This window comes from Sander vitreus, chromosome 15 (genome assembly GCF_031162955.1).
Source record: "Sander vitreus isolate 19-12246 chromosome 15, sanVit1, whole genome shotgun sequence".
Taxonomy (NCBI): domain Eukaryota; kingdom Metazoa; phylum Chordata; class Actinopteri; order Perciformes; family Percidae; genus Sander; species Sander vitreus.
Window position 1 is genome coordinate 11080243 of NC_135869.1, and position 144179 is coordinate 11224421.

General features: G+C 41.7%; 2 protein-coding genes across 4 annotated transcripts; one reads left to right on the forward strand and one right to left on the reverse strand.

Moving 5' to 3' along the window:
- Positions 1-15423: 15423 nt before the first annotated feature.
- On the forward strand, positions 15424-66027 carry spop (speckle type BTB/POZ protein). 3 transcript variants are annotated; one of them, XM_078269191.1, is made up of 9 exons: positions 15424-15511; positions 16248-16377; positions 18794-18945; positions 27113-27240; positions 48984-49059; positions 55724-55770; positions 59754-59820; positions 61074-61228; positions 64487-66027. In XM_078269191.1, the coding sequence occupies exons 2-9, from the start codon at positions 16319-16321 to the stop codon at positions 64496-64498; spliced, it is 696 nt and encodes a 231-aa protein (XP_078125317.1). In that variant the 5' UTR covers positions 15424-15511; positions 16248-16318; the 3' UTR covers positions 64499-66027. The 3 variants fall into 3 exon arrangements, with proteins under 3 accessions (XP_078125317.1, XP_078125319.1, XP_078125318.1); XM_078269192.1 differs by lacking the exon at positions 15424-15511 and adding an exon at positions 17798-17835 and having other exon boundaries at positions 16287-16377; XM_078269193.1 differs by lacking the exons at positions 48984-49059; positions 55724-55770.
- Positions 66028-129205: 63178 nt separating this feature from the next.
- Positions 129206-129948, reverse strand: LOC144530288 (neurexophilin-1). The gene has a single exon (XM_078269790.1). The coding sequence runs from the start codon at positions 129863-129865 to the stop codon at positions 129206-129208; it is 660 nt and encodes a 219-aa protein (XP_078125916.1). The 5' UTR covers positions 129866-129948.
- Between the last annotated feature and the right edge of the window lie 14231 nt (positions 129949-144179).

Here is a 144179-nt window from a genome sequence, read left to right on the forward strand (position 1 = left end):
CAGCTACCTTTCCACTCCCTTCCTTTCACTGAAAAGAGCAACAGCAATGCAATAAGACAGAGAGCACCGTGTGTACCTGTCTCCCTGTCTCCAAATCTCCTCAACGGTCTGTGAGACTCCGCCCCGGGTTCCATACAGTGTAAGTGAATATATGTGAATTCTGTGTCTCCACTGAATGAGAAAAAGCATGAAAACCCTTCTGATAAAATGTCTTTCTTGGTTGACAAACTGTGTTATGAAAATAATAAATAATGCGATAGATGCCTTTAACAATTGAATATACAATTGTTGTAATGTGAATCACATTATTACTCTGTGTTTGTCTTAGTCAGTAGACAGTAAAGGAGAATAACATCTCAGCCTTATATTTCTGGGTTTCTGAAGACTACAAACCTTTGGTGTTGATCTATAATCTGAGTCTCAAGTAGGACGCCAATTTATTCACCTCCATAGAGCTGATGGAAACACCTAATTGCATGTTACATATTGTAGCATTTTAAACATCAGTTTAGAATTTGCTTGATTTTTTAGTTCTTGTCATTTTTCTTTTTACTTCTAATGGACACCACGTTCACTTAATAACAATAACAATATAGATAATAATGATAACTTATGATGTGACAGCGCTATGTTCAAGTTCAAGATAGTTAGTTTGGTTAGGTTGAGGCACAAAAAGGGAATGGTCATAGTTTAGTTAACCTAGTTAAGGTTTGGGAAACATCATAGTCTGGGTTCAAGTTACTACCTTGTTAAAGCTTTAATGTGTAACTTTTTTTTATTTTTTTTAAATCCTAAAGGAAACACTGGTTTTGTGTACGTTCAAAAGTTGTTTTAGTCGTGCAACAGAAAACTCAGATTGGACAGATAGTCTAGCTAACTGTCTGGATTTACCCTACAGAGATCTGAGGAGCAGTTAACCATAGTCCTCAGAAATCCACTGGAGTTGAAAATTCCAACACAAAGAAAGCGAAAAGGTAATAGACATTCGGCTGTAAAGAGTGACATCTGGCGGAATTTCCAGCGGCAACGGATCAATCCCGGAAGTGAAACGTTGTGGATATAGAATGGGGAACGATCAATCGTGGTTAAAAGAAACCAACCTTGGTTAAAAACCAGCCACCATAGTCATAATTCCCACAGCTGCTAGAGGGCACTTGAACGTTAACATGATGTTTTGATGCATTTGCTGAAACAAGTGATTCTTTCATTTTTCTTGGGAGGACAGTCTCAACAAAGGATGACCCAGGACCATCGCTTTCGATGACCCTGTGCAGCGGTTCCCTGCTTCAGCGGTTACTGCTGAATGGTCTCAGATGTGAGAGAGAGATTAGATGTGACATCTGGTAAGAAGCAGGAATATTGTCCCCTGGGGTGAAGAGGGGCTGTTGTGTGGAAAAATGCCAGTTTTGGCCCAAAACAGTTAACTTAAATGAAGATCCACACCAGGTTTGCCCACACCACTCTTTTTCTCTTGCACGCACTCTATATAAGATGACATCTCACAAATTCAGTGACTTGTACTGCTGCCGGCAAAGTTCATCATTAAAATTGTTGGAAAGAAGGGAGGAGAAAATGGAGGAAAAAAAGTGAGTAAAACCCCACTGGTTTCTGAAATTGCTCCCTTATTTACTCATCCACTATTCTCTATATATTAAACATTTTAAACACTCAATACTTTACTCTGTTGAGAGATTGATGAGATTTTTGACACTAATCATGCATCGTTATTTTGTCACCATTGTCATCTTAGGAGCAGCAGCGAACCATTGGAATTATACATTTTGTGTTCCACTGAGGGATATTTTTTTTTTATGGCTTTATAGTACTTAAATGTTAGACATAGAATTCAGACTCTTAAATGAAATGGCTGAATGTAAGTTTAGTACACTGGGTAGCAAATAGGGAGTGATTCTGGACAAAGCACTGGAGTGAAGGGGGGGGAGGGTGAAGGGAAGATGAAATTGTCCATCACTGAAATGAACCTTTATATGGATCTGGGGAGAGAATGAAATCAGTTATACCTGTTTACCAGTTCTTTTTCTATGTACACAAAAGGCTTATTTCTCTCAAATACTGTTCACAAATCTGTCTAAATCTGTGTTATTAAGCACTTCTCCTTTGCTGAGATAATCCATCCATCTCACAGGTGTGGCATATCAAGATGCTGATTAGACAGCATGATTATTGTACACGTGCGCCTTAGACTGGCCACAATAAGAGGCCACTCTAAAATGTGCAGTTTTACTGTATTGGGGGAGTCCAAAAACCAGTCAATATCTGGTGTTAGGGGTAGGGTTAGGGTTCAACCATCGCGCTCTCTCTCTCTCTCTCTCTCTCTCTCTCTCTCTCTCTCTCTCTCTCTCTCTCTGTTGGTTATGGTTAGGATTCATCCGTGAAGAGAACACCTCTCCAAAGTGCCAGACGCCATCGAATGTGAGCATTTGCTCACTCTAGTCAACAACAAACTGCAGTCAGGTCGAGAGAGAGAGATGGTTGAACCCTAACCCTACCCCTAACCATAACACCAGATACTGACTGGTTTTTGGACCCCTCCCGGACCCCCCCAATACAGTAAAACTGCACATTTTAGAGTGGCCTCTTATTGTGGCCAGTCTAAGGCACACGTGTGCAATAATCATGCTGTCTAATCAGCATCTTGATATGCCACACCTGTGAGATGGATGGATTATCTCAGCAAAGGAGAAGTGCTTAATAACACAGATTTAGACAGATTTGTGAACAGTATTTGAGAGAAATAAGCCTTTTGTGTACATAGAAAAAGTCTTAGATCTTTGAGTTCAGCTCATGAAAAATGGGGGCAAAAACAAAAGTGTTGCGTTTATAATTTTGTTCAGTATATCTTAGGAAATCAGGACAATATCAGGCTGGATTCAGAGTGTGTTGTAGTTATTGATGGTTTATAAAGCTCCTCCGGTAAGTATGTCCCAACAAATATTCAATAGGACTCTTTGTTCTACTCTATAGACAACATTCTGTGAGAATACATTAGTGTTGGGTAATCGGTACTCAATACGTTGAAGGTATTGACCGAAATAACCCAGTACCAATAGTATCGAAACTTCTCCAGTCAAACGATACCTGTATTTGATCCTTTTTGTACCTAGATCTAGAAAAAAATTACTTTTCTAGGGAGGAGAGTTGGTGCCATTTTACCATTGCCATTCACATGATGGGTATTGAATAGAGTAGAAAAATCAAGTGAACTACTCTATTGGTATCCCTTTAAGGGTACTGACATCGTCATTTTTTAAACGATACCCAGCCCTAGTATACATACTCTATTTTTGTGTTTATACATTTTTTGGGATGTACGAAAACACTTTTTACTTGACACATTGTGCTCAGTATTTCAGAGATAACTGAAATGACATAAATGTGTTTTATGTTGCATACAGTATTGTCAGTAAGCCACTGTCAGTTTCATTTGTTTTCTATTCTTGGATCAAATATCTCATTTCGCATCATGCGTTGGTCTATAAAAGCTGAGACCTGTTGGCCTATAAAGGCATTGACTGAGTGCATACATGATGTCCAACACACTCTGTGATAAGAGAAGGATCAGAGGAGATTAGACAAGCGGAGGGGATAAAGATAGCGCTAAAGACAGGCTTTGTTTTTGGCCCCCTTATGAGCCAGGGCTCCTGCTAATTACCAAGCTCTCTGGTCCTTGCTGAATGTGTTTGAAATCCACTGGATGCAGATAATTGAGCTGGAAATGTGTTACATGACAAAGTCACGCTGAAGGACAGCCACTAAAAAAGGCCTCCTCTCCACTTCCCCCCCTGTCAGGCACACATGAAATAAAACTCCCCCAAATGATTCATTCCACAGCATTTATCTTTGTTTTGTTTGTTGAGATTGAAGCTTAGGGGATCTTTGAGCCACCTATTGTGATAAGCTATAGTCAAAACAGAGACGAGCCAATGGCGGATGTGTCAGGCAGACCTGTGTTTTCTTTTTGTCGAAATAATTGCTTTTAGCTTTCAGTTTAGGGATGTGAGCTTTTAAAGATCCTTCACACATCATCCTAACAAAGTAGAAACATGTTTTATAGCCACAGGCTGGGTTGAGTCTTTCCATGCATCTCAAGTTTTCTCTCAGTTAAGCAGTCACTTGTACTGTGTAGCCTAAATCTCAAATTGATTTCAGCGCTTCATATGAATAATGATTTACTGGCTTGGATACATTGATCCCAGGCAGAGATGGGCCTCCCCTGAGAATGTTGGCGTAAAGTGAAAACAAGGTGAAGAGAGATTGTTCTATTTGCATTTTAATTATAAATTGCATCATTGCACTGAGTGCATTAACAAAACAACTCCCTCTCCCCTCCATTCACTCCTCCATTTTGCTCCAAGCTCGGCTCACTTCATCAGAATGAAACTTCATGCGGAGAAGCCTCTGCAGGGCAGAAAACAAACCAGCCGGATAATACGTAAGAGCACATCCAGTAGTCGTATGTATGAAGGTGAAAGAAGCTTTATCTCAGTGGGTGCTTGCAAATGTTGCACAGATATTGTTCTCTAGCCGCTTTGTACAGAGAAAAGGAAAAAATATATATTGTCAAAAGGATTTTTATTTTGATGGTTAGACAGACTTTACTGTGTTTCAGTGGGTGCCTGTGTTGTAGAACAATACAGTGAGTGAGAGTGAGCTGTGGACTTGCTGCAGCCAGTATCATTTTGTCATTTAGAAAGCACTTTTCTGTTGTTATCTTGGCTACATGGGCCCACTGTGGTTTGATGTCTGCCTCAGAGCATATCATTTCTATTTTTTCAAGTCTCAAATTTTCACAGTGGATTTGGCTCTGTCTGCTGTGTGTGTGTTTCTGTCTGTGCTTGTGTAGAAGTGTTGGTATGTTTTCTCATACGTAAGAGGGCTAATTGATCACATTGGAGTAGCGTGTAAGGACAAATTGCAAGAGCACAGAGCGCAGACTGAAAGGCTTTACATGTGGGAATTAAAGCTCCAGTCTGGATTTTTTGTTTCCGCAGGAAGGCATTATGTTTTTGTTCACACATGTACACACATGGTCTTATCTAAGGATTGTGTGTGTAAACCGCATGCAAGACTGTTAACACTGCCAAGTGAGTACAGCAGCTGTGCAGGGTTTTTAAAGGATTGTGTCCATCAAATGAGCCCTTTATCTTTCTTGCAGGTCGGTCTTATTACATATGTAATATTGGATGTTTAAAGCTTCAAGTGGGCAAAATATTAAGACGAGTATGCAGATAGATTGATTTGAATGTGTGATGTGATGAGAATGAAAGGCATTGCAGTAAAGGTGTTGTGTATGTAATACAGCAGATCATGTACTTATCAGACATTCATTCACAGATTGCAGCTTTGTGGCAAATACGGGGAATGTACAGAGACCAACATTTTGACTGTAGTTAAAGTAAATGACTTGCTTAAATGTGTAGGTAAGTGTTGTTTTGGAGCTGCTCTTTTGTTTGTGTTTACATTTAGACTTCTTTTGGACCTTTATAGAGACACTGAGGCACACAGCAGCTGGTCAGCTCTGCAAATGAGCGAAACAGAGGTTTGTGGAAGATCAGAAAGGATGGAGAGATAGGGAGAGAGAAGAAAGGATGATGGCAAGGCAATCTTCGAGCCACTGTAGGCCATTGATTATATCAAATGATGAATGATGATGTAGCGATGAGAGCTGAGATTTTTTTCTCTTATGTCACCAAGGTTTTACCATTGCACTGCTTCCTATGTGGCATGTTTGAATAATCAAAAAAGTTATAGAGTAATGATATCGTTATGATTTAACTTAACTTAATCAAAGATATGATGGTTTTTGGCATGACTATACTTGTGCCACTTTATAGTCTTTATGTATTTTGATAACTGCTGTTAGTCTTCCGTCAAACTACTAGCAACACTGTGAAGTGATCTCTTAGAAATGTAGTCCAAAACATTAATGCAATGACTACTTATATCTTAAAGGGGTGATAGAATGCAAAAGAGATTTTACCTTGTCATAGTTGAAAAACGATGTTTGGAGGGTAAATAGGACATGCATAGAACCTCAAAATCCCATTGACACCTCTTTCCTCTGCAAATCTCACAATTTGAATCTGCTGCTGAAAACGGGCAAATCTTAACAAAGCTAAAAGTTGACGTCAACTCCTCAACTCCAACCTTATTTGGCTCTAGTCTCTACCTTTGTCATGCCCCAAAATTTACACAGGCTACACCACTGACCTGAGGTCAGCTTAGTCTTCTGAATCTAGGTCACGCAGATCTCAGAAATGTTATACATTGTTCATCTGCTATTTAATTACTAAATTCACTTCTGAGACTTTTTTATATGAGAAATCAACTATGTAGAGGTCAAATATGTGCCGTTTTATGAAAATTGATGGCTAATTGCAAATTTTGTCCGACTGTGTGTCGGAGCTCAGCAGGAGCTCAGCAGGAGCTCAGCAGGCTAACGTGACAGCGGCCGGTGCTGCCTCGCCGCCCGGCTTGTCCTCCTTCACAGACCCCGGCCCGCTGTGAGCTAGATGGAGCTCCGTCACGACCGGGAGCCTGTGGCGCTCCATACCCGCGCAAAGTCACCGTTTCTGGGTTACTGGACTACCAAATGCCGAGGCCCTGATGGAGCTCCAGGGCCTGCAGCTAGCCACAATCTTTACGCATAGGATTGAAGGGACAAGTGTTAGCTTTGTAAGTAATATATTAATATAAGTAATATAAGTGGTGTGACGAAATTCAAAGTGTAAATATACTATAGTTATGCCGAAAGTGTAGCTAGCTAGCCGTGATCTTTACCTATAGGATTGAAGGGACACTAGCAGCGAACAAAACCCCTCACATTCACAAAAATGCATTAAATTGAAATCGGACGCAAGTGTTAGCTTTGTAAGACCTTAGGGTAGCTGTAATATAAGTTGCGTGACGAAATTCAAACTGTAAATATACTATAGTTATGCCGGCAGCCGGCCAGCTCCGCGGAGCCCCAAGCCCCGGTAGTCCAGTAACCCAGAAACGCTTTTTTTTGCCCTGGGTATTGGGCGCAGCGGGCTGCCACTGTCTCATCAGACTGTGTGGAGCTCCTGAAGTCCGACACGTCTTACCAAATTTGCAATTAGCCATCAATTTTTGTAAAACGGCCCATATTTGAGCTTTATATACTTGATTTCTCGCATAAAAAAGTCTCAGAAGTGAATTTAGTAACAAAACATTGCAGTGTCTGAAATTTGAGACCTGCTGTCTCGTCTCCAATGTATGTGTATGTGGTTCGCTCAACCAATCAGCATGCAGCTCATCTAAATATTCATGAGCATACCATATTTGGAAGAAAAGCTCTTGTTCCAAATAGAGCCAAAACACAGGGATACATAAGGGCCCATAGAATAGCAACCAGGCAATTTTCAGTCCAATCAATGTTACATACCCTATTAGGAGACCTTAAGGAACTGTGGAAATACACTATATAATCATTCTATCACCCCTTTTAAGGTGACACCAGGATTCAGTTAATTAATATTACCAACCATAGTAGTGCTAGGTAGACTTAATGATGTGAAATGCCCCTAAGATATTAACATTACGGTAATCATTTGGGATAAGCTGTCTCACTTTCTTGATGTGAGACTTCTTATGGTAATTTCTGTTATCTTACCTACACAAATTAATACTTTTCTCAATTTCATATCTTTGAAAGTAGGAAATGTGATCAAAATGTGGGACTGAAGCAATAAGAAAAAAGTGTGGCGCTGGCATGGTTGCCCGGTTTTAAAGCAAAACTGAGTTTAAGAGAGGCAGAGAAAATGGGGGAGTTTAGGTTTAAAAAGGGGAGAAATAAGGAGGCAGAAGAAAGAGATCGAGCAAGGAGACCATCAGTGATATGGAGAGGGATGGTGATGTTCTTTCACCCGGGTTTGCTCCACGGTGGGAGGGCCTCTGTCTCTGCTAGCGCCTCTTAATCCATCACACCTCCTGCGTCCCTGGATCCGACACACTCCAGTGTCTCCCCAGTTCACACTCAGCCCTGTCATGCATGTGTGCCCACTGTTCCCGGCATTCTCTTATCCCTGTTTTCACCCTCTCTGACTGAGGCTATGTTTAGTAGGAAACAATCTGAAGAGAAAATGTTTAGAAAAGAGTTTTGGGGGGGAAATCTGCGTGCATATGGTGACGCAAAAGTGTGTGAAATTCGATGTAGTATGCACGCCAGGCGGCTAGGTGGCACTGCCACACAACACCACCAATTCCACGCGCCTGCGTAGAACCTTCCTTCTGCTTCTCTCCTTAGTAGCGTAAAACCAAAACATGTTGAAGCGAACAACAAAAGCTGACAATTTTGTCTGGACAGACAGACCGACACCGTCAACCGTGGTAAGCCACAGCACAGCACCCACGGGAGCACTACCAATATCCTGAGCCTCGCAGCCCCTCAGCCACTGCTTGAGAGCGAGAGGCAGTGGGCAGAGGAGGCTGAAGCAGACCCTCCTCTGCCCGCTGCCACTCGCTCTCTCTCTTTCTCTTCATCCGCAACATTGTAGCCTACTCTGGCAGCTGGCTCAAATGAATAGCCTACATATGGTCATCGAACTATAACAACCTTATCCACATTGTTGAAATCATTTAAATATTGAGCCATTACATTGAAAATCTTTTAGATAACAGGAGCCTATAATTTCTGTAGCCTACTCCGTAACAACAGACTACCTGAACGCCTTTTTCTCGTCTCTCTCTACACCGCTGTCTTCAGACTTTTCCGTTTTTACCCTTTAGACGGAAACGCGACGGTGGAGCGTTTTTACGATTTCCACTCTGGAGGGTGGTTTCACTTTTTTGCACTTTTAAGCCCCAAAAACGCTGTCGCCGTATAAACGAAAGGTATATCTGATTTGAATATTTTGTCGTTTTCACCCGCGAGGGTCATCGTGTAAACGGGGCCTATCAGCAGTGCCTCGGGCAAGATGGACAGACATTGTTCTGCAGCGGACATGTTTTCATACATGCTCCACATCCAGCCTTGTTCACACATGTGTGTCAAGGCTCACAGTTGTGAAATTCCTCTCACAACTGAGAGGAATTTCTCCTTCCCTCTGCCTGTTTTTGCTTGCCAGTCTCACCTGCGGCAGCTTCTCATACAGTTAAGGTTTTCCTCTGCACTGCTTTCCTCTCTCATGTCTGATGCCGAAACTCCTGATTTCTGAATCTCTCATAACAAGAGTTGGAATCACTTCTGTCATATGATCCCTGTCTGTCTGTCTGTCTGTGTGTGTGTGTGTGTGTGTGTGTGTGTGTGTGTGTGTGTGTGTGTGTGTGTGCGTGCGTGTGTGTGTGTGCGTGCGCGCTTATTTGACAGGAAGTGCGCCTCCAGCCAGCTGTGTATGAGTTTTAGAAATGGGAGTCAGCTACTTCACTTGATCAATCTTGCTGATCCCCCGGATGCATCTGCACATGCTCCCTGTAAGCTTTCATTGCAGCTCCCGTCCACTTTTAATGCCATCGGACCTCATAATGAACAGGCTGCATTAACCATCTGTCAGATTTCTCACCAGCACTGGAGGGAAGAGGACAGTGATGGTGGGGGGTTTGTTATCAGAGCACAGGGTTGACTCTAAGCTGTGGAAAGGTGAGCTAGCATGTGGGCGCTTGTTTTACGTTCAGAAATGCGTCACACATACGCTTAAACTTGCAACACTCAGTTACTAAGCCTCAGCTTTTTGGCATGATTTCAGCCTTTGTAGCCTGTCCCTCTAAACTCTGCAGCCCGTCTCTGTACCTCACTGTTTCGCTCGCTGCCTATTGTCGCACAAGGTGACCCTCTAAACACTCCAGGATCCCTGATGTGATCCCTTCCTTTTCTGCAGCAGCCAAATCACACAGCTCCACCCCCTGTCCTGGTGCTGGTGTCTCTGCACCGTGCCACCCATTTAACTTATCTTCCAGTAGGAAGCAGTTCCCTGAGGGAGAGGCTAGTTGGAAGTTCTCTGTAATTGATGTTTCCCTTTCATTTAGCAAGTTAGGTAGTGTGTGTGTGTGTGTGTGTGTGTGTGTGTGTGTCTGTCTGTCTGTCTGTCTGTAAGTGCTTGTGTGCTCGCATGTAGAGTGAAGTGTGTGTTTCTGTTTAGTCTTTTTTATAATACATTTATTTTCTCTTTTTGATAGTCTCAGCAATAGCTGTAATGAATTCCAGAAGGCTTTCCATCTCTCTATTCTGTCACTCTTCACCTCCTATTTCACAGCAGGCCTGGCCGCCTAAAGTCCCTGCCATATGGCCATACTGAAGGATTTTTTAGATAAACTTAACTATTTCATACTAATCTATTGATGGAGCTGCATGTGAAATTATTTGTACTTTACTTGATTATTTCCATTTTCTGCTACTTTATACTTTTACTCCACTACAATAATCTGATAACTTAAGTTACTTTGCAGATGTAATAATACAAAACACAATACATAAATAAACAAATAAATGATGTATAATTGTAGGTTAAGATAAAACTTAATGGATCCCTGGGGGGAAATTCCCAGGCTACTCAGCAGATGGAATACATAAAGTAAGTGGTTACCTTTGCCAGCTGCAACATTTAAGTGATGAACACATTAATGCATCAATAATTATGGTTATGTGATATATTGAATGAAACTGGCTATTTTCCATAATAGTTACTTTACCTTAGGTACTTTAAGTACATTTTGATGCCCATACTTATGTACTTACTAGTAAAGATTTAATGCAGGACTTTTACTTGTAACAGAGTATTTCTACTCTGTGGTTTTGCTACTATTACTACAAGATCTGAGTACTTCTTCCACCACTGCCAGCAATTATAGTGTCTGCATCTCAACATTGAAAAGCAACTGTAAAGTTATCTTATGTACCTTTTTAAATGAATAGTTGTATAAAACATCTAATTAAATAGAAATGTCCAGGGCAGAACACAGCCTGCAGGACTCTTTACAGTGACTTTATTTTTAGGGATATTAAAGCTACAGGCTTGTTTTTTGGATGTTGCCATAATGTGATCATGACAGTGGAGATCAGACAGGTAACATAAGGCTAGAGAGGGGTATGACATGCAACAAAGGTCCCTGGCTGGAATTGAACTTTGGACATTGCGATAAGTTAGTGATATTATGTGTCTTGACCACCGGGCTGCTGGACTTGTGTTATATCACAATGAACTGGCTCTGTGTAGCCACACTCACCAGCGTTGTTCAGAAATATTGATATGGAAAAAATATTATAGATGATGAAACAGATTAGTGTCTTAGCTTTATGGCAAAGTAAATTTCCCCCTTGTTCAGTATATCATATTATGGAAGAAGTTGGTGTCAGACTTGTTCAATAGAAGACATGCTAACTGCGTGGCTCTTTGGCAACGTCAAAGTGGAATATCTCTTGTTGACACATTCAGCCATTATTCCTCTTAATATTCACCCCTGTGCTTTTTTCACTTCAAAATGTCTACGTTGAAAATGTTATTGTAAGAGAATTTATAAGAGAAAACAAATAATTTACAGATACTGAACATAATATGTGCTAACAAGCTTAATGTCAAATGCTAAACGTCAGCATGTTAACATCCAATAGTTAACGTGAAAGTTAACATACTGACGTTTTGCATGCAACTCTTTTTCTAGAGTGCTGAACCTGACAAAGTGAGTATGAATGGTCACTGTGAAGAATATAAACCCCTAGGATTTTCTAAATTACAGTAGATACACCTTAAATATGAACATTAAGAAAAGTGCTGGTAATTTGTTTTTGCATAAGTACTACTTATAGAATTAATAATAACACTTTGACAGCTGAACATATTGAAAATAAACCAGCTAAATATGCATTGTCTTCACAGACAGATTTGCAGGTTGGAATGGCTGTGCAGACGACATCACCAGCTATTCAGATTGTCACAAGCACAGATGGAAAAACAAATGCACAGAAATGTGTCCTCGAGTGTAAATATGCATTGTAAGCTGTTCCCATTATCAGATTTGCAGATGGAGGTAACATATGTGCAGAAATATATGCTATCACCATTTAAAATTTACAGATGGAGTTAATATCACGGCACATGCTTTATTACACCATGAGCTGAGTATCATGTGTTGACTAACATGAGCTTGTGATGTGGTGCGGCTGTAACAGTCTGGTCAGTATCTGAGTAGCCGGTGGCCTCCGGCTCTCATGCTGATGTGGGAGGCAGATCCGGCATCACCTTGCTTAGCTCTTGTTTATACAGAGGAAGTTGAACCTATCTGTCTGTTGGTTTGTCAGACTCTCCTCCCTGGCGTGTTGAGGTGTGTGACAGAGAGATGGAGGCTGGACTGGCAGAGGGAGAGCAGACTGTCTCTCTGTAATGAATATAAATGGACTGCATTGTACATAAAGAACACAAACACACACAATCTTACAAATTAGTTTGTTTCTTGATTTTGTGGTGACTGCTCTGTGGGTTTTCAAAGTCCCAGTTCAGCCAAGAAAGCTGTTAGTGAAACTCTCAGCTCTATACAACTTGAGTGATGTCAAAGTAACTGTGTTTAAATCCAGTTTTTTATATTTTATTATGAAATATAATGTGTTACCATAAAATGACAGGAGCATGCTTTTCATTCATTTCAGTCATTATATAATAACCCTTTACAACACCAAAGTCACAAACAAACTAACCGTTCTAGCAGCCGTAGACCAGCAAGTCCCGTGTTTTGCTAGGTAAAATTACTGTTTTCATCAAAGGAGTCTGGTGGCTTTGATGAGAGCATAGATAATGGCTTCAGCTCCCGCTGAGAAGGGCTGTCTGACAGCAAGGTAAACCGGTGAAAAAATTCTAAATGTAGTGTACAACTGATAGTGATGATTTCAGGTGGTCCTTTTTTTATTCACCGGAAAATGAATCGGCAACAGTTTTGCTAATCGTTTATCAAATCAAATCAAGCAAAAAAGACATTATCTACAGATGATTCGTAACAAACAAAATCATGATATGCAGCATGACGTCATATATTAAATCACAATGTTGCATAACTTTTTTGATTTGTATAAAGGTAGATACGGTCATTATCTACTGACACGACATGATTATGTGAAAAAGCCATGCAGTAAATACTGTCTTTGTGAAGCTTGTTATGTTCAGTTTGTCCTTTATACACCGTCTACTATACCACAGTGCAATGCAAAGCGTCAGCAACCCTCTGAAATTGTACTGTTGAATCCCAGTGAGAATTGAACTTTATAGGCCTCACAATGTCCTATTCACTGCCGGACCTTTGTACTGTATGCATGTATGCAATATGATAAGCTGGCTGCTTTTTTAGTTTGCTGTATTTGCCAGAGAAGAGATTCAGATGTATCCTGTGTGGAATCTGAACTAGTTTGCTCTCTTTCTGCATCACTCTCTCTCAGCCAGCACCATTCCCCTCATCCTTATTTCCACTGCTTTTTATCCTACCTATGAGATGCTGATGGAGCCCAACAAACACCACCTTATCTGAAGCACAGCACCTCCATTACTGACTTACTTGACACGTTTTTGTAAAACTCTGCCTGCCATGTGACAATATGTATTTTCTCTATGCTGTGTGCTTTATCACTGTGTGCTTTATCATTATTAGTCATTCTTCCCATTCATGCTGTCATCATCTGATTCACATGACAAATGAACTGTCTGAAGATATTTCTTCTAAAGGAAAGAAAGGATGTTTCTCGTGAAAAGGATGAAAAAACCCATCCTTAGCTTTACTCTGGTAAGTGTCATCTGGGTCTGTTTAGAAAGATGTGAGGCTGTTAGCAGTGGTGCCAGTGTTGTCATCTTTTCTTAAATTGATTCCGTGTGATAACTTGGCATTCATGTTGCTCTGTAAGGGACAGAATACAAGAAAAGCACTTGGTAAATTGTGCTTCAGATAGGCTGTGAAACAAAGCCCGGATGATGACACACAGAAGCACAAGTGTGTATGGAAATCTATGTATACGTCCTCACTCACTCATATAGACTATAATTAATTGCCAGGAAGTCTCAGGTTATTTAAATTGCAAATCAGTGCAGCCGTGTTCTCCCAACTTTTGTGATTAATATTTTATTGTTTTACTGAGTGAAAATGCCACCAGTGTTTTTCATCAGATACAAATAGCACAAAAGAAGAAAAGGGGGCGTTATCTCTAAACATTAATTAAGTCGTGTCTGGGTCTAGAGCTGCTGAGGTGGCCACACCTGTCTACAATCCACTCACCGAGGTCTGTCTAACTTTTCACCCATTTCTCTCATTTCTTGCTCTGTCTCTCTGCACTCTGGGTCTGACACTCACTTTCTGCCAAGTTTTCTCAGGTCCTGAACTTCTCTTTCAATCAGCCACTAATTAAGAAGCGGAGTGGAAGGGTTTCTTTGGCAGGAGATAGGGGGGGACGTGCAGGTTGAGTGAGAAAAGCCAGATCCTGAGACCTTGTGTCGACTTAGGTATGAAATATGTGGAGAGGAACTTGGGAGGAGCAGAGCATGAAACCAGCGGAAATTAGATTTTAAGGCAGCAGAGAGATGAAGGTTTGAAACGAAACATGTTCCTTTTTCTTTGTATTTTTATCCCATGAGACTGCCAGTGTAGGGAAGGACCAGAAATTAGATAAAAACAATGAGGTGTCGCTTGGTTGCCAGGAACAGAAAGTGGGAGGTGATGTTGCAGTGTAAATCTCAATCACAGCATTTCTGAATAAAAAAAAAAAATCCTGAATGCAGGTTCTTATAAAAAAACAACTTTGACCTTTCTTCGCCAGCACTGGCATTTAAAAGTACTGCATGGCCTTGTGGGTGTGTTTGTGTGAGTACAGACTGGCAGCTTGAGATGAAAGTCTTGCACTTCACTTCAGCCAGGCTGCACCCATTCACCGTTGCTGGAATCAGATGGCAGGCACAGCGCTCTGCTCCTCTCAAAGCAAAACAAAGACGAAACCACACGCAGATAAAGAAAGGCTTCCCCCAGTGAAGCAGAGCTCGTGCCGCTGCTGTGCTTTGAATGTTGAAGCTTCCTTTAAAGCAAATGAATTCAGACCCCTTACTCCTACTTACTAGGAAATACCGCTTAATTAGACTAACCATTCAATTACGAATTGCCTTGACATTCTGAAACACAGACACGGACACACTAGCACTCACACAAGGTCACAGCTTTTCAAGGTAATGCCCTTTAACAGTTTAAAGTTATTTTAATGACTGTGTTTTTGTGTCCCTACAGAGCGACTGTAGCTATTTTGGAGTCTGGACGTCCTGTTGTTCTGGATTCATCTCTCTGCAGCTCTCCGTATGGCAGGTGTTGTTTAAGAGGCGGCCAGCTTGTCTGATTATTGGCCCTTCCCTCCCCATAGCACCCCATAGGACCTCAGCCCACACCTGGCTAGTGCTCTGGCCCCATTCAGGTCATCTCTGCATCAAGGCTGGCAATGTCCAGAGCCCCAACACCCCCCCCCCCCCCCCCGGCGGAAATGTCCAGCGGTCAGGTGGCTGAGAGCTGGTGTTATACTCAGGTGAGGAGGGAGCGCATGTTTTCCGCAGGATGAGATAGGAGCACATTGCTGCATGGAGAGCATAACTCACATTGATAGTCCATTTTGTTTGTGTTCTGTCAAGATTTTTTTTTGCATAATATTAAATGGAGCTAACTGTGAGTAAGACAGCTGTTGAATATTTTTTGTTGTTGTAAAAATGAAGCTCACATTTGCTCTGTGGAGGTGGGCGTTGTATCTGAAAGTAAGCCTGTCTATCGAGACAAAAGAAATTCACTTTAAGTATAAATCAATAATCCGTTAAGCTTCATATTTTATGTGACTGGTCAATGAGCAGTTGAATGGAATCAATCATGTTTGGATTTCTCCAGTAACTGTGTTTTCAATAATTCTATCAACAAGCCTAATTTGGTGTCATTTCAAGCTTTGTTTAAAGGTTACCTATATCGTGAAATTGTGTTTTGTTTTAGTCAATGCAGCACAGGCTTTGCTAGTTCAGGCATCACTTTCCTGTTAAAAGCCAAGACAGATAAAGTATGTCATTGATGATGTGTGTTTTTTCATCTCCTCTCTTGAAAAATTGCTTTTACAATATCCTTTCTTCTTTCCCTCCGTTTGTTGTCAGTGTTTATTAAGATGAAAGGCAGTTTTGATGTACAGGCTGACCAAATACCACTTACCCATATAGACTAGATAAATATATAAAAAAAAAAATTAGAGATCGGGTTTCAGCTCTTCCTGTGTCTTTTCTGCACAGATCAAAGTGGTGAAGTTCTCCTACATGTGGACCGAACAGAAGCTAACAACTTTAGCTTCTGTAGTGAGGAGATGGGAGAGGTCATCAAAAGCTCCACTTTCTCCTCGGGAGCCAACGACAAACTCAAATGGTTAGTGGAGGCTGCTCATTGTAGCCATCAAATATTGATACTGCTCTGAGAGAGAGTTGTTGTAGAACATTTTCTCCAACAACTCTCTAAAGTATTATCCACTTGTAGAGGTAGAACATTGTTTTCAAGAGATTGAAGCATCCAATTGCCTGCTTCAGTGGCATCTAGTCTACCTTCATCTAGTCTGTATTACTTACACGCATGTTTGGAATAATAATTTCTGTAGCACTTTGTTATTCTTGAATTTAGTCTGGCTGCATCTTCACTTTCTCACATTGCAATAGGCTCAGAGTGAAAGGTAAAACCACCATCAATGCCAGAAAAAAGTGTATGTGATACACATAACTTTAAGCATACTGAAATGTAAAATGTATAGCCAGTTAACTATTCAGACTTACTGTATGTTTGACATATTCATCATGACACACAAAGGAATTGCTGACGTCATGTGCTTTGTAGAAGAGGCAGAGTCAGAACATTTTGGGCATCATCATTTTGCTTATCTCTTGAATAGAAGTCACAGAGGTAGTCAGAACGCCTGCAGCGGCAAGGCGGTATTAAAGTGGTTTCATTTTAAAAAAAAAAGTGTACCTGAGGATCTGCTCCAAATATCAAGGTATCACACTGCTCAACCTCCCAGGAAAGCTTATATCAGTGCACTGGAAAGAAGGGGTCAGCCAGTTGTTAAAATACAGATTTATTAGAAGCAATAGGATTTCAGTTTAGACTGGTTTGCTCTGGAAGGAGTTGGTGGACTTAGTTTGAGACCTAGAACATGCTGGGGCGATTACTAATCCCACCTGGTCTGGGAAAGCCCCAGGATCCCCCTGAAGGAGCTGGACAAAGTGGCAGGGATAAAGAACTTCTGGTCAGCCTTTCTTTCTCCCGTTGACTGATGGGTTGATAAGATTAATGTGAACATCTGCTTATGACAACAAATTAGATCCACATAATCAGCTTTGCTGTATTTATTAGGTTACATTACAGTAACCTAGCGATACCGATACAAGATATAATTGCAATACTTTGATATTGAACAGTGAATTTAAATGACACATTCATATTAATAAAAGAGCTTCCAGAAAGCAGAGAAACAGTGAAACATGGCCACTTTGAGGGGGCTGAAAGTAATGACTGTAGCCTCAGGTAAAATAACACACAACCGTGGGTCTGGGATTGTTAAGTTACCTGCATTATTTAGAAATAAATAGGCTTTTCTTCAAATACCACATCAACACATAAGTTGTTTTTGGACATTATACCATTAGTCCCTTCCTCCTCTAAGTGCCCAACCAAGATGGTTTACCTGCTTTTCATCCTATCTGAGTGAACAATTGTGACTGTTCTTTTCTAGCCCTCTGGATAATACAGTACCTCACTGTCAGCAGCATTAATGCTTGTTTTTCCGATTCTCTCATAGATGCCTGTTAGAGAAATGAGATCCAGAGTGTACTGCAGGTCAGCCCCACACCTTTAGGCATTACAGCAAGAACGCACAAATTGAAACTATAATAAAAAGACGTATATTCTGATGGATTCATGAAAATGCCAAGAATGTAGAATTTGTTGTCTACAGTACAATACAGTAAAAATGGAATAGCCATTTAGCAGTATATTATTAGTATGAAAAATCTTCAATGTTTTTTCTTTTATCTTCCAATAGTTTTTCAATATTGGTCATTTGATTAGGCGAGTATTAGAGTTATTGGGCAATTGCCTACTAAATTAATAATACATTACAGAATATATATGTATAGATATTAATTTTCCTCCAGCACCTAAAGATTGTTACTGTGTTGCAAGTGTGAGATCAATCCACATGCTTCACGTTTCCACATCACCATGGTAATGTATTTCACTGTTACTGTTCTAAAACTATATAACAGCCTGTGCAACAAACAATACCTAAGTTACAAATGCACAGGGATTCTTTTGTGAAGCTGCTCTATGTAAGCATAAAAATACTGTGACTCACCGTAGCATCAATGCACTCAACACTTTCTGTTTCGAAAGAAAGTGGAACATTGGATCTATATATTTAGGAATCTCTCCCTTCATTCAGGAAGGTTATCTAGAAAGCTGCGTCCTTAGTGAGAAGTAGAGGGGGGTAGGTTTCATGCTATAAACAGTAGCGTGTGTTGCCAAATCAATACCATTAAACCATCACTTTGGCACAAGTGAAGGATTGTGGATGAAATCAATAGATTTGACTGTGAAGCCAAGGATGGAGCATTTGCAACTGTCTTTACAGAATAAGAACATCTGAAATACATTATAATAGCCAGAGTGCCATTACTGATAGAATAATATTACTGTTGCATACAAACGTTGCATACAAAATACATCCAGGAATCGACACATCGCTTTTAGCTTTATCTATCTGATCAGTATGTTTCTTTATTTTTCTTACCTCCAGGTGTTTGCGTGTGAACCCTAAAGGTCTGGATGAGGAGAGTAAAGACTATCTGTCACTTTACTTGTTCTTAGTCAGCTGTCCAAAAAGTGAAGTGCGCACCCAGTTTAAGTTTTCTATCCTCAATGCCAATGGAGAAGAGACCAAAGCTATGGGTAAGTGTGACTAAAAACAACTGATACTAACTGCACTCTGGAACACAAGTCCTCATTTTCACCACTTCTAATTTTCTTAACTTGTCATTGGAAAGAAGTTGGAGTTAATAACTGGAAAACTTGTTATGGTCCATCCTGCAAGTCTATGCACAGCAGAAAACAGAGGATATCTCAAAGTTTGAAAGGCTCAAAATTAAAAACTCCTGTCACACCTGTGTCTTTGGGGCGCTGAAATTTGTAAATGCAGAAGGTGCGGAGTGTGTCTAATACTCCAAGTGTGTCTAATAATGTGAGGTATTGATAGCCATATGGGCTTGTGTAATCACTGCCGCTTGGATTCATTTCTAGTAAATATATAATTGAAAGTAGCGTGGAGCAATTTAGATTTTAATTAAAAAAGACCCAACCTTTTGAGAAATCTTCGTCCGCCTCTCTCCCCGTTGATGAATTGGAAATGAATGTGCTTCCAATTCCTGCTTTTTTTAATTAGGTTATGTTATGGGGAGGAAAAGCAAACTTGTGTGGAATTGAATTAGTGAGGGCCAGATGTGACCGCTTCCTGGTTATCAGGCTTTCTGGCTGCCTCCCATTGCCCTGCAGCATACTGTACAGGAAGCGTGGAGGAAGGAAGATGGGGCGGTGGGAGGTAGGAAGAGAAGAGGTGGGAGGCGGAAGTGGGTTTGAATTGGAGGTGTATGCAGTGAAACTGTGTACAACCCCCTGCGGTGCAGGTTGTGTAGAAAGGGAAATCATTTTTCCTGCTGAGAAACATTCCCCCATGTGAACTTGACAACCCTACCTCCTTGTGTGTACTTTCGGTCCCTCATTTTCTCACTTAAACCTCTCTCTCCTCTCTTTCACATACACAATATCACTTTCTTTTCTCTTTTATCCTTTTTTTATTCCACTTCTGCCCTGTAATGCTGGAGTACCACATCTTAAAGGAACACGCTGACTTATTGGGACTTTAGCTTATTCACAGTAACCCCCAGAGTTGGATAAGTCCATACATACCCTTCTCATCTCTGTGTGTGTTGTAACTCTGTCCGATGGCTCCACCGGTAGCTTAGCCTAGCACGGATCCTGAAGGTAATCGGTTCCAACTAAGTGACAAAATAACGCCAACATGTTCCTATTTACATGTTGTGATTTGTATAGTCACAGCGTGTACAAATAACAAGGTCATATGAGACACAGCCATCTTCTAACCATATACAAACTGGGAACTATATTAGCAGATATATATATATTATCAGAAAGGCAAAGCATTGCTACTCTCTGCTCGGGGCTTCTCAGGTGCTGCAAGCATATCACTCCACCCAAGTAGCAGTGCTTTGCCTTTCTGTGAATATAGTTCCCAGTTTGTATACGGTTAGAAGACGGCTGTGTCTCATATGACCTTGTTATTTGGACACGCTGTGACTATACAAATCACAACATGTAAATAGGAACATGTTGGCGTTATTTTGTCACTTATTCAGAGCAGTAGGCTAGTTGGAACCGATTACCTTCAGGATCCGTGCTAGGCTAAGCTACCGGTGGAGCCGGCATGACAGAGTTACAACATGCACGGAGATGAGAAGGGTATGTATGGACTTATGTAACTCTGGGGGATACGGTGAATAAGCTAAAGTCCCAATAAGTCGGCGTGTTCCTTTAACTCTCAGTGACAGGCTCACGAAAACTAACTTTACTGCAGCTATTGTCCTTAAAGCTTTCTCTCCTGGCTATTATACTGTATGCTGGTGTCTATGTGGTGTTGTGGAGAGACTCTGCCTAAGGTATGAGTAATAAACAGACCTTTGAGGTTTGTGACTTCACTGCATGGCCATTTCGTGAGCACTGCTCTGTTAAATGACCCCAGAAAAGCCTGAATGTGGGGAATACTGAGTGAAATGAAGAGGATCTCATTTTTCTCTTCTCCTTTATTTTTTGTGTCTCAAGGGGCTTTCGCCTATAAATGGTGTGCTCTATGGTGCACACCCTATCCCATTCTTGCCATATGCCCTCCTCCAATCTTCCCTCAATCCCCCTGGAGAGACCAGGGCCCTCCACTTCGCTCCCCCTGTCACAAAGGAAAATTACCCAACTGCCAGCATATTTGTGACAGTTTAGTGAACATTCCGTCTAAGAATATGGCAGTAAAGATTGCTCTATCAGTTCTGGATCATTTAGAATCCAATTTAATCAAGGCCTCTAGCAAAAAAAGGCCAAATAAAAACAAAGTGCCTTAATTAGGAAAGCTGGGTGGCTGTGGACTGTTTATGTGGCAGGTCACTGCTTGGTCTGCTTATACACTTTGTCCTTGTGGGGACAATTTCTGATACTGTACAATGCATATCAGGTCAAGTTCTTTACGAGTACTTTAAACAGGAATAGATGTGGATAATCAATAGGGGTGTCACAATTTTAACAACGATTTTAAATCCAAAATGGATCTAAATGAGCTTTCGATTTCGACTACCGAAATTAAAAGCAGGATGTGTTTATGTGCATCTCGATTAACTAATGGCTGCTTTCAATTGCACTTTGTTAATTTTCTAAAACTCACTCTTGTCAAGTCACCTTCTGCCATCTAGTGGCTCTTATTGTGGCATTGCCGTCACTGCTGAAAAGAAAATGTTTAAATAGAATCGAATCGTGACCTTAAAATCAAATTGTGGATTTGAAGAATCGTGACACCCCTATTAATCAGTAAAGAAACGAGATAAACTGTAGTGAGTATGGTGTATTGAAATAAAGCAGGTTAACATTGCTATTGAAGGCAAATGTCAAAATCCGACGATGGAAACTCTTAGTGCTGAGCTGAACAACTGAGGAGCTGGAGTTTGTACTTGACGTGTCAGTTTGAATTTTTGTCTTTTGAGGCAGACTCTCTCACAAGCTCTGTCACTAATGCAAAAGCATTGGTCATACACTCATTGTTTAATATTACCCAGACTCTGAGCGGGTATCAATTTAAAATGGTGTTGACTGGCGTGTGCATATTGAGAATTAAAGCATCCCTGCAGTACCTAAAGGAGGAGGTATAAAAACAGTCCAAAGATTTGAAGGCTGTACGATGATGGCAGATTTTGACTGAAAAGCTTGACAATATTTGATGAATCGCCATATCTGCATCAGCAGCCCTTGAGCCCGCCACTAGAGTGTGTGTCTGGATCCTCTGATGGTTCCTACTTGCTAATGGAGATAGATTCAGGCAACAGTGGTAGCCCGCCACCCCCCTTCCTCACACCGTACTCCCTTACTCTTGGCTTGGCCACGAAATTTCTCTCCCTGGCTTAATGTGCTGGTTCTCTCCTCTGAGGCTGTTGGGTGGGTTGTAACCCCACCCTCCCATTCCCCCCCATCCTCCCCATCCTCCCCATCCTCCTCCTCTTGCCAGAGAAAACATCTGCCCCCCTGCAGACTCCTGTTCTGACAGCTCGGAGAGGAGAGATGGAAAGTTCTCATCCTCTGCCGCAAGCTGTTTTGTATTCAAATAGTCTCCTTGTTAAGTCCTCCCCACAGACAATGGTTTTGTTGTTTTGTAGCCAAAGGCTAAGTGGGTGAGTGGAGCACGGCTAATAGAGCAGAAGCTATTGGTCAGTCTTTATATAATCAGATGGTATTGACATTGGTAGAAAGGATGTCAATAGACATGTTTGTGCTGACACTAGTTTAAAGAGCTCAATCTTCAATAGAGATAAGATTTTCTTCTCAGAAAGACTGTGTCGTGTTTATAAGTGTGTCTGTCTGCTTTATGCAATGTGAATCAGTGTGTAGTGGAAATTAAGTTTTATAATATATGTTTAAACTCTGTTACTAGAGTGAGATACACACTTGAATAGACTGTTCAGCCAATTGCTATGCTAATTGCCCTTTCACATCAATATGTTTTGAGAGATTGGGAGATGGATGCGAGTGTGGTCTGTTAGGGATTGTAAGTAGCTGTTATAGTATGGAGTTTTGCTTTAGTTGAATGTGTGAAAGAAAAGGCCAGAAGAGTGACAGACAGGAAGAGAGATGTTGACTCTGGCTGCTGTGGCGGCTGTTATTTTTCTACATGCCAACTCGTCTTCTGGCGACCTTCTCGTTCTGTGTGCCAACCGTGCCCTTGAGCCCTCCGCCTGAATATGGATGCCCCGCTCACTTAAACAACATGGCATCGCTCCCGCTTTCCAAGTCTTCTCTCTGTATACAGCTCAGACTTCGTTTTTTATCACCTTCCCCATCACCTTCAGTCTTTTTTTGGCATGGTGAGAAACTTCACTCTTTAATGCCCGGGGAACTATCAAAGTGCATCACGACGTGGTGAAAACTCCTTTCCTGAGCGGTACCTATACATGATGTACCTATACACAAATTCCATAATAATGATTTCATACAATCTTTGTCACACAAGCGTGCTGTGACACTTTTTGACAGTATTTTTTTAGTGTTTCTACGCTTGGTAATTTTTCTGTCATACCAGCCTTTTTCATCACTCACACTTTCCCCATTGGATATCTCAGTTGGGCCGACCCGCTCCACCACTGTCAAGCTCTTTTTGGTATTCTGGCAATTCTGGAGTGTTTGTACTCTCGCCGCCTTGGCCAGCTCACTGAAAGAGTGAGCTCCAGCGATCTGACCTGTAGTTGATTCTCTGCCAGTGCAGGTTTTTTGATGCCCCACTAGAAATGGCAGTATGGCATTAGCTGAGCTCAGCACACACACACATACACACACACACACACACACACACACACACCCTCATCATCGGAGCCTGTATGCATGTGCACATTCACACATACACACAGGCACCACACTGTCCCGGGTAAGCACTGAAGAAGTCACACCTCTCCCTCCCTTTCCTCTAGTCTGCTGAAGCTTCTTTCGGCACTCCCTCTCACCTCTCCTCACCTCTTCCTCTTGGCTTGCTTTCCCCACCGTCTCACTCTTCTGCCAACCTCTCTCCTCACACCCAAGTTTAGTTTTAGATGCTGCCACTGGGGAAGTCCCCACTCATCACTGCTTGCCTTGTTTCACACCCAAATAACACAACTTCACAGGGAGAGTCTGTGCCTTGGGACTTCATCTGGGTCTCACATGCTAGGGCTTATCAAACATGTTTAAAGGACATCAAAGAGTGGCTGAAAGTCAGCAGAGAAAGACTTTCTTCAGACCCTTGGGAGGGATCCAGGTACTACTGTCTATGACTTTGTGTTTACCCAGCCACAAATAGTAGAGTGTGCCAAGGCCACAGAAGTTTGACTCTCTTTTCAAACCTGCTCAGCTTTGGTTGAGAAGTCTTTGGTCTATAAAAGTCTTTTTTTGAATCACTGACACAATCCCTCTGTTAGACTCAGTGGCAGAACTATGAATAAAGTAGAGTGCTGTGAAAAAGCAGAATGCAAGGATTTGTAATTTTTGTGCTTGAATACATGCTTATGCATGTGTGTGTGTGTGTGTGTGTCAGTGATTTCTGTCAGCGTCTTTGCGTACACAGTCTTTGGGGACAGGGGATTACAGTGAAGGACCGCCTGCATGAGCAGTGGTGGGAATAACTGCATATGCACTGCACTCCTCCACCAATCCCCTCTTAGCCTACCTGCTCCCTCAGATCCAAACAGAGGGATTTGACACAGGATCTTACAGCAGCATTGACACTTCATCTTAGTGCTTCCCACTGTGATCTGTCAGCAGATCTCCTGTTAAGATCTCTACGCAAGAGCAGCCTAAAGAGAAAATAGTTTGAACTGCTGGGGCTAAACACATGTAGTCTGACTCTGTGCACACTGCAGATGTATGAACGCAAGAGGTGATGATCTCTTGGTATGTGGTGACTGTGCAGCTTATACTGTAGCCTGTTTCAGTCGACTTTTAACAGGAGTCTTTCACTACTTTATGCCCTTTAACCGGGTCTAAAGAAGACTCAAGGTTTGTTTTTTATCATTTTTCATCATCTGGCGTTAAACCATAAGTTGAATCTAGAATGTGGATGGATATAGGTTGTTTCCTTATGTCCCACAGACGTCTTAAATGACATAAATGCTAAACCAGAGGCCTTTAAAAGTGTAGTGTCTTTTGGTGAGCATTCATACCACTCAAGCAGGCACAGGTTCTATACAGTTGATTTCATTTGTGCGCTTTTCTTTCTTTTTAAATCTCAAATAGTTGTACATTTCATGCCTTTGGGGAAATGATAACAACTACATTAAAATAATCCTCATGTACAGTACGTGTTGAAATCTGATGTGTCTTGCAAATCCCAGCCTGCTAGGCACACTAATACTTAATACACTTAATACTTGGGAGCTCCGTGTTGGGTTTTAAGTATGCTTTCTGATTTGATTCATGCACAAATGTTCATTTACATACATGGAGTTGATATACTCTATGTAGACTAGGGGGATACAGCACTATTACACTTTGGGCCCTATTTTAACGATCTAAGCGCACGGTGTGAAGTGCATGGCGCAGATGCGTTTAAGGCATGTCCAAATCCACTTTTGCTAGTTTGACGGTGGAAAAAAGGGTCCGTGCTCATGGTTCAAAAGGGTTGTACTTAGTGTCTTCATTAATTCATGGGTGTCTTTTGGGTGTAACATGCAATAAACCAATCAGAGCGTCATCTCCCATTCCCTTTAAAAGCCAGGCGCGTTTGTACCTTGGCGCATTGCTATTATGATGGCGGATTTGCACCGTAATATTTTTTTATTTGTAATCTTTTGCATGTTTGTGTACTGCTGCGCTTCCCTGTGTGTGTGTAACAAGCATAGTGTGCACGAACCTAGGCGCATCTTACTAATTCGCTGTTAAAATAACAATGAAATGCCAGGTTTTTGTTGGTCAATGGCACGATCACTTCCCGCTGCCTCAAGATAGTAATACGCCAAGAATTCACCTGAACACACCTGCCTGCAAGACCAGCACGCCCATGGGCGCACAGATGGGCGCAGGTGCATTTGCTGTTTAAGCGACATGGGTGTAGGACGGGAAATTGACAACTGCATCGGTCTTAAACTAGCAAAGACACTTGCATCGGGCTTTGCGCTGCGCCGGGTGCAAGATAGGGCCCTTTGTCAGTATGGCCAAATGAGCATCGGACAACCTCTTCTGGTAATTTTACTGATTGGATCTTGAGTGTGTGTTTTAGTCAATTTGCTCCTGGATGCTGTTTCTGCTCTTTTTCACCACAATCCAGTCATCCAGATGCATGTTGACATAATGTGTAGGGCGTCTTGATGGCATCTACCAAAGAAATGAAAATACTCTAATTGGTTTTCTGGTGGTTTTCCTTTATCGTTTGATGCCTTTCAAGCCTTTATATGATACATAATAACAGAGATACACAGTCTTAAGTTATTACCTTCATTGTGTGGTGAGGCATGTCTACCCTGATAGGAATGGACAAAGATGTCTCCATACACAGAAAGGGCCTGAAGCTTGTCTCAGCTGAACCCATTCAGAAATCCCAGAGCAGTGCCCAAGGAAGCATTTTCGAGTCATTAACAAAATGGCGAATGATGTAATTTCTCCAAAGAATGGTGTTACATCCCGCCAACAGAGCTCCAGTTACTTGCAGAATTTATGTGTTAGTGCCTTGCTTTTTTTCTATCAGCAATTAGCTTTAATTTGCTGTGATCTCTGCAGCAGTCATAGTCCATAGTCATTGTCTTTTGACCTTGTATTTGAACATTTGTGACTGTTAGGTGACAATAGATAGCTGCCCACACACTGTGAATAGTGTACACACAAGAACTCCCGCACCTTTCCTTTGTCTTTGTAGTGCAACTGAGTGTTGCAGAATCCTTCCTACCACTGTCAGAGATAATTGGCACTCCATAAACAGATGATAATTGGACTGCTTTGATCCCTGCAATTTCTCACTTCTTGGCCAAAGAGGCACAGCAGTTCTGTCTCATGTTTACCACTAGTCTTCATGTGGCAGCGAGATGATACAGAGAGTGAACGAGGGAGAGAGAAAGAGAGATTCTGTTTTCTTCTGAAGTGTTAAAAGCTCCCTGCAGGCAATACTTCCTGCACCCAGCCTCTTTCGCCATTGTTTCTTTGCTGCTTATGGCCATGACTCATAGCAAATGTTCTCTTTCGCACACACACATTCACACACGCAGAGCTTAATCCCGTTGTGAAAGTCTCCAAATAATCTTGTTTCTCTTTGTTTGTCTGTGTGTTTTTTTCCCAGAGAGCCAGAGAGCGTACCGTTTTGTCCAGGGGAAGGACTGGGGTTTCAAAAAGTTCATAAGGAGGAACTTCCTGCTGTACGAGGCCAACGGTCTGCTGCCTGATGACAAATTAACGCTTTTCTGTGAGGTAAGGTTAGAGACAGTTTATCTCAAATCAGGTTATTTGCTACACAAGTTTCACACTGTCTTCCTTTTTAAACTCTAAATCTTTCCCAAAGAAATTCATAGTACAGGCTGCACATTCAAAACTGATAATCCTGATTATATTGCTAGATCAAAATTATTATTCACATTTCAACATTGTAGACAAACACAGACTTAACTTTTAAAACCAAAATAGGGACGTTGGATCACACTGATGCTGAATTCTGTGTACATTAGTAGAACTACTTGTATTTCCCCATAATATATATTTTTTTAATAGAATCTAAAAAATAATGAATACTGTTTAAATATCTAAATTTAGTGTTTGTATTGGTGCTTTTGCCTCAGAGTGATCACAATTGTAATTCCTGTCTCATCTTTTTATTCAACACTACAGCTCATTGTATGTCCCTGTTAGTGAATAATGTATGTTTTTATTGGTACTACATAGCCTCTGGGTTTAAATCTCTCTTCCATCACTAACATACAAGCTGATTGTCATTCAGCTGGCGTGGGGGCTTGGCTCCAATTCCTCTGATCCAAAGCTGGCTGTTGCTCATTGAACATTCCCTTGTTGTTTTTCAGCTGCAACACAGGGGGCAGCAGAGGTCAACTGTCCTCTCTCTCGTTCCCCTCTCCTCCTCAAAATGGAGCCAGGGAGCAGAGAAGAGGTTAAACTTTCTGGATATGTTAATGCCTTAGTTGTAATGCATGCACCCATAAATGTTTAAAAAGCATGGCAGTGGCTGTTTAAAACAATTCTAATTAACCCTGAGGGTATGGAGGAGAGCATGTCTTGAAGTTTTCCCTTTTTGTAGCAGAGCAATGTTCAAGTCTGTTTAAAGTGTTTCCAAACTGGGCTTATTGACAGAGGGGTAGGAGGGGCAGTGCTGCTTCTCCAGAGCCATGTGGGATGAAGGGAAGAGTTGTGTGTTTGTGTGGTATCTTATGCATATATTGTGTGCGTTTGTGAAGGCGTGTCTCGTTGGGACGTAATTCTGAGGATGAGACTGTTTGCTGGAGAGAATGAGCTGGAAGAGAGAGGGATTAGTTACCTTGAAGAGTCCTCTCTCACTGAATTCATTCACTCTCCTGAAGGGGAGGAGGTGGGGTTGCTGGTTCAAGTCCTCTGTGGCCACTTCCTCCCCCGTAGATGTCTGTTGTACTGTGTGGTAATTAGCCAGCTCTGCAGATGAACAAGCAAGGCAAGGCAAACCTGATTGATAGAACACAATGAAAAATGAATGTGGTTAATATCAAAACTATGTACAATAGAAAAAGATTAAATGAGAGTGAGAAAGCAGATAAATAAAGAAAGGCAGAGAACATGTATTCTTTTTTATTTATTTTTTTAAATTTGAACTGTGTGTTGCATAATCACTTAAGCTTTACCATTTTTAAAACTCAGAAAACATTCAGCAAAACAGTCCCAGATGACCTGAGAGGTCTGCAGAGTTCATGTTCTTAAAGCAAGACAGAGACTTAAAATATAGACAAGCAGCAGTATTTTCAAATCAATTCTAAATAAAAAAGTCTGTGTGTGTGTGTGTGTTATAGATAAAATGTCTGTTAGTGGGATGATGTGTGCAGTAAACGATGAGATTGCCAATAGTGAGGTCTAGCGTTTTTCACCACCACGTGGGCAGGATTTGGGTTTTAGGTCGATGGTGGTAAGAAAATACAGAATGGGTGTTTGAGTCTCTTCCTGGCCTTTTCCATGTGAAAGTAAAGCCCAGTGTTTAACGGCAGAGACCTGGCTCCGCTTTTCGTCCAGATGGTCTCGTCCTGCATCTGAGAGAGCCCCATCGCCCCAGAGCCCAGCTCTCTCCCTCTCTCATCCCCTCCACTTTCTCTTTTTCCTCTCCATCTTATCTCTCATTTAAACCCAATCTCATCCTCCTCTTTTCCCTTTTCCTTTCATCTCTGGCTGCCTCCCACTTTGAGCATCACAGTTTCTTACTTTCCCCCCCAACTCACTCTACCTTCACCTATCCCTTGTGTCCCTCGTCTCCCCCCTCTGCTCAGCCTCCCTACTTTCCCTCCCTCCCTCTTTCATCTCCCGTCTTTCTTCCTCTTTTATTCGCTGTAGTAGAGTGTCAAAGAGGCGAAAAGGCTTTAAGGAGAGGCCAGATCACTGTTGGAGGTGAATATTGGAACAACCTCTCCTCCTGACCCTTGGTCCCTGTGCTCGGTTCAATTGTCTCCGGAGACATTAGAAATTCAATATTAGCACAGGGAATCTGACTATATGTCATGTTGGAGAGGGCCTGAACAACACCAGCCGCTGTTCTCTCACTTTCTGTCTCCCTCTTTGTCTACATCTCTCCGTCCCTGCCAAAACGCTGCAGACACCTGCAGGTATTTAATGAGGAGATAGCTCCCATTAAAGGTGCTGCGTTGGCTGTCAAAAGAGCGCACGAGGGACAGCGAGAGATAAAGGAGGAGGGGAAGGAGGCACAGGGAGAAGAGATTGAAGGAAAGGACTTCTTAGGAAAAGTGGGCACCGAGCCAACGGGGGTGAAGAGCAGACACAGAGGAAAAATAAAGGATGGTTTGGATTTAGTTTCAGAGAGAATGTTTTCATGTGGATGAGACAAGATGTTTTTTCCTACTCCTCTAATGATACGCAGAGGTAAAAGAGGTTAAATCCTCTTTCTCTTTACCTCTCCCCTCTCTCTCCCTGTCAGCGTGGCAGGTAACCTCTTGCTCTAAGGTCAGGCCATTGCTATCTAGCTGTTCATGCTATAGATAATACAGATGTTCTGAGAGTCTTACACACACTTGTGGTTTCCAATGGCTCCTGGAAAATGTTGACAACTTTGGGCTGTCGTGATTTGCCTGCAGGCAAAGTCGTGTTGACTGACACTGTAAGGATTAATACTGTGGAAGTCTGTTTTCACTGACTTAAGGGAAAAGAAGGGGTTGTTTTAGAAGGGAGAAGTTTATGGTGAAACTTATCTGTCAGTCATGTTAAATTGGCTGCTGGAAAGTGGAGGAACCCCGGCCACCTTTAGTCAGCCAGAAGTAAGACTTGGAGAGTTACATGCTGCCGGACACATTTGGTTTATTTCACAGTCGGCTGTCCACCACCCAGACACAACATACTGTTACATACTGCTTTATCCAATGATATTTTTTGTGGACATGGATTGCCCACCTGTGCATCACTATCACCTGTTTTGGGTCACATCGCTGTCAGATCCTAGATGTGCTTTGTTTTGTTTTTTTAATATATGTGTTGCCAGTATGGACTGATTTTAGCCTTTTGTATTATAACTTGGATTGATTTTACTGTTGTTTCATTCAAGTTGCAAACTTGAGAACTATGTATCTGTGTATTTGTCTGATTTACACATACATTTAGTGAGAGAGGGTAGGTGATTTCTTTATCAGCCTTTGTAAACATCACTGTGAAGTGCGACAAAGGGAAAGACAGAGGGCCAGATTTACAAGCTTTTAAATGTGATGCATTCTGCCCTAAACACATGCTGTATTTGTCAATCAGATGCACCAGGCTGGAGTCGCAGTTTGCATGTCATTTGTGCAAGTGTCTGCAAGGTAGGCCTCTCTACTCATTGCATATGCATTTAAGGGAGGATCACACAAATCATAGGAGGTACATGTTAACAGAAGATGATTATGTATTCTGTGGGATTTGCTGAGGTCACGCTATTTACTACTGAAATGTTTCTGCCTTGAAAGGGAGGCGTGAACACGCCACTGATGGGATTTGTAAGAACCACAAAGAAGGATTGTAGTGGGAAAAGAAACGTGCATTAAATAAAGGCTCGTAAATAACAAAAAAGTGATTAATAGAAACTACAAGGAAGCAATTTGACTTTCATTAATGGACACAAAATCTGATTACTGTGATGCAAATGAATAGTGTCTCGACCAGTGGTGGAATGCAACATTTACTCAAGTACTGTACTTTAATTTGTACAAATTTGAGGTACTTGTACTTTACTAGTCTTTTCTTTCATGCCACTTTCTACTTCTACTCCACTATATTTCAAAGCGAAATATATAACTTTTTACTCTACTACACTCATCTGACAGATTTAGTTACTAGTTACTTTACAAATTAAGATTTTTGCACACAAAACACATGTAGTTTATAAAATAAAATGTTTTATTGTAAATTAAATTATCCAACAATATATAGGCCTACAAATTCAGCTGAAGTGATTAGCCGATTAAACACTTAGTTGGTTGACAGAACTGTTGTTGATAGTTTCCATTTCCTAAAATGTTTCTGCATTGAGTACTTTTATTTTGAGTACTTTAAGTACATTTGTCCTGATGATACTTACATACTTTTACTTACTGTAAGTAACATTTTCAATGGAGGACTTTTAATTGTAACAGAGTATTTTGACAGTGTGGTATTAGTACTTTAACTTAAGTAAAGGCTCTGAATACGTCTTCCAACACGGGTCTCGACCATCAATGAACTGTATAATCACTAGAGGCTGAATCTTTCTTTGTTTTGTTAAGACATTTAAGTGTGTGTTTAGCTGCCTTATTAACAGTATTAACATTCATATCGACACTATCTCCACCTTCACCTGCTCTGTCTGTCTCTCTCTCTATACATATGCTCAATCTTATCTTATACATATGCATAAGATTATAATATCATTTTACGAGGAATAATAATAGCAACAGTTTTTCTCTGGTGTAGTTGACCAGAGTAAATATTGTTATTGATGTGTTATCGTTTCTTTTCTGAGCTCAGTGATCTCATAGAAATCCCACCTTTGAACTGCGCTCATGAGCTCTCCTTAGCGCAGGTCATCTTGGAGGTTCACTTCCAAGTTCAGTCCAGGAGCTGACTGTGTAATGAGCTGCTGTCTTAGTAAATCAGAAGGTGAATACAAACGACATTTTCTTAGTAAATAATTTGTGACATATGTCTGACTGAAACGGAATATGTGGGAGGGATTTAGGTTACGATACAGATTTAAATCAGATCCTTCACATGTGATGACATCACTCAAAAGTGGGCGTGGCTGAGCACATAGTACGTGATATGGAGCTGTTGTGAGATCAGGGGGAATGAGTAAAACAGACCTAAACTACATTCTTTGGAAATGTAAACACAGTCTTTTGCAACTGAAATCCAAAAACACACCTCCTACTATGATTTGACTCTGCTAGCTAGTAGCTACTATGACCCACACGCTGACGGTAAATGTGCACTTTTAAATGTATCCAAATTTGATTGGACACATTTATGTGTACGCCCCTGAAGTTGAAGATGAGTCATCAAAAATATTGTAACGATTTACATCATGAGGAAAAAAAGATGGATTTTGATGTAAAAATATATTTTTAAATGGCATATACAGGTGCTGGTCATATAATTAGAATATCACGAAAAAGTTGATTTATTTCAGTAATTCCATTCAAAAAGTGAAACTTGTATAATGTATACATTCCTTCCACACAGACTAATATATTTCAAGTGTTTATTTCTTTTAATTTTGATGATTAGAATTGACAACTAATGAAAACCCCAATTCTGTATCTCAGAAAATTAGAATATTACTTAAGACCAATACAAAAAAAGGATTTTTAGAAATGTTGGCCAACTGAAAAGTATGAACATGAAAAGTATGAGCACGTACAGCACTCAATACTTAGTTGGGGCTCCTTTTGCCTGAATGACTGCAGCAATGTGGCGTGGCATGGAGTCGATCAGTCTGTGGCACTGCTCAGGTGTTATGAGAGCCCAGGTTGCTCTGATAGTGGCCTTCAGCTCTTCTGCATTGTTGGGTCTGGAGCATCGCATCTTCCTCTTCACAATACCCCATAGATTTTCTATGGGGTTAAGGTCAGGCAAGTTTGCTGGCCAATTAAGAACAGGGATACCATGGTCCTTAAACCAGGTACTGGTAGCTTTGGCACTGTGTGCAGGTGCCAAGTCCTGTTGGAAAATGAAATCTGCATCTCCATAAAGTTGGTCAGCAGCAGGAAGCATGAAGTGCTCTAAAACTTCCTGGTAGACGGCTGCGTTGACCCTGGACCTCAGAAAACACAGTGGACCAACACCAGCAGATGACATGGCACCCCAAACCATCACTGACTGTGGAAACTTTACACTGGACTTCAAGCAACAGTGGATTCTGTGCCTCTCCTCTCTTCCTCCAGACTCTGGGACCTTGATTTCCAAAGGAAATGCAAAATGTACTTTCATCAGAGAACATAACTTTGGACCACTCAGCAGCAGTCCAGTCCTTTTTGTCTTTAGCCCAGGCGAGACGCTTCTGACGCTGTGTCTTGTTCAGGAGTGGCTTGACACAAGGAATACGACAGCTGAAACCCATGTCTCGCATACGTCTGTGCGTGGTGGTTCTTGAAACACTGACTCCTGCTGCAGTCCACTCTTTGTGAATCTCCCCCACATTTTTTAATGGGTTTTGTTTCACAATCCTCTCCAGGGGGCGGTTATCCCTATTGCTTGTACACTTGTTTCTACCACATCTTTTCCTTCCCCTCTCTATTAATGTGCTTGGACATCAGAGCTCTGTGAACAGCCAACCTCATGACCTTTTGTGTCTTGCCCTCCTTGTGCAAGGTGTCAATGGTTGTCTTTTGGACAGCTGTCAAGTCAGCAGTCTTCCCCATGATTGTGTAGCTACAGAACTAGACTGAGGGACCATTTAAAGGCCTTTGCAGGTGTTTTGAGTTAATTAGCAGATTAGAGTGTGGTACCAGGTGTCTTCAATATTGAACCTTGTCACAATATCCTAATTTTCTGAGATACTGAATTCGGGGTTTTCATTAGTGTCAGTTCTAATCATCAAAAGTAAAAGAAATAAACACTTGAAAAATATCAGTCTGTGTGGAATGAATGTATACATTATACAAATTTCACTTTTTGAATGGAATTACTGAAATAAATCAACTTTTTCATGATATTCTAATCATATGACCAGCACCTGTATTTAGCATATACCAAGAGATGATGCAGGGACACAGGTTTAGAGCTTGCAAAAATGTATTTTTCATTTCACTGTGTCTTTAACACCGAAGCTGGAAATTTACTTTTGGGAGGAAAAGTACCTCCTTATTCATTCACAGTGGTAATTTTAACATGTGAGGCAAAATAAGAGGCAAAAAGCTGTGCCTATTAATGTAGCGTATGGTAACCAGGCTTATGCTCCCCTCTGTGACACACAGAAGGGTGATGAATGCATATGTGAGGATCAGCGCCAGCATGTGTAAACTGGAAGACAACGTTTTCCTCGTGATTGGTTAATCTTCTGCAAATAGCCGATATTTGATGCGATTTACTTAATTGCATTTTCAACCGCCGTCTTGGCCACCACTAGCTGGTCGATGGTCTTTTCTTTAAGGCTTCTCCAGTGCCTTCCTCCTGGGGCGAGGTGGCGGTGAGAGAATAAATGAGTGGGGTGCTGATGTTCAGCTGTTTCCTCCTTGTCCTCATGGTGTTAGTGCGGCTTGCCTCTCCTGTCGGTGGGTAAGCACTTTGCCGGGTGACAGCACCCATCCTTCACAGGGCTCTGCCATATGCCGTGCTGCTGTCAGAGACGACTGCAGATGCTCCAGCTGCTCCCTCCCTGTACACTGAGCAACACACACACACACACACACACACACACACACAGAAATAATGCACATAGAGATTTGGGTTTGTGTAAAAAGGGGAAGACAAAAAACATTCTTTCATTCCTGGGAAATTTAGAAAGTTCTGTTTTTGCCTAAACGCAAAAGTGAAAAGGGTAGGATGATTTGGATCATTTGAAAAGGGGATTGGGGACCTAATCAAGGAGATGGAACAAATACAAATGCTGATTGAGATGCTAAGACATAGGAAGAGAAGGAGCAAGCAGACTTGCAAGCTTGATCCTTTTCTTGCAATGTGATTTTTACTGGGATAGCTTGTTGGCACCCATTTGTGAGCCACAATGGATCATTTAATTGATACTGCCTTTGCTACACTATTTGCACTACATCAACAGGTCTTCTATATCCCATCAAAAGGCCTTTGCTTCTCCCAGAGCAAAGACGGCAGAAATTGAGCATTTTTTAGACTGCTTATTTATTTGTTCTTCTTTGTCCAAACATTTCCTTGAAGCACTTTAGATCGGGGCCTCGGAGTCTCAAAGCTATTACTTTAGTGTCTGTGATCTTCCAGCAGAGAAAACAAAACTACTTAAAAAAAGACCCAAATGGCTGGTGCTAACAGACGGCATGCAGAGGCTCATGCGCACTGCCAGTGGTGATACTGTGTGTGTGTGTGTGTGTGTGTGTGTGTGTGTGTGTGTGTAAAAACAAGGTTAACCAGGCACAACACACTCGGCTGTGAATTGGGGCGCAGGCCACGGCGTTCGTTCAGCAGCTTGACTTCAAACCATGCATGATATATGCCTCTGTCTGTGCAGAATTACCTAAATACCTCTGTGTCAATGGCAGGCCGGCCCGCCTGTCTGTGGACTGAGCTATTGAAATGGACACAGCTGGGTCCCTGCAAGCAGCCAACTGAAATGGCCGCGCTAATACACAAATGGGTACATACAGTGGTTGGGTTATGTAGGATTAGTAGGATGTAGGGTGTTTAAGATAATAGTCCTGGTTGATTCTGTGAGACCTGTGGTTACTGGTGGTAACAGCAAGTTTAATACTATAGGTCTACTTTACTTCCAGAAGAAAAGCAACTGGTGTATCTCTTCACAGTGGGGCCAAAAAAAACGTAAAGTTGGTTACCTTGCTGTCGCCTGCAGCTCTTCTTCCAACCACTCACTGTGGCAGCTCCTTCTGCGTACGTTGGCAGTCTTTATTATTTGATTTGTTATGAGTGTTATGTGGTTTTTGTTATTTTCGGTAGTGTGGCACTCTTTTTTTTTTCTTTCTCCTCCAGTGTGGTGTCTGTCACTGTTCAGGCTATCTGCCCAGTTTTTCTTCTGCTTTCTCAAAAACAAACCCAGAAATACAAAGCATGTCACATATTGTGCTCCAAAGAAAAGACCCACCAAACAGTGGCTGTAGACAACGACTGTAAAAGCTTGTTATAGGTTGAATAAGGTCCTTGAAACACAATTATAACTAGCTTGGATGAAATGAATAGCCTGTAATTAAAAAAAAACATTCTAGCTATTGTCTTCTGAGGAGAGTGAGTGGAGTGTTTATTTTTGACTTTAGCATTGGGCTATGTTTGTTTAATGGTGTCAGGAACAAATCAGATTCTGCTATTATTCTCAGTTTTAATCAAGCCAGTCACCTTTTGCAGCTGCCAGAGTGTGGCTAACTCTGAATCCTGACTAAAATATCCTGTCATTGCTCTGAGTGTTTTTTTATTTTGGTGAGCAATAACATGTAAAAGTAGGCGGAGAGGATGAAAAGGGAAGGGAGAGGGAGAAAGAGAGCTGCAGAGTGAGTCTGTGACATGGAGCCTGTTTACTCTGGCTGGCTAGAGAGTGGAAGGCCAGTCATGCATTATAAAAAGCTGGTGATGATGAGCTTTGGGCTCGGAGGGTTCAAAGGAGAAGTTTAAAGAATCACAGATCTATCAAGCCATTGTGGTGTTTGCGTGTATGTTGAGTGTATATTTATATATGTTGTGTTTCAGGAAAATACTGGAGTTACTGGTCACTTTATCCTTTGTCTCATTTGTCAGCTCATACATACCCACCTTGTTAAGATATTCAATATGAGATAAAATATGTGATGTGCAGTATCTCCCTTGAACATTTAATTCAAGTTAAGTTGCAAGTTCCCCTTCTGTTAAGGGAAATGTAATCATTTTGTTGAACACATTTGTTTTGTTCATCCCAAGCAGCAACATGACGCAGACTAATATGGTGTTTGATTTGAAACATTGCAGGGGAGATGTTAATACAGTTAATGCTGCAAAAGACAGAAAACATGTTTAATGTGTATCCAACTCTCAATATAGAGTGTAGAAGCTTTACCTAGACAAATGAGAGTGCTGTTGTGGCATTGATTTACTCTGCTGGAAATAAAAAGTGTGGAGTAAAACAATCCAGTGATAACATGTCAATGAGACAGTAGACCCTATACAGAGACAGACAAAACTGAATCAAAGACGAGGTAGTAATAAATTGAAGTGGGTGAATGGAAAAATAAAACAAATAGTGACAGTGGGCTGCAGCAGGCGCACAATGGAATTAAATATGTTGAGCTAATCTCGGTATCAGTTTTCATGATTGAAATATGGGGTGTAATTACACGGGACCGTTATCACTCTAATTATAAACTATTAAAATGCGGCTGCCATTCTGGCAATCTGGTAATAGCTGTTTGCCAACCTGACTGCTATTTCCAAAACTTACTGTTTGTGTTTGTTTATTCTATAGAATTTTTTAAATTAATTTACACACAAGTCTGTGGAAAGATCGTCGTCTGTCATCAAAACACATAGAACTTCTACGTAGATTCTGGTAAAATCATTAGACATTGTGCATTGCTCGGTGGGGGGGGTGGTGTCTGCGTATCTCTGCCTGTGTGTGTGAATGCACAGGACTGAACAGAGAAAAATGAAACTTGGGAGGTAAAAGAACAAGTGTTCCATAACTTAATGAATATCATTTCATTAGATTTTTTTTTCCTATTTCAAACTATCATGCATGGCAAAACACTGTAAATCCATAAACAGGCAGAAAAAAATTGATGCATTATGAATAAATCATCTCGGTACCAAAACTCAATATTAAATCTGCGTTGCCTGGAGGGTTGAGAGGGAGCTTACGACAGATCCATCTTGATGTCTGAGGAACGAAATGGGAGGCGAGCGCTTCAGTAAGTACTTATCCTGGGAACTTAATTACCAAAACAAATGATGATTGTGGTGATATAGCGGCAATGATTCTTCATTACTGTTGTTGTTTTTTTACCTAAGGTTGTACACAGAATGTATTTCTGTCATCATCATAATTAACACCACTTGGTTATAAATAAAAGACAGTTGGTTGGTCAGTCCAACACTTTGCTGGGACTAAGATATTTTCACCACTGCTGGCTGGATACCTTGACATTTGTCACGGATATTTATAGCCCCCACTGGATGATTCCTAATGACTTTGGTAACCCCAAAACCATCAGGTCAAAATTTGCCCTAATACAAAATACATAGTTTTGTATGAGCCATCTATCTATAAATTGCAGGAACGTCTGTCTGTCTGTCTGTGTGTTATGCGCATATCTCTCGAACTGTTAGTCCGATGGATTTCAAACTTGACAGGTGTCTTGCTACGGGCACGAGTAAGTGACGTTGTTTGGATTAGAAATGCAAAAGATATCGTTAAATATATAGGTAAAAGAAGCACACACTGGCTTTTGCTGCTCTAGCCGCTGGCCACTCCACCTCTCACACTGAGGACCAGAGACAGAGAGCAGCGGAGCTTTGGCAGCTAAAATGTGACATACACCTCAGACCCACAAAAATGTGCAAAGTAGCACTACTTTGGACTGTCTTTGACTTTGAATAAACAAACGACAATTCCCGAATTTAAGGACGTTTCAGAATCCCACACACGCAAAGCACAGCCAGCTACAGCTACCTCTTTTCCTGTTATTGTATTAAAATGGTGTGAGCTGGCAGAACATAACATAATCTCTGAGATTATTCCTTCATAGCGCTGTGCAATGCGAGAAAATCTCAGAGCTGAACCGGGCAGACACATCAGTTTTCATCAGGCTCGTCCTGGGTCGGGTTAATTAAGTCTACTGCTAAATTGCAACACTAATAACATTACCGTCGCCAAAATAACCCTGCGAATCAAGCCACTAAACCTGTATGGAAATGAACACCTCTGCTGAAATGTTAAATTCGTTAACGATCATACGACACGAGACAATGTCTCTCTCTCTCTCTCTCTCTCTCTCTCTCTCTCTCTCTCTCTCACTCACTCACTCACTCACTCACTCACTCACTCACTCACACACACACACACACACACACACACACACACACACACACACACAGTCCGGTTCTGGTGGATGATGAACACAGATATGTGCTGATCAGCTCTCATAACGGGCCAGGTGGTTAGCGCACTGCCATGAGTCCATGAGGCTAATGTCTGATTACTCCACATTTTCATTGTGATATTTTGTGATTACATTCTGAATCTGCAGCGTTCTGTCAGGTAAATACAGTAGTACAATGTCTTCCTCTGATGTAGACGTAGCCTACAAGTAAGTCAGTAGTAGGCTATACAGTGGAGTTGCATATTAAGTGGTTTGGGGTCCTTCTGTAAGTCATTTTGGGGTACAATTTGGTTTTGAAGAATTCTACAAGCAGCAATACCACAGGCCAAGCAATCAGCCCGTTCCAAACAGGCACATTTTCAACGGGCACTGCACTAGTTAGTTTAAATTCATAGAATAAACTAACATTCTAGATGAGTCTATTCTGCGATTACAAATGTAGCTAAAATGGCTTACATCCCTGTCCACTCTTCCAGTATGAAAAGGAGTGTTTGGGGGAGAGAGAGGAGGAGGATGACAATGACTGAAGATGACAGCTAATAGCGTGAAGACTGTCAGGGCAGCCAGTGTGTCTAAATAACCAGGTGCTGTGATTTAGTTTCTGCCTGGTTAAACAGTGAAATAATTGGTCAAGTTAGCCAGTAATTAGACGTCTGAGAGCCCAGCGACTGCTCCGCCATGCTAATTGGGCTATTTATACCGAAAGGCATTTTTAGTTTGTACTAAGCGCTGGACTCACTGCCGCCTCCTCCTCCTCCTCCTCCTCCTCCTCCTCCTCTTCTCCTAAACCCATTTTTCATTCCAACTTGAGATGACTGACCTTCTGTCCTCTGCCCTCTGTCTCTTTGTCCGTCTGTCTGTCTCTCTCGTCTGTATTTTGTTGTTTTTCTCCCTCTCTTCTCCAACACACAGCAGCTCCCTTTCTACCAGGCCTTCTGTACTGATAATCAGTGTTTTAGGAATACCAGTGTCTGTGCGCTGGACTGTCTCTTCCTCACGTGACTGTATATATGTATGTGTGAGCATTACTGTGTGAGTGTGTGTAGATGGATGCACGTCAGTCGGACCTGCATCCCCCTGGAGTGTGATTAATAGAGCCAGCTGTGGAAACCAGACTGACACACACACACACACACACACACACACACACACACACACACACACACACACACACACACACACACGCACATAGTGAATGCTCTTCTCTTTAGTAAAATCACATTTTCTTCTCACTGTGTCCCTGTCATTTCTTTGCCAGAAATGAGCTGCTGCTTTTGAGAGGCTATCTCCAAGTGTAAATCCCACCAATAGCTTTGCTCACCCCCCCATCACCTTTTATGTATGATGGCCTCTCTATTCTCTTCTTGGTATCTCTGCATCTGTCCTTTTTCTCACATTCTACTTCTGTTTTATTATCTTTCCTTCTGTCTCTCTTTCTCTCTGTCTTTCTGCCCCCTTCAGGCTTACTCTCAAACCTCGATCAGGAGCAAATAAGGCTCCTTGACATTCAATTTCCTGCTTGCCACGCACTTGTCTATTGTATGTGCTTCTCCTCCTTTTCTAGGACTCTTTTTGTGCTAGTTGAATAGGTGGATGGATGTGCTATTGGACGAATAGGTGGGCAGATGGATGGACGAGGAGAGATGTTTTTTGTGGGGTTTTGGATGTCAGCCTCCCTGAAGATTTAACAGCAAGGTCACTTTGTGGGGATTTTCAGTCTTTTTCTTGAAAACAATATACTGAATGTGTTCAGGAGCTGTCAGCAATGAAAACCGACAAAGATTATCTTCATGTTTATTTTGGCTTATCTGGTGTTATCTCTGATCAGACAGGGATAATTGTGCAGAATGTAATAACCAATTAAACAGATTCATAGTTCAATTAAATCCGTTGTAGCAACGTACTGGATAATGTAAAAACATCTTTAGATTTAATTTTGTATTAATCCCCTGAATAACATAGTTTGTATGCATGGGCAAAACATAAGAAACACACTTTAAATTGATTGAAAACATTATATAAATGTTTGTGAAGTTTATATAAAAAGTTTATTTTTCGAGTATTACATCTTTACATTGACACTGTCATAATTAAAAAAGGCTGCTCCTTATTAGAACTGAGATGTTTCATATTGTTTTAAACGTAATAGCGTAAACATGGGAATGAACATAGAACATAGAAGAATCAAAGTAACATGTCATGCTAATACCCCCCTGAGGCCCTATACAACAACCTGTTCCCACTTCAAGCAGAATGGGCATTCATTTTTATTTTCCAGACTCCATAATTTTCCAGCAGTCTCCTGTACAAATGCTGGCCTGATTAAATCTCCTGTTTTAGTAACTTTACCTGCTAAATATCTCATCCCTACGGTTGTTACAAATAGACAATCCTTTCAGGTAAGATCCCACATTGTTCGTAGGCGTAGCAGATGCCTGTGCCCCTTGGCTCAGTTTACCACATCTGTTGCTACCAAACCAGACAATAAGGATTTAACTCTTCGCTTAGCCCTGATGAATGTCAGGTCTTTAACCAACAAAATGTTTGTGCTTAATTACTTTTTTACTTCACATGAATTGGATTTCATGTTCCTGACTGAGACCTGGCTTCATGTTGGTGAGTCCGCTCCCTTTTCTGAGCTTCTCCCTCCCAACTGTACATTTTTTAGCTCCTCTCGGACCACTGGAAAAGGTGGAGGGCTTGCCACGGTATTTAAATCCATCTTCCAGTGTAGACTATTGGCATCTGTCACCTATTCCAGCTTTGAGCTGCAGCTTTTTGAGCTAAATGCCTCGCCTCTGCTGCTGGTGGCGGTTGTATACCATCCACCGAAATCCAGCAAGGACTTTATGCAAGAGTTTCCTGATTTTATAGCAGGTATCATGTTAAAGTATGACCACTTTCTAATTTTCTAATTCCTTTAACCTCACCCAGTGGGTGTCTGGCTCGACCCACGAAAAGGGGCACACATTAGACCTTGTGCTGTCCCATGGCTTGTGTGTTCCTATCAATGAAATTTGTGACACTTGTATATCAGATCATTTCCCTGTTTTATTTACAGTCCGATGGTCTGTGGTCAAGTCTTCGCCTGCATGCCGCCGTCGTGTAATTAACTGTGAAACTCCAGCGCGGTTCTCTGCTGTTTTTAAAGGTTCTGTGCTTTATAATCTAGACAATGTTGATGCCCCCAGTGCTGATGAGATTATAACTCTTTTTAATTCAACTTCCACAAGCATTTTAGACTCTGTGGCTCCCCTGAGGACGAAACACACAAAACCACTTTCGGAGCCTTGGCTAAATGACTATACCCGTGCTCTCAGACGAACATGTCGGCAAGCTGAGAGAAGGTGGAAAAAGGACAAACTCAAAGTGTCATATGAAATTTTACAGCACAGTCTGTCTGATTATCAGAGGGCTGTAAAATCTGCAGAAACTGAGTAGATTTGTAACCTGGTTTCTCATAATTGCCACAGGTTCTTTTCAAAATGTTTAACACTCTTATAAACCCCTGTGACTCTGCCCCTATCGTTCCCACATCTGACCTCTGTGATTCCTTTCTTAAATTCTTTGTTGAAAGAATGTCTGTCCTTCAATCTTCTGTGACCACATCCTTTGACCAAGACCCCTCTGTTCTTTCAGTGTGCCTTGTGGTCCTGGACAAGTTTGAGCCCATTTCAATCACCTCCCTATCTGAGGTGGTCCACCATCTGCGGCCCACAAATTGTCCCTCAGACAGCATTCCTACTCAAGGAAGTCTTTGACACTGTTGGACCATGTGTTCTATCACTGATAAATACCTGTCTTGTCTCTGGTAATGTTCCAGCTGTTTTTAAACATGCTGTTGTGCAGCCCTTGTTAAAAAAGAAAAATCTCAACTCTGTTCTGTCTAATTTCAGGCCCATCTCGAAACTGCCGTTCCTCTCTAAAGTCCTAGAGAAAGTAGTTTTGACCCAGCTGCAAACATTTTTAGTTACTCATAATGTTTATGAAAAGTTTCAGTCTGGTTTTAAACCCTGTCATAGCACTGAAACCGCTCTTTTAAGAGTCTTTAATAACCTAATCTTACAGTTTTATACGATCGCTAAGACAATTTTTTCAATTCTTTTAACAGCTTTTCTAAACTCTTAACGCACCAACACACCTACAACACACAACTGGCAAAACAGTTCATTTCATTCTCAAAATCACACATTGTAAACTAAACTCCAAAACTGATTTTCAAAATACAATAATACACTAACACAATGTACTATGTCTACCAAAACAATGCAATCATGTTTAGTCAATCATAGCACAATGTCATACAAAACACTAACATCACATGGAATTACAGAAACTACATAATTTGATATGTGTCAGGTCTGCCCTTATACAATAATAATAATAGACAATAGTATATTGTATTGACCATAGATTGTGTTTTGCACTGCTGGGGCCCGTTTCAGAAAGCAGGTTTAGTGAAAACTCTGAGTTTGTTAACCCTGAGATAAGGGAAACTCTGGGTTTTCTGTTTCAGAAAGGGAGGTTAATCAAACCTGAGAGAGAGGGGCTAACTCCAGCCCGTTTCAGAAAGAGAGGTAACTTAACCTCAGAGTCAGTTACTATGGTAACTGAGTCTGTGAACCTAACCTGGTCGGGAGCAGGTTTTCTTCTCTCAGTCTCCTCCCTCTGACGCAGCCCACATTCATTTCCTCATTCATTCATTCAGTCTGTATCAGGCGAATTTTAGCGCAGATTGTTATCGGCATGAATTAAAAAAACAGTGTTGGTTAGGCAGACTATAAAACGTTTTTGTTCCGAACATTTCCTTGTGTCTACGATCCCGTTGATGAAGAAGCTGTGTTACTTCGCAGGGAGTTAAACACACATCGGGAGATGATATTGAGGCCCAGACAATGTATTTTCATTTCCAGATAACTACCTATTTGAGAGGTATCGTTTTTCTTCTCAGTCTATCAGATATGTACATAACCTTATCCGTCCTCACTAACGTCACCCATCGTGGACATGCTCTACATCGCAGCACATTCTTTGTGTCGCATTATGTTTTTTGCAAACGGCAGTTTTCTTTGCAACATTGTTGATGCGGAGCATATAAAACCAGTGTATAGCAAAGCGCCGTCAGAAGAATGTGACTTGCTCCGAAACGTGTTTCAAACGATTAGTTCCCTGAAAACAAACCAGTAAGAGCCATTAAAAAGAAATAAATGAGTGTAAATCATAATTCTGTTAATGATGGTGCTGCAACCTCAGAATGGGATTAGTAGTAGCCTAGTTTACTTTTTCGCCTGCAGGATTGCACCTAAATTAAATTATAGGTGTAGCCTACTACCATTCAGGTTTTCACCAGTAATATTATAGGTTACCTGTGATTAAATATGAAATTAATACACTATATTAGAGCTTACGCATTGACTCGAGCAGCAATTTTCTCCCACATCAATTCTCTCTATTTTACAGCAGCCGCTGTGTTGCTTTTTTTTAAAAACTAAATACATGTTATAACTCGCTGTTTGTGCGCATGAGTATTTCCGCCGACCAGTTTCTTTGTGGTTGTTGCCATGGTGAATCGTAGTATCATGGCTCCATTCATGCTGCCTTTTTATTGTGGTAGTGCTGAGTCAACGTACTCCGAGTTGATTCAAATCAGCTGTTCTGGAACCGAAAACTCAGAGTTTCCCATCTCAGGGTAAATCAACTCAGAGATCAGGGTTAGACTCAGAGTTTGTTAAACCTCCTTCCTGAAATGGACCCCAGTTTCTCTTGAAGCCTTTCTACATTTTTGGTTTGTTGGGTTGAGTAAATGCATGCATTTTGTTTCTTTTGCTGCAGAAATTCAATACCGAAAATGAATGACCCATCTCAGAGTAGCTTTATAGAATGTACGGTCTATGAGAAAAAGAAGACAGAGACAGAATTGTCCTAGTACTTGTCTTCCTGTCCCTCGTGCAGGCATTTTCCTCCTTTCTTTGTGTTCATCTATATTGTTCAAATAGGACCACTTTTACTGTATGTACTACCATATGGTCATGCGATTGAAAGAACCTCAACACCTGAGTGTGTTTCCTAGATGTCAATCAGCTGTGATCTATCTATTTGCATAACTTCAATCAGCTGTAGAACACGTTATCAGTTCTGACATACAGAGTGAAAGCATTTGTAAATTTGGCAGTAAAGATCCATTGTTTTGGTCTTGGTTGAGCTTGTGTGTAAAAGAAGTTCAAGCATTTACATTTTTGTTAACTGTATGCATTTTGTGTCAAAACAACAAGAAATGTGTTAATTGTATAGCCTACACAGACGGATGTTGTGCTAACTGTGTTAAGAGTTTAGGAAAGTTGTTACAAGTTTTGAAAAAATTGTCATAGCAATCGTAAAAAACTGTAACTGTTGATTCAGGAGTCCCCGCCATCCTGGTACTCTTAGACCTCACCGCTGCCTTCGACACGGTTGACCACTCAATCCTCTTGTCACGCTTGGAACAGTGTGTAGGAATTAAAGGTACTGTACTCAGGTGGTTCTAATCATACCTCACAAATAGGAGCTTCTCTGTCCACCTTGGCGATTACTCTTCCAAGACGGCCCCATTAACCTGCGGTGTCCGTCAAGGCTCTGTCTTAGGCCCTATGATATTCTCGTTATACATGCTGCCGTTGGCGTCCATATTTGAAAAACATGAGGTCTCTTGAGGTCTGTTTTGCAGATGATGTGCAAATGTATATACCTTTAAATCTAAAAACTAAGGGCTCATTTCAGCCACTGCTTGATTGTCTAAATGACATTAAAAGATGGATGAGCCTAAACTTCCTCAACAGAGACAAAACCAAGGTTATAGTGTTTGGACCTCACGATCTGGTTGATGTCGGCACCCTAGGCCCACTAGTTCCTAATATTTGCTCCACTGTAAAGAGTCTTGGTGTCTATTTTGACAACGCCTTCAAATTTGAGAAGCAGATTTCCTCCGTTGTCAGGTCCAGCTTCTTTCAGCTGAGGAATATAGCCAAGGTAAAGGCCTGTCTATGTCCTAATGACTTAAAGAGGCTGATCAATGCCTTCATAACTTTGCGACTTGACTATTGTAATTCTTTGTATATAGGTTTAGACCAGTCATCTATACGCCTGCAGCTAGTCCAAAATGCTGCTGCCCGCCTCCTGACAGGAAAAAAGAAGAGGGACCATATTACACCTGTGTTGCGCTCCCTCCACTGGCTACCTGTTCGCTACAGGATCGAGTTTAAAATCTTACTGTTAACTTTTAAATCTATCCAAGGATTGGCGCCGCCTTACCTGACCGAGCTCCTTCATGCTCATACTCCATGTTGAGCTCGGCCAATCTGCTCCTCCTGGATGTGCCAGTAACCAGGCTCATAACCAGAGGTGATCGAGCCTTTGCTGCAGCCGCCCCTAACTTGTGGAACAGTTTACCATTTCATATTAAAACCGCCCCTACTCTCGAACACTTCAAATCACTGTTAAAAACACATCTCTTTTCTCTGGCCTTTCCTTCCAGCTAAGGAAAGATATTATTATCCTTGTTCGTTTATTATTTTTCTTTTGTGATGTATTCTGTATTCAATTGTTGTTTCATTGTTGTTTTTACTTTGTAAAGCACTTTGGTCAACCTAGTTGTTTTTAAAGGTGCTATATAAATAAATTGACGTTGACATTGACATTATTCAGCAATATTTTAGACTTTATTAAACTTTTGACAGATTGACATTGTGACAAATTATTAATTAACAGTTATGATTATTGTTTGTGGCTACAGTCATATGTTCCTGTACAAACCTACCTAATCAGCTACATAGGAGAAGTATGAACTTTTTTTTTTATTCTCACCTTAATTTTCCTCAACACTGAAACACAGTAGGATGATTGAAAAGTACCACTGGATTACGTTAAGGCCGTCAAAAATGTAATCTGTATTTCAACATGAAGAGAAGTTATTTTTTTCCAGTCAGTTTGGTATAAAATACATGTACTGTAATTACTACAGCATCCATGAGCCTCAGCAGCCAGTGTTATTGTCACATCTTCATCATGTTTGAATTTTAATCAGAGAAAAGACCATGTGAGCAAAGCAAAGAATAAATACCGTATTTTCCGCACTATAGGGCGCACTTAAAAGCCTTTAATTTTCTCAAAAAATGACTTATAATCCGGAGCGTTTTATATATGGATTAATTCTGGTTGTGCTTACTGACCTCGGAGCGATTTTGTGTGGTACATGGCGCTCTGTCAAGATACCGTAGTCAGGAGCGTCGCGGAGTAATACATAGGCCTACTGTGCTTTAGAGCCCTGCGCGAGACTGTTTTCTTCATCCGGCTCCCGCTGAATCTCTCGACCATTGTCGCCCTCGCACTCCGCAACGTGTGTGTGTTACACTGCCGCCCCGCACTCCGCAATGTGTATGTCCAGCACCAGCAAAACTTTTTATGCCCGCACAATAATAGAAATGTACTGATTTTTGTGGCTTCTCCGTCTCCGCAGGGAAACACGTCATTTTATAGGCTATTAATAAAGAGATCTGCGGGGCTACGAGCCTGCTTTCCTGACAATTGAGAACTTTTTCCAAATGTCAAACTTGCCTTGCTTTTTTTTAGTGCTGTAAATACCTTCTTTGAGTTTCCTTTCGACATCATTTGTTGACATTCTGTCGCTAGGCTACGCCCCGATCCTGCAGTGTTTTTTTTTAGCCGCCCGCTCCCGCCCGTTTCAAAGTTTTTAATTTTGCTTAATGCGCCTTATAGTCCGGTGCGCTTTAAATATGAAAAAAGTTCGAAAATAGACTATTCATTAAGAGTGCGCCTTAAGGAAAATACGGTATATATAAGCATTAGAAGTACTCCAACATGCCATTGCCTAACATTGTTGTTGGTTAAATTACTTCAGGAACCTTCAGTACAACTCTGCACACTTTATTACGCATTTGATGCTAACCATCAAGGACTGCTCTAGAATTTTTTTTTTCACCAGGAATTAGCATAATGCTTTTATTTATCAGACTGTTTTATCACAAATTTTAAATAACTAAATATATTCTTAGCAGGGCTATGGATAACTACCTGATATTTGATTAGATGGCACAGCAAGCAGGTACAAAACCGCAAGTCAGTCAACCCAGGCTGTCGGAAATTACGTAGTAATTAGTGTGTATGTGTGAAAATGTGTGTGTTTGTTGTGCTCCTGAGCGTGTGTGTGTGTGTGTTTGCAGTGAGCCCTGTTGAGAGATAAATGAGTCTGGTTGACATTGTCTGGAACAGGTGGTGAAGTCAGCAGGGAAGACATACAGAAAACCCTCATGCATGCACACACACACACACACACACACACACACACACACACACACACACACACACACACACACACACACACACACACACAATTTCACTTCAAAGCCGATTTTCTGGCTTATTTGAGAGCGGAGCCGATCTGATTGGATAAAGAAGGAGGAAAATGTTGTCTTTGAATAGCCTCTATATTGAGTGTCTGATGTATTGATTACAGAGGCAGAGAACCCACATTAATCATTCACAGCATGTTTGATTACCTGATTTACTTTCTTTTTATGAACATTGCATGCTATTTATTTGCCTCTGCGTGAACCAGTGAGTGTGTTAAAGGAGCAGTTCACCCTAAAATTAAAACAGTGTGTAAGTACTCCTACTGTATGTATGTACTGAATGTATGTATGAATGCATCAAGGCATACAATGTTACATTTTACTCATGTACTCTGTGTTTTTTTAGGTGAGTGTGGTACAGGACTCTGTAAACATCTCAGGCCAGAACACAATGAACATGTTGAAGGTTCCTGGCCAAGGAGGTAGGAGATCTGTGGGAAAACTCTAGATTCACTGACTGTGCGCCCTGTGTGTTGCTGGACAGAAATTTCAGGCGCACAAATTACTCACATCTGAAAAGGTGATGAATAAAGACTTTTAATTAGCATTCAGGTAATAAAAACATTGTGGAGTTTGTTCGACTTCTGATTTTCTGATGTCTATGAAAATAAAAAAAACAGGTAGGTGTAAATGTAAAGCAGATATTTAGCTGCTGTAATGAAGAATATGACAACTATGTCAACTATGCAATACGCTTCCCGCTGCATGTCAGCCAAGCAGGAGGCAGGACAACCAAGCCGGTGTAAGCAGTTTCATTGCCACTCTGCATATATGCATAATATGTTATGTCCAATTATGTGTTCAATGTAGCTAGCCTGTCAGACTGGCGATCAGATCGCCTATCGGCGATCTCAAGCAACCACGATTGGACGATTTAAAATTATTAGCGATTGCCCAAGCCTAACTCTGAACAAGGCCCCCAGGAAGTGCCACTCGCGGTATTGCAACAAAAAATTCCCCTGCGGCCCAAAAAGGATTTTCCCTATTGGCCACCATTGTAAAAATGACGTCTGTAAAACTGCTGCCAGGACACCTTGAACTGCAAACAAGGTTAATTATGACTCTTTCTATTCTGAATGTTTAATCCATGGACTTTTTATATTTGAAAAACTTCCCTCTAGCTGAGAAAAGCGATTGACGTCACCCTATTGTAAATTCTATTGGCCGAGCGGAAACGGGGAGAAGCGGGAGAAACACTACTGTGCATATTCAGTGGGCTGCATATCACGGAAGTAAACCCGGAAGCTTGCGCCAGGCAAGCAACTCCATTGAACTGAATAGGCGCCATTTTGGGATCCGGTATCCCGTTAATATAATACATCCGTGCTCTGAGCACACAGATAATGAAGTCGCGGAAACACTGACCAATCAGTGCCCACTGGGCTTTTTCGGGATGGGGGCTCAAAGAGACAGGCGCTAAAACAGAGCGATTTAGACAGAGAGTGAATACAGGTATATTCTGACAGGCGTTATGAGAATTTTTTTTTTTTTTTTTTTAACAGTAAAACAGAAAATAAGAATAATACATTTTATTTATATAGCGCTTTTTCAAAGTACGAAAAGACACTTTACAATAAAACCAGTACATTAAGCACATTAAAAGCAAGTGAAACAACAAAACCAGTGAATAAAAGCATTTGAAATGTAATATTATTAGAGGGTGAAGGCTAATCTAAAGAGGTATGTTTTGAAGTCAGTACAGTCACGGATGTGTATGTGTAGGTAGTTCCAGAGAGAGACGGCTGCGATGGTGAAAGCTCTGTCGCCCCAGGTACGGTGCTTGGTCCTGAGTGGTGGGGAGAGGAGGTTTGTGTTGGAGGAGCGGAGGTTACAGTATGTAAATAGTAAGCGGCTCATCACACTTTCCAAAATAAGAGTCCAAGGTGAAAGGCAAATCCTCACATTTGAGAAGCTAGAATCAGTGACTCTTTGGCATTTCTGCTTCATAAATGAGATAAAAAAGATTGTTGTTCTCATTCTCTTTTGGTGTCAATTCTGTTGATTGACTGAACAAGTAATTGACAAATAGTTTTAAGATATATGGGGGAGTTAATGTTTGTCATCCTGGGTTTCATTTGAGAGTTTTAGATTCGGTCAAAATGCTGCTTCAGACGCTTTCCCACTGTGAAGAGAATTCAATTCCGGGGGAGATACTTCACCATTTTTGTTTGCCACAGTGATGGTTACATTTGAATACATTGAATATCCATACAAAGTATCAGCTATTGGCACCTTTAGTCTTTGTTGTCCTTTATACAGTCCACATATTGACCACACCTCGTTATGCGGACTCACACAAATACACATGGTGTTGCACGGTGAACACCTTGTTGCAGATATGGGCACTTTAATGATAGACAGCGTCCGATAGTGAAAGGTTTGAGGAAACTAGTGAACTGTGTGTCTCTGTGGAGGGAAAGAGAGGCTGTTCATTATTGGATTTGTTGAAATGTGTGTCTGAGGAGCCATTTTAATTATGTGCTGCTGTGGTTTGGGGTCTTCCCCTGTCTCTCTCTCTCTGCTTTACTTGGTCCAGATGACATCCCTCCTCCTCGTTAGTCCCCCCTCTCGGCCGTTCCCGTGACAACTCTCCCGGCCGTTAATCGCCGTGGAGACGGACAGAGAGGGATCAAACGAAGGAGGAAGACCAACTCAAATTGGCTCCACATTGGCAATGAGATCTTTATACCACTCTGGCTTCTCTCTAAATGTATTTTACCTTCCCTTTCTTTTCTACATCCTTCTTACCTTTTCTCAATATTCCCCCTTTCACTTTCATTTTTCCCTTTTTCATTCTGTCTCTTGTCTTTTTCCCCCATCTTCGTTTTCCCCCTACTTTCATCATTCCTCTCTCCTCACTCTATCTCTTTCTTTTCTGTGTTGACATCCCTCTATTATTTGTCCTTCTTCCTTTCAGTCTTCTTTATTTCTTTCTCTTCTCTCAGTTCCCATTACTCCCCATTCCTGTCTACTGTTCTCTTTCTCTCTCCTCTCCCTCCATTCACTTTCTATGACTCTCTTTCTCTCGCCCGCCCCTTCTCTTTGTTGCTGCAGTATGAGCTCACCAGTATTGAGCTGCACCAGACAGACTTACTGTAGGTTTGTCCCCATAGTCCTACCTGCCCATTCACTGCTAACTTTGGTTTTAGTGCTTCTGGATGCAGTCATTAATCCATGATTACACTAACTTTAAAAAAAAAAAAAATGTTGTCAGTGCTGACTTTAACCAATATGAAATCCCAGAACCCATCGGCTATCGGTCTGATGACAATTTATTCTGGGCTAATTATTCTGGGGTTCTGCTGCAGCCAGCAGATATCCAGGCCAAGACTTTCTGTTCCATGTACCGGTCATTGTTTACAGTCCGGGTTGATAGTTTTTGTAGGTGTTTTAGGTTCAGACGACATTTCGGCTAATCTCTATAAACACATATCTGCATATGAATGCAGATCAATAAACCAAAAAATATAAAAGTCGTTAAATTTCAGCCAATGCGTTCCACCTCTTTTCCTCTCCACACGGACTGTTTCACTGCATGCAACCGAAGCGGGATTGGTCAATTCTACTCAAACTACAAATGGTAACCAGAACCGGAAGAATCTAAACAGACTAAACTGTATTTATATGTAGATATCTGTTTATAGAGATTGCCCGATATGTGACAAAAGGATTGGCAGCAACATCATGTCCTTGTCTCTGATTGACATATGACTGTCTTCCAAATGTATTGGCATGCTGTGTACTGTAATTGTAGGTAACTTCAAAGAACCAAGAAATAATAAAGAACCAATAAATGACCTGAATGACTGAGACTCTTCACAGACAAACAAACTTTTGTTATCTGTCATGTAGGTTTATATTTTCTGACAGCAAGAACATTGGTAAAGTTTTTTTTCTTTCTTTAACCATAACTTGTCTGGTCACCTACCTCTACAAAGCAGAAGTATAAAAAAAAGTTTATTAAGTCTATTTCACTGATCCCTTAAACAACTCTGACAGTTGAATAGTTAGTTAAGCGTCCATTAAACTTTTGAGCTTCTACCATTTTAATCTTGCCACTGATGTGTGGTAAAACCAAACATTAGCCTGCTCCCTCTGACAGAAAAATGATTTGGATGCCTGTCCTGTCTTATCTATAATCTAATCATAAGATAGCTAACACTGTTTCTTTTGCTCCTTAAAATGAAAGCTTTTGTTTCTGACGTTGGAAGTGATTCTGATCCTGAGCCCCAGCATATCTGATGTTATTTATTTAGTTGATCATTTACGTTACTACTGAAGCAGCAGGTGATGCTGATCTTATAACCACTATGTCCCATTGTTAACTTATTCATTCACTTATTGGCCCACGTTTTATTGATATTATCAGTATTCCACTTGTTTTGTGCCATGTGCAGGGTTGATGGATGACACCACCTTTCCAATTGAGTAATTAAATGGGTAGCTAGCTTTGAGGTTGATAACTCATTATTACGTACTTAAATTAATAGCATATCACTGACTTTGACACATACTTAATAATCTGTTGAAACATTTGTTAAAATTTAATCACTAGTTAATTAAGCATTCATTAGTGAACAGTAATGTAAAGTGTTACCCAATGAGCACATAATCAAACAAAGTCAACCGTATCAGAAGAGGACGACACTGGTTGATATATGCGATTTTTAGTAAAAGGTTAAAGGTTAAAGGTCTAACCTTTTGTAGAGACACGTTCTCTCTCAGCTGTTAAACAACCAACCAGTAATCAGTGGTGGAATGTAACAAAGTACAAATACTTTGTTACTGTACTTAAGTACATTTTTCCCGTATCTGTACTTTACTTAAGTACAATCAATAGTGCATAATTTTGATTTTTACTTTGTTAAATTTTGCAGCAATTATCTATACTTTCTACTCCACTACATTTCTACAACGTTCCATTACATTTTCGTTACATTTTCTGATCAGTTTATCCCCCTGCCAAAACGTCTTTCTGACCGTCACACGTTTGCAGTCCACAGGGAAGCCTTCAGCAGCAGCCGTCCAGCTCCCAGTGCCGCTCGCGATATTACAAATCCCACTATGACCATGCCAAGACCCGCCCTTCAATAGCATTTATTGGCCAGGCGCGTACCGCTCCCGGTACTACCGCTGCTCCTGCTCCTGTTACTGCTGCTGCTCCCGATACTCTGCTTGATCATATGTGAAGCATCCGTTCACATAAGGTTAATATACAACCCGTATATCTATCTTAAAACCACTCCCGGTCCTCCTCAGCTTGTACTTGTTGTCCAAGCCCGTGTGTTCTTGCTAAATAAATGTCTGCAGCATTCACTGTCCCGTGGGAAATAATGCAAAGTCGAGCTTCATGCAGATCACCCTGATAGATAACCAGAATTGTAAGTCAGAATGTAAACTGGGCCACAGATGGTAAACACAATTACATTAACCTAAAACTAACTTAATTAAAATGCCACAGCCCATACTGTTTTTTTTTATTATTAGAATATAGACATTGAGAGAATAAATCGTTATGCAAGTACTTTTACTTTTAATACTTAAAGTACATTTAAAATCAGGTACTTTTTACTTTTACTTAAGTAGGGTTGTCATTGTTGTACTACTTTTACTAAAGTAAATATATCTCTGGTTATTTGTACTTTTACTTAAGTACTGAGAATCAGTACTTCCTCCACCACTGCCGGTAATGGAGTTCAGATGCAGACTCTGAGGTTCATCCTTAGCCTGTGCCGAAACTAATTGCTGTCACGGCCGCAATGATAAGAGAGAAAATACACTGTGTCATTGCCTTAAGCAGAACTACACAGACAAGATATGGTGATTATTTTAAGCATGCAGAATTATCATAGAGCAGTTGATTTCGAGTAACAGAAGTGGGACTGATAAACGTAATTTGAAGTGCTGTGGTTGGATCAGACAGTTAGCATGACGGTCTGTGATGAAGATTTAACATATCACCCCTCCAGCTGTGGTTGTGTCTGGACACTGGCAGCAAGTTATTGGTCACCTCATCTGTTAAGTGATAACGACACAAACACTTAATCATCCATATGTCCTTTTTTTTCAATAGCTCCAGTACTTCACAAGGGTCACAAGGTCTGGTTATTTAAACTGTGAATTTATTTGTGTTAAAAAAAAAAGTGTTGCAATATCTGATTTAATAGAATCAATATAATACAATTTGGGTAAAAATCTGATTATTAAAATACCATTTGCATTGCAAACACTCTTTTTAACTGTGTTCTATTTCTTTAAAGTGCCCATATTATGAAAGAAATCACTTTTTCTGGGATTTGGGGTGTTATTTTGTGTCTCTGGTGCTTCCACACACATACAAACTTGGAAAAAAAACCATCCATGCTGTTTATAGTGAGATATGGTTTCTGAATGTGTCCTGCCTTCAGTCTTCGGGTGAGCTGTTCAAAATTGGCAGGGCTTTTTACGTCACTAGCCGAAACGAGGTGGCTAACTGTAGCATGTTAATTCACATTTTGTCCCCACTTTACTGCATATTTTCTGTAAACGGAGGCATAGTGTGAACTGTCCTTGCCTCAAGAGGATTTGTAGACTGTGGTGAACAGTGTCCTCTTGCAGCATGTGACAGAACACATTTTGGATTTGCAGGGATATAAAGGCTGGGTAAAAACCACTTCAAACATATCTGCTTCTTTTGAAAAATGTTTGTGTTTTTTTTATTAAAATAAGTCTCTCTAGCAGTCCTCTATGTTAACATGATAGAATGTTGAGTGGCAGCAGGCGCCAATGTAATCAAAACAGGAAGACAGACCTTAATTAAAGCATAATGTATCAAACAAGCTCCAGTCAAGTCAGTGGACCAGTGTTAAAGTCTGACTAACCACGCCTTAGAGGTCGTCATGAGTATGTCAGCAGGGCGGAGTTGCAGTCGTCTTTTTCCACATGATGCTTCTACTTCCCTCCACTGCTGTCAATCATCCCCCTCGCTCTCCTCTGGCCCTGTGGCAGGCAGGCTGTTAACGGAGATCAGAGACCTCACCGTGCATCAACATTACACACAATAACAAACCTCTCTCTGTCTGTCTTTTGTTTTTCTGTCTGTCTCAGCTCGCTCGCCGGTGTTCAGTACCATGTTTGAGCAAGAGAGTAAGAAGGTGAGTCGAGCACTAGTCCTTATCTTTCTCTCTGTTGCGTCAGGAAGTGTTCTCTTCGCAAAACATCCAAGTGTGTCTGCACGTGTTCCTTCATGTCTTGTTGACTATAACTCTAATATTATCTGGTGTTTTTAAAGCCACTATGTGTTAGGGCTGTGAATCTTCACTGGTCTCACGATTCGATTACGATTATCCGCCTTTGATTCGATATCCCGATGCATCACGATGCATAGCGATGCGTCACCTTTATCATCAATATATCAATCGTCATTATTATATAATACTGCACATGGTTTTCATCAACAAATTCAAGCAGCCAGATATATATTAACTCCCCTTTTTTATTGTATCTGCTCTTAAAAAATACACTTCCTGAATTCCATTAGGCTTTTAATAATCAATTATGGTCTGTCACGGCATCGATGCAGAATAGTCCACGTCCTCATCGCGATGCATCGTAAAAAATTATTAATTTTAACACCCCTACTACGTGCAGATTTATTTTGTGATTATAGTGTCTTTGAAATGATTCTAATGGCACAAGGTGTTGGTTGTAGACACAATGAGACAATACCGGTAAAACAACAGTCTGTGTTGCCTTTAGCACAATCATGTCACTATTTCTAGGATGGAATTGTGATAGGAGGAGGGTATAGGTGATCTGCCATGGTACTTTTTTTGGACGTAATTGGACATTTTAAGATTCACTAGAAGGGCACTCGGAGAGTGCAGAACTGCCATCTCGAAACGTTAACAAAAGTGAAGAATAGTTTTGTAGTTTTTGCGCAATACTGCTGACAAACAAACAAACCGAATACATAACAGAGGAAACATTGGTAGAGGAAACTAGGGCTGCAAAATACTGCATATTTAAGGCTGATACAAATATTAATTTACCTTGTAAATTTCACGAGAGAATCACGGGATCACATATCACACAAAACCCTGTCTCATCAGGTTTGAAGTAATGCGTTTGTGTCCGAACAGCAGCGAACCAAACCAATCAGTGTCCGATGAGGATCTACTGGCAGCTATGGGCGTGGTTTAGGTGCGTATGACGGCCGCAACTATTCGTTCAAAACGACAACCTAAATCAAAACAACATGACAGACAGATCATTTCATCACAGTTCATCCAACCACCTGTCAGGTATTTTGTCTGCCTGCCCCTTCCAAAACGGTTTCCAATCACGGCTTCAGGTTAAATATTAATATTTAAGAGTGAGTGTAAAAATGAGTATCACTTATGACCATGATATGTAGCCTACTGAACAAGACATTTTACAGTTTGGAAATAAACCTGTCAGTGCTCTCTGGTGGACAAACTATGTAATGGCACTGACACTGAAGTTGCGTATAACATTCTTTGGCTGATAATAATAATAATCAGCCTGGGTGACTATTAGTTGGGCTCTAGTATACACATAGTGGCTTGAAATTAAATTTATAATTCAAACGTACACACTTCAATTGAAGTGAAAGCAACCACAAGTTATTTTGTCTCCATTTGGTAGTTGATTTTCACTTCATGTTTAGATGGTGAGAGAACAATATGACAACCATTTCATCCATTGAGTGTGCTTTGTGTAACCGGATTGAGTTCCTTGTTATTTGTATGGTGTGTTCAGATAGATAGAATGTGAGGAGAAACACCTTCAATAAATGCCCACAGTTAATTTATAAATATGCTAATTTCAGGTTGTGGAATTTGTTTAACCTTAATGTCAAGTACTGCAGCATGGCAATGGTTTCTTAATAACTCAAATGAAGTACTCTGAATGTACTGTGTTAAGTTAAAGTTTAGTGGCCCTGAATGCAACTGATATTATGGATGTGTTAAATAGAATTTTATTTATTTTCATATGTATGTTGTGGTTTATTGTACATGTAAGTCTTTCAACATGGCATGCAGCGTGTGCATCTTTGCATTTGTTATGTGTCCTCTGTGATATTTGTGTTTGTATCTGTGCATGTTTCCGTGTGTGTGTGTGTGTGTGTGTGTGTGTGTGTGTGTGTGTGTGTGTGTGTGTGTGTGTGTGTGTGTGTGTGTGCGTGCGCGTGCACTCTCGTGCCACGGTTGAACAGTTGTGTTCATCTGGTAGGAGGTGGTGAGATTGAGCCTTGGTGATTTACCCGTCATGTCAGCGGAATATTGATGCCTACACGGCCCGAATGGGGAAATTATAAAGCACAGAGCCAGGAAATGCATCTTAATTGCTGTTTAAGTGGGCGTCTTCATCAGAAAGAGGGAGAAATGGTGGGCCATGTCCCCATACGATTCAGAGAAAACAGATAGATGGGTTAACACTCCTCTGCAGCACTCTATATAGGAAAGACAAATGAGCTCATAAAGAAACACTCTAATAGAGGGCTGCTCTGTGAGTAGAGGGGCGCTTTAGATACTGTAACTACAGGAGCGTCATTTATTCATGAGACACTGTTGAAAGCTCGCAATACTGAAGGAAGCTCTGTTAGCTGTTAGTTTTTCTCATGTGACTTCCAATGTGGTGCTATTATGCCATTTTTCCCCATTAACACTCCAACACACTTCACTGTCAAAAATTAGCAGGATGAATTTAGTCTAATCTTAATCTTCTGTATGTCAAACCTCCTCTTTATTGCTGGATTGCAATAGAACAAACAATAGAAGTAAGAAAGCACAGGCTGTTGTTATTTTTAAGTAAGGTTCTAATTTTAGAAACAATATGTACCTGTAGATTCAATGTGCATTATGTAGCAAGTAGAGGAGAGGAGTTGTTTAGAATATTTTAGTTAGACATTATTGTTTTTTTGTGGGGGGACTCTAGCCAGGTTAGCCATTGTTAGCAATACCAGTTGATAACGCATTATGCGGGATTTCGCGCGTACAAACACCGTAGCAACATGTCCTCAGATAGAAAATGAACAGTACTGTGTGTATGACTCATTTGATGAGACACAAATAAGACAGAAGTGCTAATAAACTGTATATTCATACAGCTTTCACTACTGAGCAGCCATGTTGGGTTGTGATGTCGGGGTTGGTGAGGTTCTGTTGACTTTCCCAGTCGGAAATCTGACTTCAGGGGGCAAACCAGTTGAAAAGCCTGGACCCCCCTCTGGCCCTCCTAACTGTGGTGAATATTTTTTGTACATTTTTAACCCCACAGAGGGGAAATTGTAATTCATGGGCAGTGATAAATAAAATGTATGTTAATAACACTGAATGAGTATTCTTGTGTATACTGTTAGTCTTTTGTAGAACCAAACCTATGGGGCGGGTGGTGGTATGTAACAGTTGTGCTTAATATATTTGGTACCCCAAAATCACATGTGTGTTATCTATATTCCTGTAAAAGGGCACTATAGCACACTGCGTACTGTAAACTCAACCCGACTCCCTCCATTATTTCTCAGTGTGTTTATGTTGCTGTTGAGTGGTCAGAGTTGACACAAACGCACTGAGCTGTTGGTATACCCAGCCTGACCCTGCTAAAACGCCTCCGGTCACCGTTGTGACGATAAAGCACTGTTATAATTGGTTTACTGCTTTGTTCTGCCTCTCAGTGCGGAGGGAAAGGTTCAGGTTACCGTCACTGTGCCAGCGAGTGATAAAGTCTACTCTGCTGGCTGCAGGCACTGTCAAGGAAATGAATGTTCAGGATTAATTTCCAGGAATCATCTGAAAAGAATTAAATAAATGTGCTAGAATATAGTTTTACTAAAACCTGTTCAGACTCTTCAGAAGGTTCAAGTTTTTTTTTCTTATTTGCCACTTGGAACTTGTTTTGTATCACTGCGTGGCTGACTGTCCCTGTGTGTGTGCTAAACAAGGTGAGTGAGTTTAATTCAGGTAGGTTTGGGGATATTCACATGGAATGAAAAACACTACTGCTGAGCATAGTTTTGAAGGATTCTCAAAGCATATGTCCTTTTTTTACTCTTGACTTTTATTCTGTTAAATCCTGTGTGTATTCTCCTCTTCTGTCCTCTACTCCCATTCAGAACCGTGTGGAGATAAATGACATGGAGCCAGATGTCTTCAAAGAGATGATGTGCTTCATCTACACAGGCAAGGCCCCCAACCTGGACAAGATGGCTGATGACCTGCTGGCCGCAGCGGACGAGAGAGAGAGAGAGAGAGAGAGAGAGAGAGAGAGAGAGAGAGACTGATTTGTGCAGACATGAATGTTGGCATTTTTGTTTTTTTATTGAAATATCTCAACATCTACTGGTTGGCACACAATTTTGTACGAATATTCATGGTTTCGCAACAACCTTTTTCTTGTGTGTGAAATGTTTGGATGGATTACCATGCACTCTGGTCCACACATCATTCATGTCCCCAACAGGATTAATTGTAATAACGTTGGTTATACCCTGATTTTTTTGTGCCAGCATTTGGACAAACTTTTATTTACCAAAACGTAACTGTAAAACTAATGATAGACTAATTTCCATCAGCCTCACTTTTGTGTTTTGTGCTACTTAGCTAACTTTGACACGCTAAACTAAGATTGTGAACATTGTAAACATTATACCTGCTAGCCTGTTAGCATTGTTATTGTGAGCATGTTAGCATGCTGGCATTAGCATTTAGCGCGTTCAGTCCCACAGAACTGCTAGCATGGCTGTAGACTCTTAGTCTAGTTGAAATGTTTACAGCAATAATCTTGTCAAAAGAGTTTAAAAGATTCAAGAACAACCATTTTCAGAAGCTTTTTTAAAAACCAGTCCCTGATTTGAATGTTGTCAGCTTGTCTCAAGGGAGAATTATTGATGTGTCCTTACCTCACTTACAGCCTACACGCTTAAATAAAGAGTGCCAAATTGCACTTTCAAGTTTGTGTTTTCTCTTTCACCAATATTTCAAGTTTGGTGGCTAAGATAAGTCTTATTTAGTGGAAGTTTATTTAAACACACATTTAAACACCTTTACATCATTAGTGTTAATAAATTCCCAACTAAATTGGAAATCTCCCTGTAGTCTCTGCTGAACCAGCATGACACATTCTAAATATGAGAGATTATTGTTCCTAGCAATTTTGTAATCAAACTCAATGGAAAATTATGTTTTACCTCTCAAGTGATCCCATTTCCCACCATCATTCCCCCTCAGTCTGCATAGCTGTCGTTTTTCCTTCTCTTCGCCATAATTCTTTCTTATTCAATCTAAGTCTTGTTGCCGCCGTGGTGGAGTAATTCTGTATTTCCGTATCATTACACAGTGCAACGACAGTTGTTTGTGGCAGCGCTGTTTAAGTAATTTAGTTTACCTGCTGTTTCTCCTCTCTCTCTCTCGCTTGCTCTCCCTGTCATTGGCAGTATGCTCTGGAGAGGCTGAAGGTGATGTGCGAGGATGGTCTGTGCACCAGTCTGAGTGTGGAGAACGCCGCAGAGATCCTCATCCTCGCCGACTTGCACAGCGCCGACCAGCTCAAGACGCAGGCCGTGGACTTCATCAACTACTTGCACCACACGTATGCAAACATTTTGTTCCACACATACACACGCACTCATACACTTAGCTTTTCGTCAAAGGAAGTCATTAATTTTCAGTGGGAGCAATTTTTGTCTCCCGAGGAAATTTATTTTAATCCCCAGATCAGACCATTTTGCTACCGTATCATATCGGGCCATTTAGCAATAAAGCTCAGCTGCTGATATTAACCATGTTGCAGGCAGCCTGTTTAGGTAAGATGGGCCTATTAGCATCAATGACTGTAAATGCTATTTATGTCCACAGTGAGGTGATTGATCTAGTATTTGAATGCACAGTTGAAACAAAAAGCTAAATGCATCACCTTCCCTCTGTTTTCCAAATTCTCTATGTCTGAGCCAGACACGTTTTCCGTCCCTTTGTTTATTCCTCTGTCCTCTCTATACAGCTTTACTCCATCTCTTGGCATGGGCTGTGTCTCCCTCCCTTTTTTCCCCCTTTTTTCTCCCCCTACAGTTCCGTGCTTAAGAGCTCACGTATGCCTAAAGGTGTTAATGTAATGCAGATTTCTGCTCCTAATCCCAGTCATTAATTGTGGTTATAGGCGTTATGACAGTTTAATTTGCCACAGCAATGTTGTGGTGGTGGGGAAATTGGCCACAGGGGACTCCTGGCAAGCACAGTGTTATCAACCCTCCTCCTGCGGACACAATGGACAGCAACAAAACAAAAATCAATTTAGAGGACGAATATAGAAAACAGACGACACAAAGGAACAATAATCCTCCCCCTAGTAGCACCTCAACCTCTTTCCAGACCAGCCTTTACAAGCCGCTTACAGTCATTTAGTCGAGACAATAGAAGTCGTCTTTATCCCACCTCTGTCTTATTGATTCACTCTCCCCAGGGATGTTGTGGAGAATAAAGCCACTCAGACACTCGTATCCACTTTGTTTATAGAAAAGAATGTAGCCACTTTTCTTTAGTCTAACATGAATCTGTAGTCCAAAGTAAATTACTAGAAGTGTAAATTTATATATAACATAATATAAAGTAAATGTTTTTTTTAAGGCAGAAAAAAATAAAGCTTTTCTGAAAGTAGTTTTTTGTTGATAGTAGTGGTGGTTTGCTTTATGATTACCACTGATTATGAAGGTCATAATGTGGCCTCTTTTTAATTTACCTTCACATTACTGCTTTTCTCCCTCCCTCGGTCCAGCACCACCCTGTTTTTTTTCTTCATGTATTTATGTTGTTGTTGTCATTGCTGCTGTCTTAAGGCGCTGACACACCTAGCCGATAATCGGCCATTGGACAGTCTGGTGAGGTCAGTGACTCGAGTCTGTTCGGTGTGTTTCGTGCCGTTGTCCGTCCGAGGGGCCGTCGGCCTTCATTTTGGCCGATTTGACATGTATAATCGGCAGGGCGGGCACTGCTGGCAGTTGGACTCAAATGACCAATCTGATTGGTAGAGTGCTAACCCGGAAACGGGAAGCGGAATGAGCGTGACTAGAGTTTTTCAAAATCTGACGAAAATCTTTTAAACTGACCTTTGTCGATCTGAAATGAAGACAGATTCAGCAACTGCATGGCCTATTTCTTGCTTAAAATGTTTTCAGAAACACGTTTCGGTGAACTATTTTAGTACAATATGAGATCATATTCTGAACAAGCCGCTGTCTTTGAATTTCCGGAGAAACCAGACCCACGTGACACGTTCGTCTAATCAGCTGCCGGTTTTCATTTTTGGGCGACAATACAGATTAGTGCCGCCTGCTGTTACGTATTACATCTCGTCACTTTGGTGTGTTCCGAGGCACTTTTTTGACCAACTCGGGGACACTGATCAGTCCAACTGCCTTTTCTGCCGAGGGTCGGCCCTCTGGTCTGTGTGTCTGCAGCTTTACTCTCTCCTCCCTCGACCCATTCCTTCTGCCTTCCTCTCCTGCTGTGTCTGCTCTATTTGTGCCCTTCGCTGCCCTGTTGCCTCACACTGGCCATAACTGCAAGCAGGGGTTCAGGATAGGGTCAACACACACACACACACACACACACACACACACACACACACACACACACACACACACACACACCGAAGTGCCAAGAGTAGCCATGGCAAAACACAAACATGTGAACACTCACACATGCTGTTGTGTATTTACACACAACAAAACAGGAAAAATGTCATTAAAGGCCACACAGCGGTGTGCGTGATAGTGCAGACCAGCACCCTGAGGGTATCAGGAGGTTGAAGATCGCCACAGGGTCAGCTGGTAATTATCCCTGAAGCTCTAAATGTGCACAACCTCAGGGAATCCAAAGAGTTCAAATGTCTTGAAAAGTACCAGTAATATTTAAACAGAACAAACAAAAAACAGAAATAGTAATATTTAATAAGTAAAGGTCCTGCATTCAAAATGTTACTTAACCAAGAGAACAAAAGTATTATCTGCAAAATGTATTTACTATATAGATTTATATTATTATTATTGAAGAAAAAATGTGAAAGCAGTATTTAAATGTTGCAAAAAAAATCAATATTTCCCTCTAAAATGTAGTGGAGAATTTGTAGTAGAAAAAAATGTAGTAGAAATTTGTACTCAAGTACAGTACTTAAGTACAAATTTCTTTTTACCATTGGACCATATCATGTGACCGTTTATGTAGGTAAACAATACTTAGAATATATATATTATATATAACAGTTACTAGTAAGATTGGTACCCTACCTGGAGTTGGAGTCCCCCATCTGTGAAGTAATAAACAATATACACAAAATTATGTTTATTTCTTTCCCATTTTTCTCAAGTGGTGTAAAATGCTTTAAAGCTTTACCTCCTCCGGACTGAAATGAAACAATGTGTGAAGGGAACATTATTTCTTGGTATGTAATATGTGAAGAGGGGTTGCAAGTAGACATTGGTTATGAAAGGTCACAAGGCAAACATGTTTGGAACCAGTACTCTAAAGAATATGATATGATATGACTCAACAGACTTTCTCATCACATGCCTGCATATTTATGATCATTGCATTTTATTTGTGTGATGTTATTTCTCTCAAAATAACCTTTGGGGTTAAATATTTAAAAATATAAAGTAAATAACAGCTCTGCCAGCTGGTATGACAAATCCTTAATGTCTCAGCATTGCACTCCACACAGATGGAGTCATAGAAATACCCACGTTCTTGAGAAACTAGTTTATTTGTGCACTTTGCATTTAGTTTGCTTTCCTTAAACATTTTCAGCACTTTCCTCTACTTTGTATCTTCTCTCTTTGCCCTCTTCTTCTTTCAGTCACGCAGCTGATGTGATGGAGACATTGAGCTGGAAGTCCATGGTGATATCTCACCCACACCTGGTAGCAGAGGCATATCACCCCCAAGAAAACGGCTCAAACAGTCCTAGTGGTCCGGAGAGACTTTCCTGTCCAAACCCTGCTATGTCAACTTGTACCGGCAACCTCGTTGCTCCTCCCTCCCAGTCCTCCTCTCTCTCCTACAGCACCCACAGACGCCCAAGACTGCAACCCAAACCTTGGCTAGATATGGCTAGGAGGAGCTACTCATCTGGGCAGACCAGAGAATTACAGGACACAGAGGAGGTACTACACATCTCTGCAAGGTGGTGGGGGTGAATTCTATAACATCTAAACCTGGATATTTATGGATTGCATGTACCATATATCCTTTGTCTGCAATATTGGAAAGCTAGAACCATAATCTGCGAGTCAGTCATGTAAATAACTGATCCTCGGAAGGAAAAGTCAATGCCAAGTCCCTGTAAATGCAATATTGTGGCATATTGTTTTGTGCAGTGAGAGTGTTGAAGCCCAAACTGTGCTTGTAAAGTGAAGAGGATCAATCAACCAGAAGTTGAAAGAATGTTATTCCCATTGTTGATGATTTAAACAGTGTTTGTACAAAGAATTGTTTTTCTAGAGCACAAACAATTGTTGGTTTGAATGAAAATAAATAAATCTGAACACGTTTTAACGTTCACTATTCAGCCTGTGCCTTGAAGAGATGTTTTACTAATTTCAATCCAGCTCTGTGTCATGGCAGTGTGGGCAGTGTGTGCATATGAATGGTGTGTGGCTTCCCTCCGGGGCCATAGTGCACAGAGCTCCCAGCTGAGCAGAGCAGCGGAGGTCTGCCGAGATGCGCCGGATGACAGAGGGAAGCCACACACTGTTCTTCAGCATGCACTGCCCACACTGCCATGACACAGAGCTGGATTCAAATTGGCAAAGTATCTCTTTAAGCGGGGCAGTTTCAGGGGGGTCATGATGCCGGATTAATTGCCTGAACAATCAGCGATTGGTTGGATTTTTGGCATGTCAGAAAGGTTGGTCGGCTGTATTGCAGTTTGAGCAGTTTCCTACATGGCTACTGTTAAAATATCCATTATAAACTGTACTGATTTTAATATTATCAGAGAAATTACATGAAAACTGTAGTCTTGACTGAGCTGTGATATAAAATTCACTGCAGAATACATAAAACATATTGTGTGCATTTTCCAGCCATCTGCGACTCTATATTTGTCTTTTTTTCTTCTTACTTTCCTTTCATGGTAGTCATTTTGAACAAACACTGCCTTTCTCTCTTTTTGAGGACACAGACATCTTGTTTGAATGAACTTAGAATTAAAAAATCGGGTTCCATTCTTACATTCAGTGTGAGCAACCAGTGAGTTCGCACAATGTAAAAGAGGAATACTAACGCACGTGTCTGGCCAGCTTTATATCAAAGAAACCGATCATGAAAAAAACTTTTACTCACCTTTTACCACAGAACATCATTTGATTGAACCTATTAAATACTGATATTTTTTAATTTTGTCCGGCATGTCTTTTTCGTCCTTCATATCTTCATTATTTCTCATTATGCAGTTTAGACACATCTACTAGTTACTGACTCATTAGTGAAAAGCGTCTTTCAACTTGCTGCGTGCGAATAACACATTTTAGTTTCAAGCTTGATCCTGTCGTGATCAAAGTTCAATCCCCAGTGCACATGCTGCTCACCTCATCTGATCACAAGGGCTCACATCAAGCTGTTTCGTTTGTAGACTTGGCTCTTACTCATATGGTCACAGGCCCGTTTGACTTGTTCTCTGTGGCCTTGCTTAGATAGCAGTTAGGTTGTAAATACTTCACAGAGAGCTGGACCTATCTCTTGGACAGTATCTTAACAGGGATTTCTTTGTGTTGACCAAAGTCGATGCCCAGCGGGCTTCAGGGAAGCTCATCCCTAAGCCCTGCAAATCGCTCCTCATCAAACAGTCAGCCCTGGCCATCGAACTTTGGGGATATCTGGCGCTCATCAAACAGAGGGAAGGCCATTATTTGTGAAACACACAGCAGACTGTAGCTTCATGATAGACCACATATTAGTCAGACTGATGATTCAATTGCATCATTTATATCTGCTGAGCGGCATCATATTTTGAAGATATGGTGATAGAGGTGCGTGTGACAGCTCAGTGTGAAGAAAATCAATTTTATAAACATTTTATGACTTTATTCTAGATTGAACAGTAGTGAGAGGAAATGAGAGAGAGAGAGAGATGAGAACAGACCTGAACCTGGGACATTAGGATTCATGTTGCAATTAATTCAATGAAGAATGTTATCAACCGTTAAACAATATAGAATTTGTTTTTTTATAACTTAAAAAAAAAAGTTATTGTTTCAGGCAGGCCCGCTTTACATATAGCCTATATAGACATATAGACTTCTTTATTGCAAATGCCATCAGACAGACTGAAAAATTACTGGGAAGTAGAGCTGAGCAATATATGAAAATGTATTATCTTGATAGGAGACTTTGATATGAGGGTTGTGGTTATCATATCTTGTAATATAGGTTACATTTGTGTTTTCCTGGTCTTTAAGGTTGCAATTTAAGTTTACAGTTAAGTAAATTGACACACGTGTCTGAGCATATTTGAGTATTTTATCGGAGTTCACTCAAGATTAATGAACTCCACACATTACCAGTGATTTGCTCAATATTACCTAAACATGCACACAAGTCATTTATAGGACTATATAATCTATCTTAAATTTGTGTATTTTATCCACACCGTGTGTGTGTCTGTGTATGTCTGTGTGTGGGTGTCTGTGTGTGTCTGTGTGTGTGCGTTTTAATGAACTGCCAGATGGACCAAAAACAATTATTCATCTTGATGGACAATAATGCTCTCCCTAAAATATAGGCACATTATAGTGCAGGGCCTTATGACCCTTATCACAGAAATCACAAATACAGTATATTACCAAGCATAGTTGTGGATATTGATATATGTCACAATATGCCAAGTATTGGCAACATTACTACTTATTTGCAATAACATAAATATGTACATTAATATAACCATAGAATATACATACTAGAATAATATTTCACTATCACCCAGCCCAATCATATAACTGATATATGGCCACTTTATTAGGTACACCTGTGCAATCTGACCCCAGCATAAGTAACTGTGCTTGAGGGCACTGCTAATGGGGATCTTATAATAAACTTAACTAATGTGATCCACTTAAACTGTAACCGATAATAAACATAATGTAATTTACACATTTCTGTGTCAACAAAAACTGAACATTAAACATTAACATAAAGATAGATGTTATGAAAAACAGTTGGATTAGATTGTTCAGGTGTATATAATAAAGTGGTCACTAAGTGTGTGTGTGTGTGTGTGTGTGTGTGTGTGTGTGTGTGTGTGTGTGTGTGTGTGTGTGTCAGGACTAAAAGAGTGTGTGAACATGGCAAACACAGACATATGTGTTATGTTGTCTTAACTGGAGTTTGTTAACTGGAGTCAAGCCTGCCAGTGTGACCTTCCTTATATGAGCTGGATTTTGAGGCATTGGGGTGTTTTTCTTCTAGCTTTGATAGTCAGCTTGTGTAGCAGCTTGCAGCCAACCTTCTGTGTCTTTGTAAAGGTGTGTGTGTGTCCGTGTCCGTGTGTGTCCATTGGCCTCAAATGAGAGCCTTCAGGGGGAGATAGATGGAGCGATGCATGTGGAGAGGCAGACTCAGTTGTTATGCATGCTGTAAGAGTCTGTCACTCCCTCCCCTTTTCCTCGCTGTTCCTTGTGTGCCTCTCCATCATTCACTCCTACTTTTATGAAAGGAAGGAGAGCGAGGCGTGGCAGGTCAATGCTGTGAAGGCTTGTGACAAGCTGTGCGTCTGTGTCCGCCCTTCATCACAAAAGAGGATGAAGAGCCGGGCCCAGATTGATGCCTCAGGTCTGTGCTGCCCAGCAAGAGGAGGGAGGACAGCAGTGAGGGGAGAGGGAAGTGGAGAGTGTTTGGTTTGGGGGGGTCAGGTTGTCTTGGGGTTTTGAGTTCAGGGGCTTGAAATTTCACCCTCACCTATTTGTATGTCAATGCCACCCATTTGTCACCAACTCAAGCATTTCTATGAATATAAATATGTTTACTTCTGACTTTTTCTGATGTCTCAGGAAAAGATGAAGGCAAGACAACCTTACCAACACTATGACCATTATCTTATTTTTCAATGTCCGATATTTTGCATTATTTCAATTCTTTGTCTTTTTATTTAATCTCTTTGGTATCTTTTAGTATAAATCATCACAGACATAAGCATGCCGCGGCAGTTTACTGATGTTACGGAAATCTAGCTGAGAGAAGTTAGAAGTTAGAGAAATCAGCTGTTTCTAGTCCAGTATTCCTTCTACATGACATTTAAATTATCAGGTTAATTACCTCGTTACTTCATTGATGCCAGATTTCTGGTTACCAAAGTCTTTACATTTAATGCAATTATTAGCAGATCTTTGCAATGAGGCATACTTTATAAAGGAGGTATAAGAAGCAACTAATGCCATACTAATAATACACGTTTTAATGCTTTATAGATCATTAGTAGGACATTGATAAGGACACCTTTTTGGTTGCCAGGTTGTGAAAAATTCATTAGCCTGATGTATATCAACCAATGTAATTTGCTTTGTCTTTTTAACTAGTTTTTAAACTGTTCAGGAAGACTTTAATGGACAGTTTTACCATTGTTCCACTGGACAAGGGCTATAATGCATCTGGATCTATTAAACCTGCATGTATTACATTTGTTTGGCCAGGTGGGGGCAGCACAACAAACTATAAAGACAAAATTGACATATTATCACCTTATAAAGTTGTTATGGCCAACTTATTAGCACATTACACATCCAGTGAAGAAGTCCAATGTTCACCTATTAGTTATGTTTTGGCCAGGGAAACAACTGGCTCTTTGGCTGCTAAATGCTTCACTATGTTCACCAGATAGTCATTAACTTTGTCCGTCTGCTGCTTGGTGCTGAGCAGGTAGTGTCCTGTAGGTTTATCAGAGCTTCACTGAAAACTGTTCCTATTAAATGTGTCACAACATCTAATGGGCATACCTTAAAAAAGGGTTTTATAAATTGTAAAGCTTTAATAATGGTTCATAATCGTATTGATCAGAAAAAACAGGCATTAATAAGGACAACTGTTTTAAAAAACGTATTAATTGCTTACTTATGTTTAATGGATGGCTTATTAAAAGTAAGAAACCCTTTTTAATGAGGAATTCATTTTCTAATAAGACATCAACATAACTGATTTGGTAGCATTAATAAAGCCATTAGTTACAACCTAATTAACCCTTTTTTAACAATGTTTCATTAAGAAAAATGGTACCCAACCTAGGGTTGCACGGTATTGACAAAATGTGATATTGCGATATTGATTATGAATATTGCGATATAGATATTCATTTCGATATTTTTAAACATATGTAAAATTACAAAAGTTATGGGAAAACGCATCAAAATAGATTCATAACAAATACAACAAGTTTTCTTACAACACAATGTTTATTTCAACAGTCATATTGGACTGGTTCAACATGAATAAATAAATAAGGACCATGTCTACAGAACAGGACATGTTGTACTGGTTGTACAGTATAAAATAAATAAATAAAGAGAACAGGACACAACTTTTCTTTCGCTTCTCTGATTCGTTCCGTTTTGTTGTCTCTATTTATTTCTTCACTTACACTGTCACTCTGTCGAAATATGCACACACGTGGTACGCTCCATAGGGTTTGTCACGTAGTGGACCCGTGCGCTGACATGTACCAACATGTGTAAGTGGCACGGTAACTGGCCAATGAAATGATGATCATTATAGCATTTCAAGTGGGCTCTAACTAAGTCACACAGCCAACGGACGGGACGCAGCGCTCCACAATATAAACAAAATATTGCAACCCCTTTTGATATAATATTGCGCAACGTGATATTGCGATAACGATATTGAGTAGATATATCATACACCCCTAACCCAACCATGTGGGGCCACCAGCACTGCTTAATGCCGCATTAACAAGAGCACATCATAACCTTTGCGAGGAGACATTTGACCGTATATTCCTCATGATATCACAAGTAATCCACTCAGATGGTATCATCTGTGACAGGCGATGGGAGCTCAGGCCTTGGGGCAGAGAAATGGAAGCATGAAGTGACAGGGGTAATGGATGGATAGAGGGATGAAGAGTGATCAGGTGTCATACAGGTGGGATAGGGCCAGACGTGGGGAATAAAGGAGCGATGGAGGATGGATGGCTGGAGCACCTCAGATGTTGACAGCGTTGAGAGATTTGTCTTCTTTGTGCTCCATTTGTCTTGTTTGTCCTTCTCCTCTGTGTCTGAGTGAGTTAAATCTCATAAAACTATTTACTCTGACAATGCAGCAACAGCTGTGGTGGCGGATTAGCCGTGATACTGTACCTACTCTACCATACATACCATTTCAAGAGAGCCTGCATTCTGAGAAGGTTGTCTTAAGGATTAAGGGACGTGCACAGACAAACAAACTGCAATCCACAGTTAACTGTTTTCTAATAACAGCGGATGTGGAAATTAGAGAACCAGACATGGGAGTTGAGTCATACTCGCATACACACACACACACACACACACACACACACAGAGACACAATTACGCATATATGAGCTGCTAATTGCTTTGTGTGCACCAATCCGTCCTGTGAATGTGCCGGTGCAATATTGCGGTCCTGTAGGTGTTTTCTCGGCTCATAACCGCAGACCAATGTGGCGGAGACAAGCTCATATATTAAGATAACCCCGAAACGGAATGGAATTGTATTTCCCCGGTGGTTCAAATGACTTCTGTGGTTGTAAACTGATAGTGGATGAGATTTGGCTTTAATGAAGCAAGACTTATTGTGCACAGTGCAACAGAGGAAGGTGCATGTGTTTCATTATTCCAGTGTGTGTTTGAATGTGCATGTGTGTGCCTGTGTCCATTTTTTTCCTTAACAAGGAGCCCTGTTATCTATAGCCGCATTTTTGTTTGCGCTCTCACGGCGGTTGTTATTTTATCACTATTTTTCTTGCTCCGAGGTTGGAGTGTGAGTTTGAGGGCTGTGATTTATTTTGCCTGAAATAATCAAGTGAAAGGTTTTTATTTTGTGCTCGTCCCTGGTGTAATTTTTTCTCAAGGTTGTGTGTGTTTGTGTGTCTGTGTGTGTTTGTGTGTCTGTGTGTGTGTGTGTATGCACAGGCTGTATGGGTGTCATCTTCATCTGTTTATTAGAATGTTCCCTACTGGCCTGGCTGTAATGAGACCTGTGGAGCAAAGGAGTGATGGAGTTGAAATAATCAGGACAAGACTCATCACAGCAGAGAGAGAGAGAGAGAGAGAGAGAGAGATGTAGCAGGGAAGGGTCTAAAATAAAGAGGGATGTTGGATGGTGTAAAAAGCACCAAGGCCACATGAAGCATGACAATTAGTGACCTAATCTAACAGACACCATGTATTTTAATGTGAAATAGCTAAATAATGCAGGTCAATTCTGGGTCAAATGAAGTATCTTCTGAAAAAAAACAACACTTTCCTGTACTTAAGCAATGACTGCAATTCCATCTGGAACTATTAGCTCACTTACAAAGTCACAGGATAAACATGTTACTATCCATCTCCCTCTGGAGTAGTAATCCTGTCCAAATAGACTGTAGATATCTAATAGAAGGGAAGATTAATGAAAAATAAATGGGGGCCTGAGTCTATCCAAGCATGCATTAGGGGAGAGGAAGGGAGTTACACGTAAAGTAGAGTAGTAGAGCCTTAATGTCCCTGAGGCGCACTTTGGTTTACAGACAGTAGTCAAATGAACAGTGAATGCAAAAAATACAGTAGCAGACAAAAAAACACAATAAAAACAAACAAGACCTAAGAGTCTACAGCCATGCTAGCTGCTCTGTGAGGCTGTACCTAGGCACAGTAGTGCCAGTCTATCTCAACACTAACACCCACAGTTGTTATGTCTTTGGACTGTATGAGACCAACAGAGAGAACGTGGGTTTGGACAAGAAGATATTAAAAAACTCCTTTCAGGATAATCCAATCCAACACCCCCAACAACAACTACTGTATGGACTCAAATATTACCACAGAGTTGAATCCACTCCTCTCTGACAAAGTGCCAAAAATATTTTACATTAGAGGCAGGATTTTTTGCAGGGCAGTTGTATTGAATTGCATTAGATTGTAAAGGTGTACCTAATAAACTGTAATGCAAAACAGATATACAGCCAACTGACAGAGCATTTGTCCTGAAATTGCTGTTCACAAATAAAATAAAAATGGTGTTTGAAGTGTTATTACAACAAGTGAAAAGTACAAAAAAGCAAATAAATGATAAATGAGACAGTCAGTGAGGCAGGGTGAGGTCTGGACAAGGAGAGAGAAAGTAGAGAGATACACTGAAGGGCATCACAGGAAAAGGGGAAACAAGCGTTGTCTTATCAGCACTGTGGTCCATTTGTTACCTGCGCATGGGTTAATGAAAGCCCTCTCTTAGCCTCGTTAAGCATGATGCACTGCCCCGGCACGGCGCTGATTAAAATTCGCCCTTCGGAGTTTGGGGGAGCAGCTAGCTGAGGCTGCACTCCTGTACTCCCAAAGCAAATGGGCCGAAAGGTCAAAGCTCGGCGACCCCCGCAGCCATGCCTTATTTATTTAGCCTTTAACCTCGCCTGCCTCTAGGACAGAGAGAGGAGAGGAGATCTTCATTCATACTCATGCTCATACACTGGCACTACACACCTAACTAACGAATTTGTGATTCAGTGTAAAATGTCTCAACAAGTTTTCATCTGCTGTCATCAAATCTAACCTTAGATTTGTTGAATACTTTATCTACATTTTATATATATATGTTATATATATATATATATATATATATATATATATATATATATATATACACCTTTATCTGTCTAACACATTCTTGAGTCTAGGTTCGCACATGGTGACAAACCCACAGAGAAGTATAATAAACTCTGCAGTTTCCCTCAGCTCTTCTAATGGTTTTAGTGACTTTCAGCTCAATGTTTTTTGGTTTCTAAGTTTCACTCTCATTAACCAGTTTGAGCCACAGCAGGCAGCGGCAGTTGTCTGGTGAAACCTGCATTGAATTGGACCTTATCATAAATGTGAAATCTGCCTTATTTGGAGGTGCTGCTGGATTATGAAATGCCAAGCACTTATGGGCGTGACTTTTTTTGCGTTATATGGAAACTAAATTAACAGTATTTAAATAATGACAGAAAATTGTCTACTATTGTCCCCGTTTGGAGAACTTGCAGGCTCACAGATATAATACAGGTGAAATATGGTGTCATGAATGTGTCGCAAAATAGATCCACAGTTTTAATAGGTTCTTCTGCGCAGAAAAGAGTACAGACTTAAGTATCTGGACCATGTGTAAAAAAACATTGTCAGTGTATTGGTCTAAATGTTCGTCCAGATGATGTTCCATCCTGCCAAGAATAAAATTCACAAGGAAGCAAGCTTGCAACTTTTGGGATGAATTGGTATCGGCTTCCAAAAACCTACATCATCAGTCACCCACAGCAGACCTGATAAACTCGGCTTGCTCTGTGTAAAGAGTGTCTGCTAGAAGGATGTTAAGCTAAGAGAGACAGCTCCCCTTTTTTTTATCTTTTCCCCTCGTCTCCTCTGCCTGTCGGTTTGTTGCATCAAACTCTTTGATAGGTACAACACCAGCTGTATAATTACTCTGAACGTTTTAGGAGGCTGAGAAGAGGATGTTTCTGCAATTTGTTGCTGAGGATTTACAGATATCTGCATGTTTGTGTTGTAGGCAAGGTGGCACATAAAACTATATAGTAAAGCTGGGTTTCTTTGGAAAATTACATTTTACACATACATCAGCCTGCAACATGCTGCAGGATTATATCTGCCCACATGAACACCTGGTGTTGGGTATGGTCATTGGCAGCATAACTTTTCCAACTATAAGCTATTTTGTGATGGCATGTTTGAATTTATTTGAGCACTTTACATGCTTTCCTGTAACCTGTTTTTCTTGATTGTCCTTCATGCTTTTTGACAACCAGAAAGAACTGGATGAACTTGTTTAATTCAGCTGGGTGGCTGTAGGTGCAAGGAGATGGAGTAACAGTGATGCTTCAAAAATCTTCATGTAAATTATTTCCTCTGGTTGCATTGTTAGAAATAACAGCTGGTTTAATTTTGACCAGATCCTTGCCTGAATGACAAAAATACACTAACAAGGAACAAAATGATTCTGCCTTTGCAAAGTAGTACGTTTTGGGTCAGGATCAAAATGCAAAATGTCTCCTAATAAGACTAAGCATCTACATCCATGCTCGCGGCACTGTGAGACTGTTCTTATGCACAGCAGTTCTTTGAGCTAAATGCTAACCTGGGCATGCTGACATGCTCACAGTGACAATGTCAACATGCTGATGATCTATGTAAACCAACTTTCTTTAGAGTGCATTGCTATTAGTTTTGCAGGTATTTAGTCACAAACTAAAGTTAAACATTTGACCTGATAATGGTGTTAGATAAAACATCAGATGATCACCAATTATTATAATTAATATTATTATTATTATTATTATTATTACTCATCCTGAGGAGAACATTAATGTCTGCATCACATTTTATGCCAATCCATCTGGTAGTTGTTGAGACATTTGACTGAGAACCACGCGTCAACTTCATGGTGGCGCTGCAGGAAAAGTCAGGCAATCGCCAAAGTCATTAGGATTTACTCTCTAGGGACCAAGACTGTCTGTACATTACTTCATAGCAATGTATTCAATAGATGTTGCAACCCGGTCTCAGGGCAGTTTGTGAAATGGTCACGTTATTTTGATCTATTGATTCGTGTACAGGAACACAATTTTCTCGTCACCACGAAATGGGAACGTGACCATTTCACGAACTGCCATGAGACTACGGCCGCAGGGACACGATCTGCGGTCTCTGGGGGACGCAACAACGGGGAAATGAAACGCCACACGCCGGCGACAACAACAGGTCGGACCGCCACACGCGAGACGCAATCCCCGGTCTCTGGGGGACGCGCTACAACAACGGGACGGTTGTTGTTAGGAAAAGAAGAACGCGGAAAGGAACTGCCACACGCGGGACGCGATCCCCAGTCTCCGGGGTGAAAGTCCTGTATTGTTTGACCCATAAACCACCCCAACCAACCTCCTTACGCGGATTTTCGGCTTTTCAATACTACTCGCTATCGTAATCGTGCTGTTATCATGAAAGATGCTTCCCATTCACATACATTAGTTTCAGATTCATCCTCACCGCCACGAAAAAAACAACATGAACATGTCCCTGTACACGAATCATTAGATTAAATAATGTCACTATTTCACGAACGATTTTGCGATATTTCAGTCTGGCCCAACAATGGTGGACCAACCAACTCTGCCATCCCTAGAGCCACGCCACTGGCATGGCTACAAACTGGACAAACGTTAGCTCTGTTGGGTCTCTTTGGTAAGTTGTGATCCAATGCATAACAGACCATTTGGGTTGTGAAACACAAGCAAACTGTCTCCTTCTTGACATCACGCAGCATTATTTATGATTCAACTTCATGAAGTTTCAAACAGTTAATTCTTTCTGCCATTTGGAGTCGCACCTTTTAACTGAATACAGTATTTGATCGCCTGAAGAGACGTCTGACATTGCTTTCTTTTCACCTCTGATATTCTCAATCCAATTTCCCCCCTCACTCTCTGTTCTTAACACCTTCCTTTGCATTGCACTCATCCCTCCAACTCTGCTCTCCTCTCACTCTCACCCCTCCTTCAAGCCAATCTCTCCTTCAGTGTCCTCTCCCCGTCCATACCCAGTCATCCCTCCCTCCCTCCCTCCATCCAGCCTTCCTCATCTTCATTCCCTTTTCTCTCTCTCTCTCTCTCTTTCTCTTTTCCCCGTCTCTGTCTTTCTTCCCCTCATGGTTCGTGGTGCAGGTCCTGGCGAGGTGTAATTGGGTTGTGCTCTGTTAGAGAGCGGCTGAGAGAGGAGCTTTAATCTTTAGTCTCGCTCAAAATGTAAAGCAAAAGCTGGAGGCTTCTGTCCACAGCAGAGATTTCCCCCCTCACCACACGTATGTTTGCATATAATTGCATTAATACATATAGGGGATTATACACTTCATTTTATTTTTCCAAACACAAAGAATTACACACACAAACTACACATTGGACACATTTGCTTCTTGAGCAGAGCACCCACACCTCTCATTCAGTGTCAGTGTTTTCTAAAGACAAGTGTATATGCTGATTCTGCCCACAGCAAGTAAAGCGCATTAGTGCTCTCCAGGTGGTGTGTTGACTAGATAATGTGCATTGAGGTAATTGATTGGGGGTTGTAATTAGTGGTTAGCTGTCACTGATTAATCACAGTCCGCTACTTCCAGCGTTATCATCTCTGGGTCTCAGGTTTGTTTTGAGCATGTGTGTGTCTGCTTCACCAGGCAGCAATTGTGCCTTCAGTCTGATCGTCTCGGTGCTTAGCTCTGACCCGACGTGGCAAACAGACACATGCACACACACTTTCCTTCTTCCCCAAAACACATGTTGTTATATCCTCTTCCTCATTGCAGTTTTTCAGCTGTTTGGTTATCTTATTTCCTCACTGGCACCCTTCTGTCCCTTTAGTCAGTCTTATTAAGAACATATAAATAAACGAGAGCCGGCAATCCCCTCTGGGCCTCGAGGCTGTCCTATTGTCATTTTTGATTAGTGCTGGTTTGTGAAATTAGCCCACTTTAATCTCACAATTAAATTATCTAATAAGTTTCGCACCAGTATCAGATGAAACTTTTGTAAGTGACTCATTTGCATGCTAAAGCTTGTGAAATCATTTCTGTTAATAGGATAATTCCGACGCTAATCAGCAAGTTTTTGCTCAGATGAGGTACTGCTGAGCTTCCTGCTACAGCTCCAGATTACTGACAGATAGCCATACTGCACACTATTACACAACAGAGAGAGGAAATAGGTGTGTGTGTGTGTGTGTGTGTGTGTGTGTGTGTGTGTGTGTGTGTGTGTGTGTGTGTGTCCACTTACCTATACAGTGGTCCTTTGCATGGTTTGTCTGCTGATTGATAGTCAGGTTTAGTGCAGACTCTGGGTTTCAGTGTCATGGAAACAGGCACAAACCCACAGTAGCTTGACCTTCTGAGGTGCATATGTACCTGTGTGAATACGTGTGTTTGTGTGTTCATATTTTTAAGAGGACCAATTTTCGAGTTTTGAGAACATATTTTTAAAGTGAATGTGTTTGGCCTGTTCTCCCTCTTTAAAGAGCTGTTTAGTGTTGATGACACAGAAAAATGGCAGATCAAGCATCTGTGTATGACGTGCTTCCGAGTGGATGGAAAATGTGAGCAAGGTATCACTTCAAGAGAGATGTGATTGAAATTCCAGAGGGCAACCACAGCATTTCTGGGAATGTAAAACCAATGTTTTGCCAAATGAAATCCAAACACAAACCTCCTACTCCTGATAGATAGATAGCCAGCTACAATGACCCACAAGCTAATAATGGGAGGTTGGTTAGCTGGTTGCCTTAAATCACAGTCGATTGCATATCATAATATTTAAATGCTTTTTTGACAGGTATTATATAGGGGTGTGCAAAAAAATCGATTAATATTCGAATCGCGATTCAAGCTCTACCGATTCAACATCGATTGTGTGTGTGTGTGTGTGTGTGTGTGTGTACTTGAATGTAAGGAGAGAAGGGAGTGTGATAGAAAATCCCTCATTTCACCAATGGGCAGAGAAATGCCAGCATGATGTATGAGGTCACTCGTCCTTCAAGAAGCTTTGCTCTATCCGCTTTTATCAGGCAGGCTGTTCCCTCAACACACACACACACACACACACACACACACACACACACACACACACACACACACACACACACACACACACACACACACAGGCACATACAAACAAGCCCCATGCATACTGTATCTGAAAGGTCACTGTGAGGAATGTTGGGCAATCACACTGGCTATTACCCTTCATTAGTTGTAAAAAATCTCTGTCCAGCTGACTCTGTGAAAAAGTCGCTGCTTATGAGACATTTCTTTCAGGAACTCATGAATTCTTTAAATGGCCGATTGCCATCCTCCACTGAAGTCCCCGATCGCTCAGGTGAGCTGATGGGCCCAAACTGAAGTCATCACACATTCTCCTCACACCTGAGTGAGGTGAGTTCGTGTGTCAGTCCTCCTCATCACAAATGTGTCTCACACACACACACACACACACGCGCGCACAAACACGCCTGGTTAAGAATTCCATCAAAACCCTAAAGCTGATGCTGTTTTGCTTGCTTTATTTTTGTTTATGTACTATTTTATTCCTTTCTTTATTTACGTTCAATTCAAAGTTTTCATTAAAATGCAAAGGAATTTTGCCCCTCTCCCTTATTCTTCCTCAATCTGCCAATTTCCCCCCTCTGCACTTGAGAATTATCTTTACTTGTAAGGCTTTGCAAGTTTTTTTTTTCTCTGTTTCTCACTCATTCTCCCTCTCTCGGGTGCTCCCGAGGTCCGGTTATTTCTCAGCTGGGGAAATACAAATATCTCTTCTGCAGTAGGCCAATAAGTCGCCCTGATTGCTTCTGTGTACTTTGCTTTTTAACATCTTAGCATTAAAACAGTTAGTTAGTCATTCACTTCTGATTGTAAATCATCTTATAAGCATCTGCACCAAGAACGCCTGACCTTAAAGCTGACATTTCATTTTTCATTTTAAGATTATGATAAAGAGAAAATTAGAATGATTAAATGATAATAAACAACCAGCCATATCACTTAGGAGTAGCATGGCGTGGGCGTTTTCTGTTTACTGATTGTTTTATATGAAAAGCAATTGCATGCATGTGTTTTCGGACATGGTACATTAAGACACTAATAATAAACTTGATATAAAAAATAATATGCAGAGTGCTTCACAGTAAACAAAACAGCATGTAAAAAATATTACGACAGCAGAATATGACAGCAACAGCCTTTCCTCCTGCAAGTACCTCCTCATTAGAATTAATGTATGTGTGTGTATGTGTATGTGACGCATCTGTGGCCAGTTATAATGCGAAATCCTAAAAAAGTGACACAAGATGATGTTTGTTGTGTTAATGAGCCACGTCGTCATGAAATCCAAAGTGAATAAATAAACAAATGCATTACAGTAGCTGCACAAAGGTGCGTGTGCAATGATGGGAATAATAATCATCAATGTGCTGTCGCTCCAGCTAATGACTATGAGCATGATGCCTTGTAGAATATGTAGCAGTGCGCCATATTGCTGCTAATTTGGAGTGTGTAATTGCAGTCTGTCTAAAGCTTAAACAAATATTTCACTATAGATTAAAGCTGTAAAACATAACTTCTCATGACTTGTAATCTTTGCATTATTGCTTAAGTTTCTTTTCTGCACAGCTTTTTTTTTAACCCATACAAACTCATCATTCCTACTTTTACTCTAAACACAACATCATTGCCTGTGCACATACAGGGAGCATTTTCCCCAGGAAAAGAGTCAACAGCAGTGTGAAAGCTTCCATAAACTGGCCGCACATAAGTAGGTTGATCACTCCTGTGCTGCAGCAATCAGTGAGTTGTGAGTTGCACGTGATGCCCCAGTGGGAATCCATTAATAAACAGCTGACGACATGAGGCACACTATAAAGCAGAAACAGTGGGAAGAGACGGTGCTGGTTGATTATAATGGATTCTCACAAAGAGAACTTCAGACACTTCTCATGACTGTGCACATGTGACGTGTCTTTGAAAAGTAAAGATTTTTATTCACACTGTGTTTAGGATGCCAGTATGAGAGGCTGTTGTTGACGGACTATTTACAACAGCTCATATGGAGTCTGATGGGGATTCTCTGCTCTGTTCCAACCATTCTTTCTCCCTTTTTTTCTCCCTCTGTGCTGAGAAAAAGATGCAGCTCAGATCTCTGTTGGACAAAACATCTGTTCAGCCTCTGAGGAAGTTCAGGCAGAGTGTGAAGTAAAACTTGTGTGTGCATGTTTGTCTTATGTGCTGATTTTTATGCACGAGTCACTCATTATTGATTTGCTTATCTAATCAAAATGGAAGAAGTCTCTTTCTGTCTGTCCTTCGATTTTCTCAACAACCGTTCATCTGATCGACTTCCATTTGGCTGGTGTTTTGCTGAGGACCCAAGGAAGTGCAGTGTTGAGTGTGAGCTCTCCAAGATCTACGGGGCATACGTATTAGTAGTGCATTATATACATATTGTGTAGTGTACGTAGATGCGACCCCTATTATCTGTTACACCGCCGTACATGCTGCGCATGCTGGGTACAGCTCACTCTCTTTTGCTCGCTACAGTTCATTCAAGAACTGATGACGAATGAGAGACCAGAAATGTTACATTTTAGAAAACTCAAACATTTCAAGAATCAGCAATGTAACTTTTAAAATTGATTCTTTTGTTCCCGGGAATAGCCTGGTCCCAAATAGCTAGCTGTTAGCAAATGGCGTGTATACTCTAGGATTGCTAGGGGACGCAACTATGTAATTGCAGGTTTATTGCTCAGGACCCAAGGAAGCACAGTGTCAAGTGTGACGTTGTTTGGATGAGTGGTTCTTGAGCTGCTGCAAGCAGCAATACGGAGGGCCAAGCCATTGGCCCATTCTAAACAGGCCCATTTTGTATGGCCACTGCACTAATAAATATTATTAGTATGAATATTTAGACCTACCAATGATCCAATGATAGGAAATGTATGTGTACAGTATATGTATGTCCACCACTGACGCCTCTGATTAAGGTTTACCTTTGCAAGTCTAACTTCAACTTGAAGTCAAAGGAAAACTATCCTTCACGCCTTCTGCTTACTTTATATTTTGCCTTTTCCACTTACAATCAGCTGACTGAGGGCTCTCACACGTTTCTCTTCAATCAGATTTCGCCACGACCTCTGTGCGATAATCATCTCCTTGCTGTCAAATTTATACAATATGTAAATGGTAAATGGACTGCATTCATATAGCGCTTTTCTAGTCTTAGCGACCACTCAAAGCGCTTTACACTACAAGCCAGCATTTACCCATTCCATTCACAGTACTGAGGACCAGTACTTGAAAACTGAAAAGAATTCAGTCTGTGCTGGAATTGCCTCCACACATCTCTTACCAGATTGAGATGTGCATTACCTGGGTTAGGCTTCATGCGACATCGATGCTAATACGGAGCTCATACCGCTGATCAGCAGATCACAAAGGAAGAAAGAGGGTGGAGGAGCAGGGAGCGCTAACAGGGATAATGGCTAAAGTAAAAAAAGAACATTAGTTAGCTCCATGGTTAACTCACCGGGGGCCACCTAGCTTCCATGGGGAGCGGTGCTCCTCAGCGGTAACGTTTAGCGACCCGACCAGGACGCCGTGTGTTATCAGCCGGTAGCCTCTGAATGACCACCGATCTCTCGCAGAAGCCTGGCCCAGCATGCAGTGCATAGTGGCGGTGAGTCGTCTGCGATCAGCCAGCCAGTGAGACATGAACACGAAGTGAAGGGCCAACAGTTTCAACAACACAAAGCTCAGGTTAAAACACACAAAGAGGGTGTGACTCAGGACGCCATTACTCCACTATATCTTTACATAGCAAATATGTGTTTCCTGCTATATTCAGGGACAAGCCGTCACGCCGTCCCCCGTGCTGCACTGGGTCTCTCTGACCATGTCATGGTTCACCTGATCCCAGCCTACAGGCAGAAACTAAAGCTCTGCAAACCTGTAGTGAGGACATCAAGGAAGTGGACCAGTGAGGCTATGGAGGATCTCCAGTCGTGTTTGGATTCTACTGACTGGGAAGTGTTCAGGACTGCTACCAACAGTCTGGATGAGTACACAGAGGCTGTGACGTCATACATCAGCTTCTGTGAGGACTGCTGTGTTCCATCAAGCACCAGGGTGAGTTACAACAATGACATACCATGGTTCACAGCCAAACTCAGAAAGTTAAGGCTGGCTAAGGAAGAGGCGTTCAGGAGTGATGGGAGGAGGGGAAGACACTGAACCCCGAGTTGCCCCCGATGCTGCGCCATCGGAGTGTAAATGTGTGTGAGTGTTTATCTGATGAGCAGGTGGCACCTTGTACGGCAGCCTCGGCCACAGCGTATGAATGTGTGTGAATGGTGAATGGTTCCTGTACTATGTAAAAGCGCTTTGAGTAGCCGTTAAGACTAGAAAAGCGCTATATAAAAACAGCCCATTTACATTTACATTTCCGCTTCCTGGGAACTACCATCTCCCAAGATCTCAAGTGGGAGCTGAACATCAGCTCCCTCGTCAAGAAAGCACAACAGAGGATGTACTTCCTGCGGCAGCTGAAGAAATTCAACCTGCCAAAGACAATGATGGTGCACTTCTACACAGCCATGAGTCCATCCTCACTTCCTCCATCACCATCTGGTACGCTGCTAGCATTGCCAAGGACAAGGGCAGGCTGCAGCGTCATTCGGTCTGCAGAGAAGGTGATTGGCTGCAATCTGCTGCCGTTACAGGATCCCTGAAGCGTGCTGGAAAGATTGTGGCCGATCCCTCCCACCCCGGACACAAACTCTTTGAGACACTCCCCTCTGGCAGGAGGCTGAGGTACATCAGGACCAAAACCTCACGTCACATGAACAGCTTTTTCCCCTCCGCCACTAGCCTTATTAACAAGGCCCGGAAACCACCCTGACTCTCCACCCCTGGCTCTTCATGCCACTGTTCTCTCTCTGCTGTAATGCCCTTTATTTTTTATTTATATCTTTATTTTTTATTTAATACATATACTTATACTTATATTGTTTATACCTATACTTATATTGTTTAATATTCCATCTAGATAATGTGTGACGTGCACCAACAACACCAAAACAAATTCCTTGTATGTGTTAAAAAACGTACTTGGCAATAAAACCTTTTCTGATTCTGATTCTGATATTAATGTTCGGAATGTCGAAACTCTTTACACTCTTTGTTTTGATTGAACTAGTTTTGGAAGTTTGATATGTGTCCTTGTGGCAAGAATATTCTTTATATTTCTCTGCAGCTTGAAAATGAACGGCATTTTCTCTGCAGGTGATGCTGAAGTCAAATTGTATTTTTAATGTTTTTATTATTTAAAACTGCCACTGGACTACAGTATTATAATCATTAAAATAGTTTGATATTATGTGAGAGATATCTTTATTCTGAGTTTTGTTCTGACTATGTAATATTAGACTAAATATTAGATGTAAACCTAACTATTGCCTTGGATTTCATGCCATACTGAAGAAGTCCTTTGTGTTTCACATGCAGTATTTTGTGCAGGGCAGGGCTGGAGGATATGAGACTGGCGTCAGATGGCCCTAAAGTCTAAACGATATTGGTCCACACTGGGGGTCTTTAGTGATAGAGGTGGTAATAAAATAAAGATGAGACTGGGCCCATGATATTTACAGAAGGACAATGTGATTACGAGAGGAATGTTAGTTCTGCTATGAAGCTCTTGGGTTGTGATGAAAAGCAAGGGGAAGATATTAAAACTGGAACCATTTTTTAAAAGCCTGCCTTTTGCCATCCGCACCTGCCTCCAAGAAAACCTTGGTGTCATGTAAATAAAGAGAGGGTAACACTAGGTAGAAGGATGATTGCTTTAGAGGGATAGAGACAGCAAAGGGATGGGGGGGGGGGGCTGAAAAATGTCAGTCAAATATATAGAGAAGGTAAATGGAATCTTCTGAGAAATAAAGGATGAAAGACGGCATATTGAAACCTGGGAGGGAGAGCGTTGGGGCTGAGGTTAGGATGAAAAGTGAGTGGGTGTGAGAATGGCAGTCAGAGACTGAAGCTCCGCTCAGTGTCCGGGGCAGAGCAGAGGTTTGGATGTGGCCAGTCTGACGGCGTTTAGCTGCTTTAGTGCCACGGCTTCTACTGTATACTGTACATACAACTATTTGTATATCAATGCTTTCAGTATATTAACCACACTGCTTCGACCAGGCGAATCAAAATCACAGACAGTCCTGATAAAAAAAGTCATAAACGGGAACTTGATCTTGAAAGGAGTTTTGTAATAAAAACATAAAAGATGATACTTTTAATATTTCAAAATGTAATATCTGTAACAGTTTATGCTCTGATAACATGTCAGCGCTGCAGTGCTTTTAATATCTCTGTGGCCAAAAGTAAGATGATGAAAATATATTAAGAACCAGCAGTCTGTGCTGCCCATTTTGATGCTAAATAGATGAAGTCATGCGTTTTTAGCTTGTCTTCCCTTTTCCACAATTTATACATATGCAGTATATGATCAAAAGTAATTTGCCTGACATGTGCACGTCCTAAAATGTAACTTTACTGCAGCTACAAAGACACCACATGGTGAACGCAAGAATCGCGCATTTTCTCCCACAAGTTTCCGATGCCGGTGTAGAGTGTTGGAGACACCAGGCATGTCAAAAGAAGCCTCAGTTATCTTCTACTTTCCAGGAACACACATCTAGCACACACTGCATGGATAGTCCCATATTCAGTAAGGAAACAAGGCAGACCTTCACACTGTTGTTCTTACCCCAAAGTGAATGAAAGAATATAAATACAGTTATGGTGGGGTATCTGATTAAAGCATGATGCAGCCTGTTTGCGTACAATACATCCGTCTGGTGTCCAAATATAATAATATATATCAAAATATACTCCTGTTACCCCTTTGCGTCTACTTTAAATCCAACTTGCTTAATCACACCACAATTAATAACACTGAAAAGTCAAAACTAAAGTAGCAGCTATCATACGAGCCATGTGGTACGATTTGATTTTATGTCGCCCTGAACTGCTGAATGAAAAGCAACACCAATAAAGCTTTCCTCTTCGTATTCATTTTGGCACAGATGAAGCCACAACCAACAGTCACCATTACAGGACCTGCAAGTGGTTACAACAGCCCTCATTTATCAACCTAACGTAGAAACCAGCACAGATATGAGCGCAGAAATCATCTTACGACAGGCTTCACGTGTGATTCATGAAACGTTCGTATCACCCCAATCAGAGCGTAAGAATGGTCGTACATTGATAAATGGCTGGAAACAATCGTAATTTAAATATCACGCCCCAATATATTCTAAGTTTTGAGGCCTCGTCCCTACAATTTACGACATGGCGAGACGTAATCCGGCTAAGAACCGGCACTTTTCAGAGGTGGAGATTGAAACCCTGATATCTTAGGTTCATTTGCACTTACGTTTGTAGATTTGGCAGCCTGAAAACTGGTATTAAAGGCTGTAGAAAGAATGCGGAATGGAAAGAGATCACTGATGCAGTCAACAGTGTTGCCGTGGTAAATCGGACTCCAGCTGAAGTTTATTTAATTTATACATTCTTGACATATGTATGCTATAGTCCTAATAGTAATATACAGGCTTATATTGCAATCTCTTCTCATGGTTTACCTATATTTAAATAAACACACAGTAGCGGAGTTTATGCAGTGTCTTTTATTTTACTCTTGTTTTTTTCATGAGTCAGAGCCAGGCAACAGCTGTGAGAGAGAGCGCGTGTCCTCCGCCCCCCCGTGCTGGACCACCACCCTGACCCTGTCTCCTGACAGCAGAGGGGCTGGAAAAATAAGCCGAAATAACTCGGTCAATGGAAGAAATAAATTGTTGGCCATTAATGCTACTTTAAAAGAGAAATGAAAACCTGAAGAATAAATACAAATGTTGTGCATCGTCATGTTTCCTGTATTGAGTAGGCTATCATTGCCAAACATAACACTATACCTTTTAAAAGCGAGGAATAATATCCTGTCTCATTCGTATAGCCCCCAGTTGGGGCTGTGCTGGACACTGCTCTCTGGGCATTGGGTCATCTGGCTCCAGAACCCCACAGTAAAACAATGTTGCAGACTTTTTCTGCCGTGTATGGGTGATATCGCTGATGCAAGACCATGAGCCATCTGCCCTTAATCAATCCGATGGAGCGCTCCACTGTGGCCCGCATGCGTACGTGTGCACTGTTGTACCGGCAAATAGAGGTCTTTTAAAAGAGCCAGATCTGCCATTGCTGATAAGTGATCAACTGATGACTTCTCCTTCTCCTGTTAAACTTTGTATATGCTGCACCGCAAGTCCACACTGACTCGAAAATTTGCGTACACGAATTCAGACCAGACGTGAGATTTTATCGCAGCCTACGCTCACGTTCAAATTGATAAATCCCTTGCTTTGCGTAGGAATCGCCGCACGTTTCATAAATGAGGGCCAACATCACCAAATTTCTTGCACCACCTACTTCACACACCCTGTGAATTACATTTCATTTTCAGCCACTCTCTGGTGTGAACTAGTAATGTTATCCGTGGCTGCATGGCATTTAGTAGTGCAGCAGAGCCATGATTAATGTCAATAGTTACACCGGTGTTTTGCCTGAAAAAGGTCGCCTGGAAACTCTTAGTTTTGCAACTAATTTGAGTTTCAGCAGCTGAAATCAGCTTCTTACACTGAAGACATTTCGACATGTCACGGTAGGAAAAACTCTACTGGTGTAAATGCACAAATTAATGATGGCTGGATTTCATTAAGCTGATTCAATATCCTGGTTTTGGTCATGCTGGCTCACTGTCACACATTTTATGGCTTACTGGGACACTTGAATAGCTATTGCTGTTAGTTATTAACACCTTAGCTTTTTCTGCAATGACAAGTCAAAATTTCTGCTGTGAGAAAGCCCATTTTCAGCCCATCAGGGTCCATTATTGTTATTTTTCTAGCACAGGTACTTTGAAGTGCTCAAATGTATTCAATAAATAGCTTTTCACCTTAACTAGACTTATTGTGAAACATAATTAAAGGTGGTATTCTTATCTGAACCTCCATATATTTGAGAACAAAACATGGAAACTGAATAATATGGGCCCACTGTACAGGTCTTGCCACTTCATAAAAATTCTAATAGCAAGTGTCCGGGGTCAGTCAAAGTATCTTGTAATAGTTTAGGGGTCTGTGCACCAGCCCACTTCTAGGGGCTTGAAGGTCACAGCTCTCTACCCAGCGTTAAGAGCTATGCGGCCATTTTTGCCCTGCTAATAGAATTAGCCGGCCATCTGTTTTCGTGCAGTGTGCCAGCCCGGAACCCCTGCTAATTAGGTTATAATATCCCGTTCAACGGCAGTCGTCTTTTTAATATTCCCCCAGCAAACACTCCGGGGGCAGGCTCCAATAAAAGCAGGTGGCTAGAGACAGAGATGCAGAAACACAAACCCACACGCTCTGTTCTAATGAAATAACACTAGCTGAAAGTGTATATCTTACCCGAACTGGGAAATATGTTCAGAGGCTGAGCCATGTTGCCAGGCGACTGCTGCCTGGAATGGTGTGCGTGTCTGTGGTGACAGACAGATGGAGGGAGTAAGGAAGTGGTGAAGCCAAGAGGCTGGAGTTACAGTCTCTCTAAGTCTGTGTGTGTGTGTGTGTGTGTGTGTGTGTGTGTGTGTGTGTGTGTGTGTGTGTGTTTGTTTTTCGCTGTTGTTGTTTGGCTGTCTTCACTGCGACTATGTTAGCAGTGTTTGCAGTGTCGCACTTCAGCACATCAGGGGAGGTGAGCAACCCCATTTATCTATTAGATTTATAATCTGGCAGGGTCCTCTCCTCTGTAAAATGCTTTTACCACACAGCAAACATTGTTTACAACATGTCTGCTATTATAGTTTAATTATTTGGATATTCTGGGCTGCCAGCGTGGCCTTTCTTGTTTGCACTGTTGGTGGTTTGTAATCTGACTTTCTCATTTTTTCTTTACAAGGCCTGGCTTTGTTTTGTTGTTGTTTCCTGTGCGTGCCCTCGTGTTTGCAGATTGACCTTGCTCCAGACAAAGTGAGACAGAGACTCACCCGAGCGCTCACAGAGAGCCTCATTAAATTAGAGTACTGTCAGAGGGGAGTTGAAATAATGCTGCTACGCCCATTGTCTGCCCCTCTTTGTCATCTGAATGAGGCCCGTTATATTTCCTCTCATGTTGCCTCTCCTCTCTCACAGATGTAACTACTGATGCTGTTCACAGGGGACGTCACACTTTCACTCTGCTCACACTGTGACTCTGCTTATGAATATCTCAGCAGTCTGCCCAGCTTACCAGACACTCATCATACAGGTGGATGTTCATGTAATTTTATTATTTCATCATGCAACCATCTGGGTCTGGGAGAGACTGCTGAGGAGACACAATACACGTGTTCAATTGAATTAGGATTTACACAAGATTCAATAGTGCAGACGTAAACAGGTTTGCAACTGGAAATGTGCACACATGCATACAGAGGCAAACACTCAACAATTACAGTATAATATTACAGCTTTGAGATCTGAAAGGGAGGTTTCTCCAGGACTGTCACGAGTGCTTTCTGAAATACTTTCCTCAGAGCATTACACATACATGATGACAAACCACAGCCTGTTGTGTTTTATCAAAACTATTTGCACTCTCCATGCTTGTTTTTAACAAGTCAGTTTAATAGATGTCTGCTGCGTCTCAACATTTAGCTTTTGTTCCAAGTTTACTTAAAAGCAGTATCATTATGAGGTAGGGTCAGTTTAAAGGTGGATAAATAGCAGTGGCATTCCTCTGATCTAAAAATGTTCACATGTACCCTCCTCATTAACTGTAAAGGAATAACACATAGAGGATGGAGCCATTTTATCGCCTCAAACATCCCCCTTATTAAATGTGAACAAATTGCCCGCTGATTAACATGTCAGGAAACTGGCCACAGCGTGGGCCTACTGTAGCTGCTTCACAATGACGCTACAAGAACAGAGAGATAAGGAGAAAATAAAAGGGAGAATTAATATCCCTTTGAAACTGACAGCGGATGTGCCACATTACTATGCTGCTGCTGTATCTGGGTGTCTGACCAGTTGTGTTGATTGGGATTTGTCCCCTGAGGTAAAAGACCCTCTGACAGGATTCAAGGCTTTAGACGCCTGTCTGTAATTTGTGATTACAGCATAAGCAGAAGGGGTGGCAAGGATTAATTCAAACACACAAATCTGATTCCCCACATTTGCATATTAATGAGAAAAATGTTTGAGTGTTTTTGGCAGGTGGCAAAACAGAAAATGGTTAAAACTTTGGAATTTAGACATTTGCTGCTCTTGTGTCTGGCAAGTTAAGGTCAGTGTTTGGTTTTGCATGTATTTGCACATCTTTACATCAAAATGATGTGATATACTTATATATATTCCAGTGCCTTATCCCCTGCCACTGTCTCCTGTTCAGTTATTATAGTTTATATACTGATAGCTCATTTGTAAGATTCCTGAGCAGAGTTTGTTTTCAAGAGGTACATCAGCCATTTTTCATGAAGGCTGTTTCAACTGACCCTGGCCAATGTAACTGAGCACGTCAACAATCTCCCTACTCTAATGGTTACAGCAATTAACCTTGAATGAATGACTGTACATGATTAATGAAGCTGGTATTACAGTTGTAAGTTACAGCCAGTTACATGATGCTGTAGTTTCTGATAATAGTCATAGATGCTGGATTCATTGGTGGTCATTTTAGTAAAAATGGTATTTAACTAAAGATTATCTACCTTTGCAGAGAGTGTTGGTTGCATGCAGGACAATATGAAAACAGGATTGTTCATGCCTCAAGCAGACACATTTCCCTAAAACCACAATACGAAAAAATGAACTCCTTTATCTGTAGTCGTGACACTTAAACTGTAAAAAGGGTCTCCTCAAAAAATAAAACTGTATTTTGACTACTGAGCAGCAGTGGCATGAATGTGTTTTATTGTTGATACGTTAAATTAAGTGATAATACACAATAAAAAAACAAAAATTATGGACAAGATATAGAGGCAAACAGTGCCATTTTCTTTGCCGAGTCCATTATTTTCATGTTAGAGAGTATTGTCTTGGCAACTTAAAAGCATGAGCTGTTTTTATCTGGCAATTTAGAAGCATTAGTATTGTCGCTATGAGTATTTGCAGTTTAATATGACTTCAGCCTTGATTCAAAACAGTTAAACGGTTGACCAAACACATCCTGGTTTTCTGATGTATATTTTAATAGACATATGCCACTTCACTTTACGCTGTGGTAAAACCTCTTAAACCCCACTGACCTGCCAGTTATCCAGTCATTACAGACTCATGCTGTGCAGTCAAACATTGTCCAAACTCACAAAAGTAATTTCAAATTTTAGTGGTGATCACAATGTTTCCAATGACACCAAATATGTCTTTAGCATGCCATGCAAAGAAGCACACATAATGTGGTGCTAATCTTAAAACTCTATGCTGTCCTTTGGGAAAGATACAGGACAATCAGGTCCAGAACAAACTAAAACAGCTTTTTCCCTCTGGCAGTTAAATGCACAAACCCTCCTTCTCTCCATCTCCTCCCTCTAGAAGAATTATGCGCAATAAACCTGCAGTCTGTAGTCTAATAACCTCATACTTTTTATAACCTTGTATATGTTAATAGTGCTACCTTACTGTGTTTATTTATCTTGATTTTTATAAATTATTTCAGTATTCAAATTTAGCTATTTTAAATGTTGCTTGTTAAACTTCTTATATATTTTACTATTTAAATGTTGCTACTTTATATTTTTGTCTGTTTTTTATTTATACTGTCAAACTGAGAGCTGATAACTGTGTTTCGTTGTTGTGAAACAATGACAATAAAAATTCTATTCTAGTTTACTTATTAGAAATGCATCCTATTTTTATATAGAGTTTATACTGAATGTTTTGCATGTAAACATCTTTTCCTGCAAAGTAAAGCTGTCAGATTTTAGGTACAATATTTCCTGTAGAAATGTCGTGCAGTAAAAGTATAAAGTCATGTAAGGAATACGGTAAGTACTGCAAAGTTGTGCTTATGTGCGGTGCTTGACCTTCAGTGCTTGTTTCCTTCTGAAAGCTCACCATTAGGCAGTCCCTCCAGCGGCCTTTTTTTTAGATTGTTGCGGCACAAAATGCCTGATTTTGTGGGAGCTTTTGTAAAAAATTGCGATAAAAGTTGCGATACCTTTCATATTTTTGTTGCAGTGAAAGTTGCGAAAGACCGAAAAAGTTACGATTTGTTTTTGGTTATACTTCTTTAAAAGTAAAATGTTGGGGAGAATAAAAGTACTCTTGGCTGAGTTTTCCTAGTAACCTTACCAAAAAGGTTCAGGATGCTGCACATGTTGGTATACAGTAATATGAAAATGGCTGGTGGATTTAAGACAAAAAATAATAATTTATTGAATGAATCAAATTTGAACGTGTCAGTGGCTTGTTGATCTTTACATTGTTAGTTAATTTCCTAACCTGGCCTGGGACACACATTCATACGGTTTTATAAAGTACTTATTGGACTTTAACTTATCATTGCACTTACAATAACGAGTGTAGCTGTCCTCAATTTAGGTCATCGTGTACGTCTCATCTCCGGTTTTTCCTGCATCTACCGTGTGTGTTTGTGTGTGTGCACGCGTGCACGCGTGTCAGTCTCGTGGGGACCTGAGCAGCAGAGAGCCGATAGGATTGAAACAGCAGCAGCTTTCAGCGACTTTAGAGTGAAAGAATTTGATGTTAAAATGTATACAGCTTGGCAGGACGGTCTGAAATGTTTTGCACGGTCTTTCGCTGTACGTTTTGTTGGTAAATGTGAGATGTTCGAGGCACACACTTCTCCTCTTCATATCAGAAACAAAGAAATGAATTTGGCGATGTACGTGTGTTACGTCAACTCGTTCTCACTCCCGCTTGGTCAGTGGCTCTCAGAGTCGCGTCCTCAGAGTCACATACTGACGCAAAGTCTGGCACGTGGGACTGCCATAATTGGTTGAAGTCGCGGGAAACTCCGGTTATTGGTCATATTCGCGGTAAAGTTGCGGTGATTGGTCAAAATTGCGAGTCGCACCGAATTTGCATGAATTGTTGCGATCGCAACATCGCGAAATCCTGGAGGGACTAATTAGGCGACATCATGCTTGTAGCCACAAAAGCAGAAAACAAGTAATAAAACCCTAAAAAAAAACGGCTGCCACGCTATGAACACTTTGGCCCTGAGAAATGTGTGCTGTTCGCTCTGCAGTCCTTGGGTCTAGATTGTTGGATTTCCTGCAGTTGTGACTGACTCATGCAAAAAGACCAATGGTAACATTTCTCTGCAGCAGCCTTGAGTAAAGCTGGCTCTCGGTCTTCGTTGCAGTCGAATGCAGTTGTGGTTTATGAGCCAGGCGGCCAGCCCATTAAACCCGGCGCTCTTTTGTAAAGGTTGTCTGCCTCTTAAACGGTGTCATCTTTATTGATGTGTTTCTCTCTCAGCCCCCCTCATGTACAGAAATATGCGATATGGCCCTGGTTTAAATTCACTTCTCTAACACGAGCTGTTTATAATGGCAGACAGGCCAGCAATAGAGCTATAGCTTTAGAGCAAAAAAACAAGTGTGTGTGTGTGTGTGTGTGGGGTGGGGGGGGGGGTGGCTGTCCCAGCATGAAATGATACAGCAAATTAATGTCTTCATAGGCAGCTACACAACCACACACACACACACACACACACACACACACACACACACACACACACACACACACACACACACACACAATTACACACAGAACTGGCTCCACATGCCACATCCTGCTTATAATATAGCAGCTGTAAAAGTGGTCGCCTCTGTGATCGGACGAACAAATCACAGCAGTAGAGATGAGTGCCGTCCCGCCGCTCAAAGAGCCGGGGAGGGCCACAGCAGAGGACAAGCTGTCAGTCTGTTGCCACAGAAAAAAAGTCACTCTTCTGTAGCTTCTCAGGCCCACTTTGCTGTCTATGGCCATACAGCTGGTCTTTATCTGTAAGAACTGCCATCTAGGTTTGCTCTAGCGTACTTACGATGCTAACCTGCCGTCTGGATTCCGCTCTTATTTGGTTTTGCTTCCACATTATCTTTTATGCTCCTTTCGTGCAGTCACCTTTGACATCAATTTCGGGTGGTTCATCGTGGGTGGCTTTTCAGAGCTGTGGTGCCAATATAAATGTAATACACTAGGTAATAACTCTGGCTAAGTATTGATCCTGTGGGATTTCTAGACTGTGTTAAGTTCTCCATCTCATTGGCTTCAATATCTACATGACAGCCAGTGTGTGTATGTAAGTAGTATTCTGTGTGCTCCTCTGTGCACAATCATGACCACACACACATCAAAAGGACTGTGTTTGCTGTGGAGGCGTGGATGACTAGAGTCAAGGGAAAGAGAAGCAGACCTGATTAGCACTGTAAGCTCTCGCCATGCTGTTGGAGTGTGTCCCCTACCTCAACACTTCCCTGTTCCCCAGAGCTGCTAATGACTGCTAATTGTGGCACGGCAGGGGAGCAGCCATGCCTGGCATTGTGGCTACCCGCCGGCTGGGAGGCTGGTGGCCTCTCATCTGTCGGCTACATCTATTAGGAAGTTGACTCAACTTCTGTGTGTTTGGGAAAGCAGCCTTAAAAACTATTTTTACATCATCAGTACCATGTTTAATTCACACTAAAACAGTTTGCAATAGGCATTCACAATGATTTTGGCCAATATGAAACCTTCTCACTAAATTTGAAATCAGCAGTGGTGGAAAGTAACTAAGTATATTTACTCAAGTACTATACTCAAGTACATTTTTGATGTACTTTACTTAAGTGTTTTGATTTTCAGCTTTATACTTCTACTCTGCTACATTTCACCACTGGAAGTCAGAGCATTAAGATTTCATTGATCCTAAATTACGTTTGTGGGCTTGAACTGGGAATAGCAGAATTATTGTCTAAGAAACTTTTATAATCAGTAGTATAATAAGTTTGAATAATTAGTTTTATTCGACTGTTGGGAAAACCTTCTCATGTTGTTTCATCATTTACCGTCTACCTAGCAGGATTTGTCACTTGGTGACATCATGCTACTGTCTGTCTATCTGCTCTTAAAATGAAAGGGGCACTGCACCAATTTTAAACATGACGGTTATTTTACTTCACTCAAAAAGTACTACTTAGCCTGTGAAAGCAGCTATAATGGCTCTTTAAAAAACATAAAGTCTGCATTACGAACTGGAAGTGTGGGTTTTTGTAAAGAAGAGGACATTTAGGAAGCAAGGTGTCTGAGGAGACACTATTGAATTTGGGTTAGATGGAGCTTGACCCACACTAAGCACTAAAAGTTGCGGAAATCTGCAGCTTCAATTTCAACTGTTCTTTCATGAGTCCCTCCTCAGCTTTTGTGAGTCCCTCAACTTCATGAAAGTGTAACACTAAATCACTGGAGTACCCCTAAATTGCTACAAATGAACTGGTACAACAAATCTGTACAGTATTATAAAATAATTGAAAAGTTCAACCTCTCGTTCTCATTACCTTTATTGACCTGTATTGGTGACCAACATGGATAGATCTCCTATACATCATAGTTTACGACTACTGCTATCATTCCCCTAAATGTTGGTCACCTTTAAATGATACAACAACAAAATCTCATTTTCATATTAGAGATTAAATCAGGAACATGTCTAATGAAGAAGTAATACATGCAAAATCCAATTATTAGTGCTTTTTTTCCTCAGAGAAAGGCACTGTAGCTCAAAAGTGTTGGGACTCAACAGCTTAAAGCAGTTTGAGCCTCTATGGATCATTGAAGAGATGCAACTTTTGAAGCAATTTTCTGTGACAAACATACTTTAAACTTAGTTTTCAGCCACTTAAAGCAGCAATTCAAGAGTTTCTTGTGTATTTCAAACAAACCACTGATGCTGCTGCCAGGATGAAGAAATGCACCAATATTTCCAGGAAATAACTGCCAGGCACTGAGTGTTTAGAGCAGCAAATATAGAAAAACTGGCTACAGTTTAAAGCCATGTTGTATGTGCTTCTGTCATCACCAAAGAGGAGTAAAACAACATGTATCTGTATGAAAATTATCAAGAAATATAGATTTGTGTATTAAGGGATTTTTGTCTTTGTCCTTATATGATGAAGGACGATGTGATGAACAAGTTTCTTTCAAAGAGCGCCATCAATATTGGTTCATTTTTTAGAGAAATTGGTGGATATAGTGCCCGTGGTGACATGCTTGGTGAGTGAAAGTCCTGTCATCACTCTGTCAGGGCTGGAGGTGTAGCGCACACCCTGACAGCTTCCATCTCCATGACAAATGTTGATGATGTGTGCAGCCATGGTTTGATAAATTGTATACAATAATAAGTCTGTGTTTGCATTTTGAATTGCTGGTGGAGATGAAAGTAATTTAGATTGCCATTGTAGTTAGGAAGTTATTAAGTGTCACACGGTCATGCTGTGTTTGTTTTCAAGATTTCAGATCTTACCGGAGATGTTTTTGTTTCACTGGTTGATATGACTTTTTCTTTTTAAACTTGACGATAAATGTTTTGATTTGCAACATAATTTTCTTTAAAGTATAGTCGGTGTTGAACTCTGTAAAATGAAAATACTTAAAGAAAAGTGTTAAAAGTGCTCTTTTTTGTAAAGATACAGGGATCTCAGTGTCCAAGGACAGCAGCTAAAGCGTTACTCATTCAGCGTTTGATGGGGGAGTTGCCCTCTGTGTAATCCACTGTTAAAAGATAATTCGTTAATCTTGATCGCTATAGCTACGCGAGTACTTTCGATAGAAAAAACCCCGACCCGAATCAGTGCAGGTAACACGGAGAAGCTGCAGCTACGTACTACAAGCGTCCCCTGAGCTAAAACGGCAGTGGTCGGGGCAAGTTTTAGAGTGCCTTTGTGCCTCTTACCAGACACAAAATACAATTAATATGTCTGTGCCACATGAACAGGGCCCTTACATGTCAACAAAAGGCGTTTTGAACTCAGACAGTGTTTAAATTCACCTACCCTGGTCCCTGTCTCGATCCTGCCAGTAGCTAGCTTGCCCTGCTAGCTGATAGCCGTTAGCCGTTAGCTGCTAGCTGCCGTCCGGTGAGTGTATTCAGACAGGCTTCTGTGATAATCATCCCCATGACAATCCACGGAACGGCGGTGGTGTGGCTATGTCCACCAGAGGACAGGTCATATCACGTCTTAAAGTTTATTCCCCCTAAAAAAAACAGTAGTGCGGTAGTAGCTGTTAGCTGCTAGCTGCCCTCTGGTGAGTGTGTACAGCCAGATAGCCGTTAGCTGCTAGCTGCCGTCCGGTGAGTGTATTCAGCCAGGCTTCTGTGATAATCATCCCAATAACAATCCATGGAGCGGCGGTGGTCTGGTGGATGTCCTGCATAGGACAGATCATGCCTTTGCAGCGAAAAGTTTAGATTATTTCTCCCTCAAAATAGGTAATTGAGCACTGTAGTGGTTATGACCATGTCAGTGCCTATGTAACTACATGGAAACGGGATGAATGATGTCTGTGGCTTGCACAGTAATAGCGTTACTGAAGCTTAGCTGTAGCATCGCACTGTCTCCTGGGAATTCAGTTGTAGCAGGAAAAGGTAAAAAGTAGTGTGTGAAGAGTGAAGAGCGGAGTTGTTCACAAGGGAAGAAGCTTGGAGTAACGTAACTATGGAGAACATAGCAGATATACAACACACAGAAGAGCCTTTTGAGTTTGATGGTCGTCCTTATTTATTTGAACCCGAGTATATAGACGAAGAACTAGCCTCATAAGAGTTGGAAAGAACGAGACGAGGGGCAACAGGCAGATGAACTTGCTGCTCCAAGCGCAAGCTAAAGCTAGCCTTCAGTAACTGGAGGACATAACAACATCATCGCTGCTCTGTGGATTGTTATTGGGATGATTATCACAGAAGCATGGCTGAATACACTCACCGGACGGCAGCTAGCAGCTAATGGCTATCTGGCTGTACACACTCACCGGAGGGCAGCTAGCAGCTAACAGCTACTACTGCACTACTGTTTTTTTTTAGGGGGGAATAAACTTCAAGACGTGACATGACCTGTCCTCTGGAGGACATATCCACACCACGCTGCTCCGTGGATTGTTATTGGGATGATTATCACAGAAGCCTGTCTGAATACACTCATCGGAGGGCAGCTAGTAGCTAACGGCTAACGGCTATCAGCTAGCAGGGCAAGCTAGCTACTGGCAGGATCGAGACAGGGACCAGGGTAGGTGAATTTAAACAATGTCTGAGTTGAAAACGCATCTTGTTGACACGTAAGGGCCCTGTTCATGTGGCACAGACATATTAGTTGCATTTTGTGTCTGTTAAGAGGCGCAAAGGCACTCTAAAACTTGCCCCGACAACTGCCGTTTTAGCTCAGCGGACGCTTGTACATGTAGCTGCAGCTTCTCCGTGTTACCTGCACTGATTCGGGTCGGGGTTTTTTCTATCGAAAGTAAAAATTGGCCGGAATTCTCCTTTAAGCTCTGTCCATCCTTCAGACCCAGCACTGCCTCGCCTGCTGAATCTACAGGACAATCAGGTCCAGAACAAACTAAAACAGCTTTTTCCCTCTGGCAGTTAAATGCAAAAACCCTCCTTCTCTCCATCTCCTCCCTCTAGAAGAATTATGTGCAATAATCTGTAGTCTAATAACCTCATACTTTTTATAAGTGCAATAACCTTGTATATGTTAATAGTTTCACCTTACCATGTTTATTTATCTTGATTTTGATATTTCAGTATTACAATTTTGCTGTTTTAAATGAAATACAAAATATAAAATGAAAATACTTAAAGAAAAGTGTTAAAAGTGCTCTTTTTTGTAAAGATACAGGGATCTCAGTGTCCAGGGACAGCAGCTGAAGCGTTACTCTTTCAGCGTTTGATGGGGAAGTTGCCCTCTGTGTAAATCCACTGTTAAGCTCTGTCCATCCTTCAGTCCCAGCACTGCCTCGTCTTCTGAATCTCTTTCTCTCACCTTCATCAGTCTGCATTTCCTTGTGTTTGGCTCAGAGGGAGCCACTGTTGAGCAGGACACAATGAGGACATAGCTGTGACAGACAAGCAGGGATATACATTCTCTATAACCTTGGGCATCCTCGCTGCATTTTCTTGAAGTGTCAGTTATAATGCCAGTGGATGAGTGATCAGAAGCCTGTACACAACGCAGTGATGAATTTCTTTTGCCAACTCTGTGGCATATTATATTTGGAATGAGATTTTGCAGAGAGGATAAAGTAATGTTCAGATGAAGTGCCTGACCTGTTCCTTTGTCCTGTTAGCTCTGCCATATCGCTCCATCTCTTATTTTAGCGAGGTAATTTCCCTCTTATTTCAAACCCAATTTTTTCCAAAACTCCCTGCGTCAGCAGCAGCCCCTGCATCCGGCCAGTCGAAAGCACAGTGTCCAATTAAACTCTCATATCCATACAGAAAAGAATAATTTCTTACTCTCCATCACTCCTTCACCCACTTGATTCATCATTCATATAATTTCCTCTCGTTCTCAATTACCTTTCTCTTTGTCAATTACTCTGCCTTGTTTGGAAAATGGACATGCCTGAGCACAAAATGAAATACTAATTTAAACCAAAATGCAGAACACAAATTTAGATCTCACATCAGCACCTTTTTATTTCACTGTTTTTTTTTTTTCAAGTGTCTGCTCCTTGGCCCCCCGCCTCCTCTCCCTCTCCCTGCAGCAGATGGCTTTGGTCAGAGGTGGACAGGTAACAGACGACCCTGTAACTCTGCTCAGGGCACCTGAGCCCTGCCCTGCCCCGCCTGTCCCCCCTCCGTCCCCCTCCTTGTCCCGCCCCCTGCACCCCCTGCACCCCTCTTGCCCAGCCCTTTGAACACCTCCAGCCCTTTCTGCTCCTCCATCAGCCCCAGCACGCCACCCTCCAACCCCTCCCTGCTCCTCAGTGTCTCCCCTCCCTTCCCTCCCCCTCCCTCTCCTCTCCTCTGGGCTGTATCTGGTTGGCCAGCTCCCTCCTCCTCCCCCCAGTGGTGCAGGCCTTCTGGACGGAGCAGATGGTAAGAGAGGGCCAGGAGGAGACGTCCTCTAACCTGGGAGCCCAGCCAGACCTGGCCCACAGCGAATGCCTGATGTCTGCCTAATAGACCTGGACTGGGCTTGCAAGAAATCGTCTCACTCTGGGTGTGTGTGTGTGTGTGTGTGTGTGTGTGTGTGTGTGTGTGTGTGTGTGTGTGTGGGTGCGTGTGCATGTGTGTGTGCGTGCGCATGCGTGTGTGTGAGTGTGTGTGTGTGTGTCTGTTTGCCTATGGCCATGTGTGTTTTTCATGAAGCCAACATTACTCTGTCAATGCTGTTGCCAATAAGTAAGTGCTATTGGAATGTGTGTTATTTAAACCCCAGAGTGAGGCTGTAAGGTTTCACTGAACCCTAGAAAGGCCAAAAACAGTCTATTCCCAAAGGTACTTGTACTACTACTGAGTACTGTACTTAAGTAAATTTTGACGTACGTCTTTACTTGAGTATTTCCATTTTCTGCTGTTTTACACTTCTACTCCACTTCATTTATTTGAACATTTAAGTTACTTTGCAGATTCTGATTATTAATGCAAAATATAATCAACAAATACATTGTGATGTGTTATTATAGGTTAAGATAAAATGTTATTGATCCCCGGGGGGAAATTCACAAGCAGTATACTGGGATAGTTAAAATAAGCTCCATCTTTACCGGCTGCAACATTAAATCGATGAACACATCAAAGCATCTATTTCAATCAATTATTATCCAGTATATTATTATACTGAAATGGGCCATTCTGCATAATGAGTAGGCTACTTTTACTTTTGGTACTTTGACTCAATTTTGAATACATGACTTTTGCTTTTGTTATGTATTATTTATGCTACACTGTGGTATAGCTGAGGCATTATGTTTGCATCATGAACGTGATATCTTAGATACACCTGGAGGGCATTTCTTCAAATTTTGGACAAACGTCCACTTGGACCTCACATAACATATTTTTGGCCATAACTCAAGAATGCATACGTTAATTATGACAACAATTTACACAAAGGTCTAGGATGAAATGTTGAAGTGATGACATTTGATACCCAAAAGATCAATGTTCAACTCCACTGTGACATCTAAATGCTCTGCAAAAACGCTTTTCTGGCCATTATTTAACGCCATAACTCAGGAACAGAAGGGGTGACATTTGGTCAGATACTGAATTGGTAACACTAATCATAAGCTGTGGTGTTTGTTTAGATCTTCTGTGCTGCTGGGTTGTAGATGTGTGTGAAGCATCCACGTTTCACCAAAAAATACACAGAATATCTTTTATTAAATTCTTTCAAAGTTTTCACCACATACTGTATACTATATGAGTCTTGACAGACATAGATGAAAACTGCCACTTGACTAGTTGGCGGAGGCATACCACCATGAGATGGTTTCTACTTATTAAGTGACTTATTAAAAGCTGAAAAATGTTTGCCCGTGTTGGTTTGTGTGCGGTTGCTTGTAATTAGAAAATCTCTATGCAGTTTCTATTGCAACATGCGCTTCCCTGGACTGAGGTTGAAGATACACGGTGCTCCTCCAATTGCTTAGGTCGTACACTGTTGGTGTTTTGATGTTTAATAGGTGCGCTGAGTCTGCCGCTAAAAAGGGTTCAAAGACAAACTTTGAACAAAAAACTCATCCAACTACATATTTTGTGCTGGATGTCTTGTAATACACAAACCCAATCTACATCTGTAGGTGAGTTTGATTCCTATATGTGCACAATATGATGGATGTGTTGGATTGAGAAATATATTGAGTTTAAAATACATGTGTCCCAGAGGAGAAGCATTTTCTACTGTAGCCGGCGGAGAACAAATGTCTCTATCAAATCTACCTCAGAGAGTTCTCCAATCCTGATAAGCCTTACATCTGTCTGTCTGCTCCCTAATAGCCAAATCTGTGCTTTCAGGGCACCTTCATTGTAAAGAGACAGATATTCTGTCTGCATATAAAGCAGAGAAACACTCCCTGCTCACTGTTTTCAAAGTGTATTTATGGCTATTCCATAAAATTCATTTAAAATTCATTAATACCACGGGGACAAATTCAATGAGCTCAGCCTAGTTTTCCCTCATTTGCCCACCGAGTCCAAACGGATTGTTGTTCTCCCCAGACGCTGCTCCTCTCCAATCTCTTCCTGTTATTAAATATTCAAATCTCCACCGCAATCACTCTGTTTAGTAAACACTCATGGGACCTCACCAAGACTATTAAAGCAGAGATGATTGCAATGGTTTGTTTTTGTTTAGTTTTGTTCTTTCATATGGCCGACATGCTAATTGCTAAAGGATTGCTAGTTAACTGTTTGACCATCGTGGAAATAATCACATCACCTGACTGGATGTAACGCTTTCATCTGCAAGTTTTTCCTTCTCTTCCCCTTGTTTATTTCCTCTCTCATGTTTGCATGTAATGTAATATTCTCACACCCACCACGTATGAACGTACACACTCTCAAAATGATTTCACACTCCCACACCCTTCCTTCTTTGATCTTTTATTCTTTGGTCCTCACCCGCCATCTGATGATATGAGGAACATTGAATTTATTTTCGATTTCCCTGTTTTACATCATTTATCATTTGCATCCGTTCTCTTCGCTATTGTAGAAGATTTTTTTCTCATCCGATCTCCAGTGTCACACTGTTTTGTAATAAGTGCCATAGTAATTTCTCTGTGTTATTAATGGCGGCATACACCCTCCATCCAATCAGCTCCAGCTGCACAGAGGCAGGGACGGACATCTTGTGGCCCCCCGTGCCCACCCTACGCTCGAACACGCAGACCGCCGCCCCCACCATTGCCTGGAGAGCATGCTTGCTTGCCCTGGAGGTGATGCTAATGGGAGATTTTAACTACATTTTCCTCCTTCCTCCCTTCCTCGCCTCCTCTCCCACTGGTGCTGCGGATATGAGCCTAGAGCAAACACAGGCCACTCTCATTAAGGGACTAGTGCTGGTATTAAATTCGCTGTTATTAGAGAGGCCTGCTTTCATTTCACTGGCACAGCAAACCACAGACACCCACAGGAGACTCAGGGTGAGGACTAGATTACACTCAGATGGCTTTTGGTGTGTGCGTGTGTGTTTGTGTGTTTTGGGCCTGAGCTATAAAGGGTGTTTAGAAAAATGGGAGTTGCAGTTGCTGCATTCTTTTTTGTAAGTGCCAACAAGTGCATCAAAAGACCCCCGTTTTAAAATAATAGACTGTAATGTGGCTGGGCAGAGGGCATGACTTTAATGGCAGGGTTTCCTTCTGTGTTTTGGGCTTGCCTTATTGCCTCCCTGGCGCAAAGGGGGGTCATTTTTCACATTACTGCTCACCCCCTGCCTGACATGTCAAAGATGGACAAAATCAATATACATAGATCAACAAAGACTCGGGCTCCACAAAATCAATGCCACTTATTTTATGGAAGACTGTTTCCACAAGCCAGAGCAGAATGTGCATGAATACTTTTGCAATGTGAACTGGCAGCTTTGCATTCAGACTCCTGTATCTGGAATAAGTGCCCTGTAGGACATCCTCGCTGCCTGCCGATACTGCTCTTGTCAGTGGCCCCTCAGGGCACAGCGGGCTGAGTGACAGGAGCGAGCCAAAATGACTGTGACAAGGGATCTCGCGTCAAATTCCCTGACAGTTAACTCAACAAACCTCCTCTGATACTGCCATGTCACACGCATAAGGAGATTACTGAATGGATTTAGTGAATGTGAAATGTGAGTGAACGCTCCATGATACAAGCTTTTTTTTCCTCCCCGGAGCCAAAGGAGCCTGCTTATGTGATATGCTGCTATCTGGCGTAGGCATTTGGCTGGCTCATTCGGGAAGAAGACAGGTGGCAAAGAGGCGAGAGCAAGGAGGAGCAAGTGCGTGTTGTGAACACGCCGCAGGTGTCCTGGTCGCCTGCAATGGCAAGAGGCTGAAAAAACAGCCATTACATACCTTCAAAGACACAAACAAACTTAATTACGTTGGAGATATAGTGCAGGTGGACCCTATTTGACTCTGTGTATTTGTTGTGGTGTTTGTGATTGTAGCACGCAGTCAGTTTTTCATGGTGGCAGGCCTTTCTGTTGGTGCTGTAAAGCACAGCAGTGTGTTCAGCTGTGACTAGGACTAATTAGAGGAGGAGAGTGTCCGTCATGGTGCCTGGCTGTCTGTGTGCTGGTCATCCAGCGGGGGACCGGGGGGATATGGGCGGTGGAGGAGGCGGGCAGGACCCAGACGAGCCTCCCTCCTCATCCAGCCCGCTCCATCTTTCCCTTTCTCTCCTCTCTTACTCATTTGCCCTGCTGCTCTCTACTCCATCCTCTTCCTCTCTTCCATCTCTCAACGGGGGTTCATCTCTTGTGATTCACTGAAGCCCATTATCAGTTCCCCGCCAACCTCCATCCCCAGCTAGCCTCTTAACAACAACACACAACCACTCGATCAAAGCCCAGAGAGGGCTAGCAGCTTGATTGATGCTTATCAGAGAATCCATTGTTGTTGCCCTGTGTTGCCAATCCCAGTCATCATGTACGCTGCCGTCATTGCAAGTCTCTCATTGTATTGTATCGGTGTAGCCAGGTATTGTTTCTGCTCCATCTCAAGCAATCTTCAATTATAAAAGATAGTGCCAGGTGTGTCAGAAAGCCATGACGGATCTAGCTGACATTCCCTCATTTAAACCTCAGAAGTTTAAAATCCTCTATGATGGACCCTGGAGCCAGACCTACAGAAGCGACAGAAATGGTAACTGGCATGAAAGCTACAAGGGAATCAAAACAGATAGAACATTTATGTAATTGTTTGTTTTTAGCTTGTACACTGGTCAGCCTGTAAATACGATTATGAGGTCAGTGATTTCACATAAATGTTGCATAAGCTGTTTAGTATTGTGGCAGACAAAATTGCACTTGTTCTACCAGGTCTAGATGTTCTGTGTATGTATAATTTCAGCTCTTTTTTATGTTTATGAGCTTGACCTTTTTTTAATTATTGCTTTTTTTCGTCTTGCTGACCTGTTTCAGATATATACAGAAACAATGGAAACGGTTTGAACTTTTTCTGTATTTTCGTCCTGGATATCAATAATTTGGACACATAACTGTATGGGAATCAAGATTGTCCTCCCAAGAAAAATGACTATGTCAATATTTTCAGCAAATGGCCCAAAACAACATGTGTATAAGTGACAAAGCCCTCAAGCGGCTGGAGGAATTGATACTTGTGTCAATGATGAAATGAAATAGTGTGTTGTTGTTATTGAGACGCAAAGTCTACACATGTTGGAAGTTGGGGTGGTTGGATGAGTGACCAAAATATTGGACTTTGAATTGTCATTTGCTTCCTGTTTTCGACCAACAGCTTTTGCCTCCCCAACCAAAGCAAGACGTTTTAGGGCTTTAACATTACCGAACCTTACCTAGCAGATCAGAAAATGCTTTTTATTTGAAATATTTATTTTATCAGTTTTGGAAGGCACTCACAACTGATGTCATACTGCTGATAGAGATATATACTGTATATGCTCATATGTCATTCTGGAGTGCATAATAAGCTAATTCAGGGTAGACACTGCAGGTGAATAGGGTGACATTTTTAACTTATAGATATCAACATGAAACTTCACTAGTTGATTACTTACATTAAGACAATTCTTTTTTGTATTACAAGTTTTCTGAAATGTTATGTTTAAATATGCAAATGAGGCATTCTCTTAATAAATGGGTGCAAATTTGCATACATTTCCAGAACAGAGATCTGGACATTGGATAGAGCCAGGTTCAAAATGCTTATTGACATGTTAGAGTCAAAGGTTTTTACAAAAAGTAAAAACATCCACCCTCTCCCACCCTCCGTCACCTGCTACTCTCCCCCACGATGCCCCACAAATTCCCATGATGAATGATAATACCTCCAAAAAGGAAATTAGGCTAAAGCACCTTAACTGCTCCTTTAGTGTTCTTGGTTCAAATTTGACCTATGACATTTCCTTCTTTACTGACTCTCTGCACTTTATACCATACAGCTAAACAACAAAACATAACACCTTTAATCCTTCTTCCTGTTTGGCCACTCAGTGATTTATCCTTTACATTCCACTTGTCATTTTATGATTTCTTCCTTCAGAAATCTGCCCCCCACCCCCTCTCGCTGCATCCATCTATCCATCTTCCGTCCATGGGAATGTGAGAGTTTCCCTCAGAGCCACAGCACTCTGTGCAGCTCTCAGACCAGCAGGACCAGTGCTGTGTCAGTGTCAGATCTCCACTCATGTGTGGAGCAGCTCAGACACAAGCTCAATCTATCCCAGCACCCTGATTCTCTTCCTCCCTCCCTCTGTTTCTTTTTCTCTTCCTTTTCTCTTTCTCTGTCTCCCTCTCTTCCTCCGCCTCGCTGTCTTTTTCATCTGCTGTCGTTTCCTCTAAAGGGAGATTACCTCCTCTTCACAGGCCGGGGCTGATATTTCATTTTCAAATCACTGTGGCTCATAGTTGTTTTACCACTTTCCGCTTTTCTCGTTCTCCCTTTCTTCAATGTACTGAGAGACAAACACAGTAGAGGGAAGATGAAACACAATGGCCATGTTGACATATAAGAGGAGATGGCGTCTGAGAGGCTGAGGCCTCTGTGGCGCTCAAATGAGAAAGGACATCGCTCATTTCCAAACTCAAATTGCCTTGCTCTCATCTGTGACCCTCGCTTAACAGCCTCACTCGGGCAATCCACTGCCCATTCACATACAGTACACAACAGCAACATGTGTAAACATGTACACACATACATACGCACTTCATTCAAACGCTCACAATCAGAGTTACAAAACAGATTTATTGTTAATGCTGCTGTCATAGCCTTGACCAGTGCAGGGGTTTGTTACTGACTCAAATCTGGTAACACACATTACAAAGACCAGGCAGTTATTTATATACCGTGCCCTCTGGGCAAGGTCCTGTCTCCATGGCTACGAGATCATGTTGACCAGTTAAAAAGCTAAAGAAATAATGGCTACCCAGGAGGCAGAGTGATTGATTGCAGTTTGCCACGAGGGAGAGTCAGCTGAATTGTGGATAATCCTGGGTGCTGCAGAGTCATCTGTTTGACATTTCACCTCTTGTACAGTGCAGTGATCACCAGGTCCTCCACCAGCTTCAGCGATTTCCTTCCTCTCTCTACCTTCTGTCAGATTGCCCTGTGGAAGCAGTCCTGCTCATATAACTTCATTACTTTTTAATGCAGCTGTAATTACTCCAGCATGTTGTAATTGGACAGAGATATGAGAACAATAAAGGATGTCAGGACAGAGAACAGGATTTTAATTGTGGGTTAATGATATTTATTTTGCGCCGTGCTCTTTCTCTTCTCAGTCATGGTTCAGTCGTGTGGGCTAAGTGTCGGATCTCCGGGGAGAGCGAAGGGGTGCTTATTTATCTGCTTTCTCCCCTCTGCTTTTGTCATAGAGAGGCAGCACATTAACCTCAGATCCGATTAAGGGCTGTAACAGAGCCAGGTCGCGGAGTGGCCAAGCGTCCGGGCTCCTCTGGGCTCCTCCGGGCTCAGATTAGGCCTGACCCCCTGACCGATGTGTCAGTAACAGATAATGAGCTTAGCTTTATCAGCCCCATTTGTTTCCCTGAGGGTCCACACAGCAACCTCACCCTGCTACATCGGGCGGGTGGAAACTCTGAGAGCAGTACAGGGGTTAATGCTCAGGATAAGAATCATGTTGCTTCGTCGGCTCTCACTGGAGGCTCCTCAGCTGAGAGCTGTTCTGGAAGCAACAGTATTAATATACCCAGGGGGCAGATACTGTGCAAAGATGCACTTAGGAACGATAACAACACTATTCATAAAGTGATAATTTGTCTCTTACAATTACACCCATTCATTTGTTAACATGTCAAACAGCCCTGAGTAGATTTCATTGAAATGTAGAGAAAAGACATATCTCACCACTGCATCTCATCATCTTCACTAACCACAAATGTATTTGTCATTTTGATTGTTTATTTAGGTTTTGTGATGTCTGACTCACTGCTACATTTTCCTACACTGCCGTGTAGTGGCATTTTCAAAATGATATTGATCGGCCCAGGAGGGAAGCTATAATCACAGATCAAAATAAGGTGACGTATTGTTACAGACTGGCCCGCAGCGAGACTCATTCACAGGGAACATGTTTATTTTTGTCTTGTAGTTGTTTTAGATGTCCATGGTGATCACTAAGCAAGTAAAGTGGGGGTAATAAAAGATAGTGATTAATTATGAATGTCATTTAGTCTAATTACAGCCATAATTACTTTTTTTAACAAAGACCAACTGATGCTAAATTGAGGTTGAAACTCAGCTGCAGTCAATCCCAAACCTTTCAACATCAACAGAAGAAAGTCACATCAATATCTTGTTATAACTGATGGGCAAATTATACACCTGCAACAATGGGCAGAGGTACTGACAAAAGGGGAAAAAACGAGGAGAGAAGAGGTGCGAGGGGAGTTTCACATCTTAACCAATGACTCTGTTCATTCACCTGTGGTTTGCAAATGGTGTTGATGAGGAGGGGATTATCAGGCAATACAAAAAGAGATGAGAAGATGAGTGAAGCTGCTAGATTAATATCCTGCCACGGCAGCCCAGGGAGAGATTAATTTCCTCTTTACCACCATTACCATCAGAGGCGCATGCATCGGGGTCGGGAGTTGCTTTAATGGAGAGAAAGTGAGTGGGATCTGTTCTGCTGCTGCATGCCACAGGGGCTGATGGGTAAGACAATGGATGTCATTGGTCCGGTAGTGAACTTAGAGCAAGTCTGCCTACGCGCCCTTTGCCCTGTGTGTGTATTTGTGTGTGTCTGAGCAAAGATGTGATTGATTGGATCTCTGAGTGTTGGTGCCACTGGGAAGCAAAAGGAAGAACATAAGAGTGTGCAGGCATGTAAGAAGATTGAAATGTGTGTGTGTGTGTGTGTGTGTGTGTGTGTGTGTGTGTGTGTGTGTGTGTGTGTGTAGGGGGTGTGTGCCGTGGCATGCTTCTTGAGAATTAATTTGATTAAATCAGAGTGCTGTCACTGTAACCGATGAGAATGATCTTACTCCCGTTTCTGCAATATTAGGCTGATGAAAATGATGGCGTTTTTAGATCTTATGCTCCATGTCTTGTAATATTTGGTGGAATTAGAGCAGAGAAGTCTGACATTACTGGGGACCTAATTGGAGATGTAGGAACCGGAGGACTAATTGGACAATATAGGATGGTCTCCTCATGCAGTTTATTTTAGTTGATGTGTAAATCTGTCCCAAGAAAATGGCTTGGAAGCTGGTGTATAAACAGATAATGAATGACAATATGGTAAAACCATAGACTGTATAAAGTATGGACGTAGTCTCTCCGTGACGTGTGGCTCCGGTCGTTGCCATCTTTGCAGTGCATGACGTTGCCTAGTCTCGCATTGCCAGACCTACCACCACAGCTCTGCGGAGGAGGGTCTGGTGAGTCCACACAGCATTCTGGGATGGGAGAAAAACATGCTCTGGTTCATTGCCATTTCTTTAAACCAATCACTATCGCCTTGGGCGGCACTAAGCGCCGTACGGAACAACTGTGCCTCTGCAAAATAGCCTCGGGAAGGAACTTGTTGTAGTGGAAGGTTGTTTTAGTCGTGCGAGAGGAAAACGTCAGATTGGACAGATAGTCTAGCTAGCTGTCTGGATTTACCCTGCAGAGATCTGACAAAATGTTAAACATAGTCGACCGGAGTTTAAAAAAGCCAATACAAAGAGAGCCCAAGGCAACGGATATCCGGCCTAAATGAGTGAAATCCGGCAGAAATTCAGTCGGCAACTGAGCAATCCCAGAAGTAGAATGTCGTGGATATAGACTAAACGTTGCCTAACTCCCAACTAATCCAAATATGGGCAAAGAGGTGGAGCGTGGATGGAGCAGAGGCGGGCCCAATGAGGCCTACAGTCTTTAATGCTCGCCTCCTGTGACGGCTGCCCACCTGTCACTCAAAGCAGAACGCCCTTTATTATGCATAACTCTTAATATAGCTAAACGGGTTAGTTATACGTATGTACTGGATTTGCATATTTACTCATCATCTAAAATAAACATAGGTTTGAAATATTTTAATAGAAATAACTGAAGATTTTGACTAAGGGACTGTTCGTTATTTATTTAAGGGGCCACCGGAGAAGTTTTGGGACCTTTAGCCAAAAAAGACATGACCCTCCCCTCACCAGTAAAAAAATTTCTATGACCCTCCAAAATGATTTGGAAAAAAGGCATGACCCTCCCCCAACAACTTATCAATACATTCTGTACTGGTTTGCATTTGGCAAATATATACAGATTTCCATTGTTTGTTTTTTACAGCCATGACATATGTGCCTAAACCTTTGTATTCTCATCTGACACATCACACATCTGTTGTGGTGTGGTGGCCATTTCAGTAGATTTACTCACTAACATTGTTGTGGAAACAAAATAAGCATGGAAACTAAATGCACAATTCCTGCATTACTGCATTACTTCAAATACTAAGTTACTCCTCTAGTAAACTAGTATTCACATGAAATAAAACAATAAAATATTGAGACCATTCAGCAAGGCACTCTGGGTAATATTCAACACACAAACTGGTTGCTATGGACTTGTCACTAGACTTTCTCCACTTCGCCGTTTAAACAAAGTGGAATAAACATATAAAAGTCCAAATCTACACAAAACCTGCAATCAATTAGTAAGCTGACATCAAATGTGGCATTTAGGAAACCTTTATTGCAACCTTGGCACGGTAAGATGTCCAGACATAGTGCAACAGTCATTTTCGTTTTTTGCGTCCTGTTGCTCCCATCGTCAGCCAGGTAATATTGTTTTTTTACTAAAGCAGTATATGAAATCTGATGTATTACCTACCACCATTTAGTTGTTTTGTGTTATTTAAGATATTTATAAAATATCAGATCATGCCAGAATTATTCCACTCATTTTTTAAACAATGCTATTATCCGTTTCAGCCACCAGGGGCCAGCTCCCCCTGCCCCACATGTCTATGCCCTGCCCCACAGCAAACTCATGGGTCAGACCCATTTGGTAGCGAAGGAGGGCAGAGACTGAGAGAGCTACATGGAGCTACATGGAAAAATATGCACCAAACAAGCCACTTTGAAATTTTGCTGTTTCATGAATACAAAAGTTGGGTGACCCCCCCCCCTCTGGACTGAAAAATGTTGGATGACCCTCCCCTCAGCAAAGAATAAAAAGACTCAACCCTCCAATATTTTCCTCCGGTGGTCCATTCCATAAATACCAAACGGTCCCTAAATCTTTATCTTTATCACTGTATTAAAAGAGAAGCCAATTAATGTGAGAGGAATAGCAGGTTCTAATCTTCTGGTTTACATTTGGGTTATGTACAGTGCCTTTAAGATCCTCATTTGTCCAATGTGAGGCTCCACTGGTTATCACATTCCGGTTGTCAGCTCACCATTCAAGTGCTCAGTCATTAGTTAGCTGCCATTATAAATCTTCCCCCTTATTAGAAACGCAGAAAGCTCAATAGCTGGAAATGCAGCCACTCACAAACACTCTATCAACCCATTGCCTTATTGATCGGCCTCTCTCGTCTCACTCACCTGGGCTCAGATTGATGGACCTCAGAGTGTCAGTCAGTCCTGTGAGTCAGATGCCTCCTTACAGTCGCTTCCTGTGGCGATGCCTCTGCTCAAATGTCAAAGTAAATGAGCTGGCCAGGCTGTGCTGCCGTATGTGCTCATCAGGCTACTTTCTCCTCCTTGTTTGTTGCTATCTTATATCAACCACACACACATCCTACATACACACCTCTACCCTCCCCTTTAAATCTCTCTCCCTCCACCCCCCATGGCTCTCCCGGGGCCTGGGGGTCATTTGCTCGCTTATAGGTTTAATTAAAGGCCCGTTAATTATTTAGTCCGCTCCGGGTGGCGAGTCCATCCTTGGCCTTCAGTTTGATCAGTGGGTGACTTGTTGAGTGTCGAAGAAGGCCTACAGCTAAACATCAGTTTCTCGCTGAGCCTATACTCTCCACAGACTGAACACACACTGTAACAACACTGTTTTGGTTTTTGGTTTGATTGTTTGGTATTTTAAGTAGGGCTACAGCTAATGATTATTGTCATTATTGATCAATTTGTAGATTTTTTTTAATTTAAACTTTAGGTTTTACAGGTTTATAAGTTTAACTGTAATGACCAAAGTAACTGCTGAGTTCTGGAAACATGGTGACATGACAAAAAAACATCAGGGAAGTAAAGTAAGTACAGCAAGTCACACCACAAGGTCTGTTGACTGTGATCTTCATTTTCTCTTCCAAATGCTAACCTTTTTTTATTTTTTTAAAACAATATCTATGATCGTAGGCTTGTGTTTCTCTCCCTGTCTAACTTTTTTTGGGTGATATTTGTGTTCCCAGATTTCTGCGATTAATTTGGTGAATACAAGTACAATTTCAAAACAAATGGTGTTGTAAATTAATGTTTCACTACAAACACGGAACACAATTACAATTCTAATGCTACTGTGGTGTCCATATTAAATAAAATAAGAGATAAAATAAAGGAGGTGTTATTACAGATAGGAATCATGGCCAGAACTACAAAATCAAACCCTGTATCAAAAACTCCTCTGACTCTTTGAAATGATCTTCATAAACTACTAATTTGAAAACATTTATAGAGAAAAATAATGCCACCACATGTTTGTTTTTTTATCAACAGCTTTAAAAAATATTTTTAATTAACGTATGTGTCACTTTGTAAAATGCTCACTGACACCAAATTTAATTTGTTTTCCTACAATATCTGCTCTTGCAATATAATATCCACTTGCTAAAGAGTGATTAAACGTTTTATTACTTATGTGTATCACACACACACACACACACACACACACACACACACACACACACACACACACACACACACACACACACAGGTTAATGAAAGATTCTTGTCTTGTTGGACCTACATTACCTAAATTATTTTTAGCAAAGTTGTTGCATTCTCAGTAATTAATTGAGTGCAATTACTGATAAGAACAGTGGCCAAAGAGACCAAAAACAGAGCTGAAAGGAGAGTCAATATTAAAAAAAAAAATGACTCCAAATGAATAACAATATTGCTTTGTTATGTATAAAACAGTTCAAAGATACAAGTCCTCACATTTGAGCAGCTGGAGCAACAGAGTTGCTTAATAAATGACTCAAAATTTAAAATGGTTGTCGGTTGATTTTCTGTCAATTATCTAATTGATTAATTAAAAGTGATTGTTTCAGCACAAATATCAAGTCTAAGATTTCCAGGACTTGTCTTACTCTCCACTGTTTAGAACTATACTTTTTTTCTGTCTCTTTTGTGCCAGTATGTTCTGTGTCTTATAACAACTCAACAATGATTGCACACTTAGCAGTAATATAGACTTGCTCATGCATGACTAAGGCAATGAGTGTGGGTGTAATGTATGAACTGTACAGTACCTCAATAGGCTGTGAAGTGTTTTGATTGCTGCTGTCCAGGTCTGCTCTGCCCCTGACTGGCTCCTCACCTCCATCCCCAGGGGGGATAATGACTCTAATACCTGTAAGCGGCGCTCTGCCTTGATGCCAGCCTGGGAGGAGCGCGCGGGGGGCACCAGGCCTTTTAAACCAATTTCAAATCAGTCAATTAAGCTGGTGATTTGTGTTGGACAGAAATCGCTCTGCCACTTCAATGTGCCCCCCCCTTTCTCCGCACACACGCACACTGTTCTTCCTCTAACCCACAATCCTTATGGGACTCAAAGAGGAATTGATTGGTTGAGCTGTTCGCCCCTCAGACAGATCGATAATCACTGTGTTCTCCTGGCGCTGTGCTGGAGGGGTGAGGGTCGACGCTCATTTGCCAGTTCCCATGGGAACTGCTCTGAGTCCCACCGGATATGGCGCTTTGAAGACCTCCTTGATTTCTTCTCAAAGTTTCTGTTTTGGAAGTTTCAACCAGCAACCTTTGACGACAGTTAATATTGTGGCAAACGGTAAAAGCTTTAATTGGCAGTAGAATTGGAACAAAAGTGTCCGTGTTAGAGGGTATCTTGGTAGCTGTGTGTGTGTGTGTGTGTGTGTGTGTGTGCGTGTGTGCGTGCGTGCGTGCGTGCGGTCAAATAATGAATTTCACTTGATTAAAAATTCCCTCGAAGAGCGAGTGCTGAAACCCTATTGATTTCCATTAAAAGTAATCAAACTTTTCATGCTACTAGATGGGTGTGGGAATCTTCTTTTTTTTCATTGTGAAAAACTATTTGACTTCTGCTTTTGAAATGACCACCAATCTACACAGAAGAGTTTGAATCATCACATTCATCAATCAGCTCTCCCATGCCCCGCTCCAATATCAGCTGTTAATCATCTGAACCCTGAACTTGGAAAGTATTGGCAGGGTATCGCTGAAGCCGTGAAAAGCTTGGAAAGTTTAGGGCTGTATCTTCTGATTCATCAATCTCTAAACCAATAGCTCGGAGTTGTCTCGGGCATGAATCTCCCCTCAGTACCAGCCCTGAATCGTTTGAACCATCAATTTCCCCTTAATTAGACTTGCACTGTCTGCTCCATGGCCATGTCTTCTCATTGGAGTTATGGGTGGAGTGGAGATGGGGTCGGCGGATGATAGAGACATGCGGGGGAGAAGAGGTGTGGGCAGAGGTTAGAGCAGGCAGAGATGTGCTTGGTATTTAAGCAGAGATACATGAGGGATGGCTGTATCTGTCACTTCTTGCCCCCTGTCTCCGCCCGGTGGTCCCCGCCGTTCATGCCGGTGGCTCATAAAGAGTCTTGCGCAGCCCTATGTTCAGGTCGTAAAACCGAATTAAAATATTAAATCTGCCAGGGCCTGTCCTCGTAAATAAAGCCATATATTACTCCTCCATCTATAAAAGTGAAAAAGGGTTGAGGCATTTTACGAGGGGGAGAGAAGCAGGCCTATTTCGGGTCCGATCACAAAAAGCCACCTCATCACTGCCTCCACCTGTGGACTGAGCTAATTATTCCCCTTGCAGAGTGATGGAGAGAAAGGAGGGATCGATGCAGAGTACAAGGCTGCAGATAGAAAGACTCAGGGTGACTGTTTTTTGTTTTTTTTAAATCGGTATCAGTGACTTGGAGATGTAAATAAATGGTCGTAAAATCTCAATCAATGAAATGCATGCATGCATGTCTGTAGCACATTTTTCACAAGCAATAACCCAAATTTATGTGAAGAAATATCCACTTTGCTCATGTCTGTCCTGACTGATATAAGAACTTATAGTCAGTTCGGGAAAGGTTTCACATATGCTCAACATGGCGTCGGGTTGTTCCAAAGAATAGGCTAATCATGCTGTACAGAGAGTGATGCAATTAGCCTCCCAGGCACTAACAAGAAGTATTTGTTTAGATAAATAGGAGTACAGAAAATGAGCAAAAAGGTTAACTTAACCAATTTTATATTAAAACAAAAAATAATGTTGTGAAATGTATTCCACCAATATGTCAAAGGTGTAGATACAAGTAGGCTCTAAATCCAACATCATTTTTGGATGTGCAGCATGTACATCAAAGTACATGAATAAAAATATTAAAGTTTTTAATAAAAAGTATTGGTATCACATGTGCTTATCACACTACCAATCTTGTGAGCTAGCAAGAAACACAAGGGAACACTAGTTAAAACTTGTAAATTGTTACAAGGCTGAATGACCAACTGGGCAAAACAAGCATCCCCAGGGCCCCAACAAGGGCCCCAACAAGGGCCCCAACAAGGGCCCCAACAAGGACCCCAACAAGGACCCCAACAAGGGCCCCAAAGGCTCCAGGTTCACTGTGTCAATTTTCTTTCCAACAAATCTGCTAATTTGTTTGGTAATTTGCACTGCTAATGCACAATATAAACTGAATTGGTACCCCTAGTGGGTTAATCCATGCTTTAAGCCATGCTTAGTTGATAACAAAGGCAACAGATAGTTGTATGATAGCTAACAGACACTTTGAAATATCCAGCCACATAGCAAAACTTCACCATGTCATTGTTGACAACAAAAAGTGATACCAGGCAGTTAGCATTAAAATTACAGCACATGCTGCTTTATTGACATCCCCACTAGAGGACTCTACTGTGCCTCAGTGATTTCTAGCCACAGTTAACCTGCCTCCCCCAGCGGTCCATTCCAGTGGTCCCTGAGATCAGAGTCATTAGCATTAGCAAGTGGTAGGGATGTTGGGATGGACGTCCACCTGCTACCGGCCAGCTGCTTCTGCCTGCTCAGCTAATTGGCTTGCAGGTGGCCGGGACAACACAAGTGTGTCTCAGCCAGGAAGAAGAAGAGCGAGGACATTGATTTTCCCGGTATCCTGGACCAAAGATGAAAAGGCTTCTGCAGAATAAAAACAAGTCATGCACACATACCAACCAACACACACATACATACTTCATTTTCCTATTACAAAAAAAAGCCTTAACACACATATACTCACACGTCTTGCAGCATTTGCTCTCAACTCACACAGACCCCAAATAAGCGCACACATGCACACCCTTTCTCCTCTCTATTTTATTTTTTATTATTTAGTCTAATACACACACACACACACACACACACACACACACACACACACACACACACACACAAACACACAGTCTTTGAGCTTTGCAGAATAACCTTGGCACCAGCATGGTGCCTGCTTCACCAGTCTGGTAGATAGATGGTCCTCGATGCAGGCTGGCACAGGCTTTTCATTATGTTCACTACCAATCCATAGGAACTGAGTTTTGGATTTCTTCCCTTTTTCTTCTTTCTCATTTTCTTCTGGCTTCCAGCTTACTACCTGTGCTGCTCTTTTTCTGCATTGTCAGTGCCCATCCTTTTTCCTTTACCTATAGTCTTTTAGTCATATTTTGTTTTTGCCTCTCCTCTCCTCTCGTCTCCTCTCCTCTCCCGGCTTAATTAGGATATGGAGGAGCTTGTTGTCGGTTGAGTAAGCTCAGTATCAGATGATTAATTGCTGGAGGGGGGTACAGCAGCCCAGGGGCAGCATGGCTGGGGGAACACAAGGTTACAGGATGGTATAACCCCCCTCCATTCTCCATCCCATCCTCCTCCTTTGCTTCCCTCTCTTTCTCTTTCTGTCTCCTTCAGCAACTTCCTCCATTCCTCTTTCCCCTTCTCTTCATCTCTGTCTCATTTACCCTCACACTCTCCCCTCTCTCCTTGTTGATCTGTTGTAAAGCAAATTCCCTACGTTTCCTCATCCGACCTACGCATGTTGGCAATGAGTGCCGTCCGGGGCCGCCTCAGAGTGGGAACATTGCTGCACATATGTGTGCCGTTAATTAAGATAGAAGGCCGAAGGCAGATGAACGACAACGCAAACCAGCTGTTCATCACAGCAACGGTCATTAGCTCCGTGTATTCATTAACAAGGCTGGTTTTATGCATTTCAGGTGGTCAAAATGTTCAACCTCACACTGTCTCCCACATGTGATTTGCAGTAATTCTTGCCTCAAGTCTGTGTATGGTGGTCAGTAGTCCGCTGACCTTGGCTGCCAGCAGGTTGAGAGTGTCAGACTGTGACTATGATTAGTTTGCAGATAGTGGACCTTGTCTTTAGTCGGCCAGAGGGCAGAAAATCTATTATGTGATTGGTTGGTTGGCATAGCTCTCTGTAGCGGCGGCATCAAGCAGGAGCTAAGTCTAGACTATAAATTTAGATTAATGAAACGGTGGCTGGCTAAGTTTGTAATTAATAGCAGTAAGTTGCAGGGGCTACACGTATTACTAAAGCCTGAACAGAGCTGGACACCTCCCTGACCCACACACACCTCCCACACTTTGTCACAGGGAATGGAGACCTCATCTATTTTCTCTGAGTCCCTTTTTATTTATGGCTTGTTTGGACTTCACTGCCTCTTGCGAAATGTTGTTCGGCATGTTGTGTGTGTTTGGTTTATTGTGCAGAGTCACAACATTTCTGTAGCACTTTAGACTGTGCCTGCGAAGGGGCGGCAGTCCACCTTGAACAAAGCATATTCAACGAGACAAAATGCTGCTTCAGCTCTTTGCGCAGAACCCATCTTCGCTCATTGTTGTGTGTACCTGAGAGCGTTTTTCTGTCGCCATTCTCTGGCCATGACTGTATTTTCAGCTGCATTTCACTTCTGTGACCTTTATTTTCTCATTCTCTTCCTTCTTCATTTCTCTGTATTTTCACTTTCCCTCCCCCCCTCCCCTCTCTGATGCAGACTCTCTCTCCCTCCATCATATCGAGCTGTCCGTCAGTGTGGGGCCTCGCGTCTCTTGGTCTTTGATGGATGGGGAACACGTAGGAGGTGCAGCCGTCCTTAATAGACACGGCGGATTGAAACGCTGGGGAAGTAAATGTTAAGGGCCTCATAAAACATCCACTTCCCCGCCCTCGTCCTATGCTGCCCTCCCCCACATCACCCACACAGCTCCCTCCCACAATCCCCTCCCCTCGCTCCTTAAATCTCCGCCCACACGCAACCGCTGACTTATCAGTTGCCTGTCAGTGTCTCTGTTTGTGACTGTCTTTCTTAACACTCAGATATCTTAATGTAGAAATGTGCAGGCATTTGTGCTTGTGTTTGTGTGGACATGATTGTATGTATGTGCATCAAATCTTCCCTCCACATCCCTCCTGTGGTGTGATAGTGGTGATGGATGGAGTCAGAGGAGAAAGGACCACCTTCAACCTCAATCAGACGTCTGTGAGAGCCGTAGATCAGATTGTATGGCAGTTTCCAGCAGTGATATGTCACTGCGTGTATATACAGTGACCGTGGTGGCCCCTTTTCCCCTGACCCTGGGTAACTGTCAGTTCCTACTGGATTGTCGAGATGTAGGAGGGAGATTAAGAAGACACTGGTAAAGTTGATTAATTTCCTCACACCCCAGGCAGAGACAAAGGAACCATGTTAAAGAGCCTCCATCAATAAGCCAGCACTCTGGCTACCATGTTTGTGAGAGGCGGTAAGGTCAGCTTTTAATATTTTGGCTGCAGGGCGATAGCTGTACCACTGAATAACTCAATTCCCTACAAGGTGGGGGGGTCAAGAGGAGTCAAGGACAGTGACGAGGCAAGAGGTGGGTGGAAAGTGAATTTAGCAGGAGAGGGAAGACTTGCTGTTTCATCTGGAGCATTGACCCTGGTTATAATTCCAATTGCCTGACTTGTCTGATGCAGAAAGACATCCCTCAGTGTGAAAGGAATTGCCTTCCCCCCGCAGGTCCATAGTGTGTGTATATACCTGGAGGAGGGGTTCTGACCGTGATTTAGATCTTCAAAAACGGTTCCAGAATTGAAAATAAATCTCATAGTAGAAAATATTTCAGCTTATACAGTATGTATGTGTCTGAAAAGACAACCTGAAGCCAATACGAGGGCTCTGCAGAGTCAGCCATTAATCATCATAACGCAGGAGGCATCCAGCGATGAATTAGAATCCCCTGGCCCATGCAACCTCAATAATCCAATTATTAAAAAGCCAAAATAGAAGGTATAGTAGTATGGTAAAATCTTTAAGGTGAAGGTCGACATATTACAGCATAGTAAGGCAAATGGCATAAGCTCCCTGGTGGGCTGTTATTCCCTAGTGGTGGTATTTCATAGCTAACGTCAAGACATGTACTGTACAGCGAGCTCTTGTTGAGGTTATGTTTGGAGCTCAGGACGGAGCAGCGAATGAAGTCATGTTTGGCCGGAGAACATCATGAGACATTCAGAGGATTTTAGGACCAGTGTGATTTGGGTTAGAGTTGTAATCCTGTCTTACAGTAAGATGGGGTCTGAGAAGGTACAGGCAGCAAAGCTGACATTATTCTGCAGGTAATGAGCAGGAGAATATTTGCTGAATAAAGACCAGGGTGTCAGCACATTGTAGAGAACACTCTTTGAGGAGAGGGACAATGGCAAATCTACCTCGGCTGTAAATACTTAAAGTGCCCATATTATGCTCATTTTCAGGTTCATAATTGTATTTTAAGGTTGTACCAGAATAGGGTATATGGTTTAATTTTCAAAAAACACCATCTTTTTGTTGTACTGCACAGCTCTCTCTCACTGCTGCAGATCCTCTTTTCGCCTGGTCTCTGTTTTAGCTACAGAGTGAGACCTCTTTTCTTCTTCTTCTTCTGTACTATCTTTGATTGCACTCGCACATGCGCAGTAGCTCAGATGTAGATCATGTCAGCTAGCTAGCTCCGTAGACAGTAAAAGAAAGGCTGTTTCTCCAACTTCGGTCAGTTACAAGGCAGGATTACCTGGGAGACTTCTAAATGAGGGCACACATGTAAGTAGTTCTTTTGTATAGTAAGGTGAACTTGTGTGTGTTGTAGCAGTGCTTTGCTATTGAGAACGAGGTAGCATGCTCGTTTTGGCTTGTGACGTCACAAGCCGTGCCGATTTTGAACAGCTCACCCGGAGACTGAAGGCAGGACACATTCAGAAACCGTATCTCACTCAAAACAGCATGGATGGATTTTTTTCAAAGTTGGTATGCGTGTGGAAGCACCAGAGACACAAAAGAACACCCCAAATCCCAGAAAAAGTGTTTTTTTCATAATATGGGCACTTTAAAATAACATGTGTTCAGGTGGAGAGTATTATGCATGTTGAAGAACTGAGTAAAGTATATCTGTACTGGAACATGTTCTGCAGCAGTATCTTGTACTTTGTCAGTTGTAGTGTACGTAGTGTACAGCATAGTTTCACAGTTTTTTTTAAAAATCTGGGTCAAGTGAATAAAAACATTCCGGGTGCTGTTGACGGTAGCTTGGCTGTTTAAAAATGGTGGGTTTGTGCAGGATGTCCCATGTCGCAGTAGTAACAGTTCTGTCTGACCAATCACCTAGTACGACGTACTATTTAAAACTTTAAAAAATAATGAATTCCAGTCGAGTCTTACCATGTGTGGAAATATGGCATAAGCCACCATTTGCATCTGTGGTATTAAGTTAGGATGATGTTGTTTACAGCATGTTGCACTTGCCATTAGTGACCAAATGAATGTTTTAGCATTTTGGTTTTGCTGCTTTGACTTAAATCTATAGTGCATAGTTTCTGTCTCCCCCATGAGGAATTCTAAGTAATGACAACAAAACTGTCGGTACGTCCACATGATACAAGCCTTCCGTGATCGCGCACGCGCCCCCACCCCTCCTCCACGCTAGTAGTCAAGGAGGACACGGAGGATTAAAAAAACATGATGGACTCTTCAGAAGAGGTAATTATCTTCACTCGAGCTTCTGCGCGGGAAAGTCACCGTTGGCCAACATTTGAGACATTCTAACACTAAATGTGAAATAATTAATCACCACCAGGCTGTGATCCTCTTATAATTTGCCAAAATGTCAGACTGAGACTTACTGCATGACCGTCCATTGTCATTGAGAGGTCACATTAAAGTCTAGTTTTCCAATTACCTTCCTGCAATGAACCTGCTCTCCATCAGAGCATTCTCTTTTTACTGAGTTGTAAACGGGAAGGCCCAGCCACTGATTTCACTTCATTCAGAGCAATAAAGGGAGGTGTTTGCAGCACAAAGTTTACGCAGACATTTTACAGATGGACCATGGCCAGAATTTCACATGAAGAAAATCTGATAACATTTGTTGCTACTTCTTTGGAGGAAAAACTCCAACTGTTTGTCCATCGAATGCATTTTAGTGTTATGTGAGGGGAGCTTTCCTTTTACAAGCAACAGCCATTTGCAGTGAGTGCCTGTAGGGGGATATGCTACTGTTAGGTGACTGTTTTTCCAGTGCCTGCGGCTGGTTTTAGAGAACCTCTGGGCCCGGCACGACACGGGTCTCATATATGTGTCACAATCAGCCTTTTGGGAAAATCCAACCGTTCACTAAGGAGAAGGAGCGAATAAAGCTTCTCACCTGAGAGCTCCCTGTTTCACTTTTCCCTTAAATAAGCAGGAAAGTGGTGAAATATTACAAGGAAGAGGAGGCAAATGAAGACTGATTGAGGTGCTGTGTGAATGTCTGCAGCTGAGTCTGCACATCGTTGGGTTTGTGATAAACTCATACAGGATCGCTGATAACGATGTGAGCCCAACACGCTCCCATGACAGGCCTGGGGTGGGAAGATTGCTGTGTGTGTGTGTGTGTGTGTGTGTGTGTGTGTGTGTGTGTGTGTGTGGAGGGGGTAGTTCCCTCTAAACATACCCAGAGATAATGAGAAGCATCGGGGCCCCCAACTCTATCTTTGACTTATCAAGCAACAACTTCACAGTACTAAGGACTGAACTGTCAGCAGAAACAAACCGCTGTGTGTGTGTGTGTGTGTGTGTGTGTGTGTGTGCGTGTGCGTGTGCGTGTGCGCGTGTGTGTGTGTGTGTGTTGGGGCTACTTGGTAACTTAAGGGCAATAGAGGGAGCTAGAGGGATATGGAGCATTGCCAGGAGCAAAGCATTGAGGATATGGTTAGGGAAAGATGGAAGCGAAACCAGGACCAAAAAATCCATCAGGCTGCAGTTTTTGAAGGACAGTTTCCCAGTGAGAGTCTCACCCTGTCAGCCCCTGGGCTGCGCTTCGGTCTGGCCTCGGTGGGAGAGAGCTCCTCCTCCTGCGATCACGCTGCTTCTTGTTGAAGGTTATTAAAGGGGAAATAAAAATGAACAGGAGGAGAGAACAACCTGGTGAGAGACAGTGATGGAGAGGTGGAAAGCTAACCTTTACCGGCTCTTGTTTAATGTCTTCCTCTCTCTTTCTTCTCACGTTTATCACCTGATATGCGCCCTGAGCTGAGCACCCTTTCTCTCCTCTGAAGAGTTTGGCATAAACACTTCTCAGTTACATGAAAAGAGGAGAAACTGTAACATTTCACACCTCCCTCGCTCCCTCCTGGTGCAATCAAACACACACACACACACACACACACACACACACACACACACACACACACACACACACACACAGATGCCAACACACTCCTCGCCAAATGCATGAGCACGTACATGACCACACATCCACACCTGATTGTCTTCTAAGGGAGTGAATAATTACTTTGCCAAAGGGCACAACTGTGATCCCTGGCTGGTATTTAAAGCCTTGTCACTGAATTTAAATTACCCCTCCTCTCCCGCGCTACCCTTAGTTAAGTGGAAATGTCCCCTTTTCGGGCTAATACAGAGATCACAGCCATGCAGTCATTGCATGACACGGAAGCCCAGTTTGAATTTCCACATTGGTGTCGACGTGTGAAGCTATTTGCTGTCACCCGCCGCAATTCAAACTCCACTTTTCTTGTTATTGTGTTACAAGATCCATCGAAGCGTCAAACCCTCAGCTAAGATATTAGTATTTCTACTAGATAATTAGTATCTCAAAGTCTTGTTTTCTGTGCGTAAGAATGATTTATAGATAAGTGAGTGCTAACTTGATGGAGGTGTGTGGAATTCTGCCCCTCTAATTAGTTTATTCAGTTATTCTTTCCTCTTCCCACCATGTTGTAGCCCTAGGCCATCTGTGCTTTCTTTTGCAGCAAGCTCTTCCTCCACCGCCCTCCCACTATTTCCTCAACCCCTTTGCTGCACTATAATTTTCCAGTCTCTCTCACATCCTCCGTCAAGCATGTGAGCCCTGCGTTGTGCCGTGTGTCCAGTCCATGTGGACATACAGTGATAGATCCTGTATTCCAAACCACCTAAGATGTGTGTGTGTGTGTGTGTGTGTGTGTGTGTGTGTGCAGTGAGCGCATGTGTACATCTGCTTTTACACATTTGTGCCCATAGTAAGAGTGTGACAATGACCAGCAATGAACAGCAAAGAACATCAAGTGTGTTTGAATTCAGTGAGAGTGCAGCGTGGTACGGTATGGTAATAAATTGCATCTGGATGGAGATGGTATCCAGGTAACAAAAGCCCTAATCAGTTTCTATAAGATCTGCAGTCCTGTGTGCAACATGATGTGGAAACAGATTACAGAGAGAGAGAGAGAGAGAGCGAGAGAGAGAGAGAGTTTTTTTAATTGAACCCATGTACAATTCATGGCAATATGCTTTCCGTATGTAAAATATGCCATAATTTCATTCTTCTCAGGGTGAAAAAGCCTCTGAAACCACATTGCACTATAATTAGACACCAAAATCTCTGAAACTCCAGACTAATGACATTTTCAGATGACCCAACACACCTATTTAATATAAAAAGAGATTTGGGGATACATTAGTCATTTAAATGAAGAAATAATTTACAAAAGAAGATTAAAAAAAAACTGTATTATTCAACAAAGATTATCCTTATTTCAGCGTTTGCAGGCTGACAGGGAAACCTGTATGATATTAGTTACAGATGACTGATGAAATCAGATTTTTAATAAGACCTCGGTATAATTTTGGTTCTGTATATCATCAGACTGGTACACCAGCCTAATCCTCGCCGATGATTTCAAAGTGTGAAGAAATGAGAGCGCTGCGGTTGAGCTTCTGCTTTGTCAACACTGTTAGCGAGGGGATGATGCTGCAGAGTGCAATATCTACCGCCAGAACAATATTACACTTTGTGGTGTAACATGTCATGGAAGAAAATGACACATAGCTATTATTCTGCAGGATACAATTGCAAACCTGATATAATATTAACAATAATGAGTTTATTAAGGACAAAAAAAAGGTCCACATGATAGCCTTGTTATTCAAAAAAAAGTTCTAACAAGGAGTCAGCGCTGTTCCTTCTGTCTTCTCTCACTCTCCTTGTCTCTTGTTACATATTTTGTCTAGTTTTTTCCCAGACACACGTTTTCATACCTCAAGGTTATTTTTCTGAATGTCAATTTATCATGTTAAGCTTTGCACGCCTTCTCCCGCCTCCTCTTGCCATGACTAGTTATTTTCTCAATTGACTATCGTCCAGCTTCCCATTACTCATGCTAAAATGCCCTTTCCTCTCTGAGAAGCTCACACTTTTTTGTTTTCTCTTTTTGGTCAACTAAAAGCCTTCTATTAAAACCTTATGTCCATTATCAGTGATTGGTGCCTGCAGTTGTTCCACCTGCGTTGTATATCTGTGCACGTGTTGCAGGATGTGCATATTTGACCCAGTATGCTGCTCTCACAGATTCTCACATTAACCTCAATCCTGCTTTCTTCCAAATTAGATTTCTATTCTTCTGTCTCCGCGTTGACTTATTTGCTTCCCTTTCATCATCTCCGGCAAGGTTATCCTGAGGCAAGCAGCACTTTTATGGGAACAAGGGGGCGTAGAGGAGGGGTGGAGGGCCTGGCTTTGCCGCCAGCCATGCCTTAATCGATCTAGTTTAAAGGGATGTTGTGAGCTGAATGTTTGAACCCATCCCCTCGTTAACTGTTTTCAGGGATTTAATTAAGAAGTAGAATGAATTTAATGTCAATTATATCTTAAAATGAACGGGGAGTGTGAAGATGCACAACAAAGAAAAAACAGAGAGAATTGTGGTGGTGGTGGTGGGGGGAGAGGTTCATGTATCATTCCAGTTGAAACATTTCCTTCCTCTCCCTCTCAACCCCATTTTCCTCTTTGCTCCCCTTTCTACTTCTATTTCTCTCTATGCATGTATATCTGCAAGAGCCCGCAGCAAAAAATATTGTCACATCTTTTCTTTGCCGTTGGCACACAGTATGGGTACGCAAATATGAGAAAATAGAGACTTCAGCACTGTTGACACACTCTTCCTACACATGAAGCACAACCAGATATACAACTGGAGTCTGCTCTCTACAACGGAAGTGGTTTAAGTACTTCTGTGTACTTTATTGATTTTTTGAATACTGGAAACCACAGTAAATGGCATCATATCATCCATACAGTATAATATCCACATGACATAGAGAAACAAAACCATGAGGAACAGAAAAATAAAACAGACGACCTCCACTGCATCACCCACATTTAAATACAACTTTATTCAGATCTTTTATATTTATATACTGTATATATATATATATATATATATATATATATATATATATATATATATATATATATACTTGTGTTTTTGACATTCGAGTTTTGTTACTATTCTTTGCTGAGTGGACCAGTGTTGCCTTGCAGTCTCGAAGGCCAAATATCCACGTCTGTTGGCATTAGATGAGACAACAGTAAGGCTGCTGCCGTAACAACACTATCCATCCCACAGCAACATGGCTGTCTCTTAAACTTTGTCCAGCAGCCTTTCTTTAACTCGCCCCAGAGAGAGGCGGAGAGGGTGGAGTCTCAGTGAGAGTATTGCTGTAAATCTGAGAGGATCATTAAGGAGCAGAGTGAGGGGCTTCTTTTCAGCATGTAGCCCAAAATATGTCCTTGTTTTCTACATGAGTTCAGTGTTGTGGGCTCATGTTGACAGCTTTGATTCCAACATGTGTGAGTATCCAGCTTCTCTCCGGATGCCCTGCAGGAGGCGGGGAGAGGGGTATTGAGGTTACTGAGGCGTATCTGTGTCGGGCACTCCGTTGGCATGCTCTCGAGGAGATTTCATGTCCTCACAATCCAGGGGCTTATGTAAGATGCTTTGAACAGGAGAGAGGAAAATACCTAAACCAGCACATCTTAAGACTGTGTGTGCACACGCATTTGTTTGATGGGATATAGATATAGAGGGAAATAGATAGATAGAGAGGAGAGAGGGGAGTTCCGTTGGCTCGGCATTAAGCTCACAGAGATTAGCCAGCTCAGCTCAGCGCTGTGTGCAGGAGGGCGGGCAGGGCAGCAATGAGGAACTACCCACAGCAGGGTTCAACACCAGGGTAAGGGAGGTAGAGAGGGTAGGGAGGCTTAGGCCAGTCAGCCGGGTCACACACAAGGAGAGGATGATAGCATGAAGATGGCGGGGCATATGGCTGAGTAACATGCAGACTTCTGGAGAGGAAAGGGGCAGAGAGAGTTGGAGGCTGAGGAAATGAATAAGCAGAGGCAGTGGTTCATTCATGCTGGTTGATATGCATTTTACATTTTGCTTTGTATCTCATCAGGCAGACAGGACCTACATCTATATTGCTATACTCTTTCTTTATGCTTTCACATAAATTCTGCATTTCTGTGATGTGGCAGGAATCAGAATCTGTCATTACAAGCTTTCTCAGTTGGCACTCCGATTGATGGAAAATCCCCTATGTGAAAATTCTTAATTGTGAGACACTTACAGTAGAGACACAGACACGTGTGTTGTTAACATATATCGGTGCATGTTTGAAATATCTGTTTCGATAAAACAATCACGTGCAAGAGGACCCGGAGGTTTGACTTTGCCAGATGAACAGCCTTTATCATTGTTGCTGGTGCTGTAGCTGCCTGTCCCCTGCAGACTCGCTCGTGCACTGCTTGTATTTGCTCGGGGCTGCAAGTTGATGAGATCGCATATGGAGAGGAGCTAATCCTCTCTTTAAGATGAAATTAAAAAAATGCAGAGCTTTAATGCACAGATTTACAGGTCTTTGCCACTCTATTTAGCCCTATCACTGTGTTTTCTCTGCTCCTCAATCCCACACAGAGCAGCCAAGACAAAGCATTTATGTCTGGCTTTATGCTACACACACACACACACACACACACACACACACACACACACACACACACACACACACACACACACACACACACACACACACACACACACACACACACACACACACACACAGGACGATGGCTTCATGGGGACCACTTACTACGGCACGGGTCCACCTGGGACATCGCTGCACAGCTCCAGCCAAGCGCGCACCGATCTCAGCTAAATCCCTGGCTTCACAGAACATTAGCATCAAACTGGTTACCTGACCTCACTGTTTAATGACTCTTCACACCTGTCTGGTGACTGTTCACCGAAAAGTCATTGTGCACTCTCACCGACAAAATGTCAGGATACCTAATTCATAGCTCCATTGTGCACTTCTCTCCACTGATACTGTATACGGAGTGCAACATGAGATGGGCCAGCCAGTGGCCATTTATCTTAATGAGAGCAGTTAACTCTGGGCTCAGCTCATCCTCATACGCGCTGACTTGATTTTTAGGAATACATTTCGCCCTCTCGTTGAAACCTTAATTAGTTCTAAAGAAGATTAAATTATATGTAATTATTATGATAATATTTTCATTTATTCAAGATAACAGGCCGACTTTAGTGAACACAGTATTTGTCGGGAGAGAGCAATCTGCCTCACACAGTCAAAGTTATCAAGGCGTGAAATCAGGAATCCTGACGGCAACAAAATGTAATCTTTTTCATACAGAGGGGACAATAGAAGGAGCTGCATACTCTAAGTCTCCTTCTCCACTTTAATTAAAACAGCTCACTGAATCCCTCCCTCTCTCACTCCCCCACCTCCCTCTCTCTCTCTCGCTCTCTCTCTCTCTCTCAAGTGTGGAGGGCCAACTCTATCTCTATGCAGAATCTAGTTATTTCCCCCGCACTGAACTTGTCTTAAGCCCTGGCCCTGAATCTTTGTTGAGCAATTGCTTTTTCTTGCAAATTTTATTATCTTTTCTCTCTCCCCCTCTTTTTCCTCTTTTATTAAAATGGAGGTGACATAACTGAGAGATGTATAGTGATTAGATTTGGCAGGCTGCAAACGTAAACTACACATTGACAGTGCCGTGGTGGGATGCTTACACATGAGGATGTGGACGGGGGGGATGAGAAGATGGGAAAAGGAACTTTTTTTGGTACAGACTTAAAGTTCACATAAAAATATGCCCTTTAAAAAGACTTTGAATTGAGTGTAACTAAATGATCCAGTGGTTGGTTACACTTTTTTTAATCTACTCTTAGTGAGAAATACAACGCTTTGTGTTCCCTCTGGTAACTTTATAATCATTTACAGTGTGTGAGTGTTAAAGCTTTGTTTTTTCCAACATGGTCCCTGTTTTTACCTCTTCTGAGGAGCCCATCATGTTTTTTTAATCCTCCGTGTCCTCTTTGGCTATAGCAACTGCGTGGAGGAGATCATGTAAGGCTTGTATCATGTTGACGCGCCAGTGTTGTTGATTTCCTCATGTGGGCGACAGAAACTATGCACTGAAACGCTGTATGATGTTTGTTTTTTTTAAGATTATTTTTTGGGGCTTTACCCTTTATTATATTGACAGTGGATAGACACGAAAGGGGGAGAGAGATGGGGGATGACACTCAGCAAAGGGCCGCAGGAATTTGTATACAACTCTCCAGTGAATCATATCACAGCTTTACTGGAAATGCCACCTTGTGACTGCAAAAGAGTGAAATATCATATAAAATAAATAAATAAATAAAGGGTGATTAAAAGGACATTCACAAATGGCTTAATGGAAAAGAGAATTAGCTGGCGAGGAGTTGGCATTTAGAAACTGGATTGAGGTAAGAATGTGCATGTTTGATTTTCACGGCCAGTCCAGTTAATGAATGCTGCAGTTACGCATTCCAATTACCTCATTATCATCATTATGCATACTGTAGTTTTTGTCTTGCATATATGTTTTTACAATAGTTAGGCTACAGAGTTTTTTTTTTAAGGTGTCTTGCTGCCACAATGGCATTAAAGACGATTCACAGCCCTGGTTTCCTCCTCATGTGTTACAGTCACTCCTACTCACCCCACTTTTCCTCTCCCCTCCCACCTCTCCTCCCCCCTCCAAGTCTTCTAGCCCGAGGGCAGGTAGGGCATCTCGTTATGGTAGTTGTAGTCCGGGCAAACTTTCTGGACCAGGCGGTAGTCCGTACTGTAGAAGGAAATGTAGATACAGATCACCTTGAAAGGCTTGGAGCAAATCCAGGACACGTGGCTCTGAATCTGCTCCTGGAAGCAGGTCTTGGATGGGTCGTAGTTGCACAGCGAGGTGCGCTTGCTGCGATCCACCTTCTCATAGTCCACACGGCAGTTGAAGATCTTTGAGTCTTTGGGGTAGACCACGCTCTGGCGCTCCAGGTCAAACTCCACCGCCTTGACAGGTGGCACCAGGCTGACTGAGATGTTGCCCTGGCCCGTGGAGTTGTGGCGGAAGTAGACGCTGAACGTGCCGTTACCATGGTCCACAATCTTGCCGGTGATCAGCAGGTTAAGCCTCACCGTCTTGATATTGGAATAGAAGTCTCCCCAGCCAAACATCTTCTTGAACTTGCCGGTCTTAACGATGGGCCGCCGTTTGACCCTGGAGCTGGAGGCGTCGGGTTTGAGCAGGTCACTGCCTAACATCTCCCAGAACTCCTGCTTAGAAAACTCCTGCTTGGAGAAAGGGACTGGGGAGCGGTAGGGCAGCTCCAGAGAGGTGGTGTTAGCAGCTCTGCTCTTACTGTGAAGCATCCAGCGGCTCAGGGGCGAAAGGGGAGCCTGCCCGTTCAGGAGGCCCACCGTCTTGGAGGAGTCGTCTGAAGAGCTCTTCGGGCTGGAGGAGTCGTCTTCTTGACCCAGGGCCACCTAGAGAGAGGAGGTGGAGGTGGGGATAGAAGGAGAAAACAGAGACAGAACGTAGGCAGTTATCAGCAAGGTAGAAAGAAACGTGAACAGAAAACAAATTAAAGGCTTAATCGATACTTAATTTACCGTTCATACCTCTAGTGGTAGTAACCGTGACATTCTGTCAATGCTATATATATAAATAAATGGTTGGAATTTTTCAGGTATTGCTATTATTACATTCTTTTGTTTATCCTGGCCGTGAGAGAAAATACTCCTTTTTGTCTAGTGTTCGCAGAGCCGATGTAATTCCCTAAGCTCCCTAGTAATGGGCTCATACGCCTCATTCAAGCTACTTGAGGCCAGAGGGATCAAAGAACAGATTCAAACAGAAAAGCCACATCAAAACTGAATTCACATAAAGTGTGTTACTCTTGTGGGCAGTTTAATCAATATTTGTGAGGGTGGACAATTTTCTACAAAGTCTATAATCCTGTTAAACAATAAAGCTCTGTCATTAAGAAATGATTTATGCTCCTTTAAAGTATCTGGATGCACCAAAAGGAGCCATATGCATGCTCAAACACTTGTGTCTACATTGCCAAAACATCATCCTAGGTGTCACTTGAACTAAGTCAGAAATGGTCACTTGAAGATCATCTAATTGGAGAGAAATTGAAAAATCATAAAGGAAGAAAGTCGAAATGGAGAGTAGACTAAGCCATGTTTCTTTTTCTAAAGTGAGCTTTTTGCTTCTTAAGCACTGCGGTGTGAGTCTGAGAACAGGGGAAGCTATTATTGCCCGGAAGGTTTTGGTCGGAGGATCAAAGTGTTTGAGGAAGGGGAGTTGGGCAAGTGGGGGGGCTGAAGAATAAAGTGTAATGTCCAATTAAGACTTCCAGTGTTTTAATTAAAGAAAAAACTCTGTATCGGCACACACACAAAGCTGTCAGATGTTAACATCAACTGAGGCAAGGGGAAGAGGAGTGAGGGTGATAAGATAGTGCTGCTGTGCTCAGCAGTAGCTTTGTGAAGACTGTGTGAATGTGAGTGCAATGTAATGGCTAATTATTCAACAGTAACGATCTATTAACAGGTAGCTTCTGTCTAATGCGCCATGGAAGTCACCAGCATTATTGTGTCCTTTGGATTTGGCAGAACACACACACACACACACACACACACACACACACACACACACACACACATTGTGGATTTTTGAGTTGTAAACGTGAACAATAAGTGATGCAAATGCAGGATAAGTTTGTGTATGTGCGCTCTTCCCGGAGAGATTTTACAATGATGCATAATGCATGGTTTCCTGTCTGTGCTCTGATCCATCTACTGTCTTGACTGCCAGGGCTTCCTTATACAGGCTTAGTCAGGATTATTAAGTCGGACTCATTTTTATTCCATTTTATGCAGGTTTTTCAAGCTCGCTCACATTTGTTCACTTGCGCCGCAGTCAGTCAGCGATATTGATTCTCTGTCTCCCTGAAAACATGTATTTCCTTTCATAACAACGTGTATCGCATTTCAACTGCCTTGCGAGGATTCCCGCTGAGGTGGTTGTGGTCTGGTGTTTGGACTCAGATGAGAGGACTCCCCTCTTTCCCTCATCTGGCCCTATTACCACAGGGGGTGTTAGAGGGCAGATGCCCTCTCCTCTAGTTACCTGTCTGCTGCTACGCTACACTGCTGCTCAGATCCTTCAGTCTCCCCACGGGGGCCGATAACTGCCTTGACAAGGACTCCTTCCTCTTGAATCAGATAGTTCTGATAGCTCTATAAACTCATAAATAATGAACACAAATTTGGAAGAGCTGAGAAGACATATTGATTTTAATCTTTTCAGATGTATCTATATTGTTTCAGAGGGGGAAGTTGATGCCGAACAGAATGACTTTGATGACAAATACACCATTCCCCAAAGCTCATATTGAACTGATTGTGTTTGATTTCTCTTCTTCAATGAGCTGTTGGCTGCCGGGCACAGAGCGTAGCACTCTGCCTGCTTCCCCAGATAGCACTTAAGAGCCCCCATGGTGTCCTACAAAAAGGCCCTTTAGCGTTCTTGAAAAATATGTCACTCTTGATTTCTATAAAAATTGACCCTTGCTTTTAAGATACTGATCATTTTGCTAGCTGTCTAAAGTGACTCTCAGATGGCGCCAACACTCGTATTTTAACAAATTGCAGAACGTTTTGTTATACCCTACATATTGAGCAAGGCATCCCTCCCTATCTCTTGCACAGTCTTCATTAAAAAGCCTGATAGGCCAATGCTGCAGGAAGGGAGTTAAAGTGAGACTTGTGCTTTTGTTAAACAGAATATGTAAGTGTTTGCCACTGCTGGAGGTGTCAGATACAGTGTGCAGTATCATTGTCAAAGACAAATGTTAAAATGAGCTTAATATGGCTCTGGAAAAAAAGAAGAAGAAAAAAACTGAGCCAGAGCTGCAATTATTACTGCAGTGAGAGAACAGATGCTGTGTGGTTTTAAATACACCACCATGATGCCTTTAAATTGTGGTTTAATTTCTGGTGGTTAATGTTCTGTAGTATCGTTTTTTACATAGGCTACTACTTGAGTGTTTTCAAACCCGAGGAGATCTGGTGAACAATGGTAACAGAGGTCACACGTTACACTGCAGCACATATTTTTAATCATTCAATATTATAACAATCACTACTTTTACACACTCTGTTCGGAAAAACTGCATACTACTACAACTCTCGCGCCGCTCTGCATTTAACTAGGAGAGTATATGAGGTGTAAGATTTAACTATCAGCATGCTTCCAACTTTGACTTATGCAATGTAAGCAATTTGAAATGGTGTAGGAATGGTGTAGGAGTTCACTGTTGTTTTCTCAAGGTTAAAAGATGTATGCATTGCTTCACTTTAGTGGAATATGTTCACATTTTCGCATGCACACCCCGACATTGTTTTGTTAGCAGTTGAGCACTAATGCTGTCTGCTTTGGATATTCACAACACTCACTTGCTTTCATATTTAAAACACAGTCTAGGAAATCATCCTTTGATGATGCACCACAAATGATTTGTCAGCGACCCGTGTTGTAACATTAAAGAAGGGTTTTGTTGAGTTTGAATACAAATTGAGTATTTCCATGGCTGCAACTTTAATGTCAAAGGTTTACTGTTCACTTCATACTAAAATATGCACCATCTACGTAGTGTGACACCGTAAAATGTTGCTTTCAAAGGCCAGAACAAGTTACTTTCAGAATATGTTTGTTTTGTTTCATGAAGCTTGGCAAGATGTATCCCAGCTTTAAGTACTGTAGGCAAAGTGTGGGCGATGGGCAATCAGGTCTTAGTGAGGGGGCGGAGGTTCGGGGTGATTTGTCATTTGTCATGTGCGCTAAGTGAGTCAGTGAAACGGCTGGAGAGGATGGGAGGTGGCTGCAGGCACTGTCACTGTGGTAATTGTGAGTCATTCAGCCTCAGTGAGCACAGGCCCCAGGCCTCTCTCCCAGCAGGGAGTGTGGGCAGGGGAGCGATCCTCACAAGCCTGCCAGCTCCACAGGCAATAATCAGCCTGTTACAGTGACAGGTACACCGGTTTAACCCCTTTCCCCGGGTGACAGAAGCACACTATGGCCATAAGGCCGCAGAGAGATCAGGGAGCCACTTAAGTGAAATCTATGCCAAAACTCTCACAGAGGCAGGGGACTGGTGACAGACCAGTGTGTCAACCAAAGGATATCGTTCCAAAATTAGACTCCCACTTGAGTTTGCACATTCAGACTTTACTTGTTGAGTTCCTGGAAATGAACAAGGGTTGCACATATCCTACCAAGAGCTGCACTGTTTTACTTCAGAAATTACCTGGAGACTAGAGCTAAAACAATAAGTGATTAGTCGATTAGTTGATAATTGATTTGTTCGTTAAAGTCATTTTTTTTGTAAAGATTCTCTGGTCCCAGCTTCTTCAATGTGAGGATTTGCCAGTTTTGTATCATTGTGAATCAAATATATTTGGTTTTTATATTGCGGGCCGGACAAAACAATTTGAAGACATAGACTTAGGTATTAGGAAATTGAAATTAAATAGACCAAATAATTAAGCAGCTATAACCAGTATTTTGATTTATAATAACAGTGGATAAAATGACCATGTTTAAAGTAAAAGAGGTCGCTGAAAGTGATTAACTCAGCTCGACAAAGCATTTTAGTGTCTCTCAGCTCATTGTTTTGATTTTATGGCCCGCAACTTTGCTGTTTTGGTTCACTCCCACCGCTCTTATAGCATCATTTTGGTTGTATTTAGTAGCTAAAGAGTCAAATATTTCCCTCAGGAATTGGTAGAGACCAACCTAGAGCTTAATGTACAGTGATTATTGGATTTACATTCATCAGGTGGCCAGAAAGATGAATACTAATGTTGCTCTGTATCTGCTCTATGTGTAAATAGGCAACTGATTACTAAACCCCCCCCGTGCACTGTTACCACCCTTCACTATCCGAACAAGCAGGCAAACATACAGTTATGACTTTGAAATTGTAGTTTTATGGATATATACGATCTGGAGTGAAGTAAATTGATTGATTGATTGATACAGAGAATCTTCCTGTCGAGCCACCCAGCGGGACTGAAAGCATGTGCTTGTCCTGTGGGAGCTGACACAGTTAATCAACACTCCATATTCCTCTGGCTGTTGCATTGAAATATTCATCTCTAATATGACATCAATTTTTAATTAAAGACCAAGGCAGCTCAGATTTCTTAAGTGTTCGTCAATGCTTTATTATTATATTATATTATTATTTTTTCTCTGTCTGCTCTCCCCATCTCCAGATCTATTATGCTCACTGCAGGAGACTTACCTGTTACTTGATTAAAATCTGAAAATGCCTGTGCCCTTATAACTGATTATTATTCTGGCTAGTGTAGATCCAAGACGAGGTGAGGAAGGGAAAGATAATTTCACAAGAAACAAGCCATTTGACTCTTAATGAATAATTCACTCCGGCTTCTTGGGGGTCACTAGAGCTTAGATCTGCAGTGGGTGAACAAACTCACACTGAATCTTTTTTATTCTAAACTCTTTCCCCTATCTATTTTTTCTTCCTGCATCCTCCACCCGCTTTCCCAGCTCATTTTGGACAGGCTCAGTTGTGTGGTCCCGGTGGAGTTGGGCTCATTTTGTATGCTCAGAGAGAAGCCGGCTCTGAATTGGCTATCACATTTTTTACATTATAAGATATTGACAAGTTGGCAGTGCGAGGAGGATGGAGAAGGTCTGTTTCTACCCAGTTTATCCCCAGGGAGCAGGGAGCAAAGCATGCACTGATGGGGCAGAGCTGATTAATCAGAATCAGAATCAGCTTTATTGGCCAAGTAAATGTGTACACATACAAAGAGTCCAATTTTTGTTACTCTCAACGCACTTGCACATAATTAGACATAATAACTAAAAACAAGGACAACAAAACTGAACAAAGCGCTGCTCCAGTATTCACACCTGTCTGGTTAAAGCTAAAAGGACTCTACAAATCTAACGGAGGTTCAGGTATAAAAAGTTTCAATTGAATGCCATCCTATCAAGGCCTGTTGTCTGACTTAATGCTCCAGTCTTTTTGTTAGATTTTGAACACCTGCCTGGGAGCTTAATGCTGCAGTGGGTAGAATGCAAAAAAACACCAGACTTTAGAGTAGAATGAGACCTCTTTCTGCAGCTCTCCCCTCTTTGCATAGGGAAATGCATGTGCAGGACAGCCAATAGGAACGTTCTCTCTCTCTCTCTCTGAAATGACATGTGATTGACCAAAGTCTCCTGTGACGGCTAGATTTTCTGAAGCCTAAATACAGAGCCAAAAGGAGCTGCAGCAGTATAGTTTTCTCTCAGACCACACATGAATTACAATATGCTGAAAGATTATTATGGAATTTTTGCCCAATGTAACAAAAATTAAAGTGCTTACCAAAAGCACGAATACCTGAACATTTGCCAGTTTCAATCCCCAACAAAAAAGCTAATTCATTATTATTTTTTTGTTTATTTAATTACTTCAGTAAAGGTCAAATCCGAAGACAATGGTTTAACTATGCAGCTCCCACCTGGGAATGTGTGTAACTGTGTGAACGGTCTCCAGTCACACTTATAGTTGCACTAAAGGGCCATTAACTTTAAAACCAGATGTGGTTGCAGAGGTGCGTGTCCACATTTCTATGGTGAACACAGATGCAATGCATCTCTGATTGTTTGGAAGCTCTGGCGATGTCACAAGATATTTAACATAGCTCGGACAACAGCGAAGCACCAAACTGCCACAGCAATCTGCTTCTTTAGCCGAAGTCAAACTCTTTTTCTGTTTGGCAGCAGTCTTTGACGGATAAAAGCAAAAGTGAGCGGGGAAGTGAAATCTGATCACAAGTGCTTACTTGTGAAACATTTGACACGCATCCTGACAACAGGTGTGAACCGCAGTCCATCTCAACTGCATTAGAATTCACCAGAGGAAAGGACATTGTTGGAACTCTTAACCTCATTTTTAAGTGACCTCTAGCAGTTGGGCGAATAATAATAACTGCCCTCTCTAGAAGGATGACAGCATTTTTTTTCAATGTTGTTGTTATCCTGCTAGAGTGAGGAAGTCGGGGTGGATGTTTGGACATACAAAGAACGTGACTGCATACTTTGGTCTGTCTCCTACCAAGAGTCAATGTTGGTTTCTTTTAACCAATTTTATCTTTCCTTGACCTTTAATAAACAACTATAGTTGCCTAAAACTATCCAGACATTAACTACACAGAGAGCAGTTGAGAAAACAGTCATATGTCACTTTTTAATGAACTAACAGCAATCTATTTGTGCATTAGGTCAGCGAACCTTTACCAAACAGAAAACACAACAACTCCTAACCGGGTCACTGTGAAGTGGGGCATGGATAAATAATAAACAAATAATGTTCAAAATAACTGCTGTCCTATACTCCACAACAATACTTTCTCAAGGCAATTCGGAAACCACTATACTCTGCAAAAATAAAATTCTATTATCCATGTTTTATACTTGCTTTAATTGGAAACCCCCGTAAAGACCCTCAGCGGGCCTTGTCTGGACATGTGCATCACTCTGACCCTGAAAATCACTGTACCGTCACTGGGCAGCATGCTGGTGAACTGCACACTACATGTTCATTCAGGCAGAACAGACTGTTTACAGATTGTGAGAGAATATAAATGGGCTTTTGCTCCCCGGTCTCATTCTGATGTGGTATCCAGCGGCTCAAGTCACACCACAATGAGGTCAGCATGAACCTCAGAGCCTGGGGCATCAGAAAAGCTTCAGTTTCTTTCGGTGTTCAACTGCACAGACAACCTGATGTTCCCCCTTCAAATAAACCCACGTCCCCTGGTCCCACACCGCCTTTTCTAATATTGTTTGGATGCTTGAAACGATGAAAACCTCATTCTGTATTGACACTTTCCATAACATTTTCACAACGCAGTAAAACTTTTTTACTATTGTCAGTTCCAGCAGACGCTCTCTGAAATTAAAACGTCTGTTATGGATTTTCTCATCCTTAGTTATTCCTCTGTGTGAAAGTCAAGTGCATCTTTATCTGGATCCCCTGGGAGTTATACCCACTCATTCTACCCAAGGCTACGAGTCATTTTTCTTTAAGCTGTGCACTGTAATCCACCCTTCACTATTCAAACCAGCAGACAAACCTACAGATATTCTTCCAGGATCTGCTCTGTCTCCCCTGCAGTCTCCCAGAGAGCAATGCCACAATATATTGTGCTGGTTTTGAGCAGACAAGACATTCTGTCTCAGGACAGCTCAGTCACTATGAAGGGCTGTCAGTGTGTCAGGGAGCGTGCTTTCTATCTGTCCGTCTCTCTCAAGCTCTCTCTCTGTCTGTCTCTGCTGTGGGGCTGCTGGGAGCCTGAGGGGGAGGCGGGTAGGCGAGGGGGGGGAGGGGCAGACGGTCCCCCGATGGCTTCCTTAACGGGTGGTCAGGAGGGAAGTGGTGCACCTCTGGGCTCACTCTTGCTGTGGTTGTGCATAACTCAAGGCTGTTTTACACTACAGCAGGAAGCCACAGTAGGTCCATTATAATGCCAGCAGCTCATTCACCGCTTATTCATGTTTATTTATTGTTTTTGTGATTGCTCATTGTTGGGTTATTTATTTGATCAATACACAAATACAAATTAATGTAAAATGTTTAAGCAAAATAGGTTTTAACACAAGGAAGGAGTCATACAGTTACAGAAGATGTGTTGGCAGAGCCAAAAAAGCATACACATCAAAATTAGGGAGACAAACAACAATCATGCCGTTATTTGTGCAAACCAACTACTTGTATAAATGTAGATCCGCAATTAAAAAAAAAAAATAAAAAAAAAGGTAAAAGCAGCTGGCATTCATAAAGTTCATGGCTGAAGCTGAGTGTTTTTGAAATAATGATGTAGTAAAACTGAACATTGTGCAGCGTGTGGATTCGGAAAGCGGTGGCCATGGCTGAACTTGTAAAATGGGTATGACCAATAAACATAATTTAGTTTGATCTATAAAATGTTCTGCATTCCATTTCCTTGTTTTGTCCCACTAACAATCCAAAACCTAAATAGTTTTATTTTACTGTTGAAAATCTATAAGATGTCATTAAAAAAAACCCTGCAAATTCTAACATTTTGAGAAGCCAGAATAAACAAATATTTGGCATTTTGCTTAAAAAAAAACCTGAAACTGTTAACCAAATAGTTGCTGAATAATTTACTGTCAATTGACTAATTGTTTATTGAACTAATCGTTGCTGCTATAGGCATCAGTTTGGTTCCTGTATCACACACTATATGGGGGAAAGTACCGGACAGATGTCATCAGCACAATAAACTGTTCTGTCTGCTTCCACTGTGTTTCTGCAGCTTTATGATAGAAATTTGACAATTATAAATGAGTTTTGTGTTTCCTGTGCCTGTGTGGGATGTGAGGTGGAGAGTCGAAGCTTATGAGCTCTGACATACAGATTGCAACAGTGATGGCAAAGAGGAAGACTCAAGAGAGCGAGAAAGCCCCAAAACAAAAAATGTATTCACTCTGCTGCTGCTCACATTTGTGTCTGAATGCAATATATGCTCTATCAAACACTGAGTTTTTTGTTTTCTCAGGATTAAGATGGTATTTCTGCTTAGTCGGGGATGTATCTGGGTGGACAAGGTTAGCAAGGAGGACAGGTATCTAAGAAACATGAATTTAAGGCTTTTTGACAGGCCAAAAGCCTTTGCTTTTTAATCTTACACACACATATTCAAGTTTGTTACACCATGCTGTCTGGCGGAGTTCCAGGCAAACTACAGGCAGTTCTGCTTAGATTTTTATGCCTTTTATTGTCTCAGCTGTTGTACTGCTATGTTATGATTCAAGCTGCCATTGCTGTGGTGCTCTCTGTACAGCCTAATCACAATCTTGTCTTTGTTATGAAAGGGATTTTGGCTCTGCGAGGCTTTCAATGTAAGAACATAATTTGTTTTTAATTGCCGTGTTAGATATGTACGTGTTTCCTTGCTGATTGCAATGTCAAATAGAGGGCGATATTAGAAGTTTAGCAGTGGGAAATATACTGTAACGGCACCAGATCCTTATTTGCGAATTCATCTTTTCTTTATACTTTCAAATAACCTCCATGCACAGAAACCCTGGAATATGTATGAATGTCTTCATCAAAATTCAGTCTGCAAACAGTGACATTCTGTGCAGGGCCAGAGAGGTGAAATCCAGCTATTGAGCATGATGGCCAGCGTCTGCATCTGCACTGAAAGCAATCAGAGGGAGTACAAAACTGTCCTGTCTCTCATGGCCACAGAGAGGCTACCTGAGGCTCATCCCTTCCAGAATATTCTGGTGTGAAAGAGCAGCTGGGAGCTCAACGTGTATTTATGAAGAGCCGAGTGCCTGCGTCCACAGGGATCTTTACCACATGAAGGTTACAGCACATGCAAGGTCTTAAAGGCATACTATGCAGTTTCCATTTTTGTCAAACAGCGACCCCTAGAGTCGCTGTGGAGTACTTGTATTTAACATTACCTTTGCTGCTTTTTAGCTCTCGCCAACGAGTGAAAGCCTGACCGAGTGGGACTATTGTCCGGTTCCTCACGCGGTCAGTTTCTCGTTTTCTTTTCCTTGACTCTTCCGAACACGCTTTCTTCGTCGACTCTGCCATGATTCATGTCTGATATGTGTGCTAGTGTCTTCCATAGAGGCTGCTTCTTATATGTTGTTGATGTATGTGATGTCGTGCCGTAAGGCAAGTCGTGATTCTGGCGAGATTTGGCGGGGTGCCACCTCGCAAACCTGCATTGCTGGTTTTGCCAGCGGCGTCCCCCCCCCCTGCTTTGCTATCAGGATGATTCGCCCTACTACGAGTTCGTTTACCATCGAAATGACTTCGAAGCTGTTATATTAAGGTACAAATCTTGCATAGTATGCCTTTAACACGCTTTTTTTGTGGGTGTGCACATGTTTTAAGTGTCAACATTTGTCTTCTTGTTGAGTGAGTTAAATTATAATTATGTTTAAAACATAATTATTTGTAATGACCAGGGATGTTGACATTTATACTTGTGGAGTGATTTTGGAGTAATTGCAGGGGAGAGTGTCTGCTGTTCACTGTGGCAGTCGAGTTCAATGCCCTGTTCTGTTGCATTTCATTCTTCTACTGGTAGTTATTCAGATTGTTGACCTCACCCCTCCCAGATTTCAGTCTGGTCCGGGGATTCACGTTGTCAACCTTGTGCTGTGCACGGTTCCGCCACACTGCTGCAGTTGTAAGTATATGTGGATTCTTTTCTTGGATGCTTTGTGCAAAGGGAAGAAAGAATCTGTGATGACTGTCAATGAGGTGTACAAACCTCTGAGGCAGATGTTTAACAAATTCCATTTTTTTAGCACATTATCTACACCTCCTCTCACTTCCTCTCTTTTTCCTTCGTCACCACTCTGTACCTGCTCGGTTGATTTTCAATGTGTCAACTCATCCTATAGAGCCACCTGTCTCTCCTCTGCGGATTGTGTGAGCTCAGTTCACCTTGCGCCTGCTGCATCTGTTTAGTGATGAACTATGCCCTTGGTGGCTTTCACATTAGAACTAAAACAATAAGTCAATTAATGCATTAGTCGATTGACAGAAAAATTATCAGCAACTATTTTGATAAACGATCAATTGTTTAGGTAATTTTTCAAGGAAAATTACAAAACATTTGATGGGTCCAGCTGCTTAAATGTGAAGATTGTGGCACTTTTCACAATTTATTTTTTACATTTCTTAGATCATACGACGAATCGATGAATCACAAAATTAAAACAGCAGATTAATCAGTAATGTAAATAATAATTAGTGGCAGCTCTATTAAACAGCTTGGCTCTGCTCAACCAACAGCTGACTGCTAATCACAAGGACAGTGAAAGGACACTAAATATCAAACTATCTTCCTAAATATTCCACAGATTATTCTCTTGATACATGCTTATCAGCCACTCAGTTCACTGAAACTAATCCAGTCTGTTTGCCGAGCATCACAGAAGAAGAATAACTCTACCGCTGCCAAAAATAAACCTAATTTCTCAAGCAGTCATTATGCAACTCAGATGGTTTATATTATTCATTGCCCTCCATTCAAAACCAAGAATATTTAACATTTGAAAAACATCATTCATCACATAAACAACAACTAGAGTGGCACATTGTGTTAATAGTCGTCTATATTAGAAAAGGCCCCTCGAGACCTCAACCCTCTCTGAGAATTGCGGAGCAATTACAACAGAAAATCATCCAAATCGAATTTTTATGCATAGTAGGCGTATACGATTATTAATCACGACTCTGTTGCATAATAAAAAGTTACTTCATTTATTAATTGCTCTATAATTTATCAATGTCACAGGACTAATTAATTACGCAAGAGCTCCTGCTGAGGGATGTCATGTACGTTTTTCATAGATACATGGTCAGGAGAGGGAGAGAAAGCCCCCAATTAATTCTATTATCATTAGCCACAGACCTTTAGGGTCCTGCAGCTCACAAAATGCTCCCAGAACCAAGACAACACAAGAGTGAGTGTGAGGCCTATTATCCCACACTCTTGTATCTCGTTATACAACGGCTGAAAAGGCGCTCATCCCCCATTTTTTAAGTCAGCGTGTGGTCTCTTCTGTCTCTCAGATCTGTTGAAACAGCTCTGTCTCAGCTAAATAAATGTGTGTGTTCAGTCTTTCACAAACCCTGCCCTGTCAGACCTCAAATCATTAAAAGGGCCATTACTTCCCTGTGAGCACCTGAATAATACTTTAATATGAAAACCATAAGGTCATCCTAGAAGGCATGCCGAGACAAACAGGTGCATCAAACAAGCACTCAACCTCACTTGAGTTTTTTTTGGGAGCTTACTCATTTCCTGGGCCCTGTGCTACTCAGCCCAGGGGTTTCCGAGAAGAATGGTATTCAAGTTTTCTCATGTGAATCAAGAGCAGATTTTTCATTAAAGGCTGCTTTTTAATGAATCTGCGAGCGTACATGAAAGAGGAGTGGGTGATCTAAATGTGATAGTATAGGTTATGTAATGTTGGAGGCTGTTGTTAAGACCGCAGAAATAGTTTATGTTTACACATCTGGTGTTATAGGTCAGTGGGGCTCCTTAAGGAAGGTATCGTGTTTACTGAGGTAAGATATATACTGGAGGTTTTTAGTGTTACTTCTCAATTAAGAGAAGAGAGATTCTAATGAGACGTTTCACTCAGTTCAAAGTTATCTCACCACCCACAGTATAAATTCTGTATGTATCTGACAAGAAGGTAAGTCCTCAGAATAAAGACTTTACTAAGAAGAGCTGCTTGTCTCGTCTTTCTGTGGACATCCTCTGCCTTAAGTCTCACACAGTATAACCACGTTGCCTACAACATTGTGGTGCAGCTGTTTGTAGCAAATTAATGTCACAAAAAAAAAAATCTGATCAAATATGTTGTGCCTGGTCTAGGTTCTTTATTCTAAGCCAGGTGTGTGAGCTGCAAATTAAACCCACTTTCTTCAATTTACATGCATTTTGTTTTGCCGTTTATGTTGGCTGACACAGTCTGTGATGAAGTATACTCATTGTATACATATCAAACTGGTGAAAGCTTTCACATTATTTTGTTTGTTTTGCCTCTTTGGCTAAAAGTGGAACGTTACACCTGCCTGCAGTTTGATTGGTTTAGGACGCATGTGCACTTTTAGTGTAATTGTTTAGGTGAAAATGGTGACTTTCATGGGCAATTACATACTTTCAAGTGACCCAAATATATAGATTAAATGATACGTTAAAAGACTGACGTGGCTCCAAATACTCACACTGATGTTGGGCACCGGCGGCACTGTGCGCTCGGCACGCTGCCAGCACAAGTGTCCGCTGGTAATAGTGATAGTGCACCCGCCGTACCTGAGCCTAGCAGCTGGGTTAAAGTGAATGTTATGTACTTCATAATTATAAGTCTGGGCCAAAATAACATAGACATCAGCAGCACACATGCGTTTGGAAGCAACGAACAGAGCGCATCAGGCGAGAAGTATCTCTGCATCTCTGCAAGAAACACAGATGACCTGCACTGCATGGTAATGTATCATTTGGACCAGCATCATCTCCGCTCTCCGTTACTGTTTCCATATGTTTGTCTGCATAATTTGAGTCTACTTATATTCGCGAGTTTGTAAGTTTTTGGTGCAAACGGGGTGCAGACACCTTACCGTGTGACGCAGGTACAAGGTGTTACATGGATAATAAAAGGTCATTTTGAAACAAGATGCGTAAAGACTACAGTGTGACTTTTACCCCACTCCCAGTCTGTTCTTACCAAACAAGCGGTTCCGTTGAGGAGGAGCAGGATGAAGCCGCGGTTGGGACGCATCATTTCGGCGCGTAAAGCCCACAGCTCCCCCTCCCCTGGTAACAAAAAACAAAAAAATGAAAAAACTCCCGCACACGGGCTTTTCCTCCTTCAGGAAGACGTTTTTCCCCCGGCACCGGAGCCCTCTCGGCTGACGCACGGTTCCATGTCCAAGACAGGCGGAACTGCAGTTTCCACAAACCTAAAAACAATCGCTGGAGTACCCCCTTTTTTTGTTTGTTTTTTTTGTTTTCACCAATCCCGGGTTTGAGTCAAATTAGTTGTGGTATGAGAAATCCATGAATATGCGGTAGGCTGTTATCA

Coding starts and splice junctions, on each gene's coding strand:
- LOC144530288 (XM_078269790.1), bottom strand. CDS start 129,865: ATGCTTCACAGTAAGAGCAGAGCTGCTAACACCACCTCTCTGGAGCTG.
- spop (XM_078269191.1), top strand. CDS start 16,319: ATGGGAGAGGTCATCAAAAGCTCCACTTTCTCCTCGGGAGCCAACGAC. Junction 18,946..27,112: donor AGAAGAGACCAAAGCTATGG/GTAAGTGTGACT, acceptor TTTTTTTCCCAG/AGAGCCAGAGAGCGTACCGT. Junction 55,771..59,753: donor TTGAGCAAGAGAGTAAGAAG/GTGAGTCGAGCA, acceptor ACTCCCATTCAG/AACCGTGTGGAGATAAATGA.